The 136,636-nt window shown below is 39.8% G+C and overlaps 2 protein-coding genes, 2 long non-coding RNA genes and 2 gene segments (V, D, J or C); 4 read left to right on the top strand and 2 right to left on the bottom strand.

Annotated features, from left to right (window-relative positions):
- The first annotated feature begins 9,531 nt into the window (after positions 1 to 9,531).
- On the top strand, positions 9,532 to 9,995 carry LOC104260516 (T cell receptor gamma variable 9-like). The segment is given in 2 exon segments: positions 9,532 to 9,574; positions 9,679 to 9,995. Coding segments are annotated over 2 exon segments (360 nt in total).
- A 7,771-nt stretch (positions 9,996 to 17,766) lies between these two features.
- On the top strand, positions 17,767 to 18,350 carry LOC104260514 (T cell receptor gamma variable 5-like). The segment is given in 2 exon segments: positions 17,767 to 17,809; positions 17,929 to 18,350. Coding segments are annotated over 2 exon segments (465 nt in total).
- Positions 18,351 to 20,134: 1,784 nt separating this feature from the next.
- LOC104253057 (immunoglobulin kappa light chain) lies at positions 20,135 to 36,231 on the top strand. The gene is made up of 6 exons (XM_009821972.2): positions 20,135 to 20,177; positions 20,297 to 20,608; positions 28,243 to 28,284; positions 33,504 to 33,794; positions 35,258 to 35,329; positions 36,098 to 36,231. Exons 1-6 carry the CDS (start codon positions 20,135 to 20,137, stop codon positions 36,229 to 36,231), a joined length of 894 nt encoding a protein of 297 aa, XP_009820274.2.
- A 15,761-nt stretch (positions 36,232 to 51,992) lies between these two features.
- LRRFIP2 (LRR binding FLII interacting protein 2) lies at positions 51,993 to 109,030 on the bottom strand. The gene is made up of 27 exons (XM_059819061.1): positions 108,821 to 109,030; positions 99,125 to 99,229; positions 89,851 to 89,937; positions 88,297 to 88,347; positions 85,423 to 85,476; positions 85,296 to 85,340; positions 81,742 to 81,783; positions 80,726 to 80,791; positions 79,211 to 79,285; positions 78,404 to 78,451; positions 78,277 to 78,321; positions 76,771 to 76,818; positions 76,620 to 76,673; positions 74,523 to 74,630; positions 72,099 to 72,143; positions 71,300 to 71,413; positions 70,778 to 70,849; positions 66,139 to 66,309; positions 65,340 to 65,432; positions 63,182 to 63,274; positions 59,158 to 59,259; positions 58,765 to 58,897; positions 57,342 to 57,391; positions 55,984 to 56,104; positions 54,934 to 55,013; positions 53,641 to 53,745; positions 51,993 to 52,887 (listed from the first exon to the last, which is right to left on the bottom strand). Exons 2-27 carry the CDS (start codon positions 99,212 to 99,214, stop codon positions 52,777 to 52,779), a joined length of 2,103 nt encoding a protein of 700 aa, XP_059675044.1. The 5' UTR covers positions 99,215 to 99,229; positions 108,821 to 109,030; the 3' UTR covers positions 51,993 to 52,776.
- A 560-nt stretch (positions 109,031 to 109,590) lies between these two features.
- LOC132317193 (uncharacterized) lies at positions 109,591 to 126,673 on the top strand. The gene is made up of 6 exons (XR_009484034.1): positions 109,591 to 109,812; positions 117,632 to 117,742; positions 120,036 to 120,190; positions 121,028 to 121,171; positions 121,832 to 121,875; positions 126,179 to 126,673. It is a non-coding gene; the product is annotated as an uncharacterized LOC132317193 (long non-coding RNA).
- LOC132317194 (uncharacterized) lies at positions 121,870 to 130,073 on the bottom strand. Of its 2 annotated transcripts, none has more exons than XR_009484036.1 (4): positions 130,036 to 130,073; positions 128,967 to 129,092; positions 124,199 to 124,334; positions 121,870 to 122,651 (listed from the first exon to the last, which is right to left on the bottom strand). It is a non-coding gene; the product is annotated as an uncharacterized LOC132317194 (long non-coding RNA). The 2 variants fall into 2 exon arrangements; XR_009484035.1 differs by lacking the exon at positions 130,036 to 130,073 and adding an exon at positions 129,985 to 130,035.
- Positions 130,074 to 136,636: the final 6,563 nt, after the last annotated feature.

Genomic DNA, 136,636 nt, shown 5'->3' with positions numbered 1-136,636 from the left:
CGCTCTACAGATCACTGCAACAGACCAGCACTGGACGATGGAGCCTCTGTTTCCCCGTGGACGCCATGTCACCAATTCTTTGACTGGGGCTTACAATCAAGTGAGACCGTCACGCATGACAGCCGAAATCCTAAGGAAGCAGAGGACACTATGATCAGCCCAAAGCATTTATTTGTCCAGTGCTGATTGTGTGCAGTTACATTTATGCCCTCTTGGTGTTAGAAGTACCCAAGTCAAAGTCAACACCCTTGGCCTTGATTCTTCTAATGTCCTTGGTACAGGTCAAAGAGCCAAATCCACTGGTAAGGGGTTTGCAGCGCACTGGGGGTTTTATATAGATAGGAAAAGTCTCTGGTCTACAGCAAAGAGCTTTCATGGTTTCTTCTGACATGCTCTTCTGAAATACTGCTTGACACTACTCTTCATTTTTTAATCCCACCTCAGTATAAAGAAAAATATAATTTCAAAAACCATCAAATGTTCACATCTTGCTGCAATGACTGTCATTATTTGCTGGCAATAAGATGATGTACGGATAATGTCCCAAAAACTGTGCTATTGCACATAATGCCTGTGTCATTTAAGTGCTGCAGGTTACTGTGGATATGGCATACCATTCTGACATGAAGTATGTCTTCATGTCTCACATATGCACCTCAGAGCCACAAAGCAAATAGATGTCTTGCAGGAAGGATGACGAGAATTGTTAATGTTATATCTTTAAAATTCCTTGCAAAATTTCACATACTAAGATGATAGATACTAAAGGAAGGACATTGATAGGTTAGCCAGAATGATAATTTTCCTGATTTTCCCTTCTAACAGAAGGAGTTCGTGAATAGAAATTGTATTTATCATTTTGGGTTAACAACTGTTTCTCATATTCGATTTCTTCTTACTCTATTTTTGTTAGACAATCAGACTTATCTCTCAGACACTTTTATGTCCGCAGCTCCTGAGATGAATAGCATAAAATAAGTGTCTTTCTCTGTGACCTATAGAGACTTATGCTAGGGCAAGAAAGGGGAGTTCTTCCCAGTATGTACTGCTGTTACATACCAGCGTATGTACCCTCTCCCCTGGAGTTCTATTAGCCCAGAATTATTTCCCCTTTTCTTGGATTTTGCTGATTAATGCACTACGTTGGACTTGGCAAATTACTGAATTTTGTGCTTTTGGGGTGATTGTAAAGCAATTACCCAGTGTATCTTGGTTTCTCTTAAGACTTATTTATGCCTAAGACAGCACACACTACTAACCTTGTACAGCAGCTATAATTTCTAATTCTACATCAAATAAACCCTTGAAAGATTTAGGGACCCAATCTCCCGATTCCACAGGCTGATTATGCATGGTGTGGCCTTGGAAGTAAGATAAAAGAACTGAAGCTGGAGGAACATCGCATGTGAGTGAACTAATAAATTGTGTACTTGCAGCTCACCTATCTAGTTTACAACCTTTCACGAATAATGAAAAATGCCTAAGCTGAATGACTCTTCTACCCCTTTTCTCCTCCTCTTCCTCCTCTCCCCACCTTGCTCCACCTTTTCCAGACCTCACAGCCGGGTGCAGCTGTCCCTGCCACAAGGAGAGGGAGGGGAGGCTGCGGGGTACGGTCCTACTCAGGTTGCATGGCATGGATGCTCTGATGCCCTAATGCCAGAAAGACCCAAAGTAAATCATAGTCTCATTAAGCTCATGCTTAATGAAAAATTTTAGTGTCTTGCTGGCGCAGGGAAAAAGGCATCAAAAAGGAAGTCAGCGTGATGGGTAGGTTAGACGGATGGGGTTGGGAAAGCGCAGTCACTGGCTGTAGGAACAGTTTACAAGGCTGTCCCCTCTTGCACACCCATGTGGAGGCAGAGCATGAGCATGTAGTATAGCTGTAGCAGCCAGAAGTACCACAGTGGCCTCCGGAACACCACAGTTTGCTGCTTGAAGGACAAAATCAGATTTTATTGTTAGTTTTTAAAACAGATTTAAAAGATCTGTCTTTCTGTATTTAAAACACCAAGGTGACAGTTGATGAAACGCCACCTGATAAGCCAATCCCCAGCTACAGGAGGTAGGTAGTTCAATTAATTAAGCAAGGTCACATTTCTGAAAGCAGCTCGAAAGAGCGTGAAGGTGTTTTTCCAGCCAGCTGTAATCAGCAGTGTCCCTGTTAGCTCTGTTGGGCTCTCTGGTGGCGAGACGTTTGCTGCAGACGAGAGGACCGCGATGCTCTTGGTGCAAGAGACTCAGTGACGCTACGTGGCAGCCACTTCGCTTCTGTTTTAAACTCCAGTCCTTTCCAGAGTAAAGAAATCCTGTTTAATTAGGAAGAGGAATTTTAGGAAACGGCACGTTCTCAGTCCAGGTTCGGAATTGGAGAATATGAAGTGGGCTGTGTTTTTGGACTCAGCATCTCTCTAAATGCGTAGATATATGATGAGACAGTAACTTTTCAAAGATTCCTCTCTTAGCTCTGCACCCGTGTGATTTCAGCTCCAATGCTATCTTTGTGGGTACCGTGTCTCTGGCAGCATTTCAAATATGTCCGTGTTTCTCTTGCGTGGACGTCTTCAGTCTGACCTGTTTAATCAGCACAGAAGCATCAGATGGGGAAAACTGCAGCGCTTTCCAAATGGTGTCTCCCGTAACCGACAGGAAGACCTTGTAATTAACATTAATTTGGCAAAGCTGAAATCATCCCAAAGGGAATTGTGCTGCATATTCAGATGCTTAATAGCAGTTAAAGGCAACTTTAATGAAAGAAAATTCCGAGACAGTACTAAAAGCACCATGCCATGTGTATACAGGATTTCTGTCCAGCCACAGGCACTAAACGCAATGCAGAGAACAAGAAAGCAGCGTGTAGCCATCAGAAATAGAGTCACCAGGAGTCACTGAGACCCACATCTGCTGAAGAGGGTCAACAAATGCAAAAGTCCTATACGTCCTCAACCTGGCTTCGGAGGAGAAAACAGGCTGGGGTCTCTTTTGGTGCTATAGGAGCATAGGCTGTGGTGCAAGCCAGGCTAACCCCGGGTGACTAATCATGCCTCTGCGTTTGCCTAGACAGACGCCTTGTAGTACAGGGTAAAACTGGACTGAGAACATCAAAACACTGTAAAGGTAAATTGTATACTTAAATTACTGCATTTCCAGGTTACATGCTACAAAGGAGAAGGTGAATGTACTCCAGGCTTCCTATACTTCATATACTTCAGGGAATTCTCCAAAAGAAGGTCAAATTGTATGTAAAAGTTTTTTAATTTAAGCACATTGAGCTGCAATGGAAGGAAGAATCTGGCTGTGTGTCAGTGAATGAAAAAAACATGTAATCTTGAGGAATGAGCTGTGCAGCTTAAGACAAAATCGCCAAATGAGAAGGTCATACAAAATTCGCTCTCTCAGTGGCCAAAATCTGACAGACCCCGTACCTGGCACAGTGCTGTCACTCCCAAAGTCTTGTAGAGATACAAATGAAAGTGGTAATTGTCCATGGTCTTTTGCAGGGATTCAGAACACTGTATTTTAAGCCTATAAGGCGTATGTTTCACAGCAGAGGCTTTATAAATGCTGAGGATCTTTACATATCTCCTAGCCCAATAAAGAACATCACACTGCTGCCCACTTAAAATGTGGTCATGAAAGTAAAAGTGACCGATGCACAACTGTTTTGCTTAAAAATTTCTGAGTATTACTGGAATTCTCAGTGTACCCCCATGCCTGTGGATGCTGTATAGCATCCATACAGCTGCTCAAAAAGGGCTTCTGAGGGTTTTACTCCTTCGTACCCAGCAGAGGGTGGTAGATGTTAGAATTTGCATTGGCCAAATTAGCTGTCATTTGGATCAATCTTCAGCGATGAGCTTGTTTCATTAATATCTCTCATTATCTGAAGTTGGCTTATGCCTGCAGACAGACAGGGCAAATTCAGTGCAGTAACAGAAGGAAAACCAGTTTTGTGTATGCAGTAACTGGCTACTTCAACCTGCAGGCAAAGGAAGATGGAAAAGTGTGTTATCAAGCTGCACCGTAAATCATTACAGCAACGTATCCTTGCATCTCGTACATATTAGAAGTCATGCTGTGTAGCAAACATGGTAAATTTGCACCAAGTAACAAGTTACTCAGCTGATACAATTCAAAGTCACAATGTTGGTTTAAGAAGAAAAAATAATTTTATATCTTACCTCTGCTTAAAATAATTTTATAGTCTACCTGTGTTTAAATAAATAGCTAAATTATTAACTATGGGAAGACATTTAAAAAAAAAAAAGTCTTCATTTTCTAGCTCCTTCGCACTACTTTGACCTTGTAAAGCCAGTTTCCCTCGTAATTTTCTTACACGTCTCCTCCTGTCTCTGTCTCTCTGTCCAACCTACCCATGGTTTGTCCTGGTTTCACTGGAGTGACTGAAAACCCTGCTCGACTTCTGGTTCTTGGGCGTTAGTGCTGCAGCATTTGACTTTCAGCCAAAACAGCACCGATAAATGAATGTTTGCAGTCTGTTAATGTTGGAGTGCTCAAAACCAGCAAGCCAGTCAGTCCTCAGTTGCCTGACACTGGCTCTTGAGGCTACAAAAACTACACCAAACCACCTCTCCCCTAAATGGAGTCCTCGAAACAGTACAGGAGGTAGAGAGAGGAGACTTGTAGGGATGACACCAGTAAGTAAAATATTCCACCATTTTTCTATACTGCCTGCTCAATTTAGGTCTGTGAAATAGCATACAAATTCATAGTATTCCCACCCTTTGTTTTTACCCCTTTCTGAGAGGTCTGGGGGGAAAAAAAAAGGTGCTGCCAGGAAACGGGAGGTGAGAGTTTCTGGATAGACCTGGTCAACGCAGGGTCTTTGGCCAAAGGGCGCTGCCTATCCCGTGATTGCCTCCCCCGCCCCAGCTTTTTCCTGGAATAAGCAAGAGCCCACACGTGGTTCTCGTCATTCCCACAGGGTTTCCTCTCCGAGATGTAGGTGAGTTAAAGCTGGGAACGGATGTCAGCAGCAGGCAATGCAGAAGTCCAATAGTGCAGCGGTGGGGTCAGAAGTGAATTGAACGCAGAGGTGTCTTTGTATGCTTCTTCTCTGCCTTTCACGGAAACGCAATGCACAGTCTTTATGCTTTGAAGACTCTTTCACTCTTCATATTTACCGAATGGGAACTAATCTGGCATTTTCTCTAGGGCTTTTTCCCTGCCTCAAATACCAAACACTTTGTAGAGCTCCCTTTCAGTGGAAAGAGGCCCCCCCCACCTTCCCAGGCTGTCACACCATGATGATGTGGCCACGCATCCCCTCTCAGCCTTGGTGTGTGCCCATGTCCCCTTTCTTTCACTGTCAAAGCCTGAAACTTTCCAACAGGCTTGAAGCAACATCAGTCTCCTTATTTTCTTAGCAAAGTGTCTCTCAACTTGTTCTTTCAGCCCCGGAGTACTCCTTGCCTGGGAGTGCACAACACTGCTGGCCCTTGAGGAGCAGCAGCAGGGGCATGGAAGCCTCCTGGAAGCCACCTCAGCTTGTCTCTTTCCCTGTAAGTACACTTTTTTTTTTAATGTTTTTTCATGTTTTTAAAGGTCCTGGTCATTCTTTATATAGGGCCATGTGTCTGATGCCCCGCAAGGTAATGTTACATTCCAGAGAGCAAAAACTGCTCTACTGTGCAGAAACTAGGGAACGGAAGAGAAAATTTTGGTCCACAGGTGGTCAGAGAAGTATGGATGCACACAGCAAGCTCGTGCACTGATTTGCCAAGGCTGTAGCATAGCTCGGTACCCCTTAGTGAGTGTAAGACATCGGTGTGAGACTTCTCTCCTCTGTACCATCAGTGATGCACAGCGCCCCGGAGACAGGTTCGCCTCCTGGGAACCCCAACTGCACAGACCCAGCTTAGGGGTGGACATTGCTGCCCCAGGTAGGGGCATATTTCCAACTATGGTCTCCTCATCGCTGCTTTCTTTCCACTTTCCAGATGTGGGGTGGGCCGTTAGCCTGGAGCAGGACCCCGTTATAAACCAGGCACACAAGGCCAGGAGTGCTGAAGCCTCTTGCAACGTGATGGCCAGGTTGGAGGTGACCTACATCCATCGGCACTGAGTCCTCCCAGGGAAGGAGCCAGAGAAGCGACTTCACCTCCACCTCTCAGGCTCTGACCTCGCTGGGGGAACAGCCATTTCCATAGAGAAAAATCTCAGTCTCTGCACAAGAAGACACCTGCGTCCTGTTAGGATTCAAGCAGGAGAAGGAGGGCAGCGAGTGCGGCTCCTGTGCCGTGTGGGAGGGGGCACCGAGCCACAAGCCTCTTCGAGTCTGCAAACCCTACCTGCTGGGGTTGGTCTGTGGGGCATCTTCCACCAGGTCTCCTTCCCCTCAGCCCTGGCCACTAGACCAGCCACTGGAACCAGCGTAGAGATCGAGCAGGAGGAATATCATTGCAAGCATCATGAATGAGCAGATGAACAACAACATCTGTTCTACATAACATTACTTCAGCTATTAAAAGATTTTACTCTTACAGAAATTACCTTCTTTTGAGCAAACCCTCGCGCCCTGTGGAAGTACTGAATGGTTTATCTGTGTGGTCAGTTGCTTTGAATCCATCACCAGATGGCCACCAAACGCAATGACCCTGGAGGTAGATTCAGGGGGTAACACCTTAGGGAACATTGCGGTAGTTTCTCATTAACACGACAGATTTCCAAATTGCTTATTTCCTTTCACCCAGTTTGAATGCCTGAAGGCTGCAGAGATTTGTGCTCACTTTGAAGAGGGCAGAGTTAAATATCTTTGCTTTCAGCGCTGATGGAGACACTGGCAGTGATGTTATAGTTCCTGATTGCCCATGGCTATTAACAAGCCCAGATTAGCACAGGATGCCACTGTCTTCCAACTGTGAATGTGACTGGAAATAAGTGCATAGGCTTTTGGTACACCCTTCTGCATGCTTTAAGGTGTAATGCTATTTTTCCTACGTGCACTGATCAGACATTTTGCTTTAGTCCTGAAAATGTCCAAATTTTCCTCTCCTAAACATTTTTTTTTCAATTAAAAAAATGTTTTCTTTATGTTCAATTCTGACCCTTTCTCATTTGCCTACTAGATACAATCTGATTACCAATACTCCAGGCAGGAACCAGGCTGCTCTTCCTCTCTGAACAAAACTCAGGACCACCCTTTTAATCAAGATCCCCCATGTAGTAAAATGAACATTTAGCAGGAAATTAATTCTGTTATTGTAACTGCTGTCATGGCTATATCTAGTTTGTGATCGACCCATTGCTGTGTTAGGTGCTTCAGAAGAATGCTCTGTGAAACCGTCCCTGCCCCTGGGGAGTTGGGAGTTATGCTCTCAGTCAATAAGCAAAACAGACAAAGACTAGGGAAAGGGTGAAGAATTACTCTTGGGTTTTTTCCACTTGGGCACTTCAGCACAACAAGGTTTCTGGCTGGGTGTCACCGAGCATTTACGTGCCCGACTGAGCTCTCTGCAGGGATGGGCATTCACCGCTGTCAGGCTCCGGCAGTGCCTTTTCACCAGGCTGCTCACGGACATGCCTCTGCCAGCAGAGACGAAGCGGCCAGAGCGTGAAGCCATTCCTCAGGAGGAGGGAGATATCTGGAGAACCATCCCTACGCAACACGTGCAGTGGTGAGACCACAGTTACACAGTGTGTGCGACACCCCACACACCATTTTACACCATTTTTCTTACAAGAAACTAAGCCTGCACAGTAAAACACCACCGATGTCTTCACTGGTTGATGTCGCAGACACTGGGTGGTGGAGGAGTTTTCACAGAATCACTGAGGTTGGAAAAGACCTGTAAGATCATCAAGTCCAACCATCACCCCAACCTCACCATGCCCATTAAACCACATCCCACAGTGCCTCGTCCACATGTTCCTTGAACACCTCCAGTGATGGTGACTCCACCACCTCCCTGGGCAGCTTATTCCAGTGCTTCACCACTCTGTTGGTAAAGACATTTTTCCTAATATCCAGCCTGAACCTCCCCTGCGGCAACTTGAGGCCATTTGCTCTTGTCCTGTCACTTGTCACTTGGGAGAAGAGACCAACACCCACCTCACCACAACCCCCTTTCAGGTAGTTGTAGAGAGCGATGAGGTCTCCCCTCAGCCTCCTCTTCTCCAGACTGAACAACCCCAGTTCCCTCAGCCGCTCCTCATCAGACTTGTGCTCTATGTCTCAAAGAAGACTCGAACGGGCTCATGTGCTGGTTCTCTACACTGAGCTGGATTAAGCCACTCAAAGTCAGACTTTCTTGCGGACAAACTTGTACCTAATAGGTTATTTAACGCTCTGAGCTGTGTGGATCTACACAAAGCCCCTGACGACGTTATGATTTTATATCATGTATGAGAGGAAACCCCCAATACAATTTTGGGTTTGCAGGAAGAGTCAAGATCTTTTTATGTAAAAGATGGTTGGTTTGTTGCTTCTCTTAGCAGAAACTCTTTTATATATAAGAAGCTGATAGGCGTTAGGCCAGGCTGAAAAAAATACTTCTGTGTGTAGGTTGTCTCCAGTTATTTGAGTGTGCTCGAAATCCCACTGATGTGAGTGGAAAGACTCCCTGTGACTTTGGATGAGAAACTCTAATCAATTTGGGGGCAGAAATAGGAAGTGCATTAATTGCTTCACAGTGCTGGGAAAGTATATCTTGCTTAAGCAACTGATTTCTACTTTAAAAAAACAGAACCCCGATAGCATCAGTACCTGTCAACTGTCATTATAAAGTGTATTTTTCAGACGTTCTGGATGAGGAAGCAGCGGAGATGGGAGATAGCTGGGGGAGAGGGCTGTTCATCAGCAGTGTTCAGATCTCAGTATTGAACTTTTTTTTAAACGAGATGCTGGCTTGTTTGATTAATGCCAGCTGATATGAAAATACTTAGGCCCATGTTCCACATTTGGCTTGTACGCTAGTTTGATTAGAAAATCAGATAGTAAACCATATGAGACTCATAGAAAGCATGTTCTAACAATGGCTTTCTTGCAGGTTTAAGAACACAAGAACACAAAAATGAGCATATTGCTGCTGATGTCCTGCATATAAGTAAGTTTATACTATAAGGCATTTCCATTTACACTAGAGAGCTAAACATAGATTCTAGCCTGCTAAAATTTATAATGGTACCAAGACCATGGGAAACGGCTGAGTATGAAGACAGCTGCCCTGATAGGCAGAGAGAAATCCCACCTTCTCAGTAATATGGGAACCAGCAGCTGTAGGGCCAGGTAATGGAAGACATTTGCAGGACAGGCATACTAGAAGTATGCATATTTATGGGGTTTTTTTAGTTACTGGAGCTATCGTTAAAAGTTGGAACACTTTGGGGGGTGGGGGGGTGTTTTGGTTTGCCTTCTGTTTACTCGTTAATCAAAGGAAATGGCTTGTGCACACATCCGTGGCTGGCACAGCCTCACTGGGTGGTTTTTCTGCTGCTCAGATCTGCTTTGCCCCCACTCGAGTCTGGCCCTGACCCTGTCCCTGAAAGGAAGCCATAAGGAGGGCACTGACAATGTGGCTGCTGAGCGCTTTCATCCTGGCAGCTGGTTTTTCTTGTACGTGCCCTGCTCACCCCAACGCCTGTGCATCCTCCCGTGGCAAAGGGGACACTCTCTTATCTCAGCTTCGCATCTCTAATTTTTCTCTTTCTTTCACACAGGCAGTTCTGCGCAAGTCTTGCAGCAAACCCCTATATCCATCACCAAGCCAGAAAGCAAAACGGTGCTAATCAACTGTCATGTCTCCGATCCTGATTTTAACAACATTTTCATTCACTGGTACCGAAAGACGCCCAACGCACCTCCCAAGCGCATCGCTTACATGTCCTCCAGGCTCTTCCTTGAAAACAAGTCTGATGAGGGGAAATTCAGTATCGAGAAGGATCCCGCCAAATCTGTCTGCACCCTGACAGTAAGCAAAGTAACTCTGCAAGACTCCGCTACCTACTACTGCGCTAGGTGGGATGCACAGCAGTAGAAAGGCATAGGGGACCTGCACAAAGATGCGCTCTGCTTTCTGAACCAGATCCTGAAGTGTTTGAAACCACGCAGGAATGTCCCCGCCCTACTTGGAAGAGGCTGCCCAGGGAGGTGGTGGAGTCACCATCACTGGAGGTGTTCAAGGAATGTGTGGACGTGGCACTGTGGGACATGGTTTAGTGGGCATGGTGGGGTTGGTGGATGGTTGGACTTGATGATCTTAAAGGTCTTTTCCAACCTTAATGATTCTGTGATTCTTTCCCCATCAGCCTTGAATCAGACAGACTGTACAGGCAGCCAGATACCAAAGATGCTGCTGAGCTAGTACGCACTTTGCAGACAGGCACTACAGCCAGCACCAGCAGAGCTGTTATTTCACTTTACCAACAAAAAGGGCATTTTCATAGGTCTGGCTGGATTGCCTCTGGTTGGGTTTACAGGATGGCAGCATGGGCTACCTAAAAGAAGGAAAAAAAATCTCTCTATTTCCACTACCCTTCAAGATACATCTTTGGAATAAATCCCCAGTTGCATCATTTGTGTGGCAGAATAGGATATAAGTGAAAATAAAATTGAAGCACTGCTCAGGACTGCAGATGCAACATACCCCTTTTTGTACTTCTCTGCTGGTAGAGAATCTTGGTTTATCCTCTCTGTTCTCCAGTTAGAGTTGGTCAGACCTTCATTTAGGTTAAAACACAAGTCTCTTGATTGACTTCAGTGGGGTTCCTCATCCAACACGGCAGCAAACCTGCAAAACAGACAGCAACTCTACAACAGAGATTTATATTTCCATTTTGCAAACAGAAACACATTAATTTGAGTTATTTCACCCCTTTTCTGTTTACAGCCAAACAACTGATAGACAAAATTACAGGATCACTGTGTTCTGATCCCAAAGGACCCAGTATTACTGGTCTCCAATACGGAGTCTCCAGAGCACATTGAGCACTGAGGTATCAGTTGCATTTCATGGAAGAGTGAAAGATCTAATTCCTATCACAACCGTAGGAGAGCAGTTACTGGATCTATGTGACAATCCTTGAAAAAAGAAAAAACTGTCTGATGTTAAGTAAAATAACATTACGACAACAGAGAAAGGGGAATTGGTTTCGTTTTCTTTCCAAAGGAACTGGCAGCAACCTTGACTCTGAAGAACAACTTTCAATAGCACAGAATAAATTCTGTATTTTGCTTGCCCGACTCATCTTTGTTTCAAACTAAGCCTATGGGGGCTGTAAAGCATTTGTGTTTCTTTGCATAACACCCAGCATTTGGAGATGCCACCCTGAGGTGTAGCGTCTCACCTTACCTGTGACAAAAAGCAGTCACAAGCACAGCAATGCTGCTTCTGAGCTCCCAAATGGCTGCTATGTATTTTCCTGGCCTTTGGGCATTCCACTTGTGTGATGGGCAGTAATTTGGGAGTCTTCAAATTCATTAAGCTCCATGTTCTTATTACGTCTTCCTTTTATTGGCAGCGGACCAGAGGAAAAGTGTCTGACCCCAGGCGTTGTTTAGCAGCCTTCAACTAGTCTAAAAACAGTGGTAAAATTTGCTTCAGACTATGAAATTACTTTGTAAATGAGTTAAAGTAATTTTGTTTGTGTGTATGAAAGAGAGAGAAGGTGAGTTTGTGCCACTTGTGTAAAAGCTATAACCAGGCTGTTAACATTTAGCAGGGTTCACGCTGCTTTATCTCAACATCACCCGCCCGCTGCCAGGGGAGCCTCTCCGGGTGACGATGCTCCTCCGGATGATGCTGCTCCCGTATGATGCTGCTCCGGATGATGCCCCAGTGAGTCATTTCCTTTCCTCAGCTGCAGCCCTCTGGCCCTGCCAGGAGAGCTGTCGCCTTCCTCCCAGAGGCAGATGCCAGCGAGAGCCCTCAGGATGCTGCTGCTCCCGCTCCTGGCCCTGGCTGCAGCCTGGTCTTGTAGGTTCCCCTTGTCACCACGGCACGGGGCACCCCGTCTTTACCTGTGCGAATGAAGAGCAGGCTAAGAGTGTTTGTTCTGTTTTCTCTCCTTTTTTCTAGATGGACAAGCGCTTCTAAAACAGACTCGAGTATCCGTTAGCAAAAGCCAAAGTAAGACTGTACAGATTGACTGCAGAGCTGAGGCCATATCTGACTTCCAGTCTGTGTATATACATTGGTACCGACATATACCCTCCAAAGCCCCCGAACGGATTCTGTTTATCAGATCAGGTCAAGTAGTTTATGATGACAATTCCTATAGGAGCAAGTATTCGTCTTGGAAGAAAGATACAAATACCTACGCTTTCTCAGTCAAAGACATCAACTCCAACGATGAAGGTACCTACTACTGTGCCTACTGGCAGTCTCACAGAACGAGCAAACCACAGGCAGCCTGTACAGAAAGCTGCCTGTACCCTCAGCAGCAGGCTTTCTGTCAAATGCAGAGAACCTTCCTGACGCTAAAACATCCCGACAGGTTTATGCTGAGTATGTAAGTAGAAATAACGGACAGAGAGAAAAGCAAAGAAATGCAGAGTGCTACAACTTGGCTGGTATAAAACGCTGTGCTGGGGAAAAGGAGCGCTCCTGTGGGTGATGGTAATGACAGCTGAATTATAGAGTAACACAGATCGTCTTTGCTGAATATAAATACTTTCCCAAATACAGTCTGAGCTAGCAAAAATGAAGCAAATGTCAGGAGGGAGCATAGGAGGAGGATATTTGCACTGAAGACCTAGCCTGGAAGACTTTAAATCCAGGTCACGGTGGAGATGCTAGTGATACTCATCACTGGTCACTCCTACCTTAATGGTTATGACGGTGATGACTGCTTATAACACCGATACCTCTTAGGACCCCTTGTTATAGGCAAGGATCTGTTACACCGGGCAACACCTGAAAAGACGATCTTGAGAAAGGGTTGTGAAGACCCTTTACAAGAGAAAGCTGCAGACTAAAGCAGGGAGTATGTGGAAATGGGGACACAGCACTGCTCAGCCAGACAGCTGGGAGCGGGGCCGCAGTACAACTCCACTCATGTGGCAATGGTATTCACAATGCCACGTCCATGTGAGTGTTCCATGCAACTCGAGCATGTAATTTCCTCACCTCAATGGCAGTCCATCCCCCATCCAACTTCATTACCTAAGTTCCTACAGGCCCAGCCATCTTCTCTGAAAATGTCATTGCTGCAGGTTCTTCTTGCAGCTTTAGTTTGGCCTTGGAAGATACCTTCCTCTCCAGCTTTCACACTTAAGTAGACTATTGATAAAGACAGAGTCTTCAAGTCAGTAAACTCCATGCTTACGATATATTTGTTGTTGTTGTTCTTTCATTGTAGATATCTACATTACAGGACCTGACACAAATTCATGTATCTATCACAAGGACAGCAGAAGAATATGAACTTTCTGTACTAGTTGTGAGATGAGGTTTAGTTGTGTACATTGCTATTGACAAAGACCTAAAACCGATCCAGAGTGGATTCTCTCTTTCAGGTCAGAAAATGAGAAATCTTTCTCGGGGAAGAGCGTGGTGTGTGGTGGCTGCTGCCCAAGTGACCATTTTCCACAAAGTCTTTGCAGGGCACCTTTGCAGGGCTCTGAAATGAGAGAAAGTACAAAAAAAAGCAGAAGGCATCAAACAACTGGCTGGGAGACATGTGTGCTTCACCCTGGCATGACTTTGCCGTGTCTGGGGTAGATGGATAAGGCTGAGCAGACAGTTTGGAGCTGTTTTAAGTAAGTGTAAGAGTTGGTGGTTCACTAAGAATAATCCCATTTATGCTACCAAAGCAGGCAGTGTGTTCTAGGAAAGGCTGGTGAAACGTCCTTCTGGGACAGCTTTGGGGGGTCTGAGGAGAGGAGAAGATCTTTGGGAAGGGCAGATTGAAAAATTTGAGTTTTTATGTGTGAGCTTAGCAGGTAAGTCTGAGAGGAATGTTGCAGATATAGATAGATGAAGAAAAATTATTTCCGATTGAGTATTTTAGGTCCTTTCTACGCTGTAACTGCTGTGGTTTAGCTTGTCGGTAAATTTAACCCCCTCCGTGGAGCGAGTTGAAGAACGACCATTGGATGTGCCAAATGAGTCATTTCCTCCTCTCAGTTGTTTGATGCTTTCTCCACCTTTCTCCACTCTTATATATATAAGAGATTTATAACATTTTTGTCTCTATTTCATTTCCAGGTTTAACCCACACGGGCAGCATGTTGCTGCTTCCTTTCCTTCTTGCATCTTCTTTTTTGTCCCGTAAGCCCTTTTTCCTCTCCCCTCTCCTTCCTGTGTGCGGAGAACACAGTCCTGGCTCCAAACTCCAGCGGTTTCTTCCCCTCACGCAATTTCTTCGCTTTCCCTTCCAGGTGGAGACGCGCAGGCAGCGCCGGTGCAAACCCCACAGCTGCAGAGGCAGGTGAAGGGCAGCTCTGCCAGCATGGAGTGCCAAATGAGCGCTGAAAATGTCGTGCACTGGTACAAGCAGCTTCCCGGACAGCCACTGAAGAGGATACTGTATGTATCAGGACAGTCACCTAATTTTGATGATAGCAGTGATAGAACGAAATTTCAAGCTTGGAAGCATCCTACTGAGCCCCGCTATGGTCTTACCATAGATTATTTAAACCCAAGGGATTCTGGAACTTACTACTGTGCATATTGGCTTTATCAAGGCATCACAGTGCTAGACAGGCAAAGATAAGCCGTACAAAAAGGTGTTTTGCGCTCTGAACCACAAGCTCTGACTCTGCCAAAAATTCAGACACTTCCCTATTCCACCCCGCCTTCATGATTTTCTGCAGCAGGATAGGAAAAACAATAATATATTGCAACAACTGTTAAATATATGATATTAACAATCAGTATATCATTTCAGTACTCACATATCTGTAACGTCCAGAAACTGGAGAGTCCCAGGCACTTTAGGGTAAATATATGGAACTTTACTTCTAAGATGAAAGTTTGATTGTACTGAAAGCACTCACCTGACAGTGAACACGGCCAGTTCACTAACACAAATGTTAGCTGTAAATTCCTCTTCTCTGTTAGAATCCTTGGAGCAAACAGAGAAACATACCTCCATCCCCTCAGTGCTTTCTTTTGAAAGAAAAGACATGAATAGAAAAGAAGGAGAGAAGACCAGATGACCTTGCACAACCTCCTTCATATTTTTCTTTTGCCTTCCTTTGCATTTCAGTCACTACAAACTCCTACAACAGCCCAGAAAACCCGATTTTATTGTCATAGTTTCTCACCTGATGTGTCCAGGACAGAACTGAAATCCTCAGCCACGGGCTATGCCCCTGGATATATCCCACCGGATACAGCCCTGGAGAGAAGAGGTGTCCAGGAGAGCTGGCTGATTTTCAAGAATCTCCTCCAAGCTCAAGAAAGGTCCATCCTGACAAGTAGGGAATCAAGCAGAGGCAGCAGGAGGCCTTCATGAATAGCAAAGAGCTCCTACCTGAACCCGGGCACAAAAATGAAGTGTACAAGAGGTGGAAGCAGGGGCAGGTGACCCAGGAGGAGTACGGAGCTGCTGTTTGACCATGCAGGGATGGGTTTAGGAAAGCAATAGCCCAGCTGGAGTTGAATTTGGCAAAGGAGGTGAAGGGGAACAAGAAAGGACTGTACAAGTACCTCAGCAGCAAAAGACAGACGAGGGAAAGCCGCTGAATAGGGCAGGGAAACTGGTGATAAATGACATGCAAGAGGCCAAGGTACTCAGTGCTTCCTTTGCCTCAGTATTCACCTGTAAGACCGGCCTTCGGGAATCCCAGGCCTCTGAGACCAGAGGGAAAGTCTGGAGCAAGAAAGACGTACCCTTTGGTGGAGGAGGATCAGGTTAGCGAGCACTTAAACTGAACGTACGTAAGTCCACGGCGCCTGATGGGATGCATCCACAAGTGCTGAGGCAGTTGGCCAATGCCTTTGCAATGCCACTCTCACTTATCTTTGAAAGGTCACAGCAAGCAGTACAGGTTCGGGAAGACCAGAAGAAAGCAAATGTCACTCCTGTCTTTAAGAAAGGCAAGAAGGAAGACCCAGGGAACTGCAGGCAGTTAGCTTCATCTCAATCCCTGGGAAGGTGATGGAGCAATTAATCCTGGAAAACGTTTCCAGACACATGAAGGTGAAGGAGGTGATCAGGAGTTGCCAGCATGGATAGATAGCTTTAGATAATGAAGCTCTCTGCAAAGTGGATGTTGGCCATTTCATCAGTGACAAGTCTATTTGGTGACAATTTGAACCTGGAAAGGTATTTTGTTGAAGAAGACTCTGGCCACTGCATGTGTTCTCTTGGGGTAGACACCATCAAGTGTCATCTGTAAATAGGAGACGTGCTGCGTTAGAAAGCTACAGTACAAAACCTAGACAGTGCCTGTAATTCAGATGTTCAGTTGTGTGAGACCCAGTCACTACCAGGTTCCTTTCCTCTAACTTTGGAATCAGGTGCCTGACAGATTTCTGCTGTGTGATCAGATGAATAACAACATACTGCCACCGTTTTACACACGTCCTGGTAGTTTTTGGCAACAGGGGATTGATTTCAGGTCCTCAACATACAGTTGCCAATGCAGTTTTCACCCTGATTAACTATAGCTGCCCACGCAGGAGACTGTCATGGGATGCTGCTGGGATGGTTGACCTTCTCCTGGCATCGCCCTCCCTTCACCTTAAAGTCTCTTTCATAGTTCTCGCTTCTTTGTCACTCTGTAGTGCCTGCCAGTCCGTAAGTCACTTCACCTTCTCATCCCTCTCGGGGTGGCCTGACAGAAAACTAAACAGAATTCCCCCACGGTTCTTTTTTGGGAAGAGAGGGACCCTTTCCATCGCCACCACACAGAGGCAGGTGTCTCTCCTTGCTTGCATCTCCCTGGAGCCCTGTGCTCACAGGCACCTTTCCAAGCCGGTTAGCAACACGTGCTTACCGCCAGCGTGCTGCACGTGGCTGACTGACAGCAGGAGGGAGGCCGAAGCAGCTCATCTCCCTCCCGCCTGGCAAGCTGCAGCCTGGGCTCACGGGTCACAGGGGAGCATCCCGTGACAGCAGCCCCGCTCATCGAGATGCCCCTCTGCAATGGCTGTTGACAGCAGCCCTCACCGTGCTCGCCTTTATTTTCCAAGAAGTGTTTGCATCTCATCTGAGCTTCAAAACCGAAATCCTGCGGCTGTGCATTTCCTCCCGCACCTGAAACCAAAGCGGAGGTGTGTCCCTGCGGTGTAGCAGCCCCGGTTGCTGCAGGCTGATGCCCTCCAGCTGCTTCGGTGCAGGGCGGCAGCAGCACAGGGGCACCCCGGGCACTTCGGCATGCTGTGGCTGGGTGACCAAGCTGAAGCAGCAAAAGGAGGTCCCTAACGGGATGGGGAAACGCCTCCCCCCTGCTCGGGCACCGTGCACCTCTCTGCACCCCTCCGGGTGACGGCGCGCACTCACCGCCCACCGGTGTGACCTCCCGGCTGAAACCTTCACGCCCCGATACAGAGCTGGACCTGCTCTCAGTTGCAAACCTTTCTCAGTGGCTCTGGCTCGAGTTTTCAAGGGCTACAATCTTAGGATTTACCAATGTTTCTCATATTAATCTGAAAAGCAGATTGGACTACAACCTGTAACCAATTTTAGCATTCGCCAGCCTGGAGAGGGTTTTCTGCAAATGTGCCCCATCTGCTTGAGCACAGAAGACCCGTTGCTGAGGACCGCTCAACAGCATCACCTCCTCCTCCCACACCACACAGTCTGGGTCCCTTTCACCCTCCTCTGACTCCCAACGACGGCAGAGCGTGAGAAGCAAACATGCTGCTGCTGGCAGCGCTTGTGGCCACAGCCGCTTGGTCTTGTAAGTCCTTCCTTATTTTCTTACCTTTCCTCACAGGCACCCATGGCTGTGCTAACAGGCGTCTTCCCAAATCCCTGAATTCCAGTTGATGACATCATTTCTCCTTTTCTCTTTCCTAGATGGATTTGCGCAAGAAATTCCCATGCAGAGCCCTATATCCATCACCAGGTTCCAAAAAAGTGCACGAATGGTATGTGAATTTCAAACATCAAGGGCCACCGTCATACACTGGTATCAACAGAAGGAGGGTAAAGCTCCAGAGAGGCTCCTATTCTTTTCAGGAGGGAAAGCTACTGTTGAAAGTGGCTTTCAAGTGAACAGGTACCTGGTTGAAAAGGTTTCTGGCCAGAACCGGTATGTTCTTACAATAAAAGATGTAATTCCAGACGACGCTGCTACTTACTACTGCGCCTACTGGGATCCTCACTATGATAGAAATTCAAAGGTCATCAAGGCAAAAAAACCCACCCCTCCCTCAACGTCTGAACCACAGGGCTGTAACTGTGCCACTCCCCTGATCTTCTCGCTCCATCTGGTATGAACTGCAGAAAGGCCAAACCTTTTTCCACTACCCAAAAAAGCAGCTAACCCTGCACAACCGTCCTTTTCAAAGTCTGGGATGTCAATAGCACTCTGGTCTTCAAACACAGGTCTATTATTTTAAAGGACAAGGGAAGTCTTCATTGCCTTTAGAATTAGCACATAAATGCTGGAATCTCACCTGCTCCTTTGGTGCTGCTTGCACAGCAGTGGCAGAAGTCTGGTGGCCCTTGAGGGGAGCAAACATTGCATTGACTTTCTAGTCCAGCCAGTGTTCTCCCCTAGGAAAGAGAAGGCAGTAGAAGAAAGACAACATGCTGAAGAAAGTACCTTGGTGGTGGGAATGAGATGCCTGCTACCACCTAGCGCTTCTAAGAAAAAGCTCTCCGTGTTCCCCATTATAGTCGTCTTTGCTCTACGTGTAAGCAAACGTAAGTCTCTGGAAATATTGTTTACCTAATTTGGATACCGCAAAATCCCACACCGACCAATTTAAATCAGAGATTTATAGTCTCTTATCTGCCACAGCTGATGATGTGCTGCTTATAATTATCCTCTTCTTTCATTTCATGTTAAGGCAAATAGGATAAACAGGGTTTTTTGGAAGGAAGGAGATTTGCTGAAACTATCCAGTTTGATGTACTTATTTCGAATTTGCAGTGAGTCAGTATATGGCCCTGGGCATAGCAAGCATGTCACAGAAGAGCCTGAGAGGAATAAATTTTGCTTGTGCCTTTAGAAAAGTATGTATGTGCCTACTCATCAGCTTTTCTTTTCTTGATGAAGGGTGTAATTGGGTACCTGGAAAGCTGGCCCACCACACAGAATGAGCTACGGGACTTTAGAAAGAAGATCAGGCTAGGTGCAAATAAACACTAAACACCAGTAGCCTCAGGTCTTGAAAGTCTTAAACACAAAGTGAAGTTAAGCTCGCAAGTCACCACCGATTTCACTGAATCCTGTTGGTATCTTTGGGGCTAGTCAGTGGTGTGACGCGCAACTCTCAGCCAGAAATTGGTACTCTCACACGCTGTCTTTATTTATAGGATCTTATGGCAGTTTTCCAAAGAGTTTCCTCTTAGTTCAGTGAATCATCCTTATTTTCTGTTGTTTTCTGCCTTCCATGTGCAGTGGCTTCCAGCATCCATCACTACCATCAGTGTTGATGTTTTTCTCAGGGACCCTTCCCTTGTTGTCCTGTCACAGTGTTAGAAAGCTTCCTGAAGCAGACCTCATCCTAGTCAGAGCGTGTGGCATCACTATCCCCATTTTATGATAGCAAAATTGATCTGGACCATTAAGAGACCCATCTCCAGTGGTTTCACTACCTCTAGCACACTCTGGATGTCTCACAGGGGACCAGCACTTCCCAAGCTTCACAAGAGCCTTCCATGGTCTGTCCACAGAGCAAAGCCCCATGTAGGGGAGAGTCTTCTTCTCTTCTTCTCCCTCCCCTCCCCTCCCCTCCCCTCCCCTCCCCTCCCCTCCCCTCCCCTCCCCTCCCCTCCCCTCCCCTCCCCTCCCCTCCCCTCCCCTCCCCTCCCCTCCCCTCCCCTTCCCCTCCCCTTCCCTCCCCTCCTCTTCCCTTCCCTTCCCTCTTGGTCCCCCATCCCCACTGCTCCCCATAGGGGCTCAGGGGACGCGTTCCTCTGGCTTGACACACAGCATCACCAGCTGCCACCCAAGGGACCCCCTTCCTCCTCCCACGCGGCGCTGCTCACTCCGCACCAGGGCCGGTTTCCTTCTCCTCTGAGTCTCAGCGACGGCGGAGTGTGAGAAGCAAACATGCTGCTGCTGGCAGCGCTTGTGGCCACAGCCGCTTGGTCTTGTAAGTCCTTCCTTATTTTCTTACCTTTCCTCACAGGCACCCATGGCTGTGCTAACAGGTGACTTCCCAAATCCCTGAATTCCAGCTGATGACATCATTTCTCCTCTTTTTTTTCCTAGATGGATATGCACAAAAAATTCCCGTGCAGAGCCCTCTGTCAGTCACCAAGTCTAAAGGAAGTGTACACCTGAAATGTCACTTGGAAAACAATGATTTTGATAGCACCATCATACACTGGTATCAACAGAAGGCGAATAAAGCTCCAGAGAGGATTCTCTACTTCTCACAGGGAAAATCAGTAGATGAGGGCTTCCAAGCGCACAGGTACAGGGTTGAAAAGCTTTCTAACCAGAAACTGTGTACTCTTACAATAAACGATATAACTCCAGACGACACTGCTACCTACTACTGCGCCTACTGGTACAGTCACTGTGGTAGAAACTCAGAGATCACCTGCACAAATACTCCTTCAGCGTCTCAACCACAAACAACTTGAAAGATCCCAACTCACTTCCCCCGGCAGGGTCTGGAGAAGCAGGACATGCTCGGTGATGACTGATGCCTTGGAAGCATCAGCTGCCAAAAGCTAGAGATTTCGACTGAGCAAGCGCAAAATGCAAAAAGAATGGTGAAGGTCCAATACCTAACCCATCCTCTCCATTCCACCTTCTCCTCCTTTTTGCTCAAACATGTCCATGAACTGGTTGCAAGGGTTTATTTAATGGAAAGGGACACTTTTCCATAGTGTTGTGCCTGGAAAGATGTCAGCACATTGTACTGGAGCTCTTAAAACCTTTGGCCTGACAAAGAAAACTGAAATAGAGAGCTTTAGCCTGAAGGTTCATAAAAATTTAAGCAAAGGAAAAGGAGTGTTATTTCCACTAACAGTTAGCAGCTGTCGGAGGAGGAAGATTTTCTATTTATTCCTCCTGAGATCTGGAGCTGGGCTTTTTTGTTCTTTTTTTTTTTTGAGCTGTATCAGCCCCTTTCCCCATCTTCTTCCTTATCATTGTCTGTATTTCACTGGTGTTGCATGTGAATCACCCAAAAAGTTGGAGACAGCGTTACCAAAGCTAGTATCAAAGAAAGAGCTTTCTATATTTAACAACTTTTTTCATATTTATGTCTCATACACAATGCATCCCTCCTCGCTACTGCCTCGAGGTGCATGCTGACCCTCGTGCCTGAGAAATTCATCCACAGAGGTTTTTCTCTACCATCAAGCCTCTCCTTAGTATTTTCCTTTACTGTGGTACCCTGATACTCTCCTCACTTGGTTGGTAACTCATCAAAGAATATAAGTCTGATGGGATGAAAAACTGATGCAACAATTTCAAATACGTATTAGGTCTCCAAGTGGCTGTAGGTCAGTTTTGTCCACCTCGTAGCTGCAAGCCCAGATCATACAGGGGAGTTAGACAAGCTGCCTGCAATATGCAGCGTTTCACTTCGTTCCTTCTAATGACACCTCCCAGCTACTCACTGTCATTGACCGCAATCCAACAGTCCCAGCAACTGCAGGTGAGATGGTGGTGGCCACCTTTGCTGCATGTCTAAGGACACGGCAGGAAAAGCACCGGTCAGCACCGTTGTCTGTCTGCATCACTCCCACCGTTGCTTTGTGGGTGCGATTACGATGTGTCTGCCCAGGAGCCTTCAGAGTAGACGATCGCTTTTGTTACACCTACTTCAACAGAAAGACCTTCACCCTCAGTCCAGCTCCTCCCTCTAGCCACAAACCGTAACCTCTTGACGTTGTTTTGCAGTCGGTATGCCACAGGAGATCCCAGAAACGCCCAAATTCAGTTTCTTTTAAATGGCAAACTAAGCATGCTGGCTGTTTGACTGACAGCAGCGGTGCCTCCTCTGATGTTATCTGGGGCTGTTTTATAAGAAACCGGTGCGCAAAGGAAAAGCCTCCCTCTCCCACCAGCTAGCATATGGACGGCTGCCGCTGAGCTGCTGTTGCAGAGCCTGGAGGTTGCATTTTCTGCGCCCCACATACCAGGGGCAGAAATTGCAACCTGCAGCACACGGGCACCTTTGCGATGCTTATGGTGCCGGCTCTCCCTCCTTTCCCTCTGCTGAGTTGTATTAAGACCACTGAAAACGACCTCCGTGCTAGTAGTACTTGATATCACTTAATCACGGGTGAGAGGGGATGCGCTCCTTTGGGAAAGAGCAGGATTGTCACCAGAAGGTATGTGTTTTTTAACCCGCACAACTCTGTGCACCTATTTGTGTGTCTAAAATTGAAGAGAAACCTTCACCTAATTCTTAGGCATTAAGCGGAGGGGTTATCTAACAAATTTGCAGCACTTTAGGAAGAGATTTGCTCCAAAGGGCATTAGATATCAGCTGAAAAACCAGGTGCAAGCCCAAAATTTGCAACATCCTCCCGGCAGCCAAAGGCCAGGCCTTCACGCAGTCTCCCTGGGGCTGATTGGGAAAAAAATGGGATTTTCTTCAGCAATGGCATAGCAAAAGAGCACGTTACGTTATTGCAAAGTCAAAACACAGTGTGGACCACCTGGATCAAATACTTTGGCACGGGAACCAAGCTAATTGTCTCTAGTAAGTACCATTATTATTGATCTGATTTTCACAGAGTCATTCAGGTCCTCAGATAATTAAGAATGAAAGACTGTAGGAAAATGAATGTCCGCCTGATAAAACACGTTTTGTCTGTGAGCTGTGCATGGTGCCCCAGTTGGGTGGGTTGATGGGCAATAAATATATCGACCTTGTGAATAGAGAGATGGCCTCTAGAAAAATCACTGCATACTTATTAAGGACAGGGGAACAGAAAAATGAGGAGAGGTAAAAATTTAAAATATTGGGATGGAGTCGTTCCTGTTCTGAGAAAGAGAAGTAAACTCTCAGAACAGCAAGTGGGAAATGCAGAAAGTTTCTTATTGATAGAGGTGGTTCAGTCTAAGTTGATTGGGAAGGAAAATTGCCTGGAATGTAATAAATTTCTAGTTCCTGGCCCTATTGAAAGTAACTGGTTTACTTTTGCATTTGTATTAATTATTCTTAGTTGTGGTGAAGCTATGCATCAATAGGATGAATGCTGTTTTCAGTATAAAGCATATAGCAATGCCTACAGTATGTTGCTCAGAAAATCCATGATATTATCAAGGTGACTATAATTAAGTCAAATCGTAAGAAGCAGAGAAGTTACAGAGAAATTTAAAATGTTACCCATGCCTCTGACCTAAAATGTTCTCTGCTGAAATTTGCAATTAAACTGTGCCTGTGTAGAGGCAGCTGCTTTTGCCAAAAAGACGACAGTGTAACCACTTACCAAAGACATGAACTTAGTTATGGGCCTCAGTAAGTTTTATTTAGAATATGGACTTGGCATTTAAAATATGGGCTTCAGAATATGAGTTTGATGAAACTTTAGTTAAGGTACTTTCACGCAGTAAGTAATTTGCAAGATAGGACACGTAGGGAAAAAAAATTGTTTACCTGTATATTTAAATCAACAAGTAACTAGTAAACTTTCTTAATGTCCTTTGGGAATCATGATGTAACTGCATTTCTGTGGAAACAGCAAAAAGAGGTTACTTCAGAGAAAATCTGGCAGACCAGAGGCAACAGATCTTTGTTAGAGAAATCCCAGAGCTAAAAGGATTAGAAGATAGTTATACGATAAGCAGGGCACTGCTTTCTTCTCAGAAAAAGCTGGGTTTAAAAACCTGAACTTTTTACTCACTACAAAAATCGAACTATTTCTAAAAACAGCACTCTAGTCAATGTTGAAAATTCAGCTGTTGCACTGGGCCAGGTTTATCCCCAGCCTCTAAATCAGAGAGACTTTTTCTGTAGCCTATGCAAGAAAAGCGCAGTGCAGGAGATATTGCTAAGCATTAGCAGACTGTGGGATGCTGATGTAAAAATATTTGGAACTGGAACTAAGCTTATTGTTTCAAGTAAGTACAAAATGTAAAACTTAACTACTTCTGAAATGCTTTTCAATACAGTTAGTTAGATACTGGCTGCGTGAAGTGTTCTGCTATTTTAGCTCCCGCTGGTTTTAACCCTACTGAACGCTTTGCAGGATTTTCATCTAAAACAGCATTTCCATATGCAGAACACAACGTAATTGTTTTGTATTTATGTATGAAATGGAGGAAACACAACAGGTATTGCAGCATAGATGTATAACTAACCCCATTATTATTTTCTTTTTAAAGATGAATTCACATATGGCAAAGATAGATAGCATTCGGAGAACTGAAAGATGTTTTTATCCTGAAATATGCATATTCAACCTTTGTGGTATTTCTAATTCATTCTGAAAGAAAAGTGTCAAACCTTTGGGTTACTCAAATTCTTTGAAAAGCAAAACGTTTTCCTTTAGGACTATGTCTGACTCTACCAAATGAAAGGAGTTATCTGAGCTGTGCCCAGAACTGCCTGAAGATATGCATAGTTGAAAGGCTGCTCTCTCTTCCTAGCTTTTGCAGAAACCGCTTATTATCAGTTATAACTATTATTAAGGAAGAATGCCAAACTCAAAATGTTTTGACATACTTATCAAAATTATTTTGCTTCAAGTAAACTTCAGGTGCTTTGATACATGCCTGTGCTTGGGCTCAGCTAAGCACCTGAGATGAAAACAGTTTGCCTAATTTTGACCATCTGAAAATGGTGTATCTGGTTAGTGGGAGGTTTGATTCCAATCCATGCAGGGTTTTGCTTCATGTCAGACAGCAAAATTATTGGTTGGGGGTCTTGTGCTGCTCAAAACTCAGCATAATTTTCACCAATTCTAGGTCTGATTTTATGGGGGTGTATAAGGAACAAATTACTTGGCCAATAGCTGATCAAATAGCTCCTCTGCTGGCGCTGCCTCCCTCCAGAAAGCAGGGACGGAGCCAAGGTGCTCAGTCTGTGCCATCCGTCCAAACTTTCAAAAGACTAAAAGTAGTTGAGATGAATTCCGCCCATTTAACAAGATACATGCTCTCAAAAACCTCCACACCTTTTTGATTTTTTTTAGTTTAGTTTAGGCGACGGCTCCTTTTTTACTTTTCTAGGGTCTAAAAATTGACTCTACAGCAAATCTGATTTTCTTTAGAGAATACTATTTACCCATATAAAGATAACAGAGCTGCACTGTTATTGCAAAGACTTTATTCACTGTGAGTGGTTATTACAACAAGGTGTTTGGCTCCGGTACAAAACTCATTGTGTCAGGTAAGTTACATGCTATTTTCCATCCAATAAGCTATAGGATATAGGAGCTTGGGGCGGTCATATAGATGAGTGTTACAGTGTCCCAGAGGGCACTCAGCTGGTTCAGAGCCTTGGTTGGCACCATCCTTGTGCAGGATTCCCTTCCCAGCTTGTCATTCCTACAGTAAGCCTTGTTGTATTTGTAGGCAGTGGTTTAGGATCACAAACATTTCTGAAAAGGAGCTATTTTGAGCCGCTTTTGATCAATCTCCTCCTTGGAAATGTGGTGGAAAATGGCCTGTCGTAGTTTCCAGAGCCCTCATCCCTTCCTCCAGCTTACTGAAGGAATAAGCAGGGAATCAAGCAGCTGTGAATTAAGCATAAAAAAAGAAAACCTCTTCCCAATACAGATACAAAGAGCAATATGCAATGGCCATTGCCAAAATCCTTTTTTAATTAGGCTAGTAAAAGTGAAAGAACTTGTCCGTAACTATTTTTGTCATGTACACAGCACTTTGGCAGTAGAAATAAAGTAGTACCTCCAAATGCTCTTCTTATTGCTTAATAACACACATACGAAGAAGTGATCCGTTTTGTTGCCTTTCCTGCGGAGACATTTATTTTAATGGAAAGTGGAAGACAAAAATCTTCTTTTCCCATTAAATGTGCTTTAACCACTATAATCCTGGAGTAAACAACTACACAAACACAAGGCATAGGAACTATGGCTTCCAAATGTTTTAAGCCTGGTTAAATACACAAACTTATATTAGCATATCAAGCAAAGATTGTTTTTAATGATTTATGTCAGAAAGACTAAGTAAATCATAACTATAATTCAATAGAAATATCCGTGTCAGGATAAGCGTGTTGTTTTTAGTGAAAATCCCTACCTTGTAAATCAGCTTTTAGTACCTACAGTTTAAAATAAATTATTTTCAAGCATCACTCTAATTCTGTAGGATTTTGTCTTTATGCGGCCAAGGCTTCTAACCGATTAATAGAGTAAAAGGGCTGTAGTCACCCCGCGCTTAAGATCAGGCATTTCATCACCGCTTGTCTTTTCAGAGGTGACTATCCAACATTAGCTCAGTAAGTTGCTCCTAATGGAAAAAAATGGAGAAAACCAGGACTTAGGATAAGTGACCTCAATTTGCTTGAATCATCAGGGTATGAGTTTGAGCAGAATCTTTTCCCAGATCTATACTGAAAGAGTCAAATATATAAAGAGCCAAACTCCCATAAACTTGTAATGAACTTGATTTTGTTCTTGTTGGTCTATTTTAATTAGTTCTGACCAAAAGAAAGTTGCTCAAGACTTACAATAATGCGGGTAACAGAAGGGCTGGGATTTGGGAGACTGCTTTGGCATTTGCATTCGGGGGAATAGATGAGCTTTCAGAACTTTACAGCAGAACAGGAATATTAATCCAACTGAAACTGGCAGTACAAGATTCTTCCCTAAGTATCTTTCCAGGGAATTTAGGCACTCACAAGGTCTCAACAGGGAAGCCGAGACTGAACCAAAGACTGAACCAGCCTCTCCAAATCCAGTTTATTTCCTTCAGCTCGGAAGCAGAGCGGCTTGCTCAGCTAGCGTGGGGCTGGTTTCCCTCTGCCATCTCTTCTGCTACAGCTGCAGCTACGTCTCCCTGGCAACTCACAAGCATATTGCTAACTTATTTTGAAGTGATAAAAAGAACAATCTACTAACATTTCTAGGAAATAATTTCATAGCAGAAATTATGGCAGCAATATTTGATTTCTTTAAATGCTATCTCCTAAATATTACTGAAGTATATCTTCCTTGTTTTCATCAAATGCATTGAAGTTCAGAGTTCAAAAAGCTATGATTATTTTTTGTGATTATGCATTATAAAATACACATTGCCTTAAGATAGATTACACTTAAATTTATTTATACATTACCTGAAGATGGGTTAAACTGACTTTCTGCCCTTTTAAATCAAAATGGTGAAAAGTAATGTATGCATTAGTTTGCATTAGTATTTTTTTAATGGGTAAAACCATGAAGCCCTGAATCAAAACCCAGTAGACTGGAAAGTCCAAACAAGTGTTAGGGCAGAAGGATGGAGCTGTAAGATGTAAATTTGGCAAAATGTGGCCACTCAGAAGAAATCTGCAGAGTGAAAGACTCTTACCATGATTAATATTAATAGGAACAGTTGCTAATGGCTTTAAAAAATCAAGGATTTCATAGGCATGAAGATGAATTCAGTACCCAATTCTTTTAAGGCAATGTTCACAAACAGGTTTCAGTGTGAACATTCCCGTGTTCGTAATGGTCTCTGTTAATCCTAAAGCCATGGCCCAAAAAGATCAGCTTGAACTGGTGATAAAATGCAGTGCTAGGTTCTTGTTGTAGGATAGATATTCATACCCAAATGTACATGCACATATAAATAAATGCATAATTTCCTACGTTGTCAAGGTGATAACCTTTACTGTTCCTCACATTTTCCATAAAAACCTCAGATGCTGAAGGAGTCTCAGTCTAGAAAATTACAAATCTCAGGTGTGCAGCATCTGCTTAAATATTTCCGTGATTCTGAATGCCCACTGTTAAATTAGGGCTCCATCCTCCATTTTGTCAGTATTCCAAATCCTTAGTTTTTGTGTACATGCATGCTTATTTATTTAAACCTGAAAGACTAACATAAGTGAAATCTGTTGTACGAGCAAACACAGGTTCACCCATACAGCATTTTGTAAGGACAGTTTTAATTATAGAAACCAGAGTGTCAAAAGAAGCAGGTGCATTTCTAATAAGGAAATGAGGCTAGGCTGGGACACAAAATGAGGTTTTAAAAACACTGAGACTAGGTGGGTTTTTGCAAAGCACCTGTATACAGTGACGATTACAAAGTCTTTGGAACTGGCACAAAGCTTATTGTTTCCGGTAAGTTTTTTAGTATCTAAGAAAATATGCCTTATTCTGATAATCCAAAATCTAGAGGAGAGGGAATGTGATATGCTGGTTTAAAATTATAATACAGATTAAAATATGGATTTACAAGTGTAACCCAGAAAAGTGATGTGGACTTTGCAGTAGCAGAATTCATTTCTTTAGTACCCAAATGCTTGTATAAGAGAGGTCAGGGTAAACTATAGGACTTCACATAAACCATAAATTGCTGAAATGAAACTCCTTTTGGATACTTTGGGCTGCATCAGGTCATTCCCTCGTGCAAAGCTTACTGCCAAGAGCAGCAGGGTGAGGGTAACTCGGAAACGCAGGTGTAGATCGCCCCTTGGCCTCAGAGCAGGGGGAATAGAAGTACTGTACAGGAAAACATTGTGAGTGCAAACAGATCCCCTAAACCATGGCTGAAGCTCTGCATCTCTCTGTTTGGTCAAGGGCAAGGTCTTTCCCCATGGATTTGTCCTAACAAAGCTGGTTTATTCCAGCCAAGAGGAACTGAGCTCTCTTGGATGCACTGCAGCACCAGTTAGCTGCAGGCAGACAATAAATAATCAGAAGATTAAAATGTGGGGGGAAATCCTGGACCTTTGGAAACATTGCCGTTGGTTTCGGTGTCGGCAGGATTTCATGTGAGGTGCACACGGTTTTCCCTGGGGCGAAGGCAGAAGGCCCTGGGAAGGACGTGCATGGGAATGATGGAAGTAGTTGCTTCTCTACAGCATACACAGATGCAGGTGTGATGTTTCCTTTTGGTACTGACTACCTGCAATAGTACTGCATAGGCAAGTACGGCAGGATTTGAGGGTGAACAGTCCCCATCCCGCATCCATTTAAGCAGATTTAACCTCAACAGGCAGAGGATTAAGCCCCAAATGAGTAAATGCCCCTCCACTAGGCTTGAGAGGAGTCGTGGCTGTTCAGGACTGCCTTTCATTAATGCAGTTAAACAGTGGTCTAGCATGCATGTATTTTTAAATTGAGTGGTCAAAAACACTCACCATCCTGGAAAAAAATTAATTTTTCTAGAAAAAAAATCTAGAGGAAATATGGTAGCTCAATCAATGCCCCAGACAACAACAGTTTTGGTTTGACTTGATATTTTTTTAAACAAGTGATGGCAAAGATTATGTTGAAACTGAATTTAAAGTACGTATCACTAAAGGCTCTTTGGGAATAGCAGCGTTAGCTGAGATTGAATTTGAATTTTCTACATTCATGTAGCCAAATGAGCAAACTCTTATTGTTCATATGATGATTGTTAAATCTGGTCCTTGTCCGGCCAAAATGTCCCAAGCATTTTCTGTAAGGGAATGTACCAGTGGGGGTTCAACAAGATATTTGGTTCTGGCACAAAACTCATCGTCTCCAGTAAGTATTTTCAAAGACTTATTTTTGGAAGTTTTGTAATGGGAAAGCTTTGGAGTGAAGGTTGACAGCTCTTTAAGGTATCTGGAGAGGCTCACAGTAGGTCAGGACTATACTGTGTTATTATCAAGAATACCTGAAGTCGCTGGCAAGCAGGGCAAGAACGCTGTTTATGAGCTGAGTCTGCTGAGTGCTCACAGCTCCCGCTGGCTTGAAGGGGAACTGGGGAGCTTTGAGTATCAGACAAAATTACTCCATTTTGTAGGATCATCCAAGTAATGAGAATTAAAATTTCAGCTTAAGAACACATTGACCTTATTTATAACTCTTATTTATAGATACTTATAAAGAAACTGTAGAGGAGTGTCATTAAGAAAATTTTTGACAGTTACTCTATAAAAACATATTTTTGAACCCAAATTTGTTAATAGCTCATTGATTATGAGCCTAACTCCAGAATTTTATTTGCACAATGTTTTATAGGCTCACTGCATTATTACAAGAGAGAAAAGACAGATTTTAGCTTAAGAAATATATGTACATGCTTATATATTATTTTTAAAAGTAAGATCTATGTACCTCTTAAAACCTGCCTTAGAAAACTGTTTAACAAAGTAAACAGCAAAATTTTTGATAGCCTAACTAGAACAAAAAAGACAGTGGAGTGGAAGTTCATGACTTTAAAATTCTTCAGAAAGGATCAGATCATTTGCCCAGAAAAGCCAGTGTAAACCATCTTGTTGGCTTCAACGACTTTACAGATCAGCCTGAAAATACATCAAAATCTACAGCCAATTCTGCAAGTTGTCATCCTTTTTTCCATAAACATACCTACAGGTTATGGAGAGATTTTTTTTTCCCCACACACAAACATACATGTACAAGTATATATGCAAAACTTACTTTGTTCAGTTCTCCACTGTCATCCATTCACCTATGCATGTACATGAGACTCGCCCATGCACGCACACAGTTGCAGTTATTCAAGCAATATGTTTCGTCAATATTGTGATATCATTTAGGTGTTTCATTTAAGCTGAGCACCTAGGGTCTTTTTATGGTAAATGGAAAGATATTGGCAATTCCACCGGTGGAAATTATTCCATCTTAATAGAAGTCTCTAAAATGGGCAGGATGAACTAGCAGCTGGAAGCATCTCTCTCTGCCTCTCTATTTAGATTTGGTAATCCAAGAGAAAATCACCAAACTAGACAGTTACATTTTAGCCTACTGAAATTAGTCGGGGTAACTTACTAAGCTTTGAAAATCTGAAAGAAACATCTAAAACAGTCATGAGGCTTTGCAGAGTGCAGAGTGCAGAATGTCACTGGGACAGGAGCTACATCATGGTCTTCTGAACATACACAACTTGGAACAAATAAATCATTTCAGAAATTAGTTTCATCTTGCATCCCTGGGAGGACTGATGCATAAAGAAGATAAAATTAACCCCAAAATTAATGTTAGAGAACCATAAAATTGTTAGCAATTTTATTTCTGGTACAATAGAACTCAGTCCACATCTTCATTTCAATGACAAACCTCCCAAATGAAGGAAATTCATAATATAAGGGTTATCTTTTTGAAGGTAGACAGCCTTATGCTTTGGTCATCTTTGTTTTTAAACACCAAGTATGAAATACTGCAAAGAATCACTAAGTTGTTTTAGGGGGGATGCAATGTAGAAGATTGCTCTAGAATAGCCAGATCATTTAAAGAAAGGTGGAAGCTTTTTGACAAAAATACATGTTTATATTAATGTGTTTTCTCACAATGCATGAAAACTGCACCACTCAGCCAGACCACACTTGAAACCCTGTGCATCTAGCTGCTCAAATTCAGTGGTGGAGATTTACATGGAAATCTAAAGAGTGGTGTAAGGAGATGAATACCTAAAATCTCTCTGCTGCCTTAAAAAAAATAGTCTTAAGCAGTACAATCTATATAACAAAAGTCAATTTTGAAAACTGTATCTAGTCTTCACTTGCAGTTAAGCATAGACAAAAACAATTGCCCGTGAGTGCTGCTTATGCATGCACTGCAGAAGTTCATGTTTAACTAAAACAGACTCTTAAATTTACTATCCACTTTTATAATATCAAAACGTCTTCTCTTTGTGGACAAAATCTGGATAATTTGGACCCTTCCAAATAACATAAGATTTAATCCAGAGAGGCAAATGAAATGGAGAGCACCTACAGTTAGCTTGTGGGAACAGCTCACTTTTCATTTAAAATATATTCACATGTGTTCATACTGAGCATGTTTCACTAAGCACATCACCTACGACAGGCCCAGTATGGATAGATATGCTATTTGGATATAGAAGTGTTATCTAGATACAGCATGTTCTTCTGCTTTAGTTTAGTTTTGGTTTTTCTTTTTCAGATGTATTAATGCAAACAAATCTAGTATTAAAGGAACAGCATTGCCAACCTTTGAGGTCCAGAGCATTTTGTGATTCCATTTTCCTGTCTTTATCAAGACAATGGCAAATACATAGAATGTCTTCAAAAAAATTGCAACAATAAATTTTTGTTGCCTTTTTTCCCTCAAAAAAAATCACAAAATTACTATCAGCTTTTAAAAAAATTAGTTAGATATAGTAGATGTTCATTAATTAGCAGTGGGGACTTATACTGGGGACATAGAACTGCAAAGATTTGAAAGGTAGCTGGTTTACCTTTAACATGCTGTAGACAAAATTTTCATGCAGTTGTTTTTGCATAAACATTATAAAGCAATATTCAATTCCTCTTTTCAAATAAATGAACAAAGCTCTTTCAGGAACTATTACTATTATTTAATAATTGTCAAAGATGACTTGTGCAGACAAATACACTTGCTGACAGCAGTACTGCTTGGAAGGCTGTGGGATATAGGCTCTCACGTAGTCACCTGAAATTTTCTAACTCAGTTTCAAGCGACATCATTGCTATCTTCAACAATATTTCAGTTTCTTAATGTTTCTCAAAAATAATTTTTCAAACATTTTTGCGTAGGTTTCTAAGGTTTTAAATAACCAGACTTAAATTTATTTTTCTAATAAAATACTCAAGAAATCTTTTGAGAGATACTTTTTAATGTCCTCTAGTATTAGAGTACTAAAGAGTAGACCTAGTCTACTCTAGTCTTCCTCTATCAGATGTGCTGCTTGACAAGAAGCATGAATGAAACAGTCTAGGTGTTAGTGTTCACTAAACAATTTAGGACTTAAATAATGTTTCTCCATGCACATGGCACAGTATCAAAGCTGAGATCAAATATTCTCTGGACTCTGGAAGACTCTATATTGTCTAAACAAAAATGAGTTTAGAACATTTGAATTGAGTCTTGTCTTCTGATTTTGAGCTTGATTTTCCATACCATGCTCATAAAAGCCTCTATTGATTCTAGTTTTCTATAAAATAACACATTTAAAAATAAGGCTAAAAGTCATATTTTCTATTCCCAATTATTCTAAATAGTATTGTAACTGTTTTTGACTGAAAATTAAAACTTGCCATTTGGGTCCATTGAAATAATATTTAATATAAAGTGTGTTTGAATGACAGGTTCATCCAGCTCGCCAAAAACTTATTTTTACTCAAGGATGGAAACAGCTGTAATTCATCCATCCTATTATCTAAAATTCCTTTCATACATGAGACATTTCTATTCCCATCCTAAGTATTTCACAACAAATTAGAGAGCTAAAACATTTGTTAATAAGACATTTAGGTTCTTGCTCTTCAGAATTTGTATTTTGTGGCTGCATATTTATTTGCTGTACACTAGTGATCTTCCAACTCCCTATTTTGTTAATTTTTTTCCTCCAATAACCAATCCAGACAAAGGAACTTCACTGGCAAACGCTGAAATCCTGCAGAAGAAACATGAAAATCAGATAACATATGTTTGCCTTATTGAGAAATTCTACCCAGAAGTTATTCGGGTGACATGGATCGATGAAGAAAATAAGGAGATAACAGACAACGTAGTAATAGGAGACACTTGGAAGGACACAAAAGAGGATGCATACTCAATCGGCAGCTGGTTAACCGTACCAGCGGAGACCAAAGACAAGAAATATTACTGCAAATATGAGCATGAAAACAAAGAGGAGTCACTGCCAACACAAGGTATATACTACATGTTAAAAATTTCATTCTACGTATTATTATAGACACCACTTTTTCTTTGCAATAATATTATAGAAATAATGCTTTCTGCTACTGTTCCTGAAAGCATCTGTGCGCCTTGGCACAACAATACCTAAAATACACATCCGGAGAAACTACCAAAGTTTTCCCAGGAAAAGCAACCCAGCCTGTGCTGTGCTCCCCAAGTGAACGTCCCTTTGTAATAGGAAAAGAGGAGCAGCTCTTGAACCTCATCAGATGTACACTAGCATTAGCTCCAAAAGGTCTGCACTGAGCTGTGTCAGTTACTTTCCAGACTACAGAAGTTTCTGAAAACAGTATTACCTCTCTGTTACCTGTGGATTACAGGTGTAAGTCCCTCTGACACCCCCTGACATTAGTCACAGCTATAAAAAACTAAGGAGTTAAAAACGACGTTGCTGGGGATGTAGAGCAAAGTTTAAATATATTACTTACTCATAGTCCAGCAATAGTGAGATAATAACCACGTATGAAAATAAGATCTCTCATTTAATTGTGGGAAGATTGATTATGCAAAGCAAAATCTGAAAGACAATGCAATTTTAAAGAAAAAAGTAACCTATAATAAATGCAAATTGTTTAAATCATGGTAATATCTTTAAGAAAAGCTGCCTATATTGGTTTAGATTAATCTTTTCTCAGTACCTACCTGCTCGACTTACTATAAATTAACGTAACTCCAATGAGTAAGAGCATGGCCATAAATAAACATTACAATTCAACCTTCAAAATATATTCTGACAAAAATATGCTTTAAGTTTATTTAGATGGAGGATGTATTTAGGGATGTAATACGGATGTCTTTAAGCCCAATGCATACAAACACCATAACCAAGAACAAACACAAATTTGTTGCTTCAAGCACAAAAAGGGTTTATTTTAGAGAACAAGCACCACCAAACCAGCAAATTCCTGATAGGACAACCTCAGATCACACTCTCCTCAAGATTATTCTTTAGTGTTGAGCAACCATTAAGTAACAGTCTCACTGAGGTCCCTTCCGATGTAAATTATTCTGCATTTCTAATAACAGCACATTGTGAAGGCAAACAGAGTCTATCTATTTCAGTGACAAGATCAGGTGGTCAAATTGACTGCAGTTCCAAATAAAAGAGACTCTGCCAAGAAACAGCCTAATGGACACATTCCTGAAAGGGCAAAGGCAAACCTCCCACTTACAGCAATAAATACCCAGTCACTTCTCTACGAGCATTTCTCCCCTTCAAATTCGCTCTGCAAATTAATCCTACTTGTGACCATCTGCTCTGCAGACAAATCTTAAACATCTTTTTTTGGTTGTTTAATACTAACTTCCCATTTCACTGTTGCTGTACTGCCTCTTTTTTTCCCTATTTCTCAATTCACGTTTGTTGAAATCAAAGAAGAGCCTAATTGGGGCATTTAAACTCTCTTTCCATTAGATGCTGCAAGCACTGCTCCTCCAGAAGAGGACTGTAGCCCATCGCCTGGAAACAGCACAGTTTTTAATAGAGGTAATTAAAACATATTAAAATGTGTGAAAGCGGTAACATGTCAAGCAAGAGTTAGATATTGCTACATATGCTCAGAACATCATGAAAATTATCTTTCTAAATAGCGCACAGGAAATCTTTTACGTCTGGGGTCTGTAACTTAAAAACGCTTCAGCGCTACTCTGAATTAACTTCTGTTGTGGATTATAAGAAGGGGCTCTCCTACCTTTATTAGGTAGCTTTATTAGGAGCTTTATTAGGGTGCTACAGATGCTGTTCAGACTACTAGATTATTAGCCTGTCTTAAGCGCCACTTTTTTAAATACCTGGAGTAGTTAAATGCTCAAACGCTTCAGCTGACGCTCCATCAGCCTAGCAATTGCCCAGCACTTCAGACGAAGAAATTTTCTTTTAGCTTGAATGGGGATTTAGGAAGAATCGTGAGCACTTATGTTCAAAAAATCCAACACGAGAAGATTCAAGCAAACATGGTACCACTGGTAATTAGTGCTGAAAGCACTAGAATTATGTTCTTGCCTTTGCAGGGAATAATAACCCAGCAGCATTGAGAGGTAGTCTAGTGCTAAGAAACCCGCTCGGTCTAGAACTTATTAGCAGTGCAAACCCACTCAGAGGACAGTCAGACATTGTACGTGTTTATAGGCTGTCCACTGGAATCAATGCAATTGCAGCAATAAACAAACTACAGAGTCCCAGTTCTACCCGTCTTTTAGGAGGTTGTACAATATTGACATTAAACAAGACTTTTCTGTCATTTGTTTGTTACAGATCACTTAATGCACAGGACAGCATATTTAGTGTACATCGTCCTTCTTCTGAAGAGCTCCATGTATTATCTCATCATACTCTTCTTCATGTACAGAATGTGGGCTCCAACCAAGCACCAAGGAAAGAAAGCGTAAATGCTAGTTCAGGAAAGGCTTACAAAATAGTCTTCAATTTGCTTTGCTATATACTTATCCATACAGACTCCCCTGCTCTCAGTTAGATGTAACAACAAAAAAAAAAAATCCCCAAATAATTTTCTGGCATTAGTGCATAGGGCTTGTTTTGTTTTACTGCTAGAGTTTTTATATCAGTCTGGCTTTCCTAATTTTTCTGAGTATTGAACTGAGGTGGGCAATAGGAGTAAGGTTACATACCTTGGATTTTAATCCAAAGTCCATATTGCAAAATGAGGAAGGTACTCATGTTAAAAGTAGCTATGCATGCAGAAGTTTAGATGTGTAACAGGGCTTTTGACATGTAAAGCACAGGTGTATTTTGTCATTGCGCTTAAGGCTTCATGAGGAGCATTCCTGTGATGTAAATTCACAGCTATTTGCTCATTTTCACTTTCAATGATTTATCGCAACTCTCATGTATCCATCAAATGAGGACTTAAATACTCTGAAGTGTCGCGTGCTTTAAAAGTCAATTAAACACAATTTTAGAAAGTGAACATAATATTTTTGAATGAAGAAGTTAGACGAGCATAAAAGCAATTCTGAGGTGCACATGTACAGGAATGGAAGAAATCCACCAGGCCCCACACCACCACCGTCACGCAGACTGAAAACCTGCACATTGTATTTTTAAAGAAAGAAAACAATTGTAATGATCATAAACATCATCTTGTTCTGAGATACCTTTTTAAGTTGAGCAAAACCTTAAATTTGAAGCTTTGATAGAGAAAGTATTTTCACAATAGAGGAAAAATTCTCAGATGTTGGACTTTGAACTTTTCAGCTCCAAGTTCCACAAATCAGTTCTTTCAAATTTCTGTGGAAAAATTGGAAGTAGACATATTGGGGTAAAGAATTTGCTCAGTTTGGGGCAAAACACTGCCGTAAGTTTGGAGATAAGTGCCTGCAACCTTTACACTCACTGTATCTGTAATGATGTAGAGGGCAATAAAAGCTTTCCTCCAGGTGCTTTTGTGAAGCCTGTGTTTGTTCTCCAGCATTTCCACAGCATGTACTAAGGTGGCTAGAAACCCTGATTCATTTCTCTGTTCCTATAAAATCCTCAGGAAATCAAAGATCCTTAAAACCATCAGTTTTCTGCTTTTCAATGTATTAAAGAGGAACACTTTTACACAGAACAATAAAAGCTAGCTCATTACATCTTTTCTGTTGAAGAGCTAAGCCAAGTCAGGGAGAAATGCAGTGCTGTTACAACAGGACGATTTTACAATAGCTATTTTACAATCTGCATATTGAAGCCAATGCAACTAATTACTGCCTTCAATGTCACATTACTCTTCAATGCGAAGAAAGATGTGATGTCTAGTCTTTAGTCAAACTCTCTTTGAGAAACAACAAATAATAGCATGGGATATCGGCTAAGGCTCGGTTCCGATCAAAGTGAAATAAAACAGCTACAAAGGTATTTCTGGAATGCAGCTACTGTAGATTTCAGCAGCATCATTGATATTACTGTCCCGGTCTCCCCTGCCTTTGTCCCTGCTAGAGAAATGCTTGATTGCATTAATAAACCAAGCGCTCTTTCACTAAAATGATCCCCAAATCCACTTCTTGTTGTCTCATACACGAAACTGTAAGATGCTGTCCATGCAGCACAGGAAAACAGAGAGAAAACACAGCTTTTTAAGCTTTTTGCACAAAAATCCCTGCCTACATGCAACCCTAAATCATGCTGAGCATAGCTATCACCTCACAGTTTCTGGGGTTTCTGAAGTACGGGTTGCAGGTTTTGCATCAGCAACAGCTCACATGTCCCTGAAGTTTATTTACATAGACATATACTGTTCATACCAAGTTCTTAATTTTTATTTATGTAGCCCGAATAAGAGAACAAGTGGATTTTTAAAGGCTTGTGGGTGCTGGGGCATTTGTTTGCAGGAAGGTTTGGTTATTTAGTGGAAAACCCCTGTAAACTGAACCAGTCACAACTGGTTCAGAGGAGGTGGGCTGCGATGAGAATGGGTGATAAGCTGAGGACAGTTAGACCACAGCCGTCCTGCCTCTTACCACAGCATACTTCTAAACCATTTCCTTCTAATGGAAATACAAAGTGATAAAAACCACATGCCTAAGTTACATGTAAATAACACAGTGAAACTCACTGTTCGCTATGCATGTTGGTCTATCTGCATGCTTGTGTATGTACGGGTAGGGGCTATTGCTACCACAAAAACATGGGTGCTACAGGATGTCTGCAGGACTTGCAGTCTTACTTATCATGAGTGCAGAGTTAGATGTTATCTATCAAGTGTAAACTTCTGTTGTTAGGACTTTGTTAACATTTGAAAGTCATGTCTTCTCAAGTACATATCTTACCACAACTGATTTTCAGTGATTTCAAGCTTCTACAAGTATGAGCATTACAGCTGCTCTACTCCTGTTAAAGAGTTGCAGAATTAATGCAAATACTACAAAAATGGTTACAGGCAATCTGGTGCTTCTAACGAAAAGAAGATAGAACGGGATCAACTTTTGCCATGAAAGCAAAGGAGTAATCAGCACAAATGAATTGATTTGTGGAAAGGGATTTGCAATGTATTCTTTATCTTGCTAGAACAGTTTTGTGTCCTATACTGTACAACAACATACATGCTTGAGAATATTGACTTCTCAACTATCAAAATACCTTACAACAGGTGATACAGAAAACTACCTGTGGATTCCTCTCACATGTAGTTGTAAATGAGAAAGATCTGCAAAAGGATTATAGCAGTCTTCCAACTATCTCTTGATACTAGGTACCAACACTAATGAATTTTACAAAAGATTCAAATAGCGGACTATTCAGTTTGAGATTTTGAAACTGCTGGGGCACCAGCACACACTTAGAAAGTGCTGAGGAAATCAAAAATCTCAGAGGAATAGTTTCAGAATTCATTCCTCTGCACCTATAGGTATTTACAGAGAAATAGATCAAACAACAATTAACAATAAGTAATTGACAAGTGAGTCCAAACAATCATTAAATATAGCTCCCCCATAGATAAGTTCTACTGCACTGTATTACCAGTCTCTTGATAAGGTACCCAAAACAACACTTTCCAGTAATTACCTAGTTCTTGGAAGATTAACCTCAGGAACTACTGTATACATCTTGGACAAATATTTTCATACCACCTGGGAGGCAACCTAATACATGTATGTCGAGAAGATAGGTCTTTGTGAGATATTACAGCACACGGGAACCATTCCCTTTGTTTTTGAATGAATAAACTCTCCTGTCAGCAGCTCCACCAGCAAGTCAGCCACAGACTCTGTTGCCACAGTTTCCAAATCCCAACAACTTCCCCCAGAGATTTCCTTTCACAGAAATCAGGATGAATGTAGATGAGAGTCAAGTCAACAGATATCGAAAGTGGGGAGGCTCAAAAGAAAAGGCCACCCACTGTTCCCAATGAGCACTAGAAGATTTCAAATCAGAAGCTTCAGCTTCCCAAGAAGATTTAATTCCTCCCCCAGCTGGAGCTTTGCCATTTGTGGCAAAGTGAATGCGTGGGGCTAGATAATCCTGCAAATAAATGAAGTAATCCCCAAAATGAGGAAATCAGTTCTCATATTCAACCAAAGGGCACTACAAAATGATACAGGTCTCTGCTGTGACAAAGTGCTCAAAGGCCCCCAAAAGAAAGCTTAGGTGGTCACAGGGCTACATGCCCAGAGACAGCTCCTGTGGGAGGTACTGCTTTGCAGGAAGGCGGCTTGATGGATTACTCACTTCAGGAAGACTTTTCCTTTCCTTTTCTGGAATAGCATAACTGCCAATCATTTTGAGGCACAAACTGTAAAATAACAGTAGGAATAAAGTGTTTCCAGGCTGATTTTGTACATGCTACTAGCAGAATGATTACTCAGCAACCAAGACTTCATATCTAGTCCCTTCACCTTTAATATGAAATCTCTAACCATTTTCACACAATGTAATGTAATGTAATTTCATTTCTCATACCCGTAAAGGGTGCTTGAGCCAACACTATTTGCTTGACAGCTGGGACAGACCAGCAGAAAGAAAGCGCACAAGCTTTTACTGAGGCTCAAGCGGCAGCTTGCTGAGCTCAAAGCAATACCAGTCACAGGCCCCTCGCCACCACTTGCAATATGAGGCATGGTAGCTGAATGCACATGCGGCATTAACCTGGCTAAACTGCACTGGACGACACATTGGCTCATTCAACTTATGCACGTGGGCAGGGAGGAAGAGAAGGAATAGGAGGGAGAGTCAGAAACATCACCCATTTCTATCTTCAAGTACGGTCACAAATACAGGAACAAAAGCAGAACATTTCCAGAGTGAGCATACAGTCTTTCAAAACTTTCTGAATCTTCAAGTTTGACTGTTACACCCACAGCAAAAGGCTGGACCTCCTCTTAAAAATATTAACAGTTTATGTTCTGCTGTTTCAATCTGCTTTTTGGTGAAAGCACCCTGTTTCCACCAACATTCCTCAATCCACCAGCAACCAAAACCAGATCACTCAGCCTCTGTTATGGTTAAGTAAAATACATTTTCCTTTTGAGGCGTTAGTGTGGTTTTAGTCCACAGTACTCCCAGGGATCATGCCACTGCATAAGGTTTTGAGAATCTCCACGCAGGAAAGACTGACTGTACCTGGAGTGCCAGCAGCCTGCCCGGTAAGCAGGGTATTTAATTTGTGACCTGTATTCCTGTAACCCAAGTTTTCCACCTCCTAAGTACCTCCTGTGTCAAAAAACAAACCTTAATTTGGCAGTGCACTGGTACAGCACACCATTATGTTCTTCGTTGTCCTGATGCTTCATCACCCCTAGACGGAGCTGTAAGTCACTTCTTATGCCAAGACACTGCAAGGTTTCTTACTGTTTTATCGAGTTCTAACTCCTCTTGAGAAAGCTTTTAACATCTGTCTTAAATATACGCCAGTTCCTAGTAGGTACAGAGCATACCTGCTCACCTTCATATAAGCCTGCAAAATAAATGCTAGCAAATTCCTTAATGCAAGGAAAACCACACAGAATGTGCACATGGCTGAGCTCTAACACACTCCTTTATACAAGCTCAAATGCAGAGTACCAGCCAGACAGCACTTCCACTCTGAAGATGCTTTCTGAAACAAAGGTCTGGCAGGAACAAAAATCCCTTCTCCAGCCTAGCTCATCACAGTGAAATGTCTGCCAGGTCAGAAAGCAAGGGGCTGTTGAGTTTCAGAAGCCAGGTAACCAGCATCTCCAACACTGTAGCAAGAGAGGCAGCTCAGACTCCAGTACCTCACGCCCAGGACAGCTAAGAACATTGCCTCCATGCTGGTCAGTAAAACACCTATGGAAGCCACCATGAAACAACACTCTCATTTAGATTTTCCCTCTGCACCTCCAGGCAGAGCAGCCCTTGCAGGTCCAGGTCTTCCTTCTCTTCCCAAGTTTGACGGAAGTACTAGAGAAATAGAAACACAAAGCAATGTATAAACAGAGAAAATGTGAAAGACTTCCTTTGCCAACAGGTAAGGGACTGAAGTAGACAGTGACAGGAGAGAGAAGCCGATCGCTACCTAGACTCTTTTGTACCAATATCAGCACTTCTTGAAAAAGTGAGAGCTTATTGCCTGTATTTAAGTATTTCCCCACACCAGACACTGAAAGAACACTCATGGTGTTCCATTACATGAAACAAAGACACCTACCCTTCAATACATGGCTCTTTAGAGCTCAAAGGAAGAGGACAGCTCTGCCCACCTTCATCTATTGCTCCTTCATCTCCCAGGAGAAGTTTACTCTGGGTGCTGAGTAAGCCCTCATGGAAACATCCCACAGACAGCCACCAGATGGCTCAAAAGCTTCCCTTGTTCAGAGAGCTTTAATGCTAATTTAAAGATAATTCAAGCAAGCATGGCTCTTTAAAAGACAATGTCTACAACCGGGCTGGACATGAACTCACTCCCAGCTGTACCTCTTGCCATGCATCTCGCATTCCAGAAAATGTAAGTAAGTATTTAATTTGATCCACCTCATGGTTTAATTAGCAATTAAAACAACAAAAAGCAACCATTCCCTGGCACAGGGAAGTGCTATTTAGTCCACTTCTCTCAAATTATATGTCCTGCCTTTCCCTTATCCACACCACATCCCAAAACATATTCTTAATGCAGCATTAGTTAATTTTTAAGCAACTGTAGCTATTACGTGTCTCAAATTATTCCTGGCATTTTTTCAGTCACTTTTCACAAACTACACTGAGAATAAATTCTACAAATGTGCCAGTGTAATAGATAATTTTTTCTATAAATAATTTAAACAAGTGTGACTGACAAGTGAGGCTGCCTTTCTTGCAACTGGTGTGCCTGTTTTATAGCTAGGGATGCAGTTCTCTTTCTCACAAGTTAGTGTTTCAGGAAACTTCCCTGTTCAATCACTAGCACTTCTAAAAACTCTTTCAGCTTTCCAAATGTATTATACTGAACATACAGAAATTTTATCTTCTTAAAGTGATGCCTTATATTGCACTTGATGTCTGAAGATTTTTTTCATGACCAGTTACAGTATGCATGTAAAGTTTTATTAGCTACAGTGCAAAATCCCTCAGAACATGGTAAATTGCACATTTGGAAAAATGAACTATTCAGGCAGTTTAGCTAATGAAGTACCAGGCTGAAAAAGTCGTCGTCGTCCCCCCCCATTCTGTTTTACTAGAAAATGGTATAATGAAATGAGGGGCTGAAGAGTTTAAACTTTGAGGTTTTATCTTTTTTGACACAATATTTTTGAAGAAATACTCACATGAGAGAAGAGGAACAACTTCCAAAAAACAATTTCATGGATCTTCTATCAAGTCCTAACCCAACGTAAGTAAAACTTGCCTTACTTAGGAGCCTGACAAATATTCCACATGAAAATTGCAGTCTCATAACCAGTATATGAAGAAAAGTGTCTGGTTACATACTTCATGCTACATTGATCTGGTTTATGCAGGACATAAGAACCCAAAATATCTTCAAGAATGTCTTTGGCCTATTAGACTTGTATTTAAGTGGGTTCAACAGGATGAGGTTTTGATGTATTTCCTGATATGCCTCATATCCTACTCTCCATTGATACATGCTTTACCTCTCCCAGGACAGAGATGATACTGTATAAAACATCATACAACATGAAATTGAATACACATACATACATATTCCTACTTCAATAACATCCTAGACACTCCAAATCCACCCACATCAACCAAGGTCCTACTTCAAACACGATGGGAAAGTCAACCTCTAATGTTCAACCATGATTGTATGGGACATTTCTAAAATGAGAAATAATGAACATTACTTCTCCCAGAAGAGTTTGAATAGAATCACCTCTGTTATAAAGTCACCTTATGCCTTACACAAAAAAGCCACCTCCTTAAAAGCAAGTCAGTCCTTGGACTAAAGAAAACAAGAAAACCTCAGTATCAGATGCCCAGACGTGACTGTATTTGTAGGAGACATTCTCACGCATCATGAACTGCCTAGGTGTTAAGAATGACAGAAAAACTCACTGATAACTAAAACATTTCTCCTTTATTTCAAGAGACTCTTCTTTTTTTCTGCTGGAAAATTGGAGCTGTCAGACAATACTCATCTGCAAATGCATCTCCTCTAAGATTCCTGCAAAAATAATGCAGCAAAACTAAGTTTGGATTCTACTTCATCTCCCACTCCCTCCTCTATTTACAACAGTTCAACTCGCAACTGCTACATTAGATCCTGCTTTGAACTGTTTTGTACTACTGAGACCCTTCTTCAAAGGCCATCCTGGAACTTTCTGCCAAAATAACCCCCGCCATATCCCGCCTTTTAAGAAAGGCCACAGTGCTTCACTGCATTAAGCTGAGAAGAAGGACACATACACAGTTCCTGGGATCACGTTGCCTGTGCTGCAGATGAGGTGGCCTTTCACGTGCTGGGTGAACAACGGTTACCCCAGTGCTGAGGCAGGAGCATGCCGTGCTGGTAACATTCTGAAGACATCGATAGGAAGGCTCAAAAGATTCCCCTGTTCAAAAAGTTTCAGGATACGTTAGTTCATTATACACCCAACACTTCAAGAAAACACAGATCTTAATACACAATATATACAAATGAACTAGTTGCTGCCAGCTCTACCTGCAACATTCACCTCTCCATTCAAGAAAGAGTAAGAAATACTTTAGCTGATCCTCTTCAAGCCCTGATCTTCCATTAAAAAAAGAATATCCAGCTTTCTCTGGCAACATGCTTTTTATTAGTAGCTCTGATTTCCTGTTTCCCTTCATCCTTAAAGCATTGTGAAACACAAACAACACAGTATAGTTTGGTTTTAAAGTTTTTCAAACAGTATCCAGCTTCAGTTACCTCTTTGCTGACAAAACAAGCGGTTGGATAAATGACACTGTCGTATCAGGTTTCCAGCACCATTTCATGTGCATTTGTAAGAGAAGCTAGCTTGTAACAGCCTACTTCCCTAAAACAACCATCTAGGAAGTACAGAAATTGATCAGGACACAACCCTTTCCAAACTCCCCTTGCCAACTGGCTTTGCCCTTGGTGCAGGATGCTCCACCTCTGCTTCATTCTGGAGTTCCTGCTCGGGCTCTGCCAGCTCTCAGGTCCAGGTCTTGCATGCTCTCCCCATGCACCTGTTCTGGCCACTGAGCTGCTCTTGCTGGGCGATTTACGGTGATGAGGCATGTGGAGGCCATCATCCGAATCCTCATCAACACTGCCCAACTTGTGGCCGGTACTCAGATACACCTTCTGTGTCAGCCCTGCTGGGTCAGTCACCTTATTCCATCAAAAAGCCGTCACCTGATGTCCATTCTGAGAAGTGCGGCCCCTACCATGACAGGACTCAGCCAGCATCTCTGGCTTTCCTTAGAAAGTCTTCACTTGTGCTAGGCTTAGTCTGGAGGCTTCTCCAGCACCTTCCAGCTTTCTCTCCTGATACTGATCCCTCCTTACTAAAGAGCCTTTTACATACAACCTCCCTCAGGTCAGGCACATTGTCTGAATTCAGCTGTGCCCCTGCAGAATCTACCTGCCTCAACACCAGCTCCAGTTCTCCCATGCTCTTATTTTGTTGAGAAATACTGGGATTTGTGTTTTCAACATTATGTTCTTCTAGGCTTTCCCCAAGTCTAACTTCCTCCTGTTTGGGAAAGGCTCTTGTTGAATGAGGTGTCTCTGGAAGGGCAAAACCCTAAGGGCACACTGCATGAGCCCTTATCTCTGAATAGCACTGCTGATGGACATACCTTTGTGGAACATATTGCCAGATAGCCCACACTCTTCATTTGAAGAAACAGTCTCCAGCTCTGGCACTATGTTAACAAGGCAAAAAAAAAAAAAAAAAAAAAAAAATTCAACTCAGAACAAGTCCTACTGAGCTACAGATTAGCAACCCAGAGAAGATTTGCTTACTTTCTAAATCCATCAGTCAGACCAACTGCAGAGTTTTCTAAAAAGATCTGCAAGACCCAGAGTGTGGTCACCAAGATAAGCTCGGGTGAATGTAGTCTCCAGAAAGCATCCTGAAATAGGCTACAGTTTGGGTATTGTCCTCACAGGAAAATATGAGTCCTAACAGCAGGCCTCCAGGGAATTTGAGCTGCAGCTCATACCTATTCTCTAATTAGCCTTTTCAAATACTGGGCTTTGAAAAAGTAGCTCATCATGAACACTGACAGGCCACAGAAAAGGAGATTTCTCTAGCCAGTTGTTCAGTAGATCAGGTGACTAGGAGGCAAGGACACAAGAGTCAGAACTTTCAAATTTGTTCCCCATTCTGCCAGGCATCTTGACTCAAAACCTTTAGCCTTTGCTGATATTCAAGTCTGCTCCTCACCACAGCTAGTACAACCACAGCTACCACTATACAGAATTTCTCTGTTCTCATGTATTATCTCACCATTACTACAAAGGAGTATTCATAATGCAGTTATAGGCACACGGTCCTCCTCCTTACTTCACGAGGGAGGAATGCCCAACAGATTTCCTTACCACACTCTGGGTCTACTTCCTTTATGGCATCAGTGCTGGCAGATTCACAGCTGTCCTCTGAAACGCAGCCAGCTGGCTTACTGTCATCTGCTGTGGCCTTCGTCTCACTCTCAGCGATTTCTTCACATTCCACAATATGTTGTGGAGCTCCCCTAGGGAGGGGAAAAATACATCGCTTCTAGGACAAGGAATTATTTCTGTTGCATTACATCTGCCTCCCCCCCATTCACTGCAAGAAAACTGTAAGAGAAGTGACATGACAAATTAATCAGAGCTACTTACACACAATGCTTCTGTCCAGTGACAACAGGAATTGTTACAGCCTCTGAAGGAAACATTCCCGCATTCTGTCAACAAGAAAGGTTTCACTGTGATTAAGCAGCTGAAACAAGACTGACGGTCCCCAGGAGAGCAAGGCTTCAGATGACTGGCAGCGGGAAAGAAGAGAAACCCAAATTCTGTCACGCTTAGAGCCAGCCCTCTCCCTCGCCTCTACAGGTGAATTGTGTGGATCTCTGCAGGAAGAAAGCAACGGCAGTACTTGGAGGGGAAAACTCAGAAAACAGAAGCCCCCCTGGCAGACAGAAGTAAAGGTCTAGACCAAAGACAGGAAGGTGGGATGCTGCCACATCACAACCCCCCCGACCTTTCTGGCCCAGCAACTGACTACAATAATTTCCAAGCAGCTTCTGACGACAGGAGCCCAAACAAGGCTGACACACTTGCCTAACGGAGGTACAGTGCAAACCACGTTTTCAGCTCCACATATACGTATCTCACGATCATGTTACGAGAAAACTGAACTACATATAAATCAAGTGTCACAGACTGTCCGTTAAAAGGAGAGCACTGACTCTCCTTTCAGAAGGAGGAGAAGGAAAAAATAGGAAGTATGAATGATTAGAACTGGGGGAAACCCAACAAGGCCTGTCCTGTGTAGGTAACTGACTTGTCAGGAGTCACTGAAGTTCAGAAAGAGACCTCAGGCTCATCTGGAGCCAATTCTGACACTCCCCATTACTGCAAGGCAAAGACAGGGTTCAGAATACCTCAGCAGGTGCCTGCACTTGCTGTGATTGCAGCAGTGTTTGTAAATAAAAGATCTGAAACTTCAGGCATTGATTCTCTCCCTTTAAAGACAGAAAGGCATCTCGGGCTTCTCTCACTTTGAGCTTCTCCTCCTGCAAAGCCAGAGCTAGAGCTCTGTTGTTGGCCTGGATGCTCCTCAGTTGCACAGGGCTGCCGGCTGCAAGAGAACCGCCCGTCATTACAACGCAGGAAATTAAGACGAACGAGCACGGGACAAATTGGGACACAGGCAACCAAAGCATCTTACTCATGCTGTTGGCACTTGTAGACAAGGGCTCATAGGCTTTCCCCCGCCCTGTCCACTTCTTGTTTCTCTCTTTTATTCGTTCTTTCAAATTAGCCTGACCGCTTCTGAACGGTTTCCCCGAGGATTTGGCCATCTCCCACCCTCACAAATAACGGGGGCAAAGAAGTCACCCGCAACGGCCGCGGCAGGGAACCGGGGGGCACCAGGCGGGCTGCCAAGACGGCAGGAGCCGCTCGGAGGCGGGGCGGGCCCGGCAGTCCCGGCGGTCCCGGCAGCCCCAGCAGTCCCGGCAGTCCCGGCAGCCCCAGCAGCCCCGGCAGCCCCAGCAGGCCCGGCCGGCCGCACCGCTCTCACCGCCCCGGCCGCGGCGGGGCCTACACCCGCCCCGCGCCGGGCGGGGTTTCGCGCCAGGCGGCCTCAGCCACCCGCAACCGTTAGGGCTCGCGCCGCGGCCGGGCCTGAGCCGTTGCCACAGGGCGCCTGGGCCTGCAAAGTGTGTGCGTGTGTATTATAGTGTCGGTGTTTCTGCTGCTCGGCCTGGCTGGCCTCACCCCTGTAGCTTTTATGGGGGGGTGTGAATCAACAGCTCGCAGTTAATGGACTGCGGGTTTTCAGTGGGAAGCGTGGGGTGAAGATCTCCTGGCCCACAAGATGAGGCTGTGGAGATTGGTGGTCTCGGCGGAGTTTGGTGGAAAGAGCGGTGGGCACATTAGGCACCCCAGAGGCTGCTTTTTGGCATGTGATGTCCCACAACAGACAAATGGGGAAAATCTAGTTTCTCTTTACCTTTTCGGTGCTGCCGTCTGTCCCCTAACGAACACTGGCCGAACCTTTCCCCCCAGCCCCAACACCCCCCACGGACCAAACAAAACCCCCCCAAGCTTGAGGGAAGAACGGACTGTGCTGGGTGTTAAAAACCATGCCCTCAATAAAAATACTGGCATGCCATGTTACAATTACCCTCATGCCCACTTTCTACTAACTTTGCACCTTTTTGTGGGCAGTAATTGAGCATAACCCTGCACGCAAGAAGCACTAACAACCTTCTCCGTCCCCTTGCAAGCATCTCTAAAATTACCTGATTAACATAATTAAACTCAAATTACGCTTTTTTCCCTCAATCAAACCCCAGTTGGTCTGACCAAAATCAGTAATTTTCCCTATAAGCTTTCCGTAATTACAGCTAACGCTTGTTTTTCATTTGGCCGACAAGCAATTTGTGGTCTCCAGCCATCCTGGTTAAGGTCATGTTGCCACTGTTCACTTGCCTGTCACAGATACATTGGTTCTCATTAAATGAACTGTGCTTTGATTTAAAAAAAAAAAAAAAAAAAAGAGCTTTGTTGCTATCCAAGTGTCAGTCATTATTACAATTTTTTTTCATGCCTATACTTGTATCAAGACAAAATAACCTCTTGTCTTTTTTTTTTTTTCCCCTCTTTTCCTGTTACTGCTTTTCATGGTACCTCCCAGGTCATCTCAACGATCTCAGGAACACTTTAAGATATTTCTCTTGATAATTTTTTGTTTGTAAACTTCTAAATTCCAGTGCACACTGATTCCTGAGGGCAAAAACTGGATGCTTTTCTCCAGCCAGCGAACAACCCCTGAGCACAGGCCCCACGGAGGGCCTCCGGAGGATGCCGTCAGGCCACAGGATGCCGCAATGGAAGATGACAGTGGTCTGGTGGAAGTGGCTGATGTTCAGGGGGACATAGTAACGCCTGGGAGAGACTGAGTGAGAGCAAACACTTGCCTCCTGAGATGGTGCTTCCTTAGTCTCATCTTTCCTGAGGTCATGCAATGCTACCTATTTATTTCACAGCGTGGCCCTGAAATTGAAGACTTTTCTCATCTCTTGGGACTTCAGTGAGATCATGCTGGTCTGCCTCTAGTCGGAGGTCATTCTCTTGTGGGGGATAAACCCCATTACAGAATTTTGTAGACATAACCATAGTAAAGATAAAGGCACTGGAATCGCTTATAGCTCCTCCAGGGAGCTGTTGGAGAGGCAGAAGTCTTTTGAAAGACTTTCCCCCTCCCCTCCCAGTATTACAGAAAAATTATAACAAAAAAAATCCCTTGAAATACCAACAATTTGTGATGTGTCCTTTACAGCCCAATGGACTTGGTGCTTAAAGATTATAATCCTGGTCTTCAATTCCCTTATGCAGTTCCAGTGTTAACATAGAGCATGTGAATCGAGCATCCCATCTGCTGCGTGTGTGTTCTGCGTAAGTGATAGGAGAACAGAACATACTTTTTCTGCAGTATGGGAACAAAAATAGAGACGAGGGGAAGACACTGACATAGAAATGGAGAACGATGACACCAAAAAGGAAACAACTGCTGACTGCAGCCCTAGAAGAATAATTATTGACTTCACACTTGCATTGACTTTTCAAGAGGAAATTAGTAATCAAGCACACACAAGTAAACAAGCATTTTGCTTCTCAAATTTTGTTATTCCACCAACTAAATATGATTGCTTAGATTGCTGAGGGAGAAAAAAAAAGAAGATTGTTAAAAAGGTAGCCAATAAGCCCACCATGCTGCTAAGTGAGCTTTTAAAAGTTTGTTAAATGTCAAGGGCCAAACTTTGAACAGGCAGCTACTAAGCAGCATCAGCCATACTGGAGGACTGTTTTTAAAACTTTAGTGTACCCTGGTAGCAGACAGACCTTTTATACATTCTAAGTAGTTTGCAATGGTAACTTGCATTATAACTAACAGTACCATAAAAATCACATTTTGAAAAGCAAAGTAACTCTGTAGTTTTCTTTTCAAACAAATGTCAAGTATGACATGGTCATTACAAAAATTTCCTTGAGTTGCATGATTCTGAAATAGTTTTATAAGGAAAACTTAACAGGACAGGCTTGATAATCATGTTGGTTTTATTTAGTGCTTTTGCTTTTCATTTTTATTTGGATCTGTCCCACTTATATGAAAGGAGTTCACAAGAACCTGGCGAAACTTTTTCTTACTTCTGGTAGGAGTTGTTTTGGAAAAAGGTGAAAGGTTTGCAATTAATTCTTCCCTCTTAGCTCTTTCAAATGCCTTAAGAGTCCTATTGGATCACATAATCCAGTATTATTCAGTTAGTCTAGATGTTGGGAATCTCATGTTCTGCGTATTTTGTTGAATTTGTTTTGATTTTCTGGTAGCAAGAATTGGGGAAGCTCTACAAGTAAAATGGCTACAGTAGCAGAACTCTGTAATAAACAACTTTAAAAACTACTAAAAATCTTAATCTTTAGAAAGGACATACTGATGCTTTACCTGTGCTCCAGAAGAAGTTTTGCAGTAGGCTGGTAACTCTGAGTCAGTAACTCCTTATCTGACTGTCACAGTTTAATACTGAAATCAGTTTTCCCTGTGCCATGAAATGCCCAGCTTCAAGGGAGTGCTTTAGAGGAAGTGAACTAGAAGGAGATATGCTCCCCACCATATGCCAAATAAGATTTTAGCAGAGTTTTGTACATGTGAACACCCTCAAAACCCCCAAAGGATCCCCTTCATCTTCAGAATACACACCATAAAGAACAACTAATCAAGACCCTGATGGTTTCTACTGAACAAGTACAAAATGGAATGCAAAGAGTTAACAGCGCAGACAATGATCTATGCAATAACCAAACTACAATTGCCTCCTTTTTAATGAGTAGGCCTAGGGAGATCTGCAACTTACAAGGAGGTTTCTCAACAGGGAAGTAATTTTCTTTTCCAAGTCCAAGAGGCATCCAAACCAAAAGAGACAGAAAGCTTCAGTTTCGCATTGTCAGGATGGCTGTTCTTTGGAAAGCAGTTTTGGTACAAGCAGAAGTACTAACCCTCTGGATTGCCAAGGTCCAGAAACCTGCCTTGCTTTGAGAAATACTCCTGAAGGGTAGCAATTTGCAACAGGAAAGCATTTGAGTCCAAAAGAATGATTCCTCTCAGATCAAATGCTGGGCTCCTGCTGGCCTCAAAGTCCAACATAGGGGTAGTGCCACTTCAAATACTTCAGAATTGCCACTGTAGGTGCTGCTCATTTCCCACTTGTGATACGCCAGCTTGAAAAGAGTGGAAGTTCTTAATGGCACTCACTGTCCATAGAGAGTAGGCTACAGACAAAAACCACACTGTTACAAATAGCACCTTCTTCCTTGTACTGCCCCCCTCCTTCATGGCAGTACTGTCAAAGACTAGCAGACCAGGATAAGAAATCAGAAAAAAAAAATTCAAACTCATTATTTCAAAGCCAAAAAAATATTTTTGAAGAATACGGAGATCAGAATTTACTATTCTGCAAAGATTTTGTTCTGTCCTGTTGGTATGTCAGTATTTAAAAGAAAACACAAAACATCTGGTTTTGGTCAGTAAAGTGTCCATTTAATAAACTCCTTAGCCACATTTCCCACCCCTTCCTCCCACCCTAAAATTTCAATTCACACTTAAGCAGCAGATGACATAATTCGATGGTGTACAACGGAAGTTTTTAAATCTGCACTCTTAATACTAAGAGTATCAGGGGCTAGTATTTGACAAAATTACCTAGAACTCAGATGTGCCCATGCAAAAAAGCAGATTTTTATATACAGTCCTTATTTTTTCTTATAAATTTAAATATTTTACAAAAATGTATTCTCAAAATGTATAAAGTTTAGTGAATACCCCAAATGTATCTTAAAATAAAATGTTATCTGATTTCAAAGGTTATTTCAACAATGAAGTCTAAATTGCACCAGATAAAAGGCACTTGTGCTGTGTGATGTCTTGAGCAAATATATGTTAGTTTATAATACAGTAATACAGTGTCTTCTTGAATTCATGCAGTTGTCTCCGAGCATCAAGCATCATTAAAGCAGCCAAAAGATATCGTGAGTAAACTTGATTCCACAGTTGTAAAAACATTTTCTATCACTAAGTCGAACATACAGCATTGTGCTCCAGCTCTGACTCTAGAATCAAAACGCTACAGAAAAATTGCTGTCATCCACATGGGAATTCAAACTACATTTCATTCTCTCATAAGTTACAAAAAGAAGTATGCCATTTAATTATGAAACTGAAACACCAATGAACAGCTCAGTGTTCAAATAGTTTGTGCCAATGAAAGTCTGTATTTAAAAACAAGCTAGGGGCTAGTTATTCAAGGAGCAGTGCATCATATTTTCAATTTCCACTTCACTGTTGAGATAGAAGCGCAGTCCTATTTGCCTTCATCTTCTCCAGCCTTTTCATTAAGTGGCTATTGGTCATCTCCATCTCTTCTATCTTATCCAGTGCTGTTCTTAACTGTAAAATAGAAACAAAAGTTATGATCGCTTTAAGTTTACTTGGACTTTCTGCTCTTAAGCTTTGACAGAGGAAATTAAATCAGGAATACAAGTATTAGATGGTTTATAAGAGCGCCACATAAGACACAACACTTTCATTATTGCAGTCAGATGAACCAGAATTCAACTGTTAAAAAAATTGGGAAGCAATTGAAACATGAAACATGTACTTATTCCAAAAAGAACTAGATGCCTGCAACTTCCTATTACATGCTATTTAAAGGTAGAGTCTTCTCCGCCATTGTTACTTGCTGATGGATATATATTCCCGTGGGTAGCAGGCACCACGCTAGTCATGCAGCAGCTCTTAAGCAAGCATGATCAACAGCTCAGTTAAATACAGCTTCTTCCCAGCTCCCTGTGAGGTGCATGCTGGAAACTTCCCAGGATGGCATTTGACATAGGGAGCATTCAACTCCCCAGTAATTTTTATGGAAGGATTAGTTTAAAATAGTACAAGTTACCACATATAGAAGAAAATACAAGTTGAGATCCTTCCTTTCAAGGAAGTACTGCATTGAATTGTAATTAGTATTACTTTTATGTGCTACAGTTATCTTCTGAATGCAACACTGATAGACTTAGAGGCCTCCTCAAAAAACACTTAAAAGCTGTAACCGAAGATTACAAAACACAGAGCTTGGAGGCAAAAGACAGAGCAGTTCAGGACTGAAAGGAGCATACAGCTGAAAAAGAAAATCAAGTCAATTACCTCTCGCTGAAGCTTCCTCTTTTCAGCTTTGAGTTCATCTTCTACTTTTTCTGCATTTTCTGCTGCATTTTTATACCTTGCAACCTGCCCCTCAAGTCGTCCAACCTGCAAACCCGAGCAAGAAAAAAAGGAACATTACTCAGGTGTTCCACCCTGAGCTCACCTGCCACCAGCTGTTCTTCCCTTTCTGAAAAGCCACCATAACACAAGGCATCCTGTGAATTATCCATAGTATGGATAACTCTCCCTGTGGAAAGGGGAGGTTTAACTGTGTTAGCAGCAGCCATAATTGCAAAGTGTTTAAAGGAACTAATAAAACAGTAAAATAAATTGTGGGCAGAAACTTGGAATACGCTTCACTGCCTCTCCGTCCATGGTGAGGGTCACGGGAAACGGTAGAGAGTGGAACAAAGTATAGGACACAGCTGAGAAGATACAGAAGGTTAAAGAACTAAGGAGAGAGAGAGGAGTTGGAAAAAGAAAAAAAAAAAATATCAAGAATTGGGGAACACATGGGATTAAAAACAAAAGCTGGAAAGTTGAAAAGCAGAGACCATATGAAAAGGTGCAAAGTAGAAAGGAGACTGTAACTGTTACCAGGACATGATGCAAGAGGTCTTGAGCTCAAGCACAGAGTTCAGCAGTAAGGAGGGGGCTCAAGACAAATCCTGGTTGCAATCTGCAGGTGTTAAAGCCCACTTGCTGGATTGTTGTATTTATAGCTCCCTGCTACCCCCAAATCCATAGGAGAGGCTAGTAGCCTGTTGCTGTGCAAGAGAGACCAACTATGCATCTCTGATTCAAATTATAATCCTTTATGTGATTTTTAGGTGATCTACAGAGATGCTGAACTATAATACCTTGTTACTGAGTTACAAAGTGTGAGTAAATCAGTGTGAGATATATATATGTATAATCGGTAAAAACCAAACTCTTGAATTTCAGAGTGTAAATTATGTACCTTCCACAGTCTATACAACTTTCTTTCAAGTAATTAAGCTACATAAACTGATTTTCTTGAACTAGTAGTTTCAGTTCCTCTTTATATTCTCCCATACATTTACATCTTAGTAAATTAAATCCAGATTATTTTCCCATATGGTTAGACTATGCACAGGTACTGAATTGCAGGAAATATGAAAAAATACAGATGGACTGCCATTCTGTGCAAACTAGAGAACAAACAGTAAATCAAATGATGAAATATGTTTTCATCGTTTTTGTTGAAAAAAGTACTGTAAAAGTGTGCACAGCAAGTGTAATAACAATAAATATGAAGAAAGACACACTTACATTTTGTTCCAAGGTGGTTATATCTTGTTCAGCTTTTGAAAGCTTAAATTTGTATTCACTAATTTGTCTGTTGGCATCTCCTAGACAAAAATTGACATGAATGTATCACTCAAAGCAACTCTCTAACTGGCAGTTTCCCTTTTAATTAAAATTCATTAAAAAGACCATTTTATTGATAAGCCCGTACACAGGATTATAAAGCAGTTGTTCTTTCAGAAATCTTTTTTGAGAGTATGAAAAGGAAATAATTTTCCTGTTATTTAGAGAACACAACTACTGTCTCTGTAAGCATGTGCATGAGTGAGATACACACCTTTTAAAACAAATGTTTAGATCAGGAAACTCATCTCTCAAAAAAAGGAATCAACACAATAACCAACACATACTGCAAAATGGGTCAAATCACAATAGACCAGCAGCATTTAGCTTAGACATCTGTAATAACATTTGAATGATATGGAGCACAAGGCTTGAACCTGCCTGACAAACTCCAAGGAGCTTTCCAAATTATTTTGGTGTAATATTTTAGCCCTGATATTGCCAGTGCTCTGTTCATGTTCATTGCCACAGGCATATTAAACAACAATGTGTCAAAAAAAGTTTTCAGCTGAAGAAATAACTTGCTTGAAATGGAAAGCAGCTTACTGGTTCTATGACACAACCCTGAATATTATGTTAAACTTCAATAATTTTTCATGTTTTGCTTCAGAGAATAATAGTCTTTTAGATTATGTTTCTGTACCAAAGATTCAACAAAATAAAAAAATCAGGTAGAAAATATTAACAAAATATCTCAGCTGAAATTCTAAAAATTCATCTAAAAATTGGAATTGTTTAAGTAGTGACACCCATTCTAGGCCTGAAAAAGGCAGATTTTTAAGCTATTCTGCAGTAAGACATTTCCTGCAAGGAGATATACCAACAAAAAACTAGCTGCTCAACGATATATTAATTCACAATACTACTGCACAACAATATAGGAAAAGGAGTTGGAGGAGTCTGTTTCCTCTCCCCAGGAAGAATACCTTTGAACAGTAACCATATACCTACTCTGCATTTCAATTAGCTGCAAGTCAGAACCATTCTCTAAGCCTATAATATCTGGATTCATGCCATCACTTTTAGAATATTTCTGTCGTTCTTCTTCCAATTGCATCTTCAGTTTTCTAACCTGAAAAAGAAGTGTTCTTTTGTGAAAAAGAGACTCGCAGAAGTTCAGCAGTTGTGTATGTAAATGTTCAATGGGAAAAAGGCAGAGCAGTCCTGAGATGCCGCTGGCTGAGACAGTTCTGTAAGCGGGAGTAGCAGAGCCGTGCAGGGGAGGCAGGGAAACCACTCCCTGAGCCTGTGGCTGCAGTCCCATCATCCCCATTGCTGGGCGAGTGCCCTCTGCATGTCAACGCACAATCCAAACCCACCAGTTCGGTCAGCGCTGCAGGGATCTCTGTGCAATGCAGGGGCACCAAGGAACTCTAACAGAGCTGCCTTTCCTGATGAGGAGGCAGCATTAAACTCTGTTTATGCATTTCTTCTACAGTATACCTTTTACACTTTAAACCCATATGAAGATTATGAACAATATCCTGGTAGGTTTACAGAAAGAGTAATCCACAGCTTTTTTGGGGTCCTCTCTTTTACTCTACCTGGAAGCAATGGTCCTAGGCAAGTCTGTAGTGCATATTAGTCTGAAGCGGTTCCATTTTGTGCTACAGCAGCTGTCTCAGGATTTTTCCAGCAGTCAGGGAACATAGGCTCCTCAGCTATGTCCTCTGTGTCTGGAGTTTATCAAAGAAGTGGGAGCTACTTTTTTCTCTCTCATCAAAATATTGCCCTACAGATTAGCAGTATGGGAGTTATACTTGCAAAACTCCTATTCATGATATAAATGAAATATTTTATCAGTGCTTTTTTACAATGATATGGCAATAAGCATATATATATTTTCATATATGTTTAATAGCCTTGATTCAAGACTAGAATTTATTGGCATTCTAAACCAAGTATCTATACTAAAATTAAAGTACATTCCCAGCAAAAACAAATGTTGACAACACCATTTTAAATTTGCAATGTGTTCTTTGATAATACTAATTTTCTATTTCAGTAACTGAAATGATCAAAGAAATAGTCCCACTTAGCAATCTGGAAGAAAGCGCCACTTGAGCTTATGAGAATGTCATTTTACTGACTTTAGTATTTCTGCATAAGACAAAATAAAAGAACAACTTTAAGTACATACACTAATAGTAGACTCAGCAGCAAGTTAGATTTCAGCTAACCAGTTAGTGAAGTGAGGGTTCTTTACCAACCAAGATCTATTATGCTTAATATTTGTTTATTGCTAATATATTAATAGTCTGCAAAAGGATACACAAAGGTCTGTTTCTGAAAATAGCAGCTTATTTTACCTGGGACAATAATTCCTCCTTTTCTCCAGCCAGTTTTCGTAGCCGGACATCTGAAACCAAAGAACCCAATTAAAATCCAGAGAAATCTAACTAAGAACATATTTTTCATAACTTTTTGTTAATTTTCAAATCAAAATGCTCTTCAAACTTAAAGCTAATAGCACTAGAAACATAAAACCTTGGTATCTCACCAATAACAACATACCAGCCTTCAGTTAACAGCAGAAAAAAAGGGAAAAACATTAAATTCATAGTGATTATTAGTATAACAATTTTAAAAGCAAAACCTCTGAGTTTAGTAATTCTTCGAAGTAAATTAACAACTGAGTTTTTTTTTTTAATAATAAGACACAGTTTTGTCCCAGTATCTAGAACAGCCATTTCCAACAAATTTTTCTTCTGATTGTATACTCTTTTCCCTGTCTCATTCTTAAAGATTGCTGTCTCTTCAGGGAAGGCACTAAGCTTCCCCATGTTTATAAAGTTTGTAGAAAGTGTTCTCAAACTAGAAAAAAGTACTTGGGAAAGGACCCACAGGAATGTTTCATTATCTCTAATCAGTCAGAAGATTATTAATGGCTACAAAACAGTTTGTCAAGCAACACTGCACTAAGATTAGAGCAGCTCCCTTGGAAATTGTAACTTTGACAGTAACAAAGCATAAAGGCATCTGTATTTCACTATGATGGAGCCACAGCAGAGCAATGTATCAAGTCTAGTATCTGTCAAAACAAAAATATGTAACTATTATATGTTATGTACAAATATCATGCAAGTGTATAGAGATGTTTCTTTGCGTGTTAACTAACAAAGTTTTACAGTGGATTGACTATGCGTACAATAACTTGTTCAACCTAAGGATAAAAGCAAGTTAAAATAAAGGCCCCCAAAACATGTATCTTTCTGCTGTGTCATTTTTTTTGAATGTTTTTAAAACTTTATTTTTTTTCTAATGAATGTTATGAAAGAGTGCATTTGCTTTTATACTAATAAAGGCGGAAGTATTTCAAAGAAGGGAAAAGAATATACAATGCATTGTTTTCTATAACGGAAGTTCTTTCATTGATTATACATACTTTTAAAGAATTTTTTTTCATTAAATGTAAGAGAAAAGGTACTAATCCAGAAGACTACACTTTTAGGCAAGATATTTTCTGACAGTAATAAAACAGAAACTGGACCAAGATATTTAATCAGTTACAAATACCCAAGCACATACTGTTTTTTTTTTTTTTAATCAGGAGAGACATCTGTCTTTTTACTCAGCATAAAAAACAATAAAATAACAGTCTTAAAAGTTGTGTAAGCATGTATTCCAGAAGCACCACAGTTGTCTTTTTGTGGCTGTAAATCACAACCGACTGTGAACAGGAGGGAAACAAAGACTTCAAACACTTTATAAAGTATGTTAGGATATTTTTACCTAGTGGTCCTTCTCCTGCAGATTCCAAGACTTGAGCAGCTTCCTGTGATACAACTGTTATTGCACCAACCACTGATTCATGGTTTACATCACCATTTGGTGTGCCATCTGGAATTATAACTAATCCATGTTTCTAAAAATATGAAAGAAAAAAACCTACTCATACAAGAGCAGTGCTACAATATTATTGGACAGAAAAGTTTTTAAAAAGCTTTTCAAGCTGAACAGTTTTTTTGTTGAACAGTTACAACGAAATGCGCCATTTATCCTACCCTAAGGTCAGGTTTTGAGACTGCACAAGAATAGTAACCGTTCTTCCTCTTTTTCATTGACCTTGATTTCATGCTCCGTTCCTGGATTTCTGTTACTGTAAAGTAACTACTACCAACATACCTCTCCTCTCTTCATTGCTTCCTTCAGGTCAGCCAACTCCTCTCTGAGCTCATCTCGCTCATTCTTAATGCGGTCAAAGTAATCTTTCTGTCTTTCTAGGGCCTGGGTTCAGGCAGATAGCAAGAAAAAGAATGGCACAAAGAAAAAGCATATGACAGCAGAGAGATTTTCTACAAGTAACAACAAAGAGCTCAATAAAAGTAAAGAAATTGAAAGGGGTATTTAATATATATAAACATACATCTCTGATAACTACCTTTCCTAAGTCACGCATCTAGCCTCATTGCTGCATGTTTGTCATGACATAATTTTTTCCCAAGCGAGTCTTAGTAGATTCTATAATAGATTTTTATTTAGTAGATACTCTTTTGGTATTCAATTTAGTTTATCAAAATCTACCAAAAACAGAAAGTGATTCTTCTTAATACAGGGACTCTGCAACCAGAAATAAAATTTGCTGGAACTCAACTGGCAAAGATCCTAAAACATTACATTCATTGAACTAATTTCTCTACCTTTTATAAGGTATGGAACTCTTACCTCACAAAAGACCTTGGATATATAAGTTTGTCATCCACTTACAAATACTAGTTTATTTACTACTTGCAAAAAGTATTACAACCACCCTTTACTAACACCAAAGCAATCAGTTTTAGAGGGAAAAAAGCAGGAAACACTAGCAGCACTATTTTAGCACAAGAAAGGATTGCAGCTAAAAGCGCAATATGGACGCAGATGGGTTTGCCTATCTATGCTGGAGCTGTGTTTTGTGGCAGTTAATCAGACATTTCCACTTGACTGGGCAGCATCCCAGTATTCCATTCAAATTCAATACTGCATGCATTACAAATAATCCTGACCATACAACAATTGCAAAAGTGTACACACATTTTGCCAAGAAAATTATCCAGCTAAACCTTGGGTCATGCATGAAGGTTTAGGAATGGACTAATATGAAGAAAGAAATGAAGGTGTATACCTTTGTATTGTAATTGCTCCACATAACAATTGCAGTATGCCGAATTTTAATTATTATCTAGAATCTGTATTCTAGAGCAATGTTCTAGTGCATTACTCTTAATTTTAACAGAAAAATTTAAGTGCTGTTGCACTTGACTTATTAGTATGTAAATGTAGCATCTACAATATAGGTAATTCAACATGATGTGAAAGCATTAGCTGTCACATCATAGTTTAAGAATTCATAACATGTCCTTTTATTTCCTAACACACACTAGATCTCTGTAACTACATTATAAACAGTGTGAAGATCCTTAATCATTACATCATTTTGTGTTCCACTTAAAGATAACATACACCTTTGCCATTTTTGAAGAATAGCAGCAGAGATGGAGGGGGAAGTAGGCTCACCCACTTCAGAGAATGGACACAAAGGCCCAGAATCAACCTGCAGACAGATCCTCTGTGTGCTTGGCAGTGCCCTGTGATGCTGCTGACCTTCCCAAAACATCCACTCTATTCTCAGCCCCTACCCGCAAGTGTTGGAAATCAGAAAATTTTGATGGGGAAGGAAGTGAAACTGATATAACCATATATCTCTACCTATGGAGAGATTAGTAATCATTATTTAGTGTTGAAAAACTTTAGTAAAACTGCTAGTGTTTGTATGCTCAGGGGTTATGATACATGACATGGATTTTGTACTAAATCTACTCCTGCAATTCTTCTTCTGTTGTGGGGTGGGAGGGAGGGAGGGAATAAAATCAGGACAACTAAGCTCTGCAGGCATGTTTTAACGTAACAGTATGGTTAAAATTACTTGGCAGAAAGCAGATTTGTCTGGGGTCCTATTTTCTAAATATTCCAAAAACCTTCATGAAATCTATGCTAAACTCAGACACGCCATTGCTAATTTCGATTTCGCAATGCGTGTACAATTTGGAGCCAAACAGTAAAATAGATGTATATTTCAGGAATATAACCTGGAAGTTATAGGTCAGTGTCCTCAAATTGATCTAATTTAAGACCAAATGCAACTGCAAATTTCAATCACTTTGTAGAAACAGCACAATAGAAGAGGGCAGATGTAAAACAGACTCATGCTCTGTTCTGCTTGCCTCCCTTTCTTCCTCTGAGGTAGCATCAGTCTTGCATACATTGTAAAACTAGGTTACAATTCTAGTTATAAACTACTCCTTTGTGAAGCTTCTCACACTTCTGAAGCTGGAATACAGTAAAAATTAGCAGAACTACTCAGTATTGGGGAGAAAGACTCTAAAAACGTGGGAGCTAAGAAAAATATGTGAATGTTTTTAGGTAACAGAAGTGAGAAAGAAAAGACAGCAGCATTTTTACATTTTAAGAACTAAGAAATTTCAATTCCAAGAAAAAACCCCAAAAAATCCAGTTATGGTGTTTACAAGAACAGAGAAACTGGCAGGAAAATTTTAGCTAAAGGAAAAAAATATCTTTCTTGTCAGTCTGGCTGGTAGCTAGTTTTTTGAACATCAGATAGATGATATGCTCTGCACTAACTCTAGCAACATGTTTGAAAGAAAAAAGTGCTTGCACAAAAAAATTGCACAAATCAGGACAGTCTCATACACAAAGGTGAAGACTAAGTATGGAAAGAATATGATTAAAGATAAAAAAACCTTTCAGAAGAATGTTCAGACGAAAACTTAAAAACGTTGAAATATTATTTCATGATGGAAGACAAGTTTGCAATACGGATTGAAGGACTGAAACGTGAAATAAATATGGACTGAATAAAGACAGTATAACAGGGCGTTTTTTAACTGGGCACCACCAGTTAAAAGATAACTTTTCAAAGTGACTTGAACTCAAGCAAATACAGCCATTTTCAAAGAAATCTGCATATGTCTAAATCTGGTGTAAAATTCATTTAGTTAGAGAGAAATGACCCTAGAGTTACTAAAAGGCAGATTATTCCTTTCTAAAGGCTATCCAGCTAACTCCTCACCACCAGCCGATCTGCATGTGGCCCAGCGCAACCTCAGGTTCAGAGCCATGTAGTTATACTAAGGATCAGGCTGACTCTGAGACAGTTTTACCACTTCTGTGCTGCCCAGAAAGCAAAGCTGACAAACTCTGCCTGACCTACATTAGCTGCGTAGTGCATATGAACTCAGTTCTTCCTGTACCACCTTCCTTTCTATGCAGAAGCCCTACAGACACTCCTCAAAAGGTCCCATGCAATCACTGTTTTGATTCCAACTCTCAATTCCAATAGTTAGTAACTCTGGTATTTTGTTTGTGGTATCACAAAATCATAGTGGTTCAGTGTTGCATCCAAGCTAACCAGCCCTAGAGGGATGTCAAGCGCAATACAGGAATGTGCAAGTGTGGCTGCAGAAGTCAATTAAAGGTCATATTTTTTAGCACTAGGTATGCCAAATGCAAGCACAATCTACAGATATTCACTGAGGCTTCTCTACATTTTGACCCCTAGCTCCTGCGGCTCCCTAGCTTTTCCATTATTTGGGGTATTTTGTCTCTCTTACCCCAGGTAGTGGAAAGCAGACCATTTTAAAATCCACTAATTGTTATGCAAATTGTTAAGACAACAGAGGCAGGAGCCAGATGGTGAGCAAAGTTTAAACTGTTCAAGTTTTGAAAATTGTATTTGCCTCTAAAGAGATTAAAAGCTTTAAAAATAATTTCAAATCCGTATAAAATTATATTATTGCTATGTCACTATGGATCAATATAGAGACCTAGGCAATTTTTACATTTGTTAAGAATAAGGAAATGATGAATTTTTCAAGCCCTGATTACAGGTTAAAAATATTTTTGTAAAAAATTATAAAACTGTATGCATGTTTATTATGTTATAGATTTAATTAGTATTATTCATCATTATGCAAGTAAAGATGAAGTGGAGCTCATTTTCTTAGTAAGAGAAAGACTGCAGAACATTTTAAATATTTAAATCGGGAGTGGCCTTCATTTCTTTGGAGCACACAGCATTCCTTGGGGGGTGGGTGGCATCCATCTATTTCTAAAATGAAAAAATACCCTTTCCCCCATATTTGTTTCATACCCCTATTTTTTTATCTTTCCAATTAATTGTCTCCTGGAGATCAAACACCTCTTTGGTTATGGAGTCTATATTCTGCTGCATGCGTTGATTCTCCTGTAGTAAATAGGATGAGGGAAGAATAAAAGAGGAAAGAGAAGTAAGGAAATGGAAAAAAACCATTCAAATAGATAAAGGAAATTAAATAGTAAAAGTCAACCAAAGAGTTTGTGAGCATGAAGTTAAAGAAAAAGGGTGCTACTAAGTGAAACATAATATTTCCCTTCTGAATTCATGCAAGAGAATGGTAATTCATTTTATTCAATCACTTGATGTTGATGGGAGAATTTAGTGCAACTAGAGCTACTTTTCTTTAGTAACAGTTCCCATTGCAGACTGGGGATAATGTCCTTTCTTTAGGACAATAATTACCCTGTGGTAATTTCCAGATACCTTCAAGTCCTGTTTGGAAGCGAACACTTCTGTTTACAAGTGGTTTTATTAATATTTTACAGAAGAGAAAACCTTCTTGAAAGTATAAAGAAGGAAGTTTGAATCAAGCATCCAGGAAGCAAAAATACAGTTGCTGACTGCTTTCTGATACTATATTAATACATATCAAGTGTGGTCCTATTTTTTATCTCACTAACATTGCATTTTGCTGTTAGCCCTGCAAACATAACTAAAATTTTTTGCTATGCTCATATAATTATGTATGAAGATGACATAAGAATTTTTAGGGCTAGAGATAATTTTTTGCCTTCCTAATGAGGGAACTTGATTTTACATTTGGGAATGGAAGACAGTGTCTTTCTGCAAAAAGCTAAATGGCTTCAGCTAGATTATCTGTTAGTGTTAATAGCTGGAGAAGTTACTCAAATGGTAAATATAAGGCAAACTGTCTTTATCTTTGAAGGGACTGCATGCATTTGGTGAATATTCAATACACATATGCTACATTCTACCACAGCAAACACTCCAGACAAATCTATTGTATATTCATGATTCACATACTTAAAAAAAACACCAAAGAAGAAAGTATAAAGTACTTTTTTTCCTTCACAGTGAAGTCAAAGAGAATCCAGAGTAAGTGACAGAGCTACAACCAGAATTTGCCAAGTTTTTGTTCATCAGCATTAATCTGCAAAACACTGCTTCTTAGGCTAATCTTACTCCTTTTCTTGTGCCATTAAGTCATATCAACCCATGAACCGTATTATTTTTTCAGTAACCATAACAGATCTGGGATTTTTCAGAAGTCTTTTGGAGTTACTGTACCACTGCCTGGAGCACAAGAACTTAATGGGAAAAGAAACTGATCAATGAAATGCAGTATTATATAGCTTTTGAAAATCTTTTTGGCCCAGCTTTGGCCCATACACTTAAAATCATCAATTTTTACTGAAACCAAAAGGCGGTGGGAAAATGACGTACTAATTGAACTACAACTTACAGTGCTAGAATCAAAAGCAATGGCAAATGGACACCCGCATATTGTTGACAATATATATCTTTGTGGACCACTTAAAAATTAAGACTGGTAATAGCTCTGGGATTTTAGGGCACATTTCTTCTGGAAAGAAATCAAAGAGGGGAGAAGGGAAAAGAAGAGGGAGGGAAGGGGAAAAGAAAATAATACATCACACACCCAGCAACATGGTTATGACCTGATAACATGCTGACCAGTGTTGCTATATTTATGTTTGACTGGTAAGCAAACGAACATTTGCAATTGCAAACTTCAGTGGTTGATGCTCAAAGAAATCTGTAAAAACTGAAAAGGAAACTTTTGGGAAAGGCAAAGAATAATATTTGGTATTATCCATGCATCAGAACTTCAGGCTCAGCAAAAAAGATTTTGACCATACAGACATCAGTTCTGCCCTCACAAGGAAGGAAAAATACAAGGAACATTCTGTCCTCCCAAGGAAGGAAAGATACAAGAAACATTCATGGGAGAACCACAGTTCTCACAGGAATTAAGGATTTTGCATATTTGAAAACCTTGCAGAGACATTTTCAACTTTATAAATTAAGAGATTGATAGCTTAAAACAAGATAAATTCTGTCTTAAAAATGTGAGATAATATTTAAGCACATTATGTGTATGATGGCTGTTCCCATTCAAATCTTACACCATATTTGCACAGGTTCTATCATACACTATCTCATATCAACGTACCTCTATCAATTCATCTCTCTGTCGAAGGCCCTCTTTAAGTTCATCCAGCTTATGCTGTAGAACACTGCACGTGTGTTTCTGTCTTTCCAATTCCTGTATCAAATAAATTCATGATTTATTTTTATTTATTTTGATGCTCATTTTCAATATAAAGTTTAAAAAAGTTAGTAATATCACTTAACGTAACATTACCTAAGAAATTACTGCAACAATTTGAGAAATTCTACCTACCAAGTGGCTAAAAATCACAGAATCAGTGTTTTAGGTAAGTTCTCCAGATACTTACTATGTGGAAGATTTTATTTAATAAAATTTAGAGTAGAGAGAAAGATATGCCATAAACATTTAAGCACAATATTAACGAGAAAAGCTCAGATACTGAATTTATCTAAATATTGCTGGAAAAAGCTGCCACACAGATCTTCGCTTTTCAGAAAAGTGGGACTGGACATGTCCTGTTCAATTCAAATGCATATTTTATCATTAGTGTATTGCATTAATTAAATGCAATTAATTTGCATTTAATTGGGGTGGGGGGCAGTGCATATATGGGGTTTGGGATGTGTTTTAGGGTTTTTTTTTTTTTGGGGGGGGTGGTGGTGGTTGGTTTTTTGGTTTATTTTTTTTGAGGGGTAGTTTTTTTTTTTTTAAACCAGAACATGTTACTCAAAACATCTTTGGCCACTGAGATAGACAGACTTCTCTACTAATCCAAAAGTTTTCAGTTGTTTGTACCAAACAGTCCAGACTCCTATGATTTATCTTTATAATTAGAAAAAAAAGTCTTAAAAATCAGTACCTTAGACTTCTCTTCGTTCTCCCTATAGAACTCTGCGATCTGTTCTTCTTTCTCCTCAATGACGTCCTTTAGAGTATCCACTTGGTAAACCAAGTTGTTTTTCTCATTGTCTAGTTGAGCATTGGAAACCATAGCTTTCTTGTACTTCTCTTCAACTTCAGCTAGTGAATCCTATAGATAGTAGGAAAGGCTTACATTAGACTAACTTTTTGATACATTGTTATGTTAAAATACCACCATAACGCTGAAGAGTGCTATCTGTTATACAATAAAATATGCAACCATTTTTGTTTCTGAATTATTATTCATGTCTTCTCTTTAGAAATACCAAGTCACAGTTCAATTTCCATTATTCACCTTTGTTTCACAGCAATGAAAAGTTATTACAAAAGTATGAAAATTACAAGATAATATTCCACCTGCATTTTCTACTCTGCCACCTTCACAACTTAACTCACAGGGATAAAGTAGTAATATCACAGCTTTATTGTATTTTCAGTGCATGCACAAGAAAACACTTCAGAATGAGGCAACAAATCTGACAGAGAACTCAGACCATTAAATGACTAAAAAAGATCACAGAAATATCTCTAAGGGTAGCTTTAACTTAATGCTCATTATTTAAGTAGTGCTCTACACCTCAGAGTCAAAGTTTTAAGGTAGTCACACTTTAAGTAATAATGATTCTCTGTTTAAGCAGATATTTTGCCTATTTCTTACTAAGATTTAAAAAAAAAAAAGCATGTAGAGATTCACGTGCTTGATTCTCTACCTGAAGATGCACACATGCATTGCTATATACCCCCTTACGCAATTCTCACATTTACCCAAATTATTTTATCCTATTATTTTCTCAGTACTGTAACAAATGTAAACTATTCAAATACTAGAACAACTATCACTCCAGGCACTTTTAAACATGCAATGATTTCAATATGCATGCTTTTAAAAATACAAGAATTCAGTTTCACAGACTCCTAATTTTAGAATTGAAAAAGAACTATTAAACCATTCCCTTTCCAAAGGAGATCTGTGCCCTACTACAAATCCCCTAGTATTTCATGTGATCTGTTCTTTGAAGGCATAGGTAGCATAACCTTTATGTTTAATTATTTGTATTATGACAGTAGAAGCTTGGGTTTTCCAGAAAACAGAACAGTAGGACTAGGGACTAAGACATTAGAGGAGAGGGTGGTAACAATGTAAGTTTCCTAAGAAAACCTAAAAACCCAACCCCTAAACCCTATTCCATGTTATAAATCTCCATTTTGAGAAAGCTGTCCTTAAAGTACAGATTTTAACTTTTATAATTTTGTCATAGTCACATGTATTTATAGCTGTCTGTTCAATTCACTAAATTCTGCAATTTTGTGCTGGAGAAAAAGGGTATCTTAGAAACCCAAGAAAAAATAACTTAAGACATATCCTGATACATTACAGATCAGAAGAGACAAGACAGTATAAGCAGTGAAAAAAAAGATACCACTGCTACCCATTACTGGGAAGCAGTAAATAGCAAACAGTAAAGAAGATACGTGATAGAAGAAAAATGAAAAAAAAACCCCCACATATAAGTGCATTCAAGTAATTCTTAAGTTTTAGATTAAAACCACAGAAAACATTTGTTGTGATGGTGTAAACATGACAAATCTTATAAAGATTGGAAACAAAATGTCAGAGACAGTAAACCTTCCAAAGAATAATTCAATTCAGAGGAAAAAAGGAAAATACGAGGATTAAAATGAATGCTATAGTCCTTTTATGGGAAGATACAAAATTTAATGAAAAGTAGAGCTAGGAAGAAAATTCCAATTTGATTGTTTCTGTGCATGTGGTGAGAGGAGTCATGTAGTAATTCAGGTTGGCAGAGATCTCTGGATGCCATCTGGCATCTTCTGGCATTTCCTAACTAAACAGGGCCAACCAAGATCAAGCGGCTCTCAGCTCATCTACAGTTCATTTTAACTATGTCCAGGGACATAGGCTGCAGAACCTGGCTGGACAACCTGTTCCAGTGTTTGACTGCCTTCCTTTTGAAAAGTCTTTTTGTTGAGGCCTAACTGAAATTTCTGCCCTTACAATGCAACTTTTGTCTGTTGCATCTTGCCCTGTCACTGTGCACCTCTGAAAGGAGTCTGTCCCGTCTTCTTTATGGCCTCCTATCAGGCAGCTGAAACAGCAATGATACGGCTGCCCACCCCCCCCAAGACTTATCAAATCCAGGTCTCTCAGCCTCTTATTGTATACCATGTGCTCCAGGACTCCAGCCTTAAAGAGGAGACTAGGCTGGGGCTTAAAAGATTAGATTAAAATGTCATTAACCAACAAGTTAATGGGTGAAAAAATCTGCAGTTACAGAAGAGGAATAAATTGATTTTGAGACAGAAGAGTGAGAATCACTTCCCAGAAAGAAACCAAGCTATGCCTACGAGTCTCCAACTCGTTAAAAAACCTGGAACATTGCTAAGGCTTCTTTGGAACTGTTCCTTCTTTTTGAGTAAAGTATTACACATGCTCCCTATGGTTCAAGAATTCCACGTAGTTTCAGTAATCTTCCAGTTTGGTGAGAAATAATACAGATTTGGAAGAATTTCTGAAACACTCGAATGAGGCAGTGGGATGCCTAAGGACGAAGCAATGGGAATAGGCTGGAATGAAAATGGATAATAAGGCTCTGCACATAACCTAAAGCTATGAAGAAATACCACCTGCAATTCTAGCAGCAAAGCCAAAAGGCTATGCAAATTAGCCTGCTTGGCTAGAACAGGATGATTAAACCCAGCAGACATCAAGAGAGTGCTCTGTTAACTGCACAAAATAAAAATTTTGAGGAAAGAAAAAGGATTCCCTTCTAGTTGATGCAAGGCAATATAGAAAGAATCAACAAAACTGAATCAAACTGAGACATGAAAAGATTTGAAGACCTAAATGAGAACCGTTCTGCTGACACCCAGCAGATTTGGAGCCAGGTAAAAACCACACTCTTACTAGCATGAGGGATGGGCAACCACAGAGATATGAAGGCAGTGTGATTACAAATCACTGTTACTCAACCACTGAAAAAAGCACTTAAAAAGAAGTGTAAAAGCAGGTACCCTAGTAACTCTTCTAATGTACACAAGACAAAACTGCTAAAGCAGAAGTTGAGAAAAAGGCAATACCTTCCAAATTAGAAAGAAGGGTTTCTGAAAGAATCTCTATGGAAGGCAAATTAACTTAGGAACATATAATTCGGTATTAACAATAGCACAAAATGCAATTCAATTTTGTAAGCCAAGCACAGATCAAGATTTTGCTGTCTAGTGCACACCTGTGGTCCTTGGTAACTAATGGATTACAATAAGTAATAGTGCATTAGTATTGATTCAGAACAGTAGTCATGAGATGGTGGCAAACATGCAAAAGTGTGAGTTAGATCCATTCTGAAAATGACGCAATCTCACATTTTATTCAAATTTAGTACAACCATAACTATGTCTAATAATCTTGTAATCTACTGCTTTTTGAAGTCCTTTTAATAGTCACATAGCAATATGATTAAAACAAGACTTACTTCCTCTGAGCATATGACTATCAAAGTTACTATCCTCTAAAGAGGAAATAATTTTTGCTGCACTGAACAGCTCAAACTACATATTTTCTCTTTACTATACCATCTAATATGTTGTTTATTCAAGGAAGCTGTTAAATACATCACTGTTACATGCTCTAGTACAAGCAGCACTCATTAAATTCAGTCTCTATATAGATATAAAACAAATATGGGAAGATCTCTTTACTTTTACGTGGAACCATTCACAATTAGGTAACAGGAAAGAGAACAGAACAAATATCCTGAAAAAGATTTGTAAGCCACATCATTTGCTGTATTCAGCTTCCCTTCAACACAGAAGAGAGGGAAATAATCATACTTGAAATTAACTGCAAACAGTTAATTGTATGAAAACTTACAAAAGAAAAGCATACATACTGATTTAAACAAGTCAAAACACAGATAAATCTCACTAACCTAATACTGAAAATACCAACCTATAATTTAGACAAAGATAATGGGAATGTAAAAAATAAGCGTAAAAACCCCCTTTTATAATGGCAAAGGATTAAAACAAAATTAATCTTCTCCTGCAAGCAATATGCCTACCCAGATTTGTTTCAGCACATCTTTCAAAATTATTACTTTGGGTTTGCTTTGTAAGATGTAGTATTTGCTTAAACTTGGAAGACTAATACTTAATTTCTTAAGTTCTTTGTCATAACTATACCACATTTCTTTCTTCCCCATTCAATACATAGTAATTATTCTGAATATCCATTTATTTGACAACAAGACTCTGAAAAATATAAATTGGACCTCTCATTATCTTGCCAGAAAACACCTGCTAAAAATATGGAAGTTTAATACTCTATTAACATAAACCAAATAATAAGCATATACTATCTCATGTACTTTTAAATAGTATCTTAATTTACTCACATGACAAATTTAAACTGATGCTCTCTATGCATTAAAAGTTAGATACATGCTTTAAAGATATTTAAAAACTTGTTAGTAAAGCCTTATATAGTTAGTGGAACCAGTGGTATCTCTATTACCCAAAAATACCCATACAGAGTGCATGCTTGGGAGGAGCCCTGATACCTTTAGTTCTTTAAGTCCCTGCATGTATCTCCCTTCTACATCGTGTATCTGGTCCTTAAGATCATAGATATCCTGCAGGACATAGGAATGAACCATTGCATAAGAAGTATGGGGAAATAATTTATAGTCGAAAAAGCATTAAAAGGTTTACATGCATTTCTGTCAAATGCCAAAGCCTGTAATAATTCACAGAAGTTATAATTAGTTCAAAACAACTTGATGGGAATTAAGATTTTGTTTATATCCCTGAATCCAAGCCATTGCAAATAGGACAGAAATTTCAAATTTGACATAAACAAAGTCTTATTTTAATATAACCTAAACTGTTAGCACCATAAATATTTATGAACACAACAAATAAAGTTACCAAGGTAAATATAGAAGTCTCCCATGATTAAAAATTACGTACTCATAACTTTTTCTTACTATTAAGAAACCAGAAGTTCTGTAGCAAAGAAAAATTCCTCCTAACCATGAATACAATTTTTAACTAGCTCGAAAGTCTCTGAAAATACCATTTACCCGTAATTCACTGAGGGAGGCATCAGGATCCAGCAAACTGCTCGTGTCTCCACTTCCTCTCCTAGAAGAGTTACCACTCAGAGGAGTTGCACTTATTGAATTGCGAGATGATGGCTTAAAAAAAGGAAGAACGCTGTATCAGGAATCATACTGTCTTTTCTGGTATACTTGACATTACTCTTTATAAATTTCTCCACAGTCATAGAACACTTTTCTCTCTTCTTTTCACCATTTCTTAATATTAGCTTATAAACAATATTTTCCATTGATTATTCTCCAGCACTTATGTTTCTTCTTGGTGAAATGTTGGTTTCTCTTTGATGACTTATCAGTTATCATAACATTACAGATTTGAGTCGTCTGTTCAGAAGACTTTCATAAGGAAGCTGTTAGTGCTGAAAAACTGTAGAAGTTTAAAATATTTCTAAAAATTATAATTTCTGCCACCCAGGATTCAGAAGAAAGTCTCCAGTGGAATCTAACATATGAATTTTTATAGTCCTAGCCTCTTAAAATTCAACCTTTCCTGCCAAATATTTCTCATACAGAAAATAAATTCTGTAAGAAACTAATACTTGCTAAAAGTAAACTAAAGAATAAAATTCTTTCATTGGGAAGACATAAAGTATTCATTTTGGAGATAAATATGTCTAAAAATATCTCTTTACAAGTGCTTAAAAATTATTAGAATACACTCTATTAAAAACACACAGCATTTGTACTTTTTGAACTATTTTAATACTTGTAAATTTGTGGATGAATACTGACTTTCAATAATTTTAAAATTAAGAACTCTTACCCTTGAAAATATTTCTGAATGTGATTTTTCACTCTTTTCTTCCACCTGAAAGAGAAAAGGGAAAGTGATCACAACACAACTTTTGCAATGAGGGACTACTGAATTACCATCTTCTGTTCAAAGGTATGAGAAATACTTAAGAATGAAAAATGAAACAATGAAAAAAAGAAAATCCAGAAGTTAGCATAGATCAAGACAGGGGAAAAAAAAAATCTGTCTGAAAAAGTAGGTTTTACCTCAATTGCAAAATAAATGAATGTTTGTAAAGAAAAAGCCATAAACTAAGTTTTAAAAAAGTCATTACCAATATTAAAGTACTGATCAACAAAACATGTTTCACTATTTTAAATTTCAAGAAGGTAGTGACTACAACACTTCGTGGCATAACAAACACAAAGCTTCATGCAAGTGCACTTCAGACAATCAGTGAAACCAGAGTGAATGTCCTAGTTATTAGAAAACACATTTGTTCCTTCAATCTCTTCGGTGAAACGTGAAATTACATCAGGACAAAAACAATTCAAGTAAATGCCCATAACTAAAGTGTACTGATTAATAGCAACCTACAAAATAATTTCAATTAATATTTTATGTATTGAAGCCTAAGCAAAAGAACTATTACTCCCCTTCTTATTTAGGGAACTCTGATATTGCAAACATACTGTAGATTTCCATATTTTCTACATTTCTATGATCAAAATAGGTGGAATAAATGAAGATATAAACATGTTGCCATATTTCCTAAAACAAGTATGATACACATTGAGTATAGTAGCTGAAATAATCTGGCTTCTCTGAAAACACCTGTCTTTCTCCCAGCCCAGGGACAAGAGATTTGGAAGTCTGCTACACTCAGAGTAGAAACAAATGTTACTTTATGAGATCTTTCTTTTTCCTTCTGTTGTGGTTTGTACAGAAGCAACATTGCATTTCCATGCCAAATTCACCATCTCCAATGATGTAATGAAACTGTAAATTGCAAATATTTCTCACCACTGATGGTAAAATGATGTTAAGAATCCAACTGATCTGACGTATCCATTTAGAATAACTTAAATAAAAATATAACTTTATAATCTAATAATACATAATTATGATGATCATAAAAGCAACTGAGAAGGTAGCAAAATTGCCAGTCTCAGCCTCCACATTTTTCACAGAGCATTAATTTCAGAAAAGCAGGTTCGTTAGAGAAGAAAAAAGCTAAAATTTAAACTGGAGAAATGATTGGTCTATGTCATGCTTGGAGCACGTACAGACGATAAATACCATGCATTATTACAATACAAGTTACATAGCACTACAAGACTATTAAATCATCTAAATGCAGAATCACAGGAACAGTGGTTGTACAGGTACTCTAGCCATCACCTAGTCCAGCCTCGATTCCAAAGCTGAACCGCTGCCAACAGTCCAGGTTAGCTGTGACTTTATCTAGTTAAGTCCCACTAGCTCCTGAGGATGGAGGTTCTCCAGCCTTGCTGTAACTTGTCAGAGTGCAACACTAACCTCCTTCTGGAGCTTCCTGCAGTGGCTCATCTGAACTTCCTAAGCTGCCATGTGAGGCTGCTGCCCCTTGTTGCACCGCTTGGCAGGGGTATGAAGAGTTTGGTTCTTACCTAATCAAGCAGTTGCAGGCTGCTCATCACGATGGAGCATTCTCTTTGCCCAACTAAATAAGCCCAGTTCTCTCAACCTCTCCTCCTACTGCATGTGCTAATCCTGACTGTTATTTCAAAGACATGCCCAAGAACAGAAATTTTCCTATTTTTTCAACTATTAAACACAGAAGTTTTGACTGCAAGTAACAAGAGCTTCTAGAACTTATAGCAGCAATAAAGAGAGGGCAGCTAGGTTTGTTCTAAACAATGTTCAGACTAAAGGGATGCACAAAAAAACAGTCATAATTTTCCTGTAATATGCTCTATTGACTTGGGATTCAGTGCAAGAGCATAGCCAACAATGAGTGCTCCAGTAATGGAACTTAACAAAATCTCATGCTGGATAAATGAACACTAAACCACACTAATGAGGGCACAGTTTTAAGTTATTGTTTTTATCACTAAACCAAGTAGTAGTATTCCAAAAATACACAAAAGACCTAGACATTGTTAATTTCCATAAGGAAAAAACCCCAACATTTTACATGTAAGAGATGCTTAAGCTTATCACACACAAAAAATGTGAAGTGTTAACGCTTGCCACATGCTTCTAGCAACAGGCAAAATTCCCTTTAAAATAAAGCAGCATGCTTTAAGAATTCAGACGCCAGACATTTTTATCCAAAAACGGCCCCAACCCCAAAAACCTATTTGCTATTAAATAACTCTGAATGCTTTTACAGTATTTACTCTTTCAGAGTATGAAAAGAAAATCCATGGTTAGTAAGTATGCTGTATTCACAACAACAAGCATTACACTCACACTATTCAAACCTTGGACATCGTCTGCATCGGAGACAATGCTTCCCCGGCGGTTGGAACGACTAAAATAGTCAGCAGCAGTTTCACTTTGATCAGAAAAATCAGAGGACTTCAAAAGATAAGGAGAAGGGTGAAAGAGAACTGAAGATGATACCACAGAATGAACAGAGGTATATTGAAAAAGAACAAACAGGAAATCCTAACTTAAGTATCCATTACTGCAATTTTTTCTAGCTTTTCTAACAGTTTAACAGTTGTAAAATCTTAATTTTTCTTTTGGATTTTTGTACTTGAGGTACATGAGTTATGTAGCCTCATCTTATTCTGATTAAAAGAAAATGAGATGTTTTTTATGCAAATGTGACCAGTTACATACAGATCCGTTTGCTGATGAACACCTGTCTCAGATAATGCATGTTTAGGCCTACAGAATTTGTATTTTTTGTCACTGCTTGGTTATGTTCTATTCTCTGACAAAGAATTTTCCAGCTATATCTACATTTTAAATAATATCTTTATTTTTTAAAAAACAAAGTAAATTTTCACAGTCAGAAATTTGGCTTAACTTTATTTCACTTGAATTTCACAGAGTATAAAGATGCTGAACAGAATTCTGCTTATATGAATTACGCTTACAGCAAAAGAATGAACTCAAGGGCTACAAACATAATCCATGACAACATTGTGCTCTTTTTCATTCAGAATCAACTTATCTTTGGTGTTGAAAAGTCCATATGTCTGATGAACTTTACTGTTCCTCCTTCTAATACCTTTTGCACTTCTAATATCTTTCTCAACAGGTTTATCAAAACTGATACAGTTTAAGATGGAGATGCACCATACAGTTTTTCACCAGCGTTTTCTACCCTGTTTCCATCTTCTCTCCTACTTTCTCTTGTGATTTCCAGTGAGTACTGGGCTGACTTCCAATGCACTACCCAGAGTAAAACCAAAATATTAACCACAGAAACAGTAGAAAGTGAAAGTTAAGTTACGCATAAGATTTTTACTTCATCTGCTCAATAGCCTCTTCAGAATTATTTCATTAAACAAATACTTTGAACTCTACTAAACATTCACTAGTGTGAGTGAATGGTACCTTGACATTATTGGTATCACATATACATACTGAAATCTGATCTCTCTCTCTCTCTCTATTCCTATATATGTACAAAGCATATACTTTTAAGATATTAATCTTAATGTTAGAGAAACTAAGGAGACAAGTAGTGTTTTCACAGTTCAAGAGATTTTAGAGTTGGATGTTAGGAGTTGGATGTCTTAGGTTTTGGAACTTCATAAAGCAACAGCAAAATTCCCTTTTTCCTACACCCTCAAAAATTCACTCTGACATCTTCTGCAGCTAAAACATCCAGTCTCTGACAAATCTGTTTTTGTTTCTTTTAGTCTCTGTAACATTGTTAAAATTACGTGAAAAATGAAAACAGGACAGAATATTTCTATTTAACTTATACCAGAACGCTGATCTACTGTTTTGTGTAGCATGACAAATGAGCAGCTGTACCAACTAAGACAGTTGCTCTGCAGCAGAAACAGGGTAGAACTATTTAAATCACTTTGCAGCACAAAAAGCCATCTTTGGAATCACCATTTTAACACAATACAGATCCAGGAACAAATTTCTCTCAGTTTTGAATACTGGTCACCATAAAAAATGAGCCAGGTACTTCTTACTGCGTAATGCAACAAAGTTTGCATTAGTCCTCTTCCCAAAAAGAAAGACTTTTTCACACGTATTGTAGTAACAGTTTCATGTGCCTGCCCAGCTATGACATAAGGTGGTAACTCCAACAACGTACTATACTCCAGTTTCCAATTGCTTCCAATTATATACATTACAAACATTTAAAAGATGTTTAGAAAGGCAAATTCCTTATTTTTTTTAGACTTCACTGTCTTCATGCTAAAACTTTACATCTTGCTAAAAATCACATCTCTGAAAAATTACTTTTTTTTATGCGGAATTGAAAAATCGAGTCTGTGTGTTGGTCAGTAAAATGATCCCCAGTGTAAATACTCATAATCATTGTGCATTAGTATCAAAGCATTCAGCGAATCATGCAAGAGGAATGCTCACCACAGGACTACTTCGAACTGAGCTTGCTCTTGAAGAATAACTGTATTCAGATGGCTGAAGAAAAGTTATGAAGGAAATTTTCACGATTTTCATAGATTTTTGTCTCCACAAAACAAAGATAAAGAAACAACCAAAAGCCTATTACACTTACAGTGCGAGAACTATATGAGCTATGTAATCCATCACCACACAAAGATGCCTGAGAAAGAGGGAATGAAATACCTTTTATATTCAGTCTTGGAAATAATTATGCCACACTCTCATATACTGTAATTCTTATGCACTGTAATATACTCTATTTTATCCCATCTATGCATTTTCCAGTTAACATTATACTTTTTAAAAGGATGAACAACTTTAAAAAATTTCCAGCAGCATTTCCTCCTACTATTAGGGATATCTATTTCCAAACATAAATCTAAGAATTACCTTGAAAAATAGCCAGATAGTTTAAAAAAAGAATAAAATCTTAACTATTTTCAGAAGAAAATTTAATTAAATATTTAAATTACAATTTGGTTTTCACTGTTCTGAAGCCTTCAGTAGTTTTAATCCACCCTGGAAACTGAAGCTATACTGTACACTTATCAGTTTTACTTTGTGCTCACCCATGCAGGTTTTCCTGAAGGAAAATGTGTTACAGTTGGACTCAAAGATCTTAAAGGTCTTTTCCAACCTGAATGATTCTATGATTCTAAGCTGCAAGGCTGAAATCTATTTATGCAGTAGTTAATAAAAGCAGCTCTGAGCAACACAAAAAAAAAGTTACGGACTCATGCTGCTTTCCCCCTACCTATGAAGAGATCTTTAGTATAAGAATCATATGTATATTAGAATTACATGTAATAGCAGTCATTGTGGTCTCATTCTCTCATTGGATCTTCTAATGTTTTCTCGAGAATATGCACAAAGCCAAAAAAAGCAAACTATCTCTGTTTGCAGTCCAAGTGCAGAACAAGACCTCACTAATTACATAAAAACATTATAAGAATACTTGACAGTTTTCCACATTGGTTTAGCATGAGTAAATGGCAGTATAAGTTGAATTTGAACTATTTATTGTAGCAGCAAAAAGGCATAAAGTTTCATGCATGCATGTCGCTTTTTAAAGATTACAACTTTTTGTAGAGCTATCTTAGCCATTCTTACGGCACTTCTAGCTGCTTTTTATTTTGTAAAGATGCAGATTAGGTTTTTATCCCATTACATTTTTGTATGATTATTAAATTTAAATATGGCATCTTATTTGAAAGTATTTAAAGTGTATTTACCAAAAATTTCTGTTATCTCCTGACAATGATTTTTCCTATTTAAACACTTAGCTTAACTTCTTTAAATACTTTTTTTAGTATTATTCATGCAGTTGTTCTTTAGTATGCTTGGATTAACTTGTTCTAATCCCAATGTTCTTGAATATCATAGTTGTATTCATAAACTTCATGCTTGTCTGTAAAAAGATCAATAAAACAGCAACTACTAAAATACTTTAAAAAGGCAATTTAATAATGTTAAAAACATTAAATTGAATGCCTCCACAAAATGACACACACAAGCTACAGCTTTATTTAAAAATATGAAAAAAGCACATGTAATACTGTCAAGCCTCATGGCCATACAATACAAATTTAAGGCAGCCATGCAAATAGTGCTTACGAACCAAACTGATACTTCTTATCAAACCAGTGTTTACAGAAGGAGACACCTATGAAGAAAAGTGTAATTTTATATTTCTGAGGGTCAAACATCTAAAGATAAGCAAGATTATCATTTTACAATGTACTAACCCTGTAACTCCTAGTTGTTGCCACTGGATCACTGTATAGAGAAGATGACTGTAGTGTGAAGAATAGAAAAAGTCAGAAACACTTTTTCTGCATACATTAAATTTTTTTATCTATTGCTCTATATTCCCCAGAAGTTCTAGAAGATTGAAATACTAATTTTTACCTCTACAATAGATGGGAACTTTAAGAAAAGTGTGGATAAACATCGCAAGAAAACCCATTATCTTTGAAATCATAATCTAAAACATTAATTGAAACAATCTAGTATTTTTATCAGAATATTTGTAGAAGAGAATGATAAGAAATCAGGCAGTTTTCAAAAGAGACGTCAATTTACTCTAGCTACTTAGTTAAACCTCACCATGATTGTAGCTGCAGGTACTGGAAGATAACTACCCATCTCACAACAGACGATTGATTTACCATCTATATTACTGTAGAAGAAAGTACCTTGGCACTAAAGTTAAGACTTTTTTTGTTGTTGTTTTTTAAAAGCAGGACTTTGAAAAAGCAAGTGTCACAGTTGCTAGTTGTTTTCTTCATATCATACAGCAATCATGAAACAAACTATTTTAAATTTAAAAACCCACATATGCAGAACATGGAGTAACTTATTATTATCCATTCATTTTATAAGAGGCAACCCTTAAAAGCAAGAAATACAATTATAACTACTATTAGCTGTGATAATTTGCAGTGTTATAGAAGGAAAGAGAGAGTCGTTTGCTTCTTACAGCATAAGTAAGGAAAACCAAATATATTTATTTTATATACATTAAAAAATGAACATAGGAAGAAGAGACAGACCCGAGTATGGTAGGAAGGAACTGGTTTACTATATCTAAGGCTGCTATAATTTCTTTGATCATAGTAAATTCCACTCTGTGGGGAGGGAAAAAGAAAAGAGAAAACAAAGGTCACATCTGTAGATCTTGTAAATAGAAGTTTTCTCTCAACATTGCCCAAATGTTCCCAAGCTTAGAACTTGTACAGAACATTGTAAAAATTTTCCTTATGGTTAACTCAAAATCCATGTAACTTTCTGAAGCAAGTAAAGCGCAACCCCCACCCCCCCCAACCTACTTATATACTTTGTATATCAGCATTATCTGTATTTTAATGTCCTGCCCAACCAAAGGGGTAAGTAGTTTTGGTTTTTCTCCCTAATAAATAAGAAAACCCTGAAATGTTTATCTAAACCCTGACAAGCATGAAATACATGGAAAACATACTTGACAAAATTTGCTAATAATTAGTACAATACTTTGCTTGATCTTTTTTTTCCATTAGATACCATCCTGAATCAGAGAGAAGGACCAAAATTCCTAAGACTTTAATAGGGGATGGATGTTTATGTGATCAGCATTAGTCTTTACCCTACCACTGTTCTTTATACCAAGTGCATATGCTGAAAGTCTAGCAATTATACTTTGGCTTCTTCTGTTGTTTTTTGACACTTCCTACACAGATTGCATATATATACATATGTGAGGAAAAATTTGATATACACATAACAAAGCAGAGATGAAGACATGGCAAAAAGTAGTGCTTTCAGAAAGTAGTGCTTTCTATCTCAATAGGCCATAGGAGGCAGAAAGATTGACATTACTCATTTATTTAAGAACTGAGGGAACAGGAAACTAGCACCTCAAGAGCACACAGAGAAATGCTGTAATACAAATAATAAATAAATATAAACATTATTTCAGCCTTGTCTCAACACAGCCATCTGCTTCTGCTCTAGCTCCCCCAACCCTTGATGCAACTGCTATTTCATCAGTGCCAAAACCCTTTGAAAAATTACATCAAAAATATTTAATTTCTTGGCACTATATTCACATATGTTACACACTGAACTTTCTAGAATAGTTTTAGGAAGATCGCAATAATCCACATGCTTTTCTCAACAGTTTGCTGGGTTAATATCAAGGTTTATGGTAAATTCAATCTGCTTTACGTCTACATTTAAAATCTATCTAACTGGCAAGGGACAAAGTGTAAATAATAGAACACGTATCTCCATCCTGCCTGAATAAACTTTAATGCAGAGAAGTGCCACTTTTAAATATTTCCAAGAGCCTTCCCCAGGCCTCCAACAGAATGTGATGTCTATTCAGCTGATTCCATTCATGGGATTCCATTGCCATAAGCACAGTTTCAAACACTCAATTTCAGGTCAGAATTTGGTCAATATTAGAGGTTTCATTTTTCCTGAAAACATTTACGCATGTCAGCAAGCTAATAAATTTATCCAAAACTGTATTAATATGTAACTCTACACAGTTAGTATATTTATAATAAATATTATAGTGGAAAACTAACCAATAAATCTTTATGGGAATAAGCAGCTTTCTTCTTTGAACTATGAGATTCACTGTAAGCATGACACTAAGAATAAAATTTAGAAAATTAATACCAATGCAATCTTAAAATATAAAGAAGTCAAACATAAGGATTTAAGATATTTATCACCTACAACAGAAACACCACAGAAAACTAACTACAGGATTAGAATAATAGGCCATACTTCTATCACTGTGTAAAAAAGAACCGGTAAGTCAAACTAACCAACCTTATCTCTGATTAACACAGACTTGGCTTAAGCCAGTGTTCACATTTCACAAAAAACGTAAACCCCATAAATAAACTAAAAAAGCTTAACATCACAGACTATTTTAAGCACTATATTGTGTTTGTCTATCTGTAGCTAATTCAGGTAACACGGCTGTTAAAACAAATTCAGCTTTTTAAGCTGCTTGCTTATTCCTTTTAGTGGTACTTGGTGCTATTCTTTGCCTAAGGAGACACACACAGATCTTACTTGGTGTAATACCAATGAGAATGGGATGCACTACTATCGCTTCATAATGATAAGAAGGAATTTTTTTTAAGTAAAGGTATACAAACCACCTGCTTTTTCTCAGGACTGAAATAATGTTCCATTAGATTAAGTTAAAGTTACTATATGGAAATGGAGAATACAAATATATGCATACACACACTTTTTTAAAAATAAAAGGTGTCTTCCAAGTCTAATCTGTGTATGTCACTTCACTACAAAGTTTAGAAATAACAGATAAATACTAAAAAGTGCTGACTGTAAGACAGCTGTCCATAGTATGGGACTTCATTAGATTTTCTCACAGAAAAAGTTTACACATGCATTCTATGGAAAGTGTTAGAATTGTACTGCTATTCTAGGTCTGAAAGTGTGATAATACAAATTTATGTATGTTTTTAAAATCACTAATCTAAAGCAGCTAGTTAGTGTCATTACACCTTTAAAAACAAAGCATAAAAGCAGTCTTCACTTAATGACATGCAAAGTGTTAACATACAGGGACCGAGTATCTTGTAGATCTATCCTTAGCACTGTCATACTGAAGTAAAAGAAAATGAAATTAAAATAATGAATTTTTAAAAATTAGCTTTTTTTCAAAGAATTACTAACAAGACTTAAAAGGAAATTATATGAAAACATATTCTACTAATTACGAAAATTTATACATGAAGGAATGCCATTTGTCCAATCTAAAGGGCATTCTGAGGCTGGAACAGTTTTTAATAAAAACTGGGGTGTTTTTCCCCAACAGCATCTCAATTTCTGAAAAGTGAGATAACTTTGGACAGCAGTAAGTTATGGGAAATATTTCATGTGGTTTTGGTAACAGAATGTTAAATAATTAAGCACACTCTCGTAAGGTAGATTGTATTAAACTGAGACAGTATTTGTTAGGTTATGTGATAAAAGGCTCATCTCCACACAGGCAAAAGAGGCCAGAGGACCATTAGACAGCCCTGCTGTCGAGGTGTGAAACCCATCGTGATGTGGAGGCTCTCCAGGGCACCTTACTGACTGACGGAGGTTACTGCCTACAGGGCATAGAAGGCATATGGGATGCTAGGGAATAGCATCTTGGGATCAGGGGAGGAATCAAAGGTGGGGAAAGGGAGGGATAAAGGTGTTTTCAGAAGGAGCAAGTGTGTGAAAAAGGAGGAATGGTGGGATGAAGGGGCCACCTGTGTGAAAAAAGACTGCTGGTCTACCAGATTTGGCAACTTAACAAAACTTATGAAAACAGCTTTGTACTAATAGCTTAGCCAGTGTCCCCATGTTTTTTCTAGTCCACTTAAAATTTCACAGGTATAACTTCGCTATTCTGACTGTGGGTAATGCATGATGCAAAATATTACGTAGTATCATCCTAAGCTTTCTTAAAAAACAAAACAGAAACAGAAGGTAGTTTGAGAATGTTACATGATAAGTAACAGCATGCGACAGTATTACCTGCTGTAATTTTCAACGTGAGGACTACTGAGAGGGTTACAAGAAAAATAATTTCTTCTTGTCTATTGGTATGTCTGAAAATTCCTTCTAGAGAGCAAGTTAACACCAAAAATCCCCTGGTTTTAGATTTTATATTTTTTTATAAATTAATATAAGCCACGTTTAGTTCATATTATTTCATATTGTTTTCATATTATCTCAATAGTTCAAATATATCCAGTATTCATACTATATTAAATAATAATTTAATATTAATGTAATTTACAGACTATTGTACCTTTTTGTGTTGCTAAAAGTATTACCATAGAGGACCCATAGAACACCATATCAGTTTTAACCAATTTAACCATTTATTTTTAAAACAATTCTTATCCTTAATTATTACCTACCGATAAGCAACCTTGCTATCAAAGAATGCAGACAGATCACTCAGATAACGATTGCCAACACAACACTTAACTTATACCTTTACTTAACTATTAACAGCTTAATTGTCTACTAACAAATATTTAAGGAATACCTAAACTAGGAATACAACAAAATATATGGAAATACCCATTTCTGAAAAAGTAAAATTTCTGTTTGTATTCCAGCCTTGACTGGAGGACTAACATCGCAACATAATTGATAAAAAAGGTTTCCTGCATAAACTTTTAGCAACATCTTTGTACCTATCAAGTTTGATGCATAACCTTTGCCACTTTTACTTCTCTTTTGGGGATATTAGAAGAGAGAGACTGGAGGGACTAGTTCCCTTCAAACTTGAAGTTATCTTCAAGACAGAACACTTAACACTTCCTTTGAGCCTTCAAACTTGCTGTCACAAAGTGTTCAATTACATCAATCATTGCAGCAGTCCAACTAATACCCTCTTCTATAAAGAAGCTTGCTTTCGCCAAACTACTGCTTTGGTAAGTAGGCACAGAAAACATTATAATGTGAACACATCAAAGCATGCTCATTCCAGGCTACACACCACAAGATCTCTCCTTCTGGAGGTACTTGCTCTGCTCCTGTGAGACCCACTGACATCCAAAGAACTCTTAAGAATGAAATTGTAAAAATATATCAATATAAAATAATTTTAAAAAACTCTAGTGATAACTGTTTATCTTCACTGAAAAGCACAAAATAACCAAGGCAGTCAAAGAAATTCTGGGTAATCCCCCCAAAAGTGAGCTCAGTTATATGCTGAGTTCAAGCCCTAGTCAAGGGTAAATTACTTAATCTCCGCCTTAGCATATTTCGTATGTTAACCAAGGCAAGAGCAGATCTGAGCAAACCTGTACCAGCTCACAAGTTTATAAGTGTTGCCACATAGCATATTTTACTTGATTTTTCTGTAAACCATTTACTGTTTGCAAAGTAGTCAACATTACCTGATTTAAATGATTATTTTACAGAAAATGTCTGTGTGATAAATTGAAGAAACACCAGAACTTTCAAGGTGTTACACGAAATTCAGTTAATCAAAGATACATTTAATTACTCTCTTAGTAAGTGAGAATCACTTTTTTTTTAAGTCACACAAAGAAACAGCTTATTCCACCTTCTAAAATAAACAAACCCAATCCTTTTACTTTATTAATTTGTCCCTTTCCTGGCCTATATATCCAGATCAATGACAAGCAGATTTCTAGGCAGATCTACTAAAAACAGGAGAATGTTTACAAACAACCATTCTTTAGCACTGCATATGACCTAAAGAGGATGTAGGAGAGCCTATACAATACATTTAATACTTCTATTAGCAGTCTTTGGGACACCTTGCATCATCCAGGTAAGTCTTTGCCACTAACAAATAATATATCCCCACATTCTCAAAGAAATAAAACCCTGCATCATACCAAACTCTTCTTCAAATTATATGCTAAGGTACTACTACTTTTTCTTCCACAAATATTATAGAAATACAGTAATACTTAAAGTGCAAGAAAAGACACAACAGTGAGCAGATGATTACCAGCATCAGTTTGGAATGAAAGCCCAAGTTACAAAGCAATATTACTCATCTTCAGTAAGTGGCATTGATTCAGGATGACTAAGTCAGCAGTAGTATTTACTTTATTTAATAAAATTTGCCTGTTTGCAGAATTTCTGAGACAGATAGGGAAAATGGGAAAGATTCCTCCCCCCATTAGACTAGTAGTAATCATAAGACAACTGACAACTTATGTAGCAATCTTAATACTCTACCATTTCAAGACAAGCAAATTAATTCTTACTAATTGGCAATATCTGAAGCCTAAGTAAGTACAATTACTCAGCTTTTTAAAAAAATACACCATATTAGACTGGAATAACACTGAAAGATGATACTTAAAACTTGTCATTAAAAATTTGTTATTCCACATAATTGATTGTTGAACTACATATATTTCCAAATACCTACTCAATTATTTTCAGCAACAAAAATATACTGTAAATAAATATATGTAGAAAAAGAAAAAAGCACGAGGTATTTATAGTAAAAACATAGTCAAAGAATTAAAATGTGACAATTTTTAAATACAAAAAATATATAAAAATAAACTATCTTGTTAACATTGATGGAAATATAATGTTGAAGTTCATCTGGTATTTTATGTGACTTAAAATACTGACTCTAAAACTGCTAATACTTGGAAGACTTAGAGCATCATCTGCTTCCTAAGAAAATGAAATCAAAACCCAAACTGTTTTTTTTAAAGGCCATGATGGAAAAGGAAAAATATACAGTTTGAACACAAACCAAATATGAATGTCGACTGGACCGGTGAGAATACCTGGCCCTCTCTGAATCTTCCTGAGAAAGAAGAAATGCAGAGTTATTTCTCAGAAAAAAAAAAAATATGATGACAAAGTAAAAGCAAGCAAAGGTGAGCAACATGCTATTAGCACTTTTAATGCTATGTATTATTTTGAATAATCCATCGTGGCAAGTGAACTCATTCAAGTAAGAAGAACTGTGATTTCATCTGATTTGGGTAAGTATGCCAACACACTACCTTAGGGGATGTAAATAAGGGGGGTTAGTATAATTAATAATTAGTGTTCAGTAGTCAATCTTTCTTCTGACTACTGTATTAATACAGAAAAAAGTACAAGACTTTTTTTTAAATTAAGAAATTAAAGTGAAAATTAAAAAATCAAAAGCTTTACAAAATTACAAGTATATTAGTAAGTATTTTACTATACAATTACTACAATCAGATTGTGAACGTTTTACAAGGTTATTTTAGCCCTAATAGAGATGATCATTCTCAGTTTCTTCATACATATTTCACATTTTCTCCTCTATTACAGGAACAAAGCTTCTTAAGCAAACTGATCAATTGTAAGTTCTATCAGTAGTTCTGCTCTACAACAACAGTGAAAATAATAAACCCAACTTAAAAAATTTGGGGGAGGACAACTAGCTAATGCACCTTAGTATGTTTCGTTTTCTTGAAAGATCAGAGAATGTTCATTTTGGCTCACAAAAAGGAATATATGAGAAGTAGGACAAATACACAACTAATTTAAAATTAAACATTAAAAAGCTTCACATGCCATAAGCTTCTCAAATTTTTAGTTAAAGTAGGTAAGCATATTAAGAATAAGCTTCATTTTAAACTATCCCATTTGAAGACCACAACAGGGCTCTAAAACTAGGAATCCTTCCTTAAATGACTCACTTGCTACAGTTTTCAGTATGTCGAACTATTCTAAAGATTGTAAGTCAGTTATCTTTAGAGTTAAAAGCTCAGCCTCCAGATCATAGGTGGATATCTAAAGTCTAAAGCCGGCTTTCATACTGCTTATGGTCATGTGTTTTTTTTCTGCATTATCACTGGATACATTAACTCATTTGATGTTGTTTTGTGACTATTCAAGAGGCCTAGTTAATGCTCTGCATGAAAATAATTTCCCAAAGAGGGGAAAAGAAAAAAAAAAAAAGAGGTTCATTTCATAATGACATTTAGTCTTCCTCTCCATAGTGTCTACTTTTGAGGTTTAAAATGAACATTTATACTACATAACTTTTCAACACATTTAGTCAGATCGCTGCCAATTTTAAATATACTTTGTGCCTATAGTCTAAATGGACAAATACCTGTTAATATTTGCAGCCTGCAAGCAGACAGTTTGCTATTTATGTAAGATTCCTCTTAATTGCTGGTATAATACCCCAGCTAATAATATGCTCCTGTAATGCAAAACTTCAGCTTCTGCTACAATAACCTACATTTCTGTAGGTAATTTACTTAGGGTAACAAGTGTCTTCCTGACATACAATCAGAAAATAGAAAGCCAGTGTTAAACGTTCAGCATATTCAGGTCAAAGGATAAAGTACGTACTACAGTACATATTGCAAACAGATGACTGCTGCTGGTAGCTATCAAGCTTGATTTCTAAGAATTGAAGTTTGAAATATGCCCTTTATTTAAGACAGAGGTTACGTCTCGTGATCCAGGAAAGGAGTGCACATCTGTTCAGAAACCTCCTGCAGCAGAAATGCCTCATGAGTGTAAAAAGAAGGTGGCATTCAACTGAGCAGCTCACAAATGCAATCTGTGTTCCACAGTTTGGAAACCCTGGCTCTCCAGCAAAAAACATTCAAATGTGCATTCCACCAAGAGATAACAGAAGCCTATGTTGTTCTTTGAAAGTGACATGAGAACTAATATACACACAAATGTCAGCTAGGCAAAGAGACAATATGAAGTCAGCACAACTTTTGCAAATAAAATGCTAATGACAGTTCTAGGATTTCTCAACACAAGTGCTGACTAACTGTCATGGTAGTTTTACCTATTTGAAATTATGGTTAGTCTCATCATGTATTACTTAAATATTTTTGATTCAAAACATTCACACAGTGAACGCTTCCCTAAAAACATAACAAGAAACTCACATCTCCCATGTGCCTTTTTAAGAGGCACATAAAGTTTATGAAAGGAACTCTAAAGAAACTCTGCACTAAAAATAGTGTAAATTTAACAGCAGCTTTCTCAGATTGTAACTCAACTATCTCTACTCCTTCCTACTTGGTGCATTTATTCTAAATAAATGAACAGTCAAATATTTTATCATTATTAATTGAAAACGAGGGGCAAGGGGTAAAAGGATGCAAGTGATACATGGGGTGGTTTTTTTGGGTTTGGGTGTTCCCCCCCCCCCAATCTTTTACAATTAATTTTTGTAAGTCATAGAAGTGACTTAATCATCAGTGTCTAGCATTTGCCACGTTACTCAGAGGAAAGAAATAAATGCAAGTCTAAAAAAAAAAATGTAAAAACCCCCAAACCCAGAAGTTAACTGAAATAAAAACATTTACTATTGAAAAGATGTTTACCTAGATTGAAACTAACATAATTTCTTTTTATATAGATTCATGACTTTAAGCAAGCACATGGCGGAAACAAAAAACATTTCAAGAAAAGCATCTCATCTCATAGTTTGTCTTTCGCTGCCATAAAGTGCCCTCCATATCCACATCCACATATACTTTATATGTAATTGCTTTCAGTAATAAAACACTTTGAAATGACACACAGCAAACCATTAGTAAATTACTTCCTCCAAATCCTATGTTAGTTCTCTGAGTGGCAAAAACATGCACAACAGGTGGTTTTAGCCTACCATCCATTTCTGGATATGAGCCCATTTTCTATCATATGAATGGTGAGAAAACTACAGAATATAAAAACAAAAACAAACCAACCATTTAGAATGTAGATTAGTCACCACACAAGACTGGATTCCTAAATGAAAAACTTGGAAAAACCTAAGTTAATTGCCATGTAATCTTCAGTATAATATCAGATACCTACAGCAGATTGAAAGTATGGAATAACAAAAACCATGTAAAATTGAGGCAAAAACATGTTTTGTAAATTGTACTTGTTATTACCACAGCAAAAAACCCCTTGAATATCAGCATTTACATGGATTTTAATGTAATCATGATAAATACTAAATTCTCACTCTTTTGCATGTTATATCAAAACCTGAATCAAATGCAATAACCATGAAATAACCAGACTGCTGAAAATCTAGTTCCTAGGTGGTTTTGCTCAAGAAATGCAAACTTTTTTTTTTTAGGAGAAATGTGTGGAGCAACACACAACCATATGTGTAAGTGTTATCCCAATTCTATTAACATTTTTAAAATAAAGATCCTGACAATAGGTATTTATTGTGAATACTTTTAGTATAATCCATACGGGAAGAAATTGACTGAAAACTGCATATCCAAAGTCACATATCCAAATTGTCTAGTTACTAAGTATATTATAAATACATTAAAAATAGAGCAAAATAATTCTCTCTACTTTTTCATAGTTGTTTATTGTATACATTAGGCAGTGTACATTTTGGGTATGGTCATGTTTATTATTTATGCTGTGCTGCCAGTTATCTATATTTACATGGACCTTTTGCACAGCAACAACAAGCAAAGAAACTGCCACACGTGTTAAGTAATTGTTCTTATAAAAGCATGAAAGTCACCAGCTGACTCAGCCACAAATCTAGTAATTCAAATCCAGACAATATTAAACTGCACATTAGAAGTTGAAAACTGTTCCTCTCTATGCAAAATTATTTATGCAAGCCTGAGTTCTGGACATTGTCATTATGCTCTCTCTTCTGCTCATTTAAAAATCAAATAAGTAGTAATAAGAAAGCCTCAGCCCTTTAAATATCTAAAGATAAACATTTAGATTAATCTTTGTCCGATTTGGATTGCTAGCATTGAATTTATTGCATTTGTTAAAGGTAAAACATCCAAGCATCTGATTTTGCCTGTAAAGCTAGAATTTAAAAATTACATTAAAAATGTTTTCTTTTTCATTTGAAAGTAAGAGTGCTAATAGCCTATTTTGTACAGCAGATTTTTTTTCCCCCACAATATGAGCGTAACTATTAAGGAGATTCAAATATGAACGTTCAGATTAATATTTTGTTAGGTGCTATCCACAGGTAGATACAAAGCAAGTTATCCTTTTAGATATATAACCTAAGGGGAAAGAGGAAGGTATGGGGGGAGAGAAAGAAGCTAACAGTTGCTTGATGCTGAAAATACTAGCATGCAGCTGAATTTCACTGAAAGACAAGATCTGATGCAAGTACTGAAATAAAATACATTAAGAGTTTTAGTAAAGGTTTGCAATAATCCCTGATGATTTACATTACCTCTTTTTGCTGTCGCTCCAGCTCTCTCATACGTATATCTCTTGCTTCTGCTCGAGCTGCCCGTTTGGCTGCAAGTCTGGCTTCTGCCTACAAGCAAATTGATAATACTGGAAGTGAAAACCACATTTTTTGTATAATAGTTTGAGTACTCAATTTAATAATCTCTTCACAAAAGCACATTAAGATTCTAACATCACAATACATAAGCAGTAAAGAAATCAGAGTTCTTGGAATGAAATTTCAGAAAGGATATATACTTAAGTCTTTACAGATGAAAGAGCTGAGTTCAGAAATATTACTGACTTTAACAGGACTTTGCCTATGCATAGTATTTAAACAGGCATGGATACAGCTATAGAATCTTTGCCCACAGAAAGACACCAAAACAAAAAAGAAAGAATCAAAACAAAGATATTAAACCACCACTGTTAATGTCATATTTAAAGGCTCTGCTATCAATTGGAGTATTTCAGAAAGCAAACATCACCTAGAAGTCAAATTACTTCAAACAGCAATCAAAATCAAATCGATTATTAGACAAAATATAAGAAAGAAATTTAAGGTTACAGTTCCTCAAGAACTAACTTAAACATTCACCATCACAAAAAATGGACTTCCCTACCTTTCCATTCAAGCCCTTATACTCCCAAAACCTTCCCCGGACACAGCACCAGCACTCAGAATCTGCTGTAAGCCAATTTAACTAACTACCATAGCAGAAAGTTAACAACAGAAAGTAGCTTTCTGAGTTTTCTTCTGTGTTAGTGAAATTAATTGGCTTGCACAAGAATCTTACGAACGCCAGACCCAGCAAAAGGGACGGGCAGCACAAACAGTAGCGAGACATCCCCCTCTTCAGTGGCAAAAAGCTGTTACGTCCTGCGCTGCTTGTGAAACCTGGTTATTGGCAGATACAACTATGTATTTTCTCCACTTTCTATCCAGCCTTAACGAAGACAGAAACACATTGTCTTTCAGACCCTAAATGCTAACTCACATTTAATCAGTTAATTAATTACATGAGGCAATAATTTTTGACATAAAGCTAACAGTTCAGGAAAACACAAGCTCAATTTTTTCACGTTCGAATGTGAAAAAGTTGATGATTAAAATTTTCTCTTAAATTCTTGAAATACTAAACCACTGAAGACAGGTTTTCCACCAAAAATTCCAGTTGTCTATCTAATATTAGAAACTTGTGAGAAATGCCACCAGCCAAAAATTCAGAACTCCTAACATCCAAACCATTTAATAGAACTTTTTTTAAAAATGTAAAATTCAATGGGATTTTACCTTTGGTTAAGCACAGTTTTTTTCTTGCTTTTGCCACTATCATAGTATAGGTTTATGCAAAACATTAGAAACCTATAAAATTCATGACAATTGCAAATAACTATCTTTTACTGTGATTCAGGAAAATTTAACTCAGAGTTTTAACTTTAAATTATGATTAAATTACATGTACAAAAATATCTATCAAATAATGACAAGAAAGAAGGCAAACACATTATAGCTTTATTACTTAAAATAGTTTGTCTTAACTTCAAATGACTCTCGTTAAGACTATTTTTCCATATTGTGCATGCTCAGATGAAATGATTCCAAGTCTGTGTCAGCACTCTTGACTGCCACGATGTAATCCTTTTCCAGAGCAGCGTAAAGCTACTCTTCTTCCCATCTGATGACAGCACACAAGAAAAGCAAGGGAATTCCCATGCAATAAGTCTTTTCTCACTTGCAGCCCTACTCTGTAACTGTCTGTAATCATAGCTCTGTCCCATATAAACTTTCACACAGGCATGTATGCACCACAGAAAGAGAAAGGACTCAAACAGCTGATGTGTCTGGGTTTAGTTCTGTCTATAGATCAGCAGATATACACATCTAGCCTTTAGACTCTGGCAAGGCTTTACTGTTAAAGATAGAAAGTTCATTAGTTTACTGATTCACGCTAAAAATCAATTCACATTTCAACATTCTCTCCTAGTCCTACAGCCAGAGACCTAACTTTCACATTCCCACAGTAGAAAGGAAAGTCAATTTCTTCCAATTTACTAAAACCTTTATAAAATACAGGAGAATTCTACAAATGTTTGTCATAAAACAGGTGCCTGAAAGTAAAGGAAAAAAATCTTATCTTTTTACAGAAAATTTTTTAGAAAAAAATGGTTTGGTATTACACTTATTATTAATCTGAGTAACTTGATTCCTCTAAAATGTACACAATTTCAATAAGATGAAGAAGTTGGCAAGTTAACTCAAAGTGCGGTTCTCGGGCTTCCTTCACCAAACCTTAGAGCAAGAGACAAATCACATTACCATTTGAAAGGCCATCACACCGAGAAATTCTTTATTTTCAGCAGAATTGTTAGAGAGCAGAACTCATGTTATTAATAGAGCACTCATACAAATCATGGTAATTACATAATTGAAATTCAAAATTAACATTAATAAAGAAATAACCATAATTCAAAAGGACGTAGTTTTATTCCTGGGTGCTGCTGTCTCCCTCTGTTGTGTTACTAAAGGAAATCCATAAATGTCGTGAAACAAATTTCCACCAACAAATTCTTCACAAATTAAGTTCTTCAGCTATGTTGAAATAAAGTCTTTAAACATCTCCTAGGGGAAACACAATGCCACAACAGCTTTGGATAGAGAACTGAGTTGAACAGATGAAGCTTTTTGGACTGTAGAAGCAGCACAAAAAAGTCTAGACTACTTTTTATTTTTTGGAAAAAAAACAGCCAAAGGACAGGCAGTCACGTTATAATGCTTTTCTAATTCAATCAGTATTTGAATTGAAGAGCATTCCAAATACATCACTATTCCTTGCTCACAGGAGCTTGGGAGTCAGTACAGGTTGCTTTCTACAGCTTGCATTAAATAAATTCCAGTCTTAGAAAACTACAGACTGGCCACTACAGTCTTTATTTCAGTTTCCTCAGTCATTATTTTCTATAGTCTTTAGACCAGACACATAAATAAAATATATTATTTATGATAAAGATATATTACAGTATCATCTAACTGAAGTACAGCTTGTTAAAAAGTGATATAACATACCAAATTCCTATTTTCCTGAAGTAAAAAATTAAACTGTGGATTGTTCAAGATCTAGCAAATCTGACACTTTAAAGTTTCTAAAGGGGACTTCCAACTGCTAAAAAGAAATGTGATAGCTGAATTTTCTTGAACACTTCAACTGCAAATAAGAGATGAGTTATCCAAACCCATTAGAGCCATACCAGTACACTTACACTGGTGGCTAAAATGGAAAGAAATTGCTTGGTTATGTATTCTGGAGGACAAATAGGAGCCATTAGGTATAAATGCAACAATTGCGCATGGAATTTATTCAGAGAAGTGATCAAGAAAGGAAATAGAGGACTACAGAGATCTTTGTAACAAGAGAACAGGTAGAAAGAAACACAAGGAAGAGGCCCTCAGGACTTTGTCTAGATAGGAAAAAAAGAACAATTAATAACTGTATCTGTACTTTTTTATATGAACACACTCATACTACTCCTTATCTTTTACCTTTGACCCTAAGTATAAATATGTGGTTTTAAACCAAGTGTCATATCTGTGTATCTTTGGGTATTAGCTCTGCTCTGAGTAACAAAACAAAGCCATCTGTTCACTGCTGAGTTCTGGAATTCTTCATTTCAAAATTGGTACCAAAAAAAGTAATGTTTCCTTGCACCTGCATAAACAGCATTTCATTCTAGAGGAGTATGATTATTCTGGCTGGCTGTTTTCAAGCAGTTAAGCTACTACCTTGAAGCAGTACTGACTTTGATTAGGTTATTTTATTGCATATGTTTAGTAAACACATGGGTAGCAAGAGAATGTTCTCCTTACATTACAGGTGACATGGTCAGTTTCCTCATTTTCACCTAAAACCCAATTACTAACTAGTTACAGACATTTAAAAAACCATCTCTGCTTATACTCCAATTTTTCCTTTTTTTTTTAAATACATATTCTGCCACAATCTTTTGAAAACCTTTCAAACCATTTTATCTCAACTTCCAAGGATAACATTTAGTTCTTCAGTTAAATCCAAGATATTTTTGGCAAGAAAGGACAAAGGGAAAAAGACCAGATTTTTATTTGAATGACTTTGTAAAGATTGAGTCTGGAGTTTCTCCTTTCTAATGTCTTTTTTCTTAAGTCTCTTCACAGCAATGATCAAGTTCTTTACCAAGATAAAAAGCATACTAGTACATAGAATTGATATGGTAGAAGCTTCCCTCCATGTTGAGCAAGGAGAAGCATAACATCTGTCTCCATAGTGTAGACAGGCATCTTTCTCTTTCCCCTTGCTTGCAAGAAGGAATTCACTAGAAAGCAAGGCAGGAGGCCCTGGCACAGAAGGTTCTACTTCTTCCACCAGACGGCAGCAGTGAGGGCACCGGCTACCCTGGCCGAGGGACCTGGCCGCGGCTCTGCCGCAGGCCATTTGACAGAGCACTGGGATGTTCCAGTCAGGTCAGGATGAGCATTTGAAAACGTTCATCGGGTTTCTTAACACACTACTACACACTGCAATAAAGTTTATTTCACAATTTCTTAATAAGAAATCTTAATAAGTGAACATCTCTTTTCTGTCACTCATTTCTTCTGTATTCTCATTTCCACACTTTTTACCCTCCTCATCTCCTTACTGTCTCAAGGACCCAAGGCAACACCATCACTCATGTGCCAAATGTATTTCTCATGCCTCCTCAGAAATATCTTCCTTCCACTTATTTCTGATGTGCATACTCCTTCTCTGGTTGCCTACAAAGCAAAGACTAAACACAACAAAATCTGAAGGTTTACACGACTTAAGGTTTAGGATTCTTTACTTCTGGTGTCCCTTATTCTTTTTCCATTTATTATAAAGATCCATATACAGATTAGAAAATATCTAGAATACCTTATCTCCTATAAAATATCCTTAACCACTATTAAAAACAGCAGCAATTTTGAATTAATACTGAGGTAGAAATAGCCGATTTAAAAATATTAAGTGATCTCTTATTAAAACAAATCCAAAAATCATCTAGCATCTACAAAGACAATCTCTGTTTGAGAGTGGGGTTCTTTGTGGTTTTGTTTGTTTTCTTAAGAAAAGCTGAAGCTGTATGCAGAGAGAAACATGTACTGAACTTTGAATACATTTAGTATGACAAAGACTATGTTGTTAATTGTTTTTAAATTCGTGATACAGCCTTCAAACATTTTAAAATATTGAACCCTTGGCTTTTAAGTAACATGACATTCTTACCAAAGTAAGAACAACTGCGTTCTACCCAAAGTTTGAGCAACTACAGACTGAATTTTAAATCCAAATGAATCTTTATTCTCTCCCATTAGAAAACACCTCTTAAGAGTTTCCAGGCTCCTGCTATACAATGAAAACAGTCACGAGAACAGTTCCTGAAAAAATACAGACAAGATGCTACAAGGAGAAAATTAAGTAAATAGTGATGCAATCACTGTCCAGGAGCTCTAGTTCTCTGTCACCTAGAGTTATTCAGCCTTGAAGAATGGAAGGTTGCTGAAGCAAGCACTGAAAGAAAGGATATGAAAGGTAAATCCTGATTGCCCCTTCAAACTGTTGCTTATTGGGTTGAAGCTGGTGAGATGACAAGAGTCAGACTCTTCTCACTTTCTGGCATGATGTTCATTGTATCCGAGCTTGAACTGAAGTCAATGTAAGAATGCAGAAGTGACTGAAACGTCTGCTCTTGCATGTAAGGCTGGTCTTGGAGAAAGAGGTCTCAAGTAATCATAAGAGATGCCTGGTGACAACAGGTTACTGCTGAATATTTAAAATGAACACAATAGCTTGTCTGTAAATTACAAAGACAAGTGAAGCAGTGATGCAGATGTTAGCTGAAGATACTCTGTCTGCAAAAGAGCTTTATAAGCAGAGAATCTCCACAACAAAACCACAGGGAAAACAGATCTTGAGATCTTATCAGCTGTATCCAGTGTAGATCGTGAATATAACCTCAAGAATATGAACCTCTTTTTTTTTTTAGTTATTTGTTAAACAAAGGATTCCCACATAAGAACCTAATCCGGACAGGAGCCTAAGGTCACTCTAGACAATCCCTATCTGTTACTTGGAAAGGCAGAACTTTCCATGAGACAGAAGGAACTGTATTCCACATCAGCTGGCTTATATTCTTTGTCAATCTGAGAAAGCTAACACCTTCAGAATCCGTTACAACAGCTAGAGAAGGAACCAGAAGGTCATATAAAGGAACTCTTCATATTTTCAGGAGATAGGCATTTCTAATTTTTTTTTTTTTAATAAGAGATCAGCTGACTTCAAATCAACCTTGCTATAATCAGAAGACACTTGCCAATACTCCATTTTACTGTAGCTGGGTGCATTTACACTCCGAGTTCCTTTTCTCCTTACAGGGAACACCTGGACAATATAACCTACCACCCGTTTCTACAGCTTTTGGAACAAACATGATAAACTAGTAATCCTCCCTGTTGTACCAAGGTAAGACTTCCAAACTGATCAACTGCAACCAATCTTACTTAAACTAAATAATATAGAGAATGCACTGCTTCCAGAAAAGGATGCATAGATCCCTATCTCTGGATACGTACATCACCTTTACTCTTCCTCAGTTTCAATAAGCACAGGGAGTTCAATGCCAGTAAGGATAACACACAAGAGAATACAAAGTAGGTCCCAAAGAAAGAGGTCTTGTAACTCAGAAGTTCTTGGAATAAGGCAGTAATTCACTCTAATGTTGATGTTTTAGCATACTTCTGCCTTGTTTAGTGCAGAGGCATTGCAGAAGAGCTGGTCTCAATGCAAACTCCCACAGTGAGGAAAAGATGTGAAAGAACTCTCTACATAACAGTGCTAGTGCTGTAGGAAGTGAAGGGGAGGAGACACAACCAACAGAGGGAAAGTTTTCTGATGCAGAAGAACGATGGAAAAAAATGAAAGAAATCTCACAAGGAGGTAGTTTGATGAAGCCCCTCAGTTCCTGTGATAGTGCCCTTGTCTTCCATTAAGTATTTTCATATAAGACAACACATCAGATTCAAACAGTGCAGAAGAATGACTATATAGAAATTAATTTAATTGGACCAATACCGAAGAATTATTTACACAAAATTTCCTAGAAAGCAGATGTTTGTTGGTACCAAAAGGAAGGTATCACATTTTTGACACATCCCATAGAACAAGGTAATCTCAATTTTGTCAAAATGGTAAGAAAGAATAAGATTAGTGCTGTCTGAAATCTGAATTTTTGGAGGAAAAAACCTGAAACTTCATACACTGCACTAGAAGTCTTTGTTAGTATTACAAACTCTGATAAGACCTAGTGCCATTTTGTGACTGCTCTGAATCCCAGAGCACTTCCATGCAGTTTTGCAGTGCAAATCATCCTGAGTGCCAGCCTTTTGTTTCAGCATATTCTGTTTACCATCTCTTGATACCTAGAACACATTTTAGGAACATTTTCCTCACAAGACATCTGACTTCTGGATTACAGGACTCAATTCAACTGTTGAAAGTAACATCTGCTAAAAAGGTAATTTCAGAAGAGGAAGTTGAAGAACAAAACACCCTTTGACAATAAAAAGATAAGCAAGCCATGTGGCTGAGATAATGGCCTCAGAACAGTAAAGTACATCTACACTATATATTCGGGCACCGAGAATTGGCATGCCCTATATCAGCATGGTAACTGAAAACTTTCCCCTAGCCTCAAATGATACGGCATATGTACGGCACAGTAAAATCAGTTGTTATTTAAAGACAAAACTTAGTTTTATTAACTGGCCTCTGCTGTTATATCCTAAGAAATGCATTCTGTTCCTTAAAGTAAAAGTTTCCTTTAGATTAAGTTGGCTAATACTATGGCTAATACCAGTTCAATGACAACAGCTGTTGCCTGACATAGGACCTAAGGAACAGCTTGTCCTACACAGACCTCTAGCTGTGGGACCTCATATTAGTTTAATTTAGCAGTAAGGGGGGAAAAACCCCTTAATTTTTGTTTATTTTATGCTCATGCTCAGATTTTAATTGAGGGGGTTAGCAATGTAAGAGAACGAAGCCCCATAGTAATTTTAAGCAAGATAATACTTATGACACCTTGCTATTGAGACCTTTTTTCCTAGGCTAAGCTGCAAGCTGATGTTACTGTACTAGAACCACGCAGAGAACACTCTAAAGAAATTTAAAGCCAGATTCCTTCTCCTTTGTTAACTGTTTTCCCCAAAAATGGGAGATGGAACTTGATGAGTGAGGCCGTACGTGACCCAAAGGCTCACACAGAACATATCTGGTAGGGCAAGAACTTTCATTAGATCTGGTGTGAACATAGCTTTCCAGCATGTTACCAACTAAATGAAAATTATTTTTTTGCTGACAGAGCATTTCCTGTGCCTACAGTCTATGATGGCTACATTTGAAAATGCATACAGAACCTGTGTTTTCAAGGACCTATCACCTACTTTTTTTGTCTTACATACACATATATGTTTATATACTATACAGACACATATATAGACAACAGTTTACATTATAAGGCCAATTAGAATCTGCATTTTGCACTCATTTATGTCAACTAGGATGAGCAGCTTTGTAGATAGCGTAGCTCAAAGTTTCTGTATTCACTTGTATACGAACAGTACTAAAGCTGTTGTTTCCAAGTCACAGCGTTTCCTCCCAGAAAGACTCAAATCCAAATAGACGCCTGTAAGACTAAATTCCAGCTGCCTCCTTCCTATATCCGGTGGGACAAAATTCCCCTTTGTATACAAAATTCCCCTTTGTATCAACTTCTTGTTAATTGCATTTTTAGCTGGTTACCTCCAGATCTCTTTTTTCAGGTGGTGACTCTGTTAAATCCTGGTGTAATGTACATATTAGGCTTATTTTGACACAAATATGACTTTTCACATTTGAAATAGAATATATTACAAATACCCTTTTAATAATGACTAGCGCTCATTCAACTCTAATACAGTATACTTACCATCTTAAGAATACTACACACTGCAATAGGATAAATGTGTGATCCTGTGAAGTTACATTAATCATACAATTGATGTATCACTGTGACAACACTTCAGTAAACGTGATTTTTTGATCAAAAATACTCTTAGTTTGTATCAATCATCATATTTTTGGCTAATTACACTTTTTAATGCACAGCTTAAAAATTTAACTTTTTCTGGATAATGAGATTGCTTTCACCCCTATTTCTGAATTTAAGACAATTTGAAATTAACAAACCTCTCTGGCAATGTTACTCAGAGCTTCATCTTCTGCAGAAAACCTGTCTTTCACTGGAGTTCTCTTCCGTCCTGATCCAGGAGTTCCCATTTTTATTCTCTGGTTCTGTATTTGCAAAAACAGACAGGAAAAAGCTCAGTTTTCAGATCTGGAATTAAAAAGAAATAATCCACACCCCAAAGTGCAGTAAATTTTCCAATTCTTCAGCTATATAATACTCAAGAAATGTGCATGCTATTGGCACAAAGTTATCCAGCAGTTGTATTTCTGGGAAAACTTTATCACAAAATCTCGTGGCAGCTTCATAGAACACCACTGCATCCTAAAAGGTGCACACACAGCATTTTTCTACTGAACAAAACCCATCAGTTTACCTACAGCCTCAAAGTTATGCACAACTGTCAACCACTCCTAGCCCAATGACGATACTTATGTACGCTGTCACTTTTCACAACTCCTGAAAATAAGCATTCGTTTAATTGCATGGACTTGAAGAAAACCTATAGGCAACAAGGGGTTCAAGAATTAAACTTACACAATCATTAGAGCTCTCTCCAAAGCAGAAAAGACAGATTCAGCAGACAAACTTTTCAAAGCATCCAAACACATAGATGGGGCTTATTTACATTTTAATGCAGCTGTTCCCATTCAGCTGCAACTGAATGAGAACTGCAGTCTTCTAGTAAAGGAGAAGTTTTACTATAGTAAAAGTAAAGTCACTTCTAGACAAACAAACATTCTTTTGCCTAACGAGATCCCTTATTTGGGAAATGAGGAGAGAAACATACTAGCATCGTATACTCAGAATAACACATGAAGTACCCTCTTAGTCTTCCAGAAACCTCTGTTATCAATTGCAAGAATACCCTAAAGAAACGCTACTTCCAGACATCCAGGTCCTTCCAAGTGCCTTATCAGAATTTACTAGTTGTCCAGCTATTTGATATAAACGAGATAAGTGTCCTACACAGGGCTTGGGAAAACACCTTATTTAGAACAAAATTTTCTTCATGCAAACAGAAGGGAACTACTATTGGCTATCCTTTTGAAACTGACCTGGTGGAAGAACTACCTTTCATACTGGGTCTAACCAGCAAACACCCAAGGATTCCTTACAGTTTAATCGTGGGGGTGGGGAGAATGTGACAGGGGTATTTTTGTGCAAGCACAGTTTTTACTTTATTTTTATACAGCAATCACAAAGCCAAAATATATTGGGGTACTTTCTGGTACTCAAAAATATCAAGTAGCATCACAGCTCTTCTTTTATTTTAGCTTCTACACTTCTTCCCTCCCCCTGCCCCCAACTTTATGCTGCTAGTCCTCTCTTCCTAGCAGGCAGGCAGTCTTTTATTCTGCTTCAAATTCTGCAGGTATTTTACTATTCTTTGTGTGCTTAGACAAGGGAAGTAGAATATTTGCCAATGAGAGAAACAACAAAGACTTGAAACTAGATGTTCCCCCTTCTTAAAAGCTCCTGCATAGGGCAGATACAACAATTATACAATAATCTTATTCATTTCCAGTTGCTATTCTGAGACCAAAACTAAACATACTCAATACTGCAGGTGCACAACAACTCCATTGTGTAAAAACCTTAAAGGAGAGCTTGCAGTGTTTGCAGATGAGTAGTAGAGGAATAAAACCACAGTATCTGAAGGGGCCAGAGAAGATGCAGTTCTATCGTCCAGTAATGAACACACTGCTGAGGAGGAAGAGTGGACGTAAGTACACTCCTGGATTCCATCCTTTCCTCTCCAGGCTGCTCATTAATTTTGCAGTGCAGAGTGTTTGGATAAAATACAGGCTTTTGGACCAACACACAGGACTCACCTGCCAGGGAGTGTTTTTACCATCTGCCTGTGGCTCATGGTTCAGTTTGTTACTCCCCCACAACATCATTTTTTGTTGCTGTTTGTTTTGGCTCTAATTCTGGTGTTAGGTAGCAGCACACTTTTAGGAAGAAATACAAGATTCCAGCCTCACTATTATGAGAGGTTGGGATGGGTATTGGAAGTAGGACAGCAGAGCTCAAACTCAGGGTGAAGGGAGACTCTGAGATAAGGCCTGGGGCAAGTACTGTCACTGTTATACCATCTGGTAAGAGTATGTCTTTTTAGTCTTAAAAAGAAGCAAGCAAACATGTTTTATACACAGATTAATTTAGACATATACACACAGAAAGCAGCTCGGAAATCTCCGTGGCAAAGGTTTGAGCTCAGATCTGCAGGCTGCTGCCCACATTAGGAAGAAATGTCTCCAAAAATCTGTATCTTTTTTCAGTAATTCATATTGGCTGATTTCAAATACAAAAAGCAGATAGGGCCCAAAGTAGAAGTTGCATCAACACATAAAATACTGCCCTACTACAGAAGATTTTCACAAGGTTATATGTTAGCCAGAAAAAAGAAAAATCAAGAAATTCTGCTATTACAATAGATCAGTTCATGTAAGCAACAGAACTCAAACCTATCTACTAAAAAAGGTCACTAAGCATGAAATGAAATTCTTTTAATTTGTACATTAAGGGTTGTATTTCTTAACTAAATATTGACCACATAATTAAAACCTGCAGAATAAGTGCACATACCATAGACCTGAACTGCATTGTGGACATCCTTTAAACAACATACCGCTTCTAACAGACAACTAACTTTGGTTTGTTAATTCAGTGAGATTCTCTTAGCTGGCAGATTGATTTGGGGAATTGAATGCAATAGGTTATGCAGCTATTTTTAATATAGCTATGTTAGACTGACAATAAGTACTCATGTATATACATAGAGTAGTGAATTTAAAAAAATTAGATGCTGATGCTTTAAATGAACGAAAAGCACTTCATCTTAGTCTTGCTGTAGCATAATTATGCCAAAGTCACTGTGGAGGAAGGCAAGCGTGGCATCCCTGCGGGCCATCTGCCACACTTCTCACCTAGGATGAGCACACAACTCCTGACTAAGCCCAAACCCAAAAAAGGAAGCAGGGACATATTAGCTGGAAGATATGCAGAGATGTTGCCTTTGCATACAAGGAGGAGTTAGGAAAGCCAAAGCTCAGCTGAACTCAAAACTAGCAAAGGCTGATAAGGAGAAAGAGAAAGGCTACTGTAAGAACATCGGGAACAAAAGAAAGACTAAGAAAACTGTAGGGTCATTGCTTAGTGATACAGGGGACATAGTGAGGGGTGCTTGCAAGGCCCACCCTTGGCAAAATGGTCTGCATAATAACAAATGCGAAGATAGGAATTTTTGTGTGTGTGAATCAAATATGCAAAATTGTCTGACAGGATATTTGCCCAAAACTGTTCATGTTGAAGAACAAGAGGATCATCAGTTAGATTAAATGGTAACTAGGAAATTAGAAAGAAATGTTTGAAATGAAGGAGTCCTCTTGAAAAGAGGTATAAAAAATATGAAAGTCTGTACCAGTGGGAGAGACCTTGGACAGGAAACAGCATGAGACAAAACCTGGTTTGACGCTGCCAGAAGTCACCCCCCTGACTGGATCATGGTATCTGTCCAGGCTAGACAGCACAGCATCCCTCCTGGAGGACGCAAGGTCTTGTACTCCAGCTAGCAGGTGGTCAGTACAGGGTGCAGCAAGGAAGGAGAGCCCACACCTTTGGTGCATGAATGCGAGCTTGTGAGGTGCACTCTCACTGGCACGTGTGTTAGGGCATTGCAGGAAACAACACAGGCGCACGCAAATCTAGAGCGCCCACATGTCCAACAGGAATCATGTGCAAATACAGGACCCTGGAGTTGAAGAACAGAGGGTAGTTAAACGTTGGCCTAGAGAGGCTGTGAAATGTCAAGACCTGAAGTTACTCAAAACTTGACTGGACGAGGGTCTGAAAAACCTGCTCTAATTGACCACACTTTGGGCAAGGGGTGACCTCCAGAGGTTCCTTCCAAAATAAAAGATTATATGATTCTATAGTTATTATTGCTGCCAGCTTTGAAACTAAACCTCAATATAAGCTTTCTTTAATAAGATGTTTTACTATTCTTTCAAGGGTTTTGTCACAATTTCTTCCATTCCATGTAACTTGTAATTGAGCTGATGTATGTCAGTATTTCATGTCTTGTTATACAACTCAGTACTAAAGAGATCTAGTCCTATTGCTAATAGACTAATTAGTCTAATACTAAATGTGTCACAATGTTACTTCCCAGAAAAATGCAAGGTGCCAAATATTTCACATGCATGCAGAAATACTTCTCAGGTGCTTCACTTCCATAACTTGGTAATTATGGGAAAGTTATTTTGCTGCATGTTATAAAGAATTTAATATATGCTATAACATTAGAATTTTCACAGAAAATAACTAAAGAGAACCCCAAAATAAAACACAACCACACAAAAAAGTTTGTTACATTGGCCTTCCTAAACTATGAAAGATAATAAAAGGCAAGTACATTATAATCTGCTGCATTTACAGTTCAGAATTCCTGAGTCACATCTATTACACATTTATTTCTTACTGTAGGCTGGGTTACACATTGTATTACACAACTGATGAAATGACATCCTGTTGTATTTCATTCTAAAAAAAAAAAGTAGTATCTGAAGTCCCCAGACAAACCAGGCGGCCTGTGAGGAAATCCCTCAAGTTCACTCTCTCATTTGTCTTCACTTCAGGCCTATGTAAATTTTATCTCTTCCCCAAGTTTTTGCTGTTTACTCTTCTTCCTATACCTTCTGACTAAAGGTTCTCTTTGTTTCTTTTTCACTTCCTAGAAAAAAAACGTGTGACCCGTCTTACATAAAAACAGAAGCTACACTACAATTTAAGGCCCTAACACTCACCACCTTCAATGGCACCACCTGTTCTGATGCCTGGGTCTACGCCAGTGTATTTGGCATCACATACATGCAAGGCATTCAGATACTAGTGTGAACAGGCTATAAATAAACAGACTGACACTCTTCTTTTCTCTTTCGAGTAAGACCACAAGATAATTAAAGTTCACCTGTGTAGAAACAATCTCTATATATTTGATCCAACAACAGAAAAGAGCAGACGTGCTTTAGAAACACTGGCTGTTAGAACCAGCCTGTTTCCTAATTAATACTGGAATATATGGCAGCATCCCCTGAGTTTTAAGTCCAAAGCCACAAACACAGCAGTTTATATCTTTAAAGAAGTAAATTTTTTTAATCCTTAGGAGTTGCACCTTTTGTCCATAATATCCAGGCAAAGTTTCTTGCCCTTCCAGTTGTCTGCTTGCAAAGTTAGTGTTTTTATTTGATACAGACCTTTAAACATCTGAATTGAATGGACCATAAAGAAGGTTCTACAGAATACTGTAATAGCACTAACTGTCCCTGCTGCTGGAAATTGGTTATCTTTGACATGTGATAAGACAGATAAGCACTACTGGGAAGTTGTTCATTATAAAATATCATCTGAACATAATTTCACAATATTAGAGTACATAAATACCTAGGTTTGTTACAGAATTTTACCTGTCTCTTAAGAAACAGGGCACAGCACTAAGCATTTTCTCAACAAACCCCAAAGATCTTATAGAATACATAGTAATAGCCTGTGTGATCAATTTCAGTTATAAGCCGATTCAATTTAAATTAGTGGCTAAATTATTTGATTCCATAAGAACAAAAAGGCAATGAAGCCAGTGGGAGAGAATAACATTAACACAGAGGAAGGCTGGAATTTCTTGAAATCAAACACTCTAAAAACCTAAAAAAAAAAAAGAATCTGAATGAAGGTTACTTGTACGAATAGTATTAGAAACACATTAATAAATAAGGAGGATGAATGTAAGAAGCAGGAGAAAAAACCCATTCCTCACCAGCAAAACAACCACAGGTTGCTGATAATGTACAAACAGTAGTGACTCATTTTGATTTGATAGTTCCACAGATGTTAAATATACTAAATACACTTGTGAAATACACTAAAAAGAGCAAAAGCTTTTTCAAATACCTAACTAAAAAGAAAGATCTAAGAAGCAGGAGTGCTATGGAATGATGATGGAGTTGAAATTAAAGAATCTAAATATACTTCATAAGTTAACCAAACACTTGTTCTTTACTTCAACAAATGAATACTGCTGATAAGTGAAGGTATGGAAGCTACCATACCCACGATTAAAGCAAAATTCTAAAAGTTAACGTGCTCAGAAGAACAGTGGAAAACCCAAGCCAGCAATTTTAAAGAACTCTCTCATGAAACTGCAGCTCTAGCAACACTAAGCTACAAACAAGCCAGAGGTATTATTACTGCAAAACAGCAGAAGTAGCATTCATATTTGAGAAGGAGCAGAAAGAATCACATTGCAAGTAGATCTTACTTGCTTAACCTTCAGTGCCTTGTCAAAGCAAACTAAAGGAGACACAGAAATAAATGGACATAGAATAAAAATACATGACTTGAGTTAAAATTATGCAAGACTAACACATAAGAGTCTTCCCCTGAAGAATGCCCCTATACAATGGTACGCTCTTGGGAATTAGCATGTCTGTCCGTGGGCCCAAAAGCACCTGAGAAAGAAAAGGAGCTACATGATCATAGGGTGACCATGACCCAACAAAGGAGTGTGTGGGGAGTGAGAGAAGGAAATAAATAGGGGTTTAATGCAATAGTTATAAGGACTTAGAATTTTCATTCAGAACAACCTTGTTCAGAAAAAGATTAACTGAAATTAGAGCTATTGCAAAAAAAGAGATGCTAATATGTGTAAAAGAGCCTAACATTAAAGGGAAAAAGCAAAGACTGAGAAAAGCATATAATTACTGTCTGCCAAAAGATTACAGTGCTTACCACTATGACGGAGGCAAAGTTATTACAGTTTAAAAAAAAACAACTGTTCATCTCTAATCATGGCACACTTCAGAAACTGCTGGCACAAAGTTTCTGTTCTGAGCAGACAAGCTCGTGTCAGCTTCTTCAGGAAAAAAGTTACTCTTTGGATAGTTGACAGTCAATCCAATACAAGCTGACAACTGCACAATCTACCCCTTTAATGCAGCATATTTGCAGTTTATTTGCCATTTTAAAACCTGAGAACACAACTTCTTATAACTTCACGGTGTTTAGTAACAGAAAATGACAATTCCTTAGAGGGGGTTGAAATTCCTTAGTTTGTTGGTGTTATGAAGCTATAGATGAACAGGAAGTCACCAGTTAAGACAATCAAAAAGCCATTACGCAGTCTGCAAAAGTGTTGCCTGATGGAGCCATAAAACATAACTGTGCTTGGTTAGTGATGATACATTTAAAGCAATGCAAGACAGTAACTGTACCAACGTATCCTACAGCCCTATAGAACTACCAGGCACCTCCAGACCCACTGAGCTATCTTTGGTGACCTTCCTCAGTCTTTGCAAATTACCAAAATTCCAAGACAACATCATGCAGTGATGCAACTTCAAGCAGTGGCACTTGTCTTATGAAGGAGAAGTTCTCTAACAGTCAGTTGCTAACTGACAATCGGAGATCTTAGTTGGAGACACCATTACTCCACAAAATAAAACATTACATACAGGGTATACATCAGTGACAAGAAGCATCTACAAAGCTCTTATAATGGTCATTCACCAGAGGATCTCTCAGGGGCATATGTAGGTTTCAGAGAAGCAGTGTAACACAGTTGGACTTTTCTAGAATCAGTGCTACCATAAATGCTGAAGATCCAGGAACAAACTAAGAAATGAAATGTGATTTTAAAATATGAGGAAATGACAGTACTATAATGAGCACCATGAAAAATGATGGGAATGCATAATAAAAAACAGTCACAAGAATCTTCCATAAGTGTTTATTCTAAAGTGGAACAACCATAATTTTTACACTGTCAGCTTTTTCAAAATGAGTATCCTTTCTGCCATTTTGCAAAAGAATGATTCATTACTCATTAAAAAAACAAAACAAAACACTGCTACTATATTGAGGCTCCATTTTTTTTAATGAAACAAACAGACAGCCCCATGGTAACAACCCACATTCAGTAACAAGCTGCAACTATTTAAGATATTTTTCCATTACCAATTTAATACACTCCTACACTCTTTTCTACTACTGCTACAATTACAGTACAACAAAGAAAAGCTACTGAAGCAAGCAGGACAAGTTCTACCAATCTAGGGGTTTTGGGTACACGCATATGACAACTTATGCACTACATGAAAGTCTAGACCTTAACATGTTCTACAGATCCCCACTACTTGGAGTCCAGTTTAAACAGCACTTCCTAGAAGTTCACATGTGTTAAAGTACTATGCCATCTTCTAAGACAAGGAGAGTCATCAACAAAAAGAAAAAAATATGCTCCTTTGGAGTCAGTTCACAAGAAGTACTGATGTTTAGGGCAACAAGCTTAAATCTGACACATTTCACACAACTGTCTTCTATTCACAAGTTCTCAGCTACAGCCAGAAATTCAGTTCAGGTAAGACTGACTTCACACTCCAAGGTAAACATCTCCAAACCCAAGTAACATAAAACAATGGAAAAAGCACACCATGCACGTCAAATTATTTTTGTACTGCTAGAGCACCTTTCATCTGTCCTTACATCATCACTAAGCAATTACATTAACTAAGGAAGCAGATGTATATTAAGAAGATAAATGTATTGGGGCCCAGAAACAGTTAATTACGTCACGTTACAGTCAAGGCACAATGAATGTTTAAAGAACTCACCGGGCAAGAGTTGATTTAGTCTTACAGGAAATTTGTAACAAACCCCCCCCCCCACATTTCCAAAGGTGTTCGACGCTAACATTGACACTTTAAAGGGATAAAACTGATCCTAGACCTTCCTCATTTCAAGCCAAAAAAAAAGTCTGTGTCTCTAAAATGATGGAGTCACCAAACAGATCACACAAACTCAATGCAGTACCGCTTCATCTACAAAACGTTTTTATTATCAGTGAAATACGTAACACCGCCCTTCAAAGTATCATGCTAGGATTCAAACTGGAAATCACTTAGAATACACGGAACAGATCACAGCCCAGAGCTGGTTTTGGGCTCCTTCCAAACTCATGGATGTGCCCATCTCTCTTATCATCAAGAACAGCCTCTTTGCAATTATAGCAGCAGAGCATACTAAGAATAAATAAATAAACGTGCTCTGAAATTAAAAAAGCCTGCCTGAACACTACCATAACTCTCTACGGAGGGGCACGCCCTAGCGCTCTGGGGAACAGCGAAGCGGTGGTAACGTGCTTCGAGGAAGCGCAAGAGAGAAAGGCACTGACATACACACAGCTGTGATTTCAGGACATCTCCCTTTCTCTCTCTCTCTCTCTCCTCTTCCTCCCCCTCATTCCGCCCTTTCCACTCAGTACCGAGGCGTGAACGGCACCTCCCCGCAGGCCTGCGGAACCGGGGGCGAGGGGTCGAGGCCGGCGTGCGGGAGCAGCCCGCCGGAAGGGCTCGGGCGGTCCCGGCTTCCCCTCGCCCGCCCGCGCCAGGTCTGACAGCGGCCACAAAGAAGGGGGCCGCACACCACCGCCCCAGGCTGCCGCCGTTATTGTTTCCCTTTCTGTTCACCCACCTGACGAGGGAGTCCCGGCTGAGCCGCCGTGCCCTCCCCGCTTCTCTAAACCCGAAGAACCGGGTTCCCACCCTGCTTCCCCGCCCCGTCCGGGTTTGTATGCCTACGACACCCTCCTCCCGCCACCCCGGCCCTCACCCTCTTCTTGCCCGGGCCCCAGGGAGCCTTACCTGCGGGCCAGCCTGCCGCAGCACCGGAACGCCTTGAGAGGGAAGGGGGGTTTGTTTCACTCTCCCCTCCCCCCCTTCCACGGGTGCGAGGGGCCCGTGGGTCCCGGAATCGCCTCAGGCTCCTTCCTTCCCTCACTCCCCACGCCCAGAGCCCATGGAACAGAGGCAGAAGCCGCCCCAGGGCGAGCGCGGCTGCCCGCCGGGTACGGACGGTCCGGGGGCCGCGGCAAGGCAGCTGCTACCTCACTTCACCCTTTCGCCCCTCCTCCCGCCCCTTCCCCGTGAGGGGCCGCGGGGACCGGAGCTTTAGGCAAAGACGAGCCGCACCGCTCCAGGCCGCCCTCCTCTTCCCCGCCCCGCGCTCCTGTCTCCTCCCCTTCAATGCCGGGCGGTTACGGCCACATCGGGAACCCGGGTAGGAAACAGCGGTTCATTTCAAACCGCCCGCAGAGGCCTGCGGAAGGAGAAAGGGGCCGGCGCTGAGGGGAGGGCGGCCGGCAGCCGTTGCAGCAGCAGCAGCGGCGGCACACGACCCGCGCTGCCGCCGAGACCGACGTGCAGCCGCGCTGCCCCCCGCCCTAACCACTTACACAGGCCGGCGAGGCGCACTGCGCATGCGCCGCGCCCGCCGCCGCGGAGGAAGGGGCGAGCGGGTGGTGCGTGCGCCTGCGCAGAGCGGGCGGGCGCGCCTGCGGGGGCGTTGGCGGGCGGCGCTCCCCTGGCGGGGTCCGGGCCGGCTGGCGCTCGGGGCGGGGGGGCCGCGTCCTGTGTCCTGAGGCGCCCTTTCAGCTCAGGGAAGGTGAGGCAGCAGTCAGTCCCCGCCGTTAAATGCTCCGCCGGAGGAGAAGCGCCCTCCTCTCCCCCCGTTTCTCTTTTCGAAGCGAAGGGAGGGGGGCTGTTCCCTGTGAGGAGGGCTGCGGCGCCCTGCTCTCCGCCTCGGCCCCCCCTTATCACCGGGCAGGCCGGCTGACTCACGGCTCTGGCGGGGAGAGGTAGGTCCGCCACCTTCTCCTTTGTGTTTGCTTCTCGGTTTTAGCCGGGGTTTGTTTTTATCGAGTGGTGTTCCCCAGGGAGCGGCCCAGCGAGAGCCCCGCAGGCCGCAGCCGCCTCTGCAGAACCGCAGCGCGACCCGCCGGCTTCAGCCGCGGCCGGGCCCGTCGTGAGAGCACCGCTGATTTCGCGGCCTACCGAGCTGCGCCTCCTGCTCCCACCGTTTTCACCTGGCACGCCGCATAAGTGTTGCAGAAGATTTAGGTGGGTGGGTGCCAGGCAGGGTTTATGGGTAAAAATCTGTGCAAGCATTTCCACCTTATCTTATACTGGCCCAAACGCAACCGGGCTTCTGAACTGTCAAAATTTAAATATAAGCAAGCATCAGAGCCCCTAAGGGTAACATATAGAAAAGAAAGAAATGACTATACCATTACATATATTCCAATTTATGCGCAGAGAGCTAGCTAACGTTCATGGAAGTATTGATGAGGCTCTGCTGTGAAATAGACTTGGGATCAGATCTGTAGCCATTTGCTTTCCAACACCTCTGTCAGTAAGCCCAGGGTGTCTGTAAGAACGTAGAGGTGATCAGAGGGCTGGAGGAGATGGCATTTCATATGTTAGAAATCACATGGGAATAAAAAAGCACTGTTAAAATGACAAGCCTGGTGGTAGGGTGCAAGAACAGTCGCCCGAGCCCTTGGCAGAGGTCAAATGTTGTCTTACTAAAATAAGCTCAAGTGGATGTGCATAAAGAAAAGGGGACATGCAAGTGAATTAAATCTATTACAGTAGACATAAACCAACTTCTTTGGGCTTCATTAGTATTTTATAGCTTTCTGTCTGAGAAACCCTGTACTGTCTCAATCTCTTTCCTCACTTCATCATACAGCATAGCCTCACCATGCTTATTTTTAATTTCTGTAGTAAGAGATGATGATCTCACCGCAGGGAGATGAAGTAGAAAGTTCCTCTTGGAACATCAGTAGGAAAGACCAAAAAAAAAAGCACTGGCTTAAAAACTACATTTTTATTTGAAGTTTATTCTTCCAGAAGGACTCACCTGCTGATTTTCTGGGCTTTATGGACAATCTTCATTAAAAACATCTTGGGTCATTTTGGTTTGGTCTAGCTGGTGGGAGAAGTCTTTCGTTACTTCTTGAGTGGAGAGTTTGTGTGGAATCATCTGAAATGTGGGATGTCCCAGGTCTGTGTGGGATGATTCTCTGTTAATATATTGCTATATAAAGGGGAAAAATGTTTTCAATTGTTTGTACATTTTTCTCCGATGAAGTGTTGGTATTTGCATACGTTTAGTCTTTTGATATCATAGGCTGCACATTTTTCTTTAATGATGCAGCAAAACACATGTCTCCTTGAGAGCAGACGTGCATTTTTGTGGCTTGAAAGAGCAATTGTTTACTTGACTGAAAAGCGGTGCACAGTGCAGTGTATACACAGTGCAGTTACTACAGGCAGTGGTACAGGATGTCACAGTAGCAATTCTGAGTTCAGCATCATTAATGAGTAGTTAAACAGTCAAGTTATATACGGTTTCATTATAAACCTTTACTTATAAGCCAGAAATGAAAGTTATGATTGAACTTTTGCTATGAAATGGCTGCAGTTACAAAATATAAAATTATATATGAATCTGCCTTGAACAAATTCTTACTGGAGCTACTATGAAGCTTGCTCTGTTGATAATGAGTTTCTGCTAAAAATGAATGAATGATCACTGGATCTGCCTTTGAATATATTTTCTCTTCACTGTTGTCTTTGTATACGGTGGGTTAGTATAGATTCCTCATCATATGTAATTGAACCTGCCGATTTACTCTCTCCTTTCCCCTTTCTCTGGAAATCTCTCTGTTTTGCTCAGTTGAGGCATTCCATGGCTGGAATCTTAGTTCTTTTTGGAGTGATGGTCACCTAATACAGATTCATCCTAGATAAACTTTAAGTCAGTTTTATGGAACACTTTCAACACTGTCAACTTCCTGCAATAATTTCTATACAGTTTTAAAGAGATTTTGTTACTGAAACAACTTCAATGAGCGAAAAAAGTGTTTTCCTGTGTAATGTTTGCTCTTTGTGCAGTTTTGAATATCTTCTTTTTTTTGTCCCTCTCTTCAGCATTTCTAATTTTCCCATGAAGCTTTTGTTTCATGATTATTGGAGCTTCTGGTTAAGAATGTAATAGTGATGGCACACATCTAGGATTATAGTCTAACTTAATCCCTGATGTCATTCCATGTATTTTCCCTTCTGTATCCTCCCTATTCTTCTCTCTCTCTTACCCCCTCACCCCTCTCATGGAAAGAGTAACTTCCAGCAATTAGTTTAGCTGGTAGATTGGTTTACTGATGGAGACCGACTGGTTTAACACAGCATTTTAAGCAGTTCTCACCACCTCCATCCACTTATTTCTCTCCTTTCCATTTTGTCCTCTTCCTTTTCTGTAGTTCCCATCTTCTCAATTCAGATACCGTCACTCAACAATTCATTTGGCACAACTGAACATACATTTTTTTCAAGCTGTAGTAGATCCTCTCTTGGAGATTCCCAATGTTAGTAACTCCTTGTTTCTCCCCCCACGCACCCAAAAGGTGGGTGGGGGGAGAAACCCCCCATACTCCCTTATGACACGTGGAAAATCAACTTTGTGTGGCTATACTGTAAAATAATTGCAAACCCCTTTTGTAATGCAGGGAGCAACTTTTGCTTGTTTGTTTGTTTTATTTTTCAAAGCAGATATTGGATGTACTTACAGGAAGCTTCTGCCAGGCCCTTTCAGTCCTGTCCTCCCCCACCTTTTGCTAAGAGTTTAATTTCTGCTAAGGGTACATTTCTGTCATCAGGTAGACAGACCCTAATATATATTAAATAAATATTTTCAATCTCAGCATTTATATGTTTTTTAAAAATTCCTGAGGAAAAGAAGAAAAAAAAAGATGCATTCCCTTCCTTGGATGACCTTTGGCATGTGATCTCCTCTGCACCAGTTTTTTAACTTAGAAATTACTAGGACGCAGAATGTATCTACAAAATATAAGGTCTGGGGAACCATAGCAATCAGACAATTTCTACCATAAGTTAAATGTAACAATTACATAAATAGACACTGGGCAGTTTATAATTCAGTTACTAGAGAAGTAAAATATATTTTTAGTTACTGGAAAACTAGAGCAAAAGAATGAGTAATCCTGTGGGACAGTCAAAAGATCTTTAAAATGATTCAGTACCAGCTCTGTTGAAGCACTTGTCATTATTCAAAGTAATGTTGATTTTCAGTTACATTCAAAGCAATAACCAAAGGGCTGCATGACTTGAATGTAAATTATGGGAAACAATTTAAGACTTTAAAGAGATTATTTGAAATAGTTATAAGGCAGAATGCATGCAGACTGTATGCAGAACATAATCACGAAATTCTTTATTTAAATCTTTCGTAGAATTCATTGGAGTACTGAGGGACTATTATTAGGCTTCCTCTGTAAAGTTTTTGCATACATATGACATTTACCAAGTAGTGGAAAAAACCCAAGCATTCAAAATTCGTGGCTGTTTGTTGCGGGGATATGCACATTTCACAGCTGTTCTTGTAGGGGTTAATATAGACTAGAAGGTTTCTGATAGTGCTAGGTAACTGCAAAATCAGTGAGATTTAGTTTTTCCCTCTACCTCATTTACTTTTAATGCTGCAAAAATCTGTAGGGCACAGTAGGAATTACGCACGTACGATGCATTTGGATAAGGATTAGCACCCACAAATCTTTTCAGTGCACTCCAGCAGGAGAATTGCATGAGTTCTTCTGGTTCAGATCCATTGCATCCTCAGCAAGGAAAGTCTCACAACTGTCTGTTAAATAGCTGTGGGTAGGGCTAACTGAAAAATTTATATTCCAATGTTTTCCCAGAAATCTGCATTTCCAAGTAAATGCAATCTTTTGTAGAAAACATCTGTTTTAAGACAGATTTGTTAATTGTCCAAACAACTGAAGACAGAATGCTCCCCACTTTCTAGGTACTTATTTTCACTGTTTTGGTTGGGTTTGCTTTGGGTTTTTTAAGTCTTTTAGAAATAAGGTAAGCAGTGGAATATTTTGGTTTATGTTTAGAATGTGTTTATAGGAACATTTTTGTAATTGCTATAGATTAGTATCCATTTTTATACAGTAAAATTTTAAGCACTAGAGTGCTCTGAACAGTGTCCAGAGATCAGCTTGTTACATAAGAAATAAGGGGAAGACACGGGCATTATTCCGATCAATCCCATTTAGATGTAGATAAATTATGAAATACCTTAACAAGGTTTGTGAAATGAGAGTTTGTGAGAAACTTTTTTTTTAAGAAAGTGAAGCTATATTCTGAAAAAATGAATTTAAAAATTAAAGTTTTACTTTAAAACTTTTAATTTTTTTTTGTATTATACATAGCAGTGTATTTAATCTTCATATAGAGCTTTTCATTTTTATTCCATTGTAAAAACAACTAGAGAGCCAAGTATCATTGTCTTTACGGACTTGATAGACGTAGTTCTAAATGTCTTTCTGTTCTGTTTGATATATATATATAAATACTGACCATTTCTTATGCTAAACATCATTCTCGAAAACTCAATCTGAAGTCATGATCTACTCTGTGCGTGTTATATATCCCCCAAAAGAGATTGTGTGAATGCTAGTTGATTTTACTGATGACATACAAGCCACATAGAGGAAATCACCTCACTCTTACATAGTTGTATTGAGTTTGCAAAACTAACGAGCGGTGTCTATATTAAGCAGAAGCGAGTAAACACGTGGACCTTTTAGGATGTACTCATATGTTTTTCTTAGTCACTTTTCTGATGCCTGTTATATTTTTTTTTATGTAGAAACATCATTAGAATGTAAAATTTAAATAGGACTTTTCAATACATTTAGATTTTAAAACAGTGAAATCGAATGGGCATTTATCAGAACTCTGCAATGCCTGATATCCCCGCAACCCAAATTATCTTCACCTACTACAGTGTTCCCACCAGGTATGCTGAGGTGAACAAATTATTAATGTAACTAAGACATATCTGCTATGATTTTTTGTGTTCTTCAGAAAATATAATAAAAATTAAAATACTCTTATTTTTTTGTCCTACCTGAAGGAACCACTTTTTTACAATTCTTTTCAGAATCTCAAGTGCACAGATTCTCCATGCAACAAAAATAGCTTTCACTGAGCCTTCATCTCATTTTCTCCAGCAACAAAGTTGATCCTCTGTCTAATGCATTTAAAAACCAACCAAATGGAATAATGAAAGGCCAAATTGAGAGAGATGCTTCTTTTCCATTAGTATTGAGCCTGTATCTGCATGCTGCTGCTTGCTGCTTCAGTGCACTTCGCTTTTGGTGTATGTCCAACATTAATTTGCATCATTATTTGAAGGTGAAGGTGGATGGTTCCTTCATACAAGTACTGTTAAATTGGAAAAGCAAGAGGACACTGAAACTTAAATTTTAATGTTAGGCTCTGTACTGCACTGCACTTCAGAGATGGAAGAATCTGTATATTGCTAACTGAAGCCAGTCAGTGGTAACTTTGTATCTTCCTTGTAGACTTAATCACCATCATTTTTGGTCCAGTTTTTTTTACAACTCCTGAACAGATACTGCCAATTCAGTCAATGGCAGCTATGGGTGCTCAGCAATCCTGAGAGAAACAGCCTGCTCAAATTAAGCAGATTAATAAAGCAGATTTGGTTTAATAATTCCAGTTACTGAATTGAAAATCAGCATATGTACAAGCTTTGGAGGACTGGGAATTAAGTAATATTTGTCTATAAGGTACGTGCACCCAAGATCTAGAGCAAAACCAGCTTTGCCAAGTCATGATTAGAGCTGATAGTAGCTCCAATAATTGAAATTTTAGGACTATCATGCTATACGAATTAAAAAACAAAAAAGTGAAGTTCAGAGAAATGCTATCCTAATGAAATTCAAACACAATAAAACAATAAGGAAGAAGAAAAATGTGAAAAAATCACAGAAATGTTCATAATACTTAATTCATATAAGTTAAATACAGTTTAAACCATGTCTTACTTGTCTGTAAAGTCTAACCTGTTGACATCTGTCTTTAAATTAATCACTTACCTTCTACAGGATTGTACTATAGCATATCCCTCTTCAGTCTTTCTTATGACAATATGTGGATCTTTTATTCAGCTAGAGAGTGAAGCTAGTAAAAGAATCCAAATGTCTAGTTGTAACGCTAGAACTGGCCAAGGTGAAAAGTGGATATATAATTTGAAAATATTTAAACAAATGACTTAAACTAAATGAAATTGATAATATTCCTTTAAATGTACATTGCATTTTAGAGCTTGAACATAGGATTACTTAGATTTTGTAGCAATTTGATCTCTGGGTATACTTCATGTTGAATCTTCTGAGCGTTATGGGAGCTCAATCTTTGTAACCTAGAAGGAGTAAAAAGCAAGTTTTTATGTTTCTGTATGTAATGTACAGTTCTGACCTAAAAAACCCTTTAACATGGTAGAATTCTGTATTTGATACATTAACAAGAAAAGATTATTTGCAATTTCTAAGGTTTTGTTTTGCCTTTTCAGGGTTTTTTTAAGACTATCATGCTAATAATTGTTAAGGGATGTGCTAAATTACACCTATGCATGATACCTATGCAACTCTGTGAGACCTCTTGAGTTATATTAGCAAAAGTCAAACCGATTGAAACAGAGTAAACAAAGCTATAGATGATGCAAGAGAAAGAATCTGTCTTCTATTGTTTCTAGGCTGAGCAAATATGAAAGCAGTATAAAAGCAAGCAGACGTCACTCCAAATATATACTGGGCAATTCTACTTCCAGGCATGATTTAATTCTGAAGAGTGACATGACAGTGTTGCTTAACATTTCTGTAGCGTTCAAAAGGAGATCGAGTAACTTTTGTTGTGATTCATGTCTGAATATTTTGTATGCTATTAACTATTCTGACCAACTCAGCTAAAAAAGAGAGAGAGCGCACACACAAACTGAATTATAGTTTCTTGTGCAGACTTGTTTATTATCATCCAGTTAAGAGAGCCAGTTGGTTACTTATGCAACCTCAGCTCAGCTTGCACAGGTGTCACCAAGGGCATCACTTTTAAAAAACGGGATTACACAACTGTAATGAGGACACTGTTTGGCAGGGAGAACTTTTGTTACAGGAAATGAGACATGAGCAAGAAATAACGCTGCGTGACTACAGGAGCCAAGGCTGGGTTTGTGGGCCTGGCAATTCTGGGGGAAAAAAATAAACAAAAAATCCCCTCCAAAAAACCCAAACTCTCTACATGACTACAAAAAGCATATCTGGTGGCAGAACCAAAGCACAACATAGATGAATATTTTTTGTGTAATTTTTCAGAGCGAAGCTATACTTTGAACCACACCTTAAGCTTTTATGCAACAACTTAGTTTTGCTACTTTGTTACAGACATCAGATTCTTTCATTACTTAAGGCTGAAAAGAAGTACTTTAGGATTTATTCACGAAAATAGAACAGGTTAATCCACCAGTTTAAGAATCCTTCAAATCGCCAATAGAAACTGTAATTTTTGTTTATATATATTAAGTAAACATACATGCAATTTGTGTATATACGTATAAAACAGAACATGAAGTACTAATAAATTAAATATTTAAATGGAATCTCAAACAGGTTGCAGTGTCTAATGACAAGCAATTATTTAAATAACCATTTCATGCTGGTAGGTTACCCCTTCACTGAAGATGTCACAGTATTCTCTTAACTTTCCATGTCTGCTTTACTTCAGAACCTCTGAGAAGAAATTTAAATAGTCACCAGACCAGCATAAGTAAGATACATGCTGACTTTTCAAGCTTTGCCTGTTTCCTGAGGGAAATACCACAGTTCTCAATTCCTGGTAAGCAAAACAGCCACGTTCATTTTTAGAACCACCAGTTCTGCATCTGTGTTTATCTACTTCTGTATGTTATGGAGAGAACATTTGGCTGGGTTGCTTGTAAAAGATGATACCAAACATAACCAGTGGGATGGTAACTGGTATCTAAACATAAAGATCTGGGTCAATACAACTAAAATTTAGTTGCTTGAAACTACATAACAGTTGTTGGGTTCCTTATAATGTGTCATCAATAAGCGTAGAAATAATGTCTGGAATATAACCTAGAATAGGAAAAAAGTGGCTTGTTAACTATAATATGTTGTTACTGTTAAAACAAGCGCCTCACAAAACAAAAAACAACAACAACAACAGCAAAAAAAAAAACAGGAAAAAAAAGAAACTTCCATGCTGGATGAGGAAAAGCAGTAGAAAACATCTTATTTCAAATTAGCTATTTGCGGGTTGTGCTTGTTCATCTTTGTCAAATTTAATGGAGGGACATCCACAAAGGCTGCTAAGAGATGTTTTGTAAAATGTTACCCCAGATATTACTTGGATCAAGAAAGAAGTTGTAAGGAAGACATTGTTTGTAAACTACTAGTATATCACAAACAGTAACCAATACCTTTATCAGTACATACAGATAAAATTGATCTAATTGACTGAAATTGATCTAAGCTGTTCTTAGATGTGGTTATTTTACTTGCTGGCTCTACTTCTGGCAACTTAATATAAGATTAAAGGGCAAACTGAATGAAACTATTTTACATCTGCCCTTGACTGTGCTAGGTTAAGATGAGAGAGTTTCACTTGGAGATTGTGTAAAAAAATCCAGAGGCTTTTCACTTGAAATAATTCCCTAGATAATGACAAATAAAAGTTTAGAACCCAACATAGAGCCTGGAAAGTCACGCCAGTGGCTCACCCAGCCGCTCTGAGGCCAGCCCGTGACTGGCACAGTGCTAAGTCTGTACAAGGTCAGCGGTTGGTGGAAGGCACCGAGGGCTGCCAGGTGCCCCCACCGTGAGTCCGAAGGTGCATCGCAGCCCTTATGGGTTAACCACCCAGGAAGCAGCTGCTCTCCACCCGAAGCTGGTCAGCTGGCCGAAACCCAGGACTGAGAACTCTTTGGTTTAGCACACAGAAGACAAAGAAGTGGAGTGTGCAGGGGTATAGAAAAGGTAAGAAGAGAGGGAAGTAGGTGCAAAAGCGTAAACTGTTATCCCTGCTCAGCTGGTGAAAGCTGCTGCTGTTTGCAGCCTCATGCTGGCAGGGAGCAGACTCTTGCTGCAGGTTGCTATAATAAAAGCGATCGAAAGGTCAGGATCACAAAGATGTGAAGGTTATTACGCTGGTGTCCTGAAGACCTGATACTTGCATCCTTGACATTAGGCAGTACCACTGCTCTCATTTCTCAATGCTGTGCTGTTACCTCTACAGTGATGCCATTTTCTGATCCTTTGTCTCTTCAGTGTTTGCACTGTGAGGTCTGATTTTGAGTCCCATGTTTCAAATTCTGTTAATAGTTTGTATTTTCAGTATTTATACTTTCCCCTATTTCCAAATATATCAACAAACAAAAATATACTTAAGTATTTCAAATATAACAGTCAGTAAGATGATGTTAAAAAGCAAACAATTCTTGGTTTTGATTTTAAAAACTAGAAATATTTTCAGTGTTGACTAATGTACCTGATATGTTTCCAATTCTGAATGAAAGCATTTCATTTCAGTCAGTAAGCCTTTTAAGTGTATTCAGTATTTACATTCTTCTCCCTCCCCTCCTAAAAATCATCTTCTCTGGAAACATTGGAGGTAAACCTCAGTTTTCTATGCTTTCAGTATTTCTGTCTTTGAGCAGCCTTTGTCTTTGAGCAGTCTTAGTGTTAGACTAAATTACAACATATTTCTTCCGCTACAGCAAAAATGAAATTAGTTTCACTAACTAGAAGTACAATTATTAGTTGTCATTAATGGAGTTTATTTCAGAGGAGTTAAATTTCTTGTCTGCAGTGGTAATCTTCTCAAATAAGCATAAGGGAACTCTCTCCCCCTTCATTATTACTTCCTTTGTGCCATATAACAAAGCTTTTGACTTGATCCTTTCTGCTTTTGTCTTCTTAGGGTGTCTCTGCATGAATGATGCAACTCGATTTATTTCTATGTAAATCAGTGCTAAAAAAAGACAAAATTGCATTCAAAAAGTGCAAATCTTTGAACTTAAAATTCAGAAATTTTATTCATTTTTGGACAAAGAGTGATCTGAAGACGTTTCATGTACACGTCTCTCTGCTCTACATTTTGTTTGCAGTCTACCGCCTATCTGTCCTGAGGCTTGTGTTGAGCAACCCCTGTGTTTACCTGTAAGATGTCTGCTTTTCCAGTTTTGCTTTTGGAGGCTAGGTATTCTCCTGAAGCAGGAATTTCTCCTTTGAACTCCAGAAAAGTACCACCTTGATTCAGAAGGTAATTCTTTCTCAGGTAAGAGAAGTCAATTCCAAAACTGCTCGATAGCTTCATGGCTGTTTTGCAGGGTGTAAGGTGATGGCAAGAAGAGAATGTTTTGTAAGTATGCACTGTGTACTCTAGATTACCGACACGACAGAAGCTAAAGCAGTCTCATTCACGGTGGTTTGTTATTTCATAACAGTCCACAGTTATCTCCCTGTACCTAACCTTCCTGTGTGGCTCCTGCTTGAGCACGTGCTACATGGACTACACCAGAAGACCCCAAGTCCCACATGGCTTGTGGGCAGTATATTACCCAATGAGACTTTCTGACATTGTTCATAGCTATAAGAAATTAAAAGGTTGTAACAGAGGTTAGCAAGAACAAAATTTGGTCTTACCTGCAGTATGTTACTTGCTTAGTATTGTCCCTACTGGACTAGCAAAAGTTTGGTCTGCTAGACTATAAAGGATAAATATCTAGAAAAGTATTTCTAATTAAATTCTAATAAAATGAATGAATATATGAACCTTGATATTGTGCTTAATTAGATTAAACTTAAAGAAAGCAATTTTTAGTACATGGAGGAAGTAGAGAAAATACTGCATGAAACATTTTCAGTGCAAACAGTTACGTTTAGAGTGTGCTTTGAGCAAGAATTATATAATAGCATGACGATGGTTAATGCATTATGACAGCAAGTGAAGAGTTATCTTTCTTACAGTATCTGAACAAAGCCAAAAGGAAGTTATGCCTTCCTTCTAAGTTTGTGTGCATATTTATAGTACAATTATGAAATGTTAACTGTTTGCAACACTTTTTCTAACTATAATGGGCTTTTTCTCTTCTCTCAGTGTCCCATCTGCAAAATCATCTTGGTGCTTTCGATTGTGGCAGTTTATATTGAAGAATGAGTTGAACAGATGTACAGGGAGCTACATGGTGTAGAAATAACATTTCTTGCTATTCTGAATAGTTACAGGGATGAACTAAATAAGGTAGGATAATAGAAAAACAATACAAGACACTTTACACTTGGAAATCAAAGACTAAGTAACACGTCTCTATTCTAGTCATGACCAGTAGCAGATAGAATTACATCTCAGTGTTTCCATGAGTTCTGTGTATTCTGACCCAAGTATCCACAGCAGGCCCCCCGCCTGAGTGCAAGGTCTGGCCTCCACCTCTGGTAAATAATTCAGTGTAGCACTTCTGTGAATAAGTATTATAACATGTATTTAATATAAAAGATTCACAGAGTAAAAATCATACTGTAAACTCTTCAGTAAACAGTGACTTGCATCGTAACGCTAAGTTTCTTTAGTTGCACGCAGATTGCTGCTAAATCAGAATAAGAAGCTCACAATATAGCTCCTGGTTTCATAAGAAGAACCTGGCAATGTTGGAAATAAAAATCAAATTGCCTGAAATCCTTTAATTTAGCCAGACAGAGTAATAAATGACATGGTTGTCTTGCTCTTTTTATGCCAAGCTAGTTTGCTTTATGTTGTAGTACCAAACAAACGTAAAATTGCTAGTATCTTTCTAGAGCTGAACATTCAGATTATGACCTCTGTCCGACCCAAAGACACTGAATGCAGTTTAATACTGAGGCAGTCCCTATCAACTCAGCATCTCTTTTGTCTTATCTCTCACAGGTGTTATTCCAAATGAAGTTTCAGGTGCTGGAGGACAAGTTGAGGTCAGCTTAGTTTTTCTTGATACAAAAGTTAAAGTTCATATTGCCTTTACTATAAACTGAACTGTATAATTGCAACCCTTAGGTTAACACCCCCTCCCCTTTCAGAGCTACAGGGAAGTCCAGGTGGTTTGAAGCAAATTGCCAGAGGAAATACTTGTGTGAAGACTTGGCACTATTTTGTGATAATAGGGTTTTTTTAAGCATTTTTTTTCCTCTGTAAATATAACAATGTAATACTTCAATTACAGGCACCAGAGTTTACTTTTGATAGTTGGAAAACTGTTATTTTGCCATTTAGAAGGCAAGTGATCCATTTTAATAGATGCACTCATCAATAAGGAATATTTTATATTCAAAATACAATAAGGAATATTTTATATTAATAACTAAAGATAACTCTGCTGTGAGTTGTACCTGGTGTCCGTTAAGCCAAACCCAATGTCTCCGGCCTTTTCGGAATAACTTCATGTCTGTGAGAGAGGAGTGTGGAATCACAGTGACAAAATAAGCTGAGCAAAGTCTGAGAGAAAACAAGTTGATGATTAGAATTTGAGTTTAATTTGAAATAGTGCATGTTAACAGATGAAGATGCAAAATCACATAGTTAATTGGAGCATTCTGAGCAGTTTGGTAATCGCTTCCTTTTAAATAATAGTTTTCTCAAGTCAAAGAAGTGCTTCACATATCAAGATTCTGCATTGGCGGTATTTCTTTGAAGACAAGGGGGGATAATAAAAAGGAAGCATGCCAGCACATCATCCTTACATACAGATGATCTATTAGAAACAACGAAATAACATGAGAATACAACAAGGGGAGCATCACTTTTCATTATGTGTGTACGCAATTAAGTAAGAATGTCTTCTAGACCACAGGGTTAAAAATATCTTGTATGATAAATCTGGTAACAGTATCAAATGGTCTATGTTTCTAATCCCATATCCACCACTAAGTTGCTGTGCAGTATCCTGAGTTTTCCAGAACTCACTTGTCTGTAAAATGACTTGTGTTTATTTTATGGGCATACCATCAGACCTACCAAGCATTTGTTTCTAAAGCACTTCAAGAAAGCCAGATATCATGTATGCAAATCAATACTGATTAATAACTCTGCTCCTAAAGTAGTTTAGGAGAAGTGATGAAGTATTCACTATTTTCAACTGAAAGGTAAGTTACTCTTCTTTTTGTGTAAGTGCCCTATGGGCCTGTCATTGAGAAGTAGGTCAGACATGAAAGGAATTTCAGGCCTAAAGCCCTCGGGTCCCTTCAACCAGATATTCCACCCTACTCAGTGGGTGGCAAAGCTTGTAGTAAATCCTGGGAGCTAGGAAAAGGAGTTAAGGAGGATGAGAAACACTTCCCTCCAAAACATTTGAAAAGTAAGAGTAGTAGGGAATTCAGAATACAACGATACTCAAGCAACAATATAGCAGTATCAGGAAATTATCTTAAATGCTGACAAATTCCTTATCTGAAATTGGTTGTCTGTTCTTAGAGAAAAAAAAAAAAAACCACCACACAACAACAACAAGCCACAACACACCAAAAACCAACCCACCCAACACCACACAGCACCATGTCGATCAAGCTACATCCCACAGTGCCACATCCACACGCTCCTTGAATACCTCCAGGGAGGGTGACTCTACCACCTCCCTGGGCAGCCTATTCCAATGTTTCACTACTCTCTCAGTAAAGAACTTTTTCCTAATATCTAGCCTGAACCTCCCCTGGCGCAACTTGAGGCCATTTCCTCTAGTCCTGTCACTAGTCACTTGGGAGAAGAGACCAGCACCCACCTCTCTGCAACCCCCTTTCAGGCAGTTGTAGAGAGCGATGAGGTCTCCCCTCAGCCTCCTCTTCTCCAGGCTAAACAACCCCAGCTCCCTCAGCCGCTCCTCATCAGACTTGTGCTCCAGACCCCTCACCAGCTTCGTCGCCCTTCTCTGGACACGCTCCAGCACCTCAATGTCCTTCTTGTAGTGAGGGGCCCACAATGTAACCTCCACATGTCCTGAATTCAAGCACTAATTGATAGATCTAGCTACATAAAACTGTTGTCTTTTTGCTTTTATATGTGATGGCTTTGTGTAATCACAGAACAAAAATGTGTATTTGTTCTGTTTTGTAGATTCTAGAAACTGTGATGCAGGGAAGTAGTATAATTATTCCTAAATCACTGTTTTCTCCATTCTGCATCCATCGGATTCATAAATTTGATACTGCAGAAGAAAAGTGAATGTTTTCCTTAATGACCTATCAAATGATACAGTATTGTAATTGGGAAAAATACTTCCTGATTCTCCTTGGAATAGTTGCTTACCTTGATAGTTGCAAATGTTATTCAGTACACCTCTTTTAAGAATCTGTCATGCTATGACTCGGTGACTTTCCTCAAAAGTGAATTCTGCTGGGTGTAGCATCTCCAGTGATGTGGTTTTAAATGTTCCACACTTTAGCTAAAGGGATCACAGAAATTAAATTAGTTTTTGTAGCTCTTCCCAACTGAATAGCCTCAGTGTCTCAAGATCTTTGCATGTATTCTTAGCCCTGCCAACTAGAAATGATTAAGCAAAATCATTTGCTGTTTCTTAATGACAGTGTTTAAGGGGAAAACATATCACAGAATCGGAAAAATCCCAGCAGGGAGATAATTGTGTCTTATGAATGTGTATCTCAGTATTCTTAAAAAGCATCTAAATAAGCAGTCATTCCTTTGACCTTTCTATCAGCAGTTGGGCAAGCAAAGAGGAAAACTAACCATGTATTTGCAAGAATTTGGGTAACATCACTGTTCTTGATTAAAATACCAATAGAAGCACCGAGGTGCAAAATAGGTTGCCCAGGGTGGGTGAGCAGGGCACTGGGAGAGCTGGGAATAGAACCCACGTGTCGATGAAACCAGCCTACTTCTCTGCCATAAAGGTCTGCCTCCAGGAGCAAGTTCTTTTCTCTTTTTAGATATAAAGCCCCTGACCATATAGTTTTGCTTTTTTTTTTTTTTAAATTATTGTGATTACAGAAGTAAGAACAAAAGTACTCGAGATAGCCTGCTGCCAGATAATTTAAAATCAAATTTGTGACTAGCATCACTGTTGATACAAAGGATCTGCTGGTTTATAGCGTCATGGGCTCTCTTTTCATGGCATCCAGAGCTTTTAAGGGAAGTACAACGATTAAAGTGAAATGGAAGTTAAAAGAAGGGGTTTGATGTGCTAAACAAAGCAGAAAGGAAATGCTACTTAATAAGGTAGCGATAAAATGAAGACCTTTGTTTTAGGAAAGTAAGACTTTTGCAGGATCAAATCCTGTCACTCGCTTTTAAATCTCTCCATGTTTTATATTCCCATTCACAAAAAGATGGCTCATGGTCTTTCAGCTGAATAAATCCAAATAATTTTCCTCCTCCTGCAGTCCTAACTAGTGAGCCAGTTTACTGCAGTGGTTCTTAGTAGTCTTAAATGCCTGAGCTTGCACTTTGTACTTTTGGAAAGAGAGGTGTGTGGCATGAAATGTGATCTCTCAACAACTTTCCTACTAGAGCAGAGAGGTTCCTTTCCCTCTCAAGGTGCAGAGCAGCAATGCCTGTCAGCTTTCCTCACTCTGAAGTTTGTTAATTCCTCTTGTCTTGTAAGTTTGAACAACTGCAGCCTTTAGGCTACCTTTCAGCTATCTCAAACGCTGCCCTTGCTCTTTTCATAGCCTTGTGCATTTTGAACACACAAGTGTGACTTTTCCCTCAAGTCACTCACTGTCTTTATTCAAATGGCTATCAGTGAACCTTTTTGCTCAGTATTACCTTCACTGACATGAGCCCAATATCTAGGCACCACAGGTGATGAACTTACGAATACAGAAATAAACAGCAAATAGACTGTTTACTAAGCAACCATGAAGTTAGCCACATGGTCAACAGATTTAATATTTGATATCCAGCAAGTTACTTAGAGCAGCCCGTACTTTGTACATGGCAGGATTATACAGCTGATGTGGAAACTTCGGTTTTTGTTAATTCCCTGACCTGAATGTTTTTAAACTCTGATCCCATTGTTGGTATAGTTTTGCATTTATAATACTGACAATGACTTTGTAGAGGCATAGTCATACTCTTCTAGAACACTGTCATCTGGTGGTGGTTGTAAGTCGCAACATGTAGATACAAAAGTAAAAATGGCAATCGGATCAGGCTAGACAAATGCTCCGATTATCCATTAAGTCTAGCTTTCATATTAAAACTGGTAGAGTTCTAATCATAGCACTATAAAGGACTGACCTTGCACAACTATTTCTCCTCATTCTTTAGGCTGCAAGTACCATGAGTTGTCACCGTTTTCACTGCACTATCAGATAACGTGCTGCCGTTTGTAACCTTTGTGCTGAAGTAGAGATCAAAATACTTCCTAACTGAACCTGATTACCTGTGCACCTACATATGACTCTTTGACTGCTTTAACATCAACATTAGTATTTTGAATTTTATGAGTAGGAGTAAAAACTGCAATTATTACCAAATGCAACATTCCATAAGCTCTCTGTAAAGAACAGTGGTGCGTACATAAGCTCTGAACAGTAATTCCTGTTACATGATTAGTCCTCCCTTCTGCTTAGGTTTGTTTACTCTATTACCAGTTCATGTTCATTTATTTTTAAAGTAACTCCCTCAATGTCAAATATTATCCAGTAGGAATAATAGGAATATTTTGTATTAGACATTATTTTAACAGCATGATGATGTAAAGAAAAATTCAAACATGGCAAACCTCCTTTCCAAACAAAATATGAGCCAACATTAAAAAGTTATCAGAAATGCTACATGTTATGTTGCTTTCTTTTATGTCTTTTCATATTTTTGATGGATGACTGGATTGAAAGAACTAGCTGCTAGCGAATTCATACATTTTTCATAAAGTAATTGGAGTTGTAGGTGTGGAAAAGAGTACTGAAAGCCATATTCATAATTTATGCCCATAGCTTTTTTGTGACTTCCAGAAAGCTGCAGTAACTTAAAGACAGCATTTTAAAAATCAGACTAGACTGGCTGGAGGCCATACACAGGAATACTTTAATCAGTAGCAGCGACTAAGATAGTTACTGGTTGAGATAGTATCAATTCTTTCAGTAACAGAGTTGCTTGTTAGCTGAACTTGAAGTAGCACTTAGTGGGATTACTTCAGTTTAAAGTTAAGCAAATTGCTCAGCGAAGGCTGTATGTTCCTGAAATAACTCTGGCACTGTAAAGCTATCTGATGCCTGCCTGCCTCTGTCCCTCGTGCAGCAGCTCCTGTACTCAGGGGACTCAGCACAGTAAAGCCAGCAGAAAATTATTTGCTCTTTGTCAGGTTAGTTTTCTGCAGATTCAACACGCAGAAATGACTCAGGGAAAGGTCTGACAAGCACTGGAGCTGTTACAAGGCAAGGAATGGGACTGCAGGGGATGTGTGGGCCACTGTCGCTGACAATTAGAGAAGTCTAGACTGCTGTGAAAACACAGTCTTTTACATTTATGCTCTGTTCCCTTTCCCACAGAAATACATTAATGACTGCTATAGATTTAATTTGGAGGAGACCTTTATTCTTAATTATCCACCATAATCAGTGCTGTTTGCAGAAATACATTTATCTTTCACAGACAGTACAATGTCATATTTCTTGTTTAGCCTATGTTAACTGCTGTACTAAAGGAAGATAAAAAAGAGGGGCGAATCTTCACTTTCAACTGCTACTTTTACCTTCACAAAGAAATCTACTACGAAAAGACTGACCCTCTAGAAATACGGTACTATTCAGTTAAGTAAGGGATTTTGACACTGTGTGTGAGAATACGGTTCCAGACATTTCCCCCAGGACTTCTCTGGGGTTTAGGGTAAATGCTTTGTATATTGCAGTATGTTTTAATCACAGTTGCCCAGGCACTAAAACATTTAAAGCCCTTTTAGAAGGCTTATGATAATATTTTGTGGAGTTATCATATATACCTTCAGAATTTGTATACTACCGCTTAATGTGGGATACCACTTGGTATTATCTGAGCAATGCTAGACACATAGCTGTGTATCACAAAATACTGCTATTTTTTCAGTTTTAAAGCACAGAAATTCACGTTGTCCTTGATTTTTTTAAATGCCACCAATCTGTATATGAGTAAATGATACATACAAATATTACTTCACCTCTTTCTAAAACCCAGGTTAGGCACCTCCTGTAGAGAGCAGGAGGTGATATTATGTGTGTTGGAATTTACACAACAAAAGACCTTGCTGTAGTAAAAAAAATCCCCTGGAAAATATCTAACTGCCATATGATTACCATGTTGGGTCAGTATTATTGCAACTCATTAACAGAGTTCCAATTAATTAATCACCTGACCATTTTCTGTGGCAACTGAGACTTTAGTGTAGAAGAAATAACTTCTCTTTTATCATAGTTTCTAGTCTTGTGCTTGTTCCTTTCCACATAGCTTTTAGTCCTATGAAAACATCTGCAGTGTGATAAACAGTCAGAACGTGCTATCTCAAGCTTTAAATTTTCCAAGGAAATAATACACATCTCTCTTTTGTGTTGGATGCATTTTAGGAAAGAATGAACAAAGCTCTGCTTTTCTATTTGATAGGTGTAGGAGCTAGTGTCCCTTCAATTATGCAACTATCCATCAAACTCCCATACTACATTTAGTGACTTAGGTTTAAAATTAGAGTGTAATCTGTAGATGCTGAAGAGAAGAAGAGAATGTGAGCTAGCATCTGTAATAGAGCACGTAGGTGTGAGAGAATAACAGATTTATTAGGAGACTGAAGGTTGTTAAGAGGGTTTCCCAAAGCATCCGTCAGGCAACTCCCCTTTTGCTTGCTAACCTCTGAATTGCACAGCCGTGCTGCTGCAGGTCGTCTTTGAAGAGAACAGAGGCTACCTGACTGAAGTAGAGAAATTTTGCTTTTTATGGCTGCAATAAACTTAATTGCCCATTTTATCTTGTTTCCTCACGGACTGCTATTCAGGTGTTTTTGCCCCTTTAGTCTTGGAGAGTTTTCCCTATACCTCTGTTTCCAGACCACATATAGGAAAGAGAACATAAAAATCTTCAAAATGCTTACCTGACTATTTATGGCTTGTAGGTTCAGACTAGGTTTTTTTGAAGGTGTTACAAATCAACAGTTGCTCTCACTAGAAATCAGTAGAATGCGCAAGTCACTTATGCCATCCAGTGTATGCACAGTACCCTTAATGGAAACACAAAGAAAATGATCACTGCCAGTTTCTCACTTTATCTATAGCTAAATAGACTGCTGAAAATTACTTTTTTTTTTTTTTTAACATGTAGCAAACATTAGGAAAAACTAACAACAGTTTGTATTTGCTGCGGATGTATCTTGCTTTTTTTTTTGGGTCAGCATACAGCAAACTATTTATTTCCTATCCACTTTTTTTCCACTCAAATTACTTAAAGATGACAGGAGTGTATTTCAGCAAAAACATTTCTGGATGTTTGTGATTACCGCATACAGTCTTCATCGTATGGCGCTATACAGAAGACCTCACAGTTCAGCATTTTTTGCAAATAGCATAATGTATTTCCAGTACAACATCACTGTCAACACAGCAAGTTTCAAAATAGTCCCATTGTTGGAGAATGAATGCCGGCTACTGCCGACAGCTCTCAGTCTACACTGACAGGACTGAACACACAGAGAGATCTCATCCAAGAAGGGCTCTAAAGCCATAGGTTTTAACCTAAAGCGGCCAAGAAATTTCCCTCTAGTTTCAAAGGGCTAATAATAACAACAAGGGTGGCAAACACTGCCTTTCCACTTTAATGGTACTCTATTTGTAAACAATATGCCTCAGGTTTACAAATAGAAGAGCACTCAAACGGTTTCAGGGTGGACTGAATGAAAACAGCGTGACTTTCTTACCAGCAAATAGGTTTTCAGTCAGTTTCAAAAAGCAACTTTAGAGCATTTTTCAGTCAGAAGCTTCTGCGAGCCCAAGAATCGAGCACCGTGTTATTACCTTGCGATACCAAGGTGCCCGATTCTTCGGCGTGCGAAAGCTTGTGCCCGAGACTGTCACTAACCCACCCAGAGGGACCGTGTCACGTAGGGGCGTACGAACCCCTGTTACCAGCGCTGTGGCAAATCCAGGCTTTGCACCGACTTGCCATACCCCCGTACGATGAAGAGGACTTCTAGCTAATCACTGATCCAGCCGGCCAGAGCGCAGTCGCTATGGAAGCAAACAACGGAAAATAGAAGCAGCCGGAGCCCGCCGCGCCCGCTCCTCGCTCGCCCCTGCCCGCACAACCGCGCTCGTTGCCCGCAGCGGGGGGGAAGGCCGGGGGCACCTTCTCCCTTCGTGGCTTTGCGGGGCGCGGGAGCCGGGGGGTGCCGGGCGGCCCGGCTGCTGCCGCCCGTGCGGCCTACCCCCCCCACCCCGCGGTGGCGAGGTCTGGGGTAACGGATCACACGGTTACGGCGGCCCCGACCCCTCTCCCAGCGGCGGAAAGGCAGAGCGCGGCGGCGGCTGTTGTGGCTGTCATTACCGCTGCCTTTTCCCGCCCTCCTGACGGCAGAGCGGTGACCCGGCGGCGGGCGGGCAGTGCCTCCCCTCCGCCCGCGCTGTTCCCAGCACGGCGCCGCCTCCCGCCCCGCGGCCGCCAGGAGGGAGGGGAGGTGAGGCGGGGCGGCACCGCCCCGCCCCGCCCCGCCGCGGGCCCGGCGCCCAGTGCCGGCCGGGCGGCACACCGCCGGTGCCCGCCCCCGGGGCGGCGGGGGGGGGAAGGAATGGCGTCGGGCATTCCCTTGGGAAGTTTGTGCCTCGCCGCGCCCCGTACCGTCCTGAGCGCTCGGCTCCACGTTGGCTGCGCAGGCGCAGTAGTCGCGGCGTTCACCTGCTCCGCGGTGGGGGGGGCCCAGGAAGGAGAGGCAGCGGCGGCTCCACGGGGCCGGGGCGAGCGGAGCTCGGTCCCGCCACCGCCACCACCCTCCTCCCCGGCGGCCCTCGCCCGCTGCGCGGGAGGCGCTGCCTAACCGGCCGGGGAGCCGTACCCCGCTCGCCTCGCCGCCGGCCCCCGACCCTCTCCTCCCTCCCTCCCTCCCTCCCGCCACCATGTTCAAGAAGCTGAAGCAGAAGATCAGCGAGGAGCAGGCGCCGCCGCGCGGGGCGGGGGGACGCGCGGCCCCCCTCCCGCCGCAGGTACCGCGGGCGTTGGCGGAGGGCGACGGGCGGGACGGAGCTCTGGGCGGCTTGTAGCGTCCGGCCGGGCGCCGGTGGCCTCCCCCCCGGGGGGGCGGCGTGCCCGGCGGGGCAGGGCCGCGCTTCGCCCGGGGAGGCCTCGGCGTCCCGCTGGCAGCGGGTCGGACCGGTCCGGCCGCCCCGGCCGCGGGGAGGGTCGCGCAGCGCGGGCCTTGGCGTCCTGCGTGCGGCGGCGGGCCGAGGGCTCTGGGGTGGGCCGGCTGGCAGGCACCGCGCCCCGGCTCTCTGTCAGCGCGGGGCGGCTTCGCTGGAACTCCGAAAGCCAACTGTGTTGTTACTGAGCCGCCTCCTGCCCTGGAAGCCGCTCCGGAGGCTTCTGAGACGGTTCGTCTCTTTGGGCACTCCACAAAAGCTGTCTTTTGGAGGAATGTAAACCCCATCTTTTGCTTGAACGTCAAGCAGTGAAACAGAAGTGGGTTTCTTAGCGTTTAAAGGGATGCTGCTTTCACGTGCACTGGATAACAACCCAGGACTGGGATTGCTAATTATCTTTTTCTCTCACCTTAATGTTTGTTCTTCAATTCCTATAAGTCCCTTCTCTTTCCACCGTTTAGAGGGCTGGTCTGCTTACCTTAACCTCGTTCTTGCTTTTTCTACCTGTGGAAAAATTGAGACTATAGTATAAAGTTGAGAGCAAGGCATCTTTTTTTTTTTTGGTCATAATTAAATTGGCCATTTTTCTCTTATGTGTACTTTCACAAAATTGTGATTAGTGTTGGATTCTAGAAACTACTGTTTTTAAATGATAATAATACACTTTAGATATGACATGGGTGCAGAGTATCTCTGAAAGTGACAGTGGCCCAAAAAAAGTGATGATTTCATGCATGTGTTGAAGCAGAATGAACTCTCTCTACCAGTTTAAATTTGACTAGAAAGACTTTGACAAGTTAACTTTGTATTGGCAAACTCTGTGCTGAAAAAGATAATGTCTGCCTATGTCTCTTTGGCTTTTTGCTGGGTTAAGTATCCTTTGCATCTTGGAATCTAAAAGAATAAAACTGGTATAAACTCTGTATCATGTGAATGTTAAGCTACAGGCAGATAATTTGGTTAATTTTACGGATAGGCCATCAGTTGCCTGGGCTTGATCTGAATGTAATTTGAACCGCTGGGAGATCTGACACTGCATAGTCACAGTATTAGACCATGGTTTCAAAACTGCTGATGTTCAGCTATATAGTATTTTTTAAACCACTCATTTGTCAAATAGGGGCAGTGTTTTTGGAAATAGATCTACTGTAAAGCTTTATGTAGCTTGTTGAGTTTTACTTTAAGCCCTTTTGTAGTTATTAACTCTGGGTCTTCTCTAGTTAGTGAAGTAAAGTACATTTTTGTCAGTGGCAGTTTAGAGTGGTGTCCTGAATTGGCATATGTGGTGAACTTTTGGTACAGTGTAAAGAGATTGAGCTGCAGAGCTTACGACTTTCAATAAGCAGCAGCTAAATTATGATACCTTGCACATAATATTGTAACCCACTTAGTTCAGGATACTCGGTGCATGTGTTAAAGGGTCGGTACTTGCTGAAAATCAGCCTTGTGAATAAATTTGGGCCTGAGTGTGCACACTCATGTACCCAGAGCGTAACATATTGCAGCCTTTATTTGGCTGTTAATTTTAACTTTGACAAATTTCATGAAATCTAATACAAGAGCTTACGATAAATGATACTTTCACCTAGTCTGCTGTACTGTGGACGGAGTAGATCATGTAACTTGATGAATGGAAAGGCAGAAGCAGAAAATGAGAACAGATTTTTATTTTCGTGTAAAATAGTTGTCTTGCAGTATTGCTTATTCTTCAATTGCTCTCAACTAACATTAGAGGGAAATTGGAGTTAAATTTGATCTTAAAGGTAAAATAGGCTAATCTGCTCATTCCTCATATTTCATTTGAAAACAGATTCTGTAAATAAGGAAGGAGCAGGGCTTTGAGGACTATAAAATGTACTGGAGTCTTGCAGAGGCTGTGGAATATACTTTTGTTACCTTGCTTTTGGTAATTCACATCCTTAAAATGCATTCCTTTTATTGGGTGCTCTGTCATCATATAGATTATCAGCTACTTTCTATCGAGGCATTTTCAAACCAAATTTTACAAACACTTAACAGTTCTTAGTTTTATGAGACTTGTGTTTGCATGCATTTCTCCTCTTTTCTTTCCTATACCCTGTTGTAGGGAGACTTCACTCACCATACCCTCGCTGCTCTATTCATATTTTCTGCTTTGAGACCTAGAACTTGTCATTTGTACTCTGGTTTGTAGTATCCGAGACTAAATTTACTGACCTAAGACTGATTAAATCCAGAGGTGAAATTTCTCAAGTGTAACACTTTTTCTGAGGAGGCCTTTGTAGGCCTCCCTCTTTCATGTGAACAGTTAGCTACCTGATGTCATCTGTCAGACTGAGAATACCTGTGCTCTGCCCCTCTCAGGCTGAAGAACACATTGGTTTCTAACTGCTGACAGGGAGAAAAAAAAAAAAGATATTGTAATTCCAGGTGTCTCTTGGACCAATACTTGTTGAAGATGGCCACCTGACAAATAGGGATGAAGAAAAAGCAGAGGCATTCAATGTGTGTTTTTACCTCAGTCTTTAATAATACTGATTGACCTTGGGCTGCCCGGTCCCCTGAGTCGGAGGACCATTACTGTGGGAACAGTGACTTTCCATTTGTGGACACTGAAATTGTAAGGGGCCAGCTGTATCAGCTGAATGTTCATAACTCCACGGGACCTGATGGGATTCACCCCAGAGTACTGAAGGAGTCGGCAGATGTTACAGCAGGACCCCTCTCAATCAGCTTGGGAGTCTGGGGAGGTCCCCGCTGACTGCAAGCCAGTGTTATTCCACTTTACAAGAAGGGTGTAAGGGAACACCCAGGAAACTACAGACCTGTTAGTCTAACCTCAGGACCTGGAAAAATTATGAAGATCATACTGGATGCTACTGAAAGACATATAAAGAACAATGTAATCATCTGACACAGTCAACATGGGTTCACAAAGGGAAAGTCCTGTTCAACTAATTTGATATCCTTCTATGATCAGGTCACCCACCTAGTGGATGAAGGGAAGGTGATGGATGTAGTTTTTCTGGATTTTAGTAAGGCTTTTGATACTGTCCCTCACAGCATCCTTCTGGACAAGTGGTCCAGCTGTGGGATAAGAATGTAGAAGGTGCACTGGGTGAAGAACTGGCTGAACGGCAGGGCTCAAAGGATTGCAGGGAATGGGGCTACATCTGGCTGGCGACCAGTCACCAGTGGTGTTCCACAGGGCTCAATTCTAGGGCCAGTTATGTTCAATCTTTTTATCAATGACCTGGATGCAGGAGTTGAATGCACCGTTAGCAAGTTTACTGATGATGCTAAGCTGGGAGGTGCTGTTGACTCTCTTGAGGGACAAGAGGCCTTGCAGAGGGATCTGGATAGATTGGAGCATTGGGCAATCATCAATGGCATGAAATTGAACAAGACCAAATGCCAGATTCTGCACCTGGGATGGAGTAACACCAGATACAAGTCTAAATGGGAAGAGGTGTGGCTGAGAGCAGCCCTGCAGAAAGGGCTCTGGGGGTGCTGTTGGCAGGAGGCTCAAGAGGAGTCAGCAGTGTGCCCTGGCAGCCGAGAGGGCAAACCACATCCTGGGTGCATCAAACACAGCATGACCAGCTGGTCAAAAGAGGTGATTATCCCACTGTATTTAGCGTTGGTGCAGCCTCACCTTGAGTATTTTGTGCAGTTCTGGGCCCCACCATTTTAAAAAGATGTTAAGGTACTTGAATGTGTCTGGAGGAGGGCACAAAGCTGGAGAAGGGGCTGGCAGGCCTGTCCTCTGAGGAGTGGCTGAGGACTCGGGGTTTGTGTAGTTTGGAGAGAAGGAGGCTGAGGGGCGACCTCACTGCTCTCTGCAGCTTCCTGAGGAGGGGATGTGGAGAGGGAGGTGCTGAGCTCTTCTCCCTGGGACCCAGTGCCAGGACGCGTGGGAATGGCTCAAAGCTGCGTCCCTCAGGGAAGGTTCGGCCTTGACATGGGGAAACATTTCTTTACCGAGAGGGTGGTCAAACCCTGGAACAGGCTTCCTGGGGAGGTGGTCGATGCCCCATGCATGTCAGTGTTTAAGAGGCATTTGGACGATGCCCTTAATACCATGCTTGAACTTTTGGTCAGCCCTGAAGTGGTCAGGCAGTGGGACTAGGTGATCGTTGTAGGTCCCTCCCAGGTGAACTATTCTACTCTATTCTCTGTGCTCATCATGCATCAAATAACGATGAGACTGTTATTTGCCTGAAATGCCGGGGGTTTTTCAGCTCCAAAAACACTTTCAAGGATGCATAACACAAAGGTTACAAGTGGAAACAGGTTTTTATTTTTATTTGTATTTTTCTGAATCTGTTTCAGAGCTGATGCTCACAAGCACTAGCGTAATGCGCATGTGTAGCCAGGAGCAGACTGATGCATTCTTCAGCTTAGCTTGAAAAAACATCCGTTGCAGTCTGGCAAAGGCAAGTCACAGAGTCACAGAAAGTAGCAGCAGGAAAAAAGGCCAAGCAGTCCCTGGTTCCTGAAGAGCGAGAACGTGAAGAATGAGGATCAGGACCAACCACGCACAAAAGAAGAGGTGTGTGGTACTGTGGGGTATTTTTCCAAAGTATGACACTTATCCATGAAAAACATTATTTTTGCATTCCAAAACTTGCTCCGCTGTGCTTCTTGGCCAGTGATGCATGAAAAGTGCGTGATGCATGAAGTATTGCACGCAGGGAGAGCTGAAAAGTGGCAGGTCTGGATGGTGCAGCGAGCCTGGAGCCCTTCCAAGCGCAGGCTGGTTTGCACATGCAAGAACCCCCGGGGAAATGGAGCCGAGGGAAGAGCAGAGCTCGCTCCCGTTACAAAATTGCAATGGGCAAGAGAGCCCGAGGGATCCAGGGCATGAGTGGCACCTTGGAGGTGCAAGAGCAGCAGGCAAGAACCGAGCCGAAAGGGCCCGGAGGAGCCCTGGCAAGGGGCTGTGCTCAATGCTAGAGAGGACAAGAAGCAACCCCGGGGGCCACACTGGGGGCTCACCCTGGGATTCAGGAAAGCTTCCTCCCCCCGGATGCGGGGCATGAGGGCCACCTTCGTGGAGCAGGAGCAGCAGGCACCTAGCCAAAATGGCCCAAAGGGGCCCTGGCAGGTGGCCGTGCTCAGAGGAAGGCAAAAAACCCCTGGGGACCAGTGCCGATCTGCTCCGGGGGAAAATTCCTTCCTGACCCCAGTGCTGGCCATGGGCTAGTCCCTGAGCATGTGAGACCTGCCTCCTTGTCCCCTGGGCTGGTCACGCCTCCCAGGAGATGCCCAAGCCCTGTTCTCCTCCCTCAACCTGGAGCCACCTCAGGGGCTTCTGAGAGCAGCCAAATACCCCCAGTCTGATTGACCTTGGGGACAACAATCCTCCCTGTGCCTGGCAGGACACCAGTGGGTGCTCCAAAGCACTGGGACCCCTGCCAACATCTCTGTATCCCATTTC

Source organism: Gavia stellata, chromosome 6 (assembly GCF_030936135.1).
Source record: "Gavia stellata isolate bGavSte3 chromosome 6, bGavSte3.hap2, whole genome shotgun sequence".
In the NCBI taxonomy this organism is placed as follows: Eukaryota; Metazoa; Chordata; class Aves; order Gaviiformes; family Gaviidae; genus Gavia; species Gavia stellata.
The sequence above is the reverse complement of the archived record's forward strand: the minus strand, read 5'-3'. Positions and strand labels throughout refer to the sequence as shown.

Bases quoted from the DNA above. Each gene is read 5' to 3' on its own strand.
- LOC104253057 (XM_009821972.2), top strand. From the start codon at position 20,135: ATGCTGCTGCTGGCAGCGCTTGTGGCCACAGCCGCTTGGTCTT. The intron at 33,795-35,257 runs GTATATACTACA...TCTTTCCATTAG, and splicing joins GGAGTCACTGCCAACACAAG to ATGCTGCAAGCACTGCTCCT. The intron at 35,330-36,097 runs GTAATTAAAACA...TGTTTGTTACAG, and splicing joins CAGCACAGTTTTTAATAGAG to ATCACTTAATGCACAGGACA.
- LRRFIP2 (XM_059819061.1), bottom strand. From the start codon at position 99,214: ATGGGAACTCCTGGATCAGGACGGAAGAGAACTCCAGTGAAAGACAGG. The intron at 81,784-85,295 runs GTCAGTATTTTA...CTTTTACTTCAG, and splicing joins CAAGTATTAGCAGTTTTAGA to TATGACAGTGCTAAGGATAG. The intron at 74,631-76,619 runs GTGAGCATTCCT...TATCTTTTGAAG, and splicing joins CAGTTCGAAGTAGTCCTGTG to TCCTCTGATTTTTCTGATCA.